Source organism: Drosophila sechellia, chromosome 2L (assembly GCF_004382195.2).
Source record: "Drosophila sechellia strain sech25 chromosome 2L, ASM438219v1, whole genome shotgun sequence".
Classification (NCBI taxonomy): domain Eukaryota; kingdom Metazoa; phylum Arthropoda; class Insecta; order Diptera; family Drosophilidae; genus Drosophila; species Drosophila sechellia.
Window position 1 is genome coordinate 13,942,751 of NC_045949.1, and position 123,801 is coordinate 14,066,551.

The 123,801-nt window shown below is 42.4% G+C and overlaps 13 protein-coding genes across 18 annotated transcripts; 9 read left to right on the top strand and 4 right to left on the bottom strand.

The window, feature by feature from the left end:
• Nucleotides 1-7,510: 7,510 nt before the first annotated feature.
• Nucleotides 7,511-74,309, top strand: LOC6611259 (laminin subunit alpha-1). Of its 3 annotated transcripts, XM_002035778.2 has the most exons (16): nt 7,513-8,109; nt 24,048-24,376; nt 31,845-33,736; nt 34,013-34,821; nt 65,638-66,997; nt 67,065-67,320; nt 67,376-67,772; nt 67,845-69,532; nt 69,590-70,342; nt 70,403-70,685; nt 70,742-70,892; nt 70,951-71,608; nt 72,484-73,102; nt 73,160-73,293; nt 73,355-73,583; nt 73,651-74,309. In XM_002035778.2, the coding sequence occupies exons 1-16, from the start codon at nt 7,701-7,703 to the stop codon at nt 73,803-73,805; spliced, it is 10,122 nt and encodes a 3,373-aa protein (XP_002035814.2). In that variant the 5' UTR covers nt 7,513-7,700; the 3' UTR covers nt 73,806-74,309. The 3 variants fall into 3 exon arrangements, with proteins under 3 accessions (XP_032572170.1, XP_002035814.2, XP_032572180.1); XM_032716279.1 differs by lacking the exons at nt 72,484-73,102; nt 73,160-73,293; nt 73,355-73,583; nt 73,651-74,309 and adding an exon at nt 71,750-72,332 and having other exon boundaries at nt 7,511-8,109; XM_032716289.1 differs by lacking the exons at nt 7,513-8,109; nt 24,048-24,376; nt 31,845-33,736; nt 34,013-34,821 and adding an exon at nt 53,948-55,057.
• LOC116800570 (mediator of RNA polymerase II transcription subunit 22) lies at nt 20,627-23,810 on the top strand. Its single transcript, XM_032716302.1, has 3 exons — nt 20,627-20,750; nt 23,126-23,213; nt 23,277-23,810. Exon 3 carries the CDS (start codon nt 23,295-23,297, stop codon nt 23,721-23,723), a length of 429 nt encoding a protein of 142 aa, XP_032572193.1. The 5' UTR covers nt 20,627-20,750; nt 23,126-23,213; nt 23,277-23,294; the 3' UTR covers nt 23,724-23,810.
• A 148-nt stretch (nt 74,310-74,457) lies between the features above and the next one.
• On the top strand, nt 74,458-79,808 carry LOC6611260. The gene is made up of 10 exons (XM_002035779.2): nt 74,458-74,759; nt 74,816-75,153; nt 75,207-76,311; nt 76,366-77,114; nt 77,174-77,977; nt 78,078-78,697; nt 78,752-78,906; nt 78,967-79,174; nt 79,233-79,340; nt 79,405-79,808. The coding sequence occupies exons 1-10, from the start codon at nt 74,513-74,515 to the stop codon at nt 79,766-79,768; spliced, it is 4,698 nt and encodes a 1,565-aa protein (XP_002035815.2). The 5' UTR covers nt 74,458-74,512; the 3' UTR covers nt 79,769-79,808.
• Nucleotides 79,809-80,097: 289 nt separating this feature from the next.
• Nucleotides 80,098-91,590, top strand: LOC6611261 (non-lysosomal glucosylceramidase). 3 transcript variants are annotated; one of them, XM_002035780.2, is made up of 7 exons: nt 80,098-80,498; nt 87,077-87,346; nt 88,583-89,175; nt 89,236-89,491; nt 89,547-89,920; nt 89,979-90,212; nt 90,277-91,590. In XM_002035780.2, exons 1-7 carry the CDS (start codon nt 80,242-80,244, stop codon nt 91,134-91,136), a joined length of 2,844 nt encoding a protein of 947 aa, XP_002035816.1. In that variant the 5' UTR covers nt 80,098-80,241; the 3' UTR covers nt 91,137-91,590. The 3 variants fall into 3 exon arrangements, with proteins under 3 accessions (XP_002035816.1, XP_032583742.1, XP_032583743.1); XM_032727851.1 differs by having other exon boundaries at nt 88,589-89,175; XM_032727852.1 differs by having other exon boundaries at nt 80,099-80,498; nt 88,658-89,175.
• LOC116803640 (uncharacterized protein ZK652.6) lies at nt 84,164-85,979 on the top strand. The gene has a single exon (XM_032727855.1). The coding sequence runs from the start codon at nt 84,322-84,324 to the stop codon at nt 85,858-85,860; it is 1,539 nt and encodes a 512-aa protein (XP_032583746.1). The 5' UTR covers nt 84,164-84,321; the 3' UTR covers nt 85,861-85,979.
• A 116-nt stretch (nt 91,591-91,706) lies between the features above and the next one.
• Nucleotides 91,707-92,799, bottom strand: LOC6611262 (trypsin alpha). Its single transcript, XM_002035781.2, has one exon. The coding sequence runs from the start codon at nt 92,457-92,459 to the stop codon at nt 91,722-91,724; it is 738 nt and encodes a 245-aa protein (XP_002035817.1). The 5' UTR covers nt 92,460-92,799; the 3' UTR covers nt 91,707-91,721.
• Nucleotides 92,800-92,911: 112 nt separating this feature from the next.
• On the bottom strand, nt 92,912-94,458 carry LOC6611263 (transcription termination factor, mitochondrial). Its single transcript, XM_002035782.2, has 3 exons — nt 93,969-94,458; nt 93,324-93,904; nt 92,912-93,268 (listed from the first exon to the last, which is right to left on the bottom strand). Exons 1-3 carry the CDS (start codon nt 94,375-94,377, stop codon nt 93,026-93,028), a joined length of 1,233 nt encoding a protein of 410 aa, XP_002035818.1. The 5' UTR covers nt 94,378-94,458; the 3' UTR covers nt 92,912-93,025.
• Nucleotides 94,459-94,803: 345 nt separating this feature from the next.
• Nucleotides 94,804-97,199, bottom strand: LOC6611264 (defense protein l(2)34Fc). The gene is made up of 3 exons (XM_032727857.1): nt 97,108-97,199; nt 95,403-95,476; nt 94,804-95,335 (listed from the first exon to the last, which is right to left on the bottom strand). Exons 2-3 carry the CDS (start codon nt 95,472-95,474, stop codon nt 94,928-94,930), a joined length of 480 nt encoding a protein of 159 aa, XP_032583748.1. The 5' UTR covers nt 95,475-95,476; nt 97,108-97,199; the 3' UTR covers nt 94,804-94,927.
• Nucleotides 97,200-97,609: 410 nt separating this feature from the next.
• On the top strand, nt 97,610-98,471 carry LOC6611265. The gene is made up of 2 exons (XM_002035784.2): nt 97,610-98,163; nt 98,216-98,471. Exons 1-2 carry the CDS (start codon nt 97,974-97,976, stop codon nt 98,419-98,421), a joined length of 396 nt encoding a protein of 131 aa, XP_002035820.1. The 5' UTR covers nt 97,610-97,973; the 3' UTR covers nt 98,422-98,471.
• LOC6611266 (nucleolar protein 10) lies at nt 98,427-100,970 on the bottom strand. The gene is made up of 4 exons (XM_002035785.2): nt 100,749-100,970; nt 100,289-100,690; nt 99,513-100,234; nt 98,427-99,454 (listed from the first exon to the last, which is right to left on the bottom strand). The coding sequence occupies exons 1-4, from the start codon at nt 100,812-100,814 to the stop codon at nt 98,479-98,481; spliced, it is 2,166 nt and encodes a 721-aa protein (XP_002035821.1). The 5' UTR covers nt 100,815-100,970; the 3' UTR covers nt 98,427-98,478.
• LOC6611267 (ras-related protein Rab-14) lies at nt 100,970-104,513 on the top strand. Its single transcript, XM_032727856.1, has 5 exons — nt 100,970-101,290; nt 103,144-103,257; nt 103,313-103,493; nt 103,558-103,740; nt 103,802-104,513. The coding sequence occupies exons 2-5, from the start codon at nt 103,152-103,154 to the stop codon at nt 103,977-103,979; spliced, it is 648 nt and encodes a 215-aa protein (XP_032583747.1). The 5' UTR covers nt 100,970-101,290; nt 103,144-103,151; the 3' UTR covers nt 103,980-104,513.
• Nucleotides 104,514-105,006: 493 nt separating this feature from the next.
• Nucleotides 105,007-107,127, top strand: LOC6611268 (polypeptide N-acetylgalactosaminyltransferase 35A). Its single transcript, XM_032727854.1, has one exon. It carries the CDS (start codon nt 105,088-105,090, stop codon nt 106,993-106,995), a length of 1,908 nt encoding a protein of 635 aa, XP_032583745.1. The 5' UTR covers nt 105,007-105,087; the 3' UTR covers nt 106,996-107,127.
• A 506-nt stretch (nt 107,128-107,633) lies between these two features.
• Nucleotides 107,634-111,638, top strand: LOC6611269 (DNA mismatch repair protein spellchecker 1). Of its 2 annotated transcripts, XM_032717058.1 has the most exons (7): nt 107,634-107,773; nt 107,833-107,882; nt 107,943-108,727; nt 108,791-109,878; nt 109,933-110,165; nt 110,237-110,792; nt 111,198-111,638. In XM_032717058.1, exons 1-6 carry the CDS (start codon nt 107,725-107,727, stop codon nt 110,783-110,785), a joined length of 2,754 nt encoding a protein of 917 aa, XP_032572949.1. In that variant the 5' UTR covers nt 107,634-107,724; the 3' UTR covers nt 110,786-110,792; nt 111,198-111,638. The 2 variants fall into 2 exon arrangements, with proteins under 2 accessions (XP_032572949.1, XP_032572893.1); XM_032717002.1 differs by lacking the exon at nt 111,198-111,638 and having other exon boundaries at nt 110,237-111,156.
• The last annotated feature ends 12,163 nt before the right edge of the window (nt 111,639-123,801 follow it).

The following is a 123,801-nucleotide window of genomic DNA, read 5'->3' on the forward strand; positions in this document are numbered from 1 at the left end:
GGCATGTACAAAATTAATATCATATCAGGCAACATGGGCAGACTTCCCTGGGCCTAGCTCGCTTATCTCTAATAGAGTCATAAAAAAAAACCCACACACATTTCGATGCCGAAACTTTTTCTCGAGCCAAACAGATTTACCAATAAAACCAAAGGAGAAAAAAAACGCCATAAGTACCATTTATGGGAGCCAACATTTTTGTGGCAATTAACAGCGTCAGAGTTCGATGCACAATTAAACGAAACTGTCAACAATTTATCTTCAACGACGTGACTTCCCAGGAAGACTTTTGCGCCGCCTTAACGGGGAATAGACGTGGCAATGAGTGCCATGAGTGGCATGCAACTGGTCACTTAAAAGTAAAAGGGCCCCGTCTAATTGGCACCAAATATGGGGCCAGAATCTTAGCTGCAAGCTCAAGGCTGCAAGGAATTTCCCTGGGCCATATGAGTTATGTCAAAATGTGACAAAATGCGTGTAGTTGAGCCTTTCTCCTTTCCCGATAAATCCCCATATCAAATTCCGGTGCGATTGCCATTTAAGGTGTTCATTAGTCGCAGGTCGTTGGCAAAAAGGGAACTGCGCTCCGAAAATGGCTATAAAATCTCATCAGTCGCAGATCACCGAGGCAAAGATCATCATTATCGTCCATCGTTGTGATGAAGGTAAAGATAATGAAGTAGGCGATCGATCAGACTCCAATCATTTGGATCTATATATATATTTATATATATATCATCCTTGCCTTTGTCTCCTGTCGCTTTCGATTGGCATAACAGTAAAGTCTTTTCACCAGCTCCCTGGTTGGCCAAAATTGGCCCGAAACTTGTCCAGTTCGAGTACGAAAATTAAGCGATTTTCGTTGTTCGATTTACATTTTGAACTGAATTTCGATTATTGTCCGTCGATCAGATTGCTCTGAAGGTGTTATGCCCAAATACCGAGTAAAAAGTAACAAGCAACTTTCACTTCTCTGACAGGGAAGATAAGCCACATGTGCCGCAGGACAAAAAACGTAAATTGACGCTGAAAACTTACTTGAATAAATCGATTTGTTTAAAGGTGCCACTACAAAATGAGATGTAAATCGAAAACAGTAATTTTTGTACAAAAATTATGTAAAACCATAACATGAGAACCCTATCACGCACTAGCCCCCAATTCCCTGTTTAATTATAAGGGTACAAATTGACCTCCGCCTTTTTAGTTCCAATCGTATTTGCCTAGAAACAAAACAGGTATATGAGCAAAAAAAACCCTCTCGAGTTAATGGCTTTTGGTAGCCAAAAGGATCCCAGAGCGCGGTGTGGGAGTCGGCAGTCAGTGGCGTCTGGTTAATCAAAATATTTAAAACAGCCTCCCCTGAGGGCAAAAAACTGGACTAAGTAAGCGAGTAAGGGGGCTATAAATAGCTGGAGAAGGCAATGGATGAGCTGCATTTAGTGGTCCTACTGGGTTAATAAATTATGACAAAAACTAAAAGGGAATGGGATCTCCTCCCCTCGATAATCGACAGCAATATGCTATCCCCTTTTTTTTCTCGTGACCATTTCATAATATTGCATTAAACAATATGCAACTTAACGAATGCGCTCAATCATTGCAACCAGGGGGAGAATGTCGATGCAAGGGAGCGGCTCGCAGAGGGGCGTTGAAATGACTTTGTAATTGCGCATGCGCGACATGCCCCAAGTGGCGGCCCCTTTATATCTGCCTCGTATTCGTATTTTTCGTATTGATAATGCCCCTTACGCGCGCTGCATTGATTGGCCCCAAATCACAGCTCCCCCCAGCTCCCTTAGAAGCATCTCCATCGCCCTGTATCTCGATCTCTGGGGTCTCAATCCGAGTGACCTACTAAACGCAAAAAGGTTGCCCACATCTCGTCACGCAACATCGAGCCGTTCTGGGCGTGATGTGGCATTTCCCTTTCGCTGAGTCGAGCTTGGATGCGTCTAAAGCCATGGAGTTAACTTATATATCTGGAGGTAATAGCTTGGTTACTGTGTGCTAATATATGTTTTTAGGGGTAATCTAACATAACTCTATGGCTGGTAAAGTGCGGGTTAGCACTGGCTGGGATTTATGGTTTTTCAGATTGGCGAAATTAATTTTAATGATTTTAAGTATGGTTATAAAAGAATTTTGTTGTATTTTTTGTACTAAATATTTAAAATATTCAATGCCATATGTGGTTTTGTGATAAGAATTTATATAATTGTTACCATTTAGTCTGGAAACATTGCTGTTATTTATGGCGTTCAGAAAACTGGATCGCAAAGAATTCGTGACCTTAGACAAAAATGTTTCCCAAACTTCAGGCACTTGTGCTCTTCAGTACATGACCACGCATAACAAACATCTCTAACGATCCCTAAATCGTATAAAAACGAAATAACTCTGAAGATATCTCCTTCCTTCCATATATTATGCGCAGACGCAACCTGCCTCAAAAATTTATTTCCAGAAATTCCTTCGAAATGACCAAATTATGCAAGCCGAATAACTAATCAAGTGAGGATAGGTGCATCAGAAAAAAGGGAAAATAAACTTCTTAAGTAGGCACTCGAATCTTGGAGCACTCCACCAAAGAAAACATCGACCACCCCGTGAGTTGGAAATGTGTTCACTAATTTTTCACTGGCCTTACAATAGAACGATGTTAACGCCTTTTTGCCTTAAAAAAAAAGGTTCTTCCAAAATTTACGATATTTTAAGTGTCATGCAGCGATTCTTGATATTGACACTATGTTCATTTAGGTAAGGAGTATAATGTAGTTTGGTTTTTATAGCCCCAAGCTGTGCCGCAACCTCCGCTTTGAATGGAGCAACTAATTAGAGGTTTTTATGGGATTTTAATTTGTCAACGCCTCCTGAACAATGCTGTAAAATGAAGTTATAATTGTTGGTTATATAAAACAGAATTATTGGCGGGTGGGTTTCATTTCAAAAATGCCGACACTTTGGGGTCCTAACACGGATTTTAGAGGCGTTATTATTGGTAAATCGATTAGCAAATCCAGTGCTTAGAAAAACATTAAGATACCTCATGTGATCAAGGATTAAAAAAGTTAATGTATATAAAATTAAAAATTGAGACAACTTGTATATTCTATAAGCCTAGATCAGTTGTACTCATATAATAAAAAAACATAAGATATTTCATGTTGTTCCTTAAAACAAAGATTGTGTTCCCACGCCTGGATTGAGTAAGCAATACCGTAACTCATCATTAATTTCCAGGAAACCCAAATATCCTGCCAGGCATTTCTTTTTTATAAACCCAAACAGAATGGCTACTTGAAATGCCTTGTTAGCACTGGGACAGCACTTCACCCGCAATAAGGAAAAATCGACGGCAATTTACATAACAAGACCAGTTCCCAGGGCAAAAGAAACAACAACTGGCAAAGACAATCAGTGGCGCTCTACAAAACTCCCGAAAGCCTGTCAACGCATAATCCATCAAAATGCAAACCGAGGGACATGTGGAATAGTTAACGAGCGGGGAATTGTGGTGGCAACTACTAGAAACAAACATTAGGGGGCTGGCGCTGGGAATGGGTATATTTGTGTGTAGTTATATCTGGAGACCCCCTCTGGGCGATCGAAATCAATTTGGCGCTTTACCACACGAACATGCCCCACACTCGACACGCCCACCCGTCCGTCTGTCCCACTGTCTCGCTGTCTATCTCCATTCGGAGTTGCACAAATGCCCCACAGGAATTGCTAGGAACAGGCCTGGCTGAAACGGAGTAAAAACAAGTAAGAACAAAGCTTTGGATTAGCACAACTATCAGATACCCGCTAAAAACATATACTTACTAGCTTTCTAAATAGTAAAATCTGAGTGGAAATATATATTTTATTCCCGATTTTCAGTTTACATATTTTTAAATATTTCTAGTAACGATATTATATATTAACACATAGTCTAGCTTATTTGGAAAATATCCCCTGCTCACCTAGAAGTACTGGGTATCCAGGTTTAGTCCGAGCCAGAGCAGCCACCTAACTCTAATTGGGCATAATTTAAATTCCGCTCGTGAGCGCCATGAATTGTATTTAACGTTTTGGCGCTTCCCCATCTTGGGATTTGGACTCACTATGGTCCGCATTGGCATTGGCGGTAAATTTCATTTGATTTTATTTGGTTTCTCTCAGCTGGGCTACCGGCGCAAGGCGGTAGGCCCATGGAGCACAGATCGCAGACGGCTATCCTCCTGAATACTTCCTTATTTGTTTCCACCTTTGTGTCCGTGAGTGTGTTTGTTGTTCGATACTCGGCTTAATTGGTTTTGCGCCTAGAGCTGGCCACAGACCCACTCGAAGATTTTGGGGGCGAGAGAAGCTATTGATAAAAGTTCGATGCCTTAGTTTTGATTAGGAGGCGGCTATTAGAAAATTGAATATACCTGTGGATGTGGAATTGCCTCTTGGACTGGCTGTGTGTGAAAGTAGTTAGCAAGAGGTTGCAATATGATTTTAATCTTGTAAGTGGTTAAGAAATTGCCAGAACCTTGCCAGCGATCGTGTATTCTTACTAGGTTAATGGTAGGTGCAATAACTGCTGGGCGAAAGGTAAGTAATTAAAATAATTTCAAATAATATAGTTACTGATTGTAAGCATTCAATTGATAAAACATATATCCCCCATACCATATGAATCCTGAACCGAAAGAAACCCTTTACCCAAAATATTTGCCAACAGGAAGTCCTGTCGTGCGTTGATCGCATTCCTAAGCCACAGCAACCCTCCTTCCAGGAACTCCTTTTTTGGAACTCGAATGCTACCTCCTTCCTTTTTCAGTTCCTATCCCTTTTTGGTGCACTTGTGCCAAACAATTTGTAAGCCATCATTTCAATTAAGATGCATAAATCACGCCGAAATCAGCAGCCTCATCAGGGCAACGGCAACAACATCATCATCGCCGCCGCCATGATTATCCTCCGCATACTCATCGTTATCCTCAAGTACGTCGGGCACTTAAAGCCGGGCATGCGCACAAGCTGAAGAAAAAAGAAAAACCCTTTTATTTTCTTCCAATCTCTCGTTCGGGCTCGTTTCATTCGATGCCGACTTGGGTTTTGGTATTCGATTCTGTTAAACGAACCAATTTAAACGGCGCATCGACAATGGATAAAGTGCCAGAAGTGTGCGGGTGTGCCAGAGGGCTGGGCAACTCTCGATTCCCAATCCTTTGCGAGGGCCAAAGGGATCGACAATTGCACCTCTTTTAGCCGGCTCGTGAAACTGCTGTTTCACGCTTCAACAAATGCTCTTCGAGCCAGAGCAGCAGCAGCAAAGGCATCAACAAATTGCAACAGATACAAAGAGGGGATGCCCGTTCTGGATTCCTCGCTTATTTATGAGTTTCGAACTTCAACTAAACGAAGGGCATACATCCTAATTTGTGCAATGTACATCTTGCGACTTAAAATATAAGAAAAATGTAAGTAAATGTAATGCGAATTTTTAAAATAGCCTAAGAAAGAAAATATATATTATATTCTCAGAAACTTGAAACAATAAATTGCATTTAATTTGGGAAATATAGAACCCAGAACACCGTCTACCTGTGCTTTTCCCAGCCTTCAATGCCCTGTAAACTGGCAAATGAAACGCAAACTTATTAGGGAGAATGAGGTATTTATGTAAGGGCCACACGATTGGGCTGCAAATAACCGCGGGCAACATGAAACGTGCGCCACCGTAAAACGTCCAATGAGTATGGTCGTATTAGCAGGAAATATCTTTGAGATATCTTTTGGGAACCATTCGAACTGGCGTTAAGTGCCGCAATTCGCTCCACTCGCCAGGGTCTCTTTTCACCTGTTGAAATGCCGTGACGAGGTTACAAAAGCACCGCAGGATAATCAGAAATGACCGTAGGACATTGAGGGTCAGAACAAAGTAGCGGCAAAAAGGTCGAGACCCTCAATGCGAAACTGTCAAAACTGATATAAAGTGGAAAACATGTGGCGAAGGCTGGAAAGGAAAACAAGCGACGGACAACAAAGGCGGTTCAAGTGCAAGGTGCTCGCAGGACTACAAATGTTTTTTTAGCACGCCGGGAATTTCCCGATTCCTGCGTCGGCCACTTGCAGCCTGTTTACCTGCTAAAGTTAAACGAATTGGCTTGCAACATTCACCAGAGCAACAGGTAAATCAGCAAACTTACCATTGTGGATGGTAACTTGCCCTTATAGAGATGTAAATAAATCAGCTGATAAGCCGGCAGTGAACCATGATGGAAATTGTTGAGTAAATCGGAAATGAAAAGGGTTATTTGATTAATTGTTAATTGTTAATTCTCAGCATGTGTAGGTTTGCATGCAAATTTCTTTAAACTTAGCTTTAAATCTGGGACATCAGAAAAAAAAAATTCGAACAAATATGAAATTGGTTAATACCCAAATAGATCCATTAACCCTTTGATTAAAGCATATTTTTCTCGGATCTTTCTTTAGATTCATATAAAAAATTAAATACCGTTTTTAGTTTAAACTGACAATTTCTAGGAAATCTCAAATTCGGGTGATTGTTCATAGATAACTAAACTACTTTCTTTCGGACTCAGTTTATAAGATCCTACCACTAGCACTTATAATAATTCACAGTGTAATTCTCCTCGGGCAAAGGTCATTCAGTTTATTATCGGCGAAGATCAATAAAGCATGTACCTAATTAGAAACCATAACCCATTCCTAGGTGTTAGATTTCCCAGAAGGCCAATGCCACTTCCTCTGGGCTCTGCACTCTTCGTTTCATTTTCTTCCACTGTCTTTCTTCAATTTTTATCATTACTAATATTAATAATATCATTCCTGTAAATATAGTTTTTTTTTTATATTTTACTATGGCATTTAAACAAATGTAAGTTTTCATCATAGAAAAGGAATACCTTTCCATCTTTAGAAACATCTGAAAGAAGTGCTGCAAAAGGAACAAGCCGGCGAATGCGTTCCACAAGGTCCACACTCTTACGGATCTCTGGTCTGAAGTGCAGCGCTTGCGATCAGTTCGTGTTTGACGGTCGTTTGCGTAGGAAGCAAGACACGCGACGGGTCTCGAGTGCTGTGCCTGTGCGATGGGTGGATTCTAGATGATAGTGCGTTCGAATAGTGCGGCCGCTGCTCTGGCGATTTATTTATGTGTCATAAAATTAAATGGCAATTATGCGATAAGCCACTGCTAATAAATAAGTGAATGCGAAATTCTGTATGCCATTTCCGAGTTTCCCTGCAACGCAAGATCGATTTTTGTTCACTTTTTACACTTCACGTCGAGGATACGAAAATAGCTGGCGAGAAAAATGTTTGCCTGTCGCTGAGCAGGAAAGTGGGAAATGTGTCTGAAACAAAAATAAAATTAAATAGCGCAAAAATCGTGAAGTAGCAAAGTTGCAAAAAGTCTACGCAAAATCGAGCAAATAAAGTGAAAGATTCGCAAGAGCAAATGCGTAAAAAAGTGGAGAAAAAATTCGAGCGGAAATCGTAAATGATTTGAAAAAGAAATAATAAAAAAAGAACAATCTGTGCAGTGAAAATAAAAATATTATGAATGAAAATACCAAGGAATAAGTGCCTGCATCTCAAGTGGTTTTATTAAAAGAGCACAGAAATTATATCCAAGTTCAAAGTCGAACGGAATATAATGTGTCATTAGTGATCGTTGTGCATTTAGTTCGTCCAACATGCAAATCGGAAATTTTATCAAATGGCCACTGGGCCTGATCCTCATCCTGCTGGTCACCCACTGTCAGGCCAAAAGGCAGCGGAAACGCTTGCGCGGATTCTCCACTGCCAAGGATCTCCAGGACTATAGTCTGCCGCTCAACGACAACTCCACGGAACTCCAGCAGAACATCGTGTCCTGGACAGGAGCTCGGATTGCGTCGAGTCCCGATAAGAAGAAGAAGTCACCGCAATCATCGAGACGTCACAAAACCAAAAGTGGCCTGATCATTGAAAGTAACATTGCCGACTCGGAATCGATGCTGGCTAATGCCTCCTCGGAATCCGTCACCAAGAAGAAGCCGCCGCAGCGTCGTCGCAACGGAAAATTACAGAAATCCGGAGGAGGAGGAGGAGCAGGAGGTGGAGGTAAATGTCTATAACTATGGATGGGCTCTTCTAAATATGGTTCCCTGATCGATTGTGCAGCACCAGAAGTTGCTCGCATTGCTCGCCATCAGTTTCCTGGTCGCTGGTCGTGTTTCTGCCATATTTGGCCGCTCAAGTTGAAAGAACTTTCATGTGAAAGTTGTGACAGGAGGAAGAGATTCTTTAATTTTCCTGAGCTGCTCTTTATTTTTTCTTCTATTTTTTTTTTATTTTTTGAAATTCTATACGTTATTACGTGAGAGGTCCAGTTATGGTCCGGCTATGCTGCAGTGGTTGTCGCCAGGTCTTTGGTCATTGGCACATAGTTGCCCTGGCCTTGTGTTGCCTTTGTTGTCGTTAGTTGGAAAAAAAAAAACTTGGCTTTTTGTTATGTGAACTTTGCCTATTAGGCATATGAATCTCCTCGTCCGCTTCGACCAACTGTGAGATGATAGATCTCTGGTTATGGCAGTGTGAACTCTGGTTAGTTGGCGAAAACAAAGTTTACGAGGGATGTGTACTTGGATATATTCAATTCAATTTCAATTCTGAAATTATATAAATTCAATTAGTTCATAATATTTGTAATATAAAACATGATCTTGATAAGGTCATGTTCTTGATAATAACTACGAGGAATACGTAATAAATAAGTGCAGCGCATTTCAACGACCTATATTATATATTAAAATTTCCAGATAGGTTCGAAATGATCATGATGGTATTAACCCCTGGTTATGCCCATTAAAATTAATCAAAACATAAATTTTTAAACAAATTACAGTCTTACCTTTGCACAACAATTGGTAGGGCAATTGAACCGATAGACACCGCGAACAAAGGCGATCAGCGGAGATGAATAGAAACACAATATGGACATGTTTATGTGTGGCTACATATTCTATATGTTCTTTGTAACCCCTGGAGATTGTCCTCGAGCGTGTGTGTGGGTCCCTGGGCACTTCAGGGCATTTGTTTGCCGAACACATGACCCCGAACCGAAGCGAGAGAACAGATTGAGGATTGAGGACAACAATAGCGCCAGGGTCTCTGGCTCTGATGGTCCTGGTCCCTGTAATTGTGGTCGATTTCTGGAGAGGCAGTGGATGTGGTAGTGCACAAGATGCCGTAACCAGGCAGCAGCAACAATGGTCGATTGTTAGGCAGGTCGTCTTTTCCCCGGAGAGGATAATTGATGGAGGCATGCGTAGCGTATCGCCTTATGGAATGCCTCACGCGCTAATAGCAACATATGTTTCACAAAAAGAACCCAGAACCCACACACATGGCCATAGAAAAGGGTTTATTAAAATATCTACGCGACTGCCATGGTTATAAAACTTAAGTGGCTTACTGTGTCCACTTCGTTCACAGTTTTTGTCGTTAAAATTTGTTCCGGAATACAACAAAGCCAACGCAAATTGGCTATGCTTCCAAGTTGCGTGAGGAAATATTTGGATACATTTCATCTCAAAGCTGTTTTATGATAATCACTTCTTAATGCCATAGTGTGGTTAATAAAAACTGCTGATGATTAGCCTAGGAAGATAAGAACTAATATTATGTGAGAATCAAATGGGGAAAGACATAGAATCAAACGATGGGCATATAGAATATTGAAATATCTAATCAGAAAAAAATACTTTTCAATTTTCCCTTTGTAAAATGGGTAAACAATCATTTGGCGATTTAGTATCTTTTAAATACGAATAATTCAAAAAATGATTATCCAGTCGGAACAACATTTGCTAACCTGAAAGCGTGGAGCAACTTTTCAATGTGTAAATTGGTTTCCTGGTGCCATAATGACTGCAAATCAATTCTAAATCATTCAATTGTTAATCAATTCAATGAAACACATTTCAACGACAAAGCCTTGAAGACATAAATGCGAATTGATCGCGCAAATTATTGCCCGGTTAAGTCGTATTTATAACGCCCGTTTGATTCGATTGGCATTAATTGATTGATTGGCTGTTTGGATTAGAGAAAACGAAAGTTTCCCAATGGCGAAATGGGTCACAACTACAGATACAGATACAGATACTCGACCAGATCAAAACGATACGAATGGATTGTGGGATTGTCGGGTTGTTTTCCAATCAACCAGCCAGATACTTGGACAAACACGCACACTTTATCAGCTCATTAAGTATCTTACGGATACATTCTTTATACTGGTATCTATAAGTCATGGCCAACTCATATGTAGCTGCTGTTTGCTTTTCGCTGGCGATCGAAAAGTGTTTGGGAAAATGCATTCTTCATTGGTTTTTTCTCTTTTTACGTTTAGTTTCGTTTCGTTGGGCCTTGCTTTATTTTTGTTTGTTTCTTGTTAACTGCATTACACAATGCTTACAGATGAAAAGCGCACTTCAGTTCTCTTCGCCTGCTTCTGGAATTTTAGATTGGTGGGAAAATGTTTAGAGTGGTCGGCTGCTGCCTGTTGTCATTGAGTTTTATTTGTTTTTAATTTTTTATTGACATGTGAAGTTTGTAAAAGTTGAGTGAACTCTGCTTTTCTATTGCCGGCAATCCATGCGGGAAAGCAAAAGTATTGAACTTGAAGAGCCTCGAACGAGTTGGTCAAGCGCGTTTGTGGTGAAAAATATACATTTATGATGAAACTAATGCACTTTAATGGTGAGATGGGGACGAAACAGTATCTCGAATGATGTGCTAAAGTAAGGAAATACTCTGCCGAATTTATTGGAGCTTAATAAAATCATGAAAGAATTTTTTGAATTTTTTGTTTTCTATATCTAGGGGAACGAGAAGTACCCTTTGTAACTCAGACTGTTGTTTATCGTTTATAAATCTCTCATTCTCACCTGCATTCATTTCTGGCCCCTCTTTGTTCTTCACACTGCCCTTTGTTGTGATAATTTATTTAAATGCACTTTATAGATCGGCCAAGTAACACCTGGTCGGGCCAATAATTTGCGCTGCCTTAACGGAAATGCACAAAATGATGGATGCATAAGGCAGCTGGCCAGCTAAGAAAACGCAACTTTCGATAGTTGAGCCTACACTCAAAGAAAACTTCACATACTCATATCAACACATGTCAAAACTGAGCCAAAACAAAGGGTAGAGCGATGGGAAAACAATTGTTGAACTCATTTAAACCGAACAATGGACCGTGGAGCATTGTTCTTGCTCTTCGGGTAATTCGATATTGAAACTTAATATATCTTTCAAATAATTTTGCCCCAGTCTTTTGAAGTAATCGAGCACTCCGGCAGCATTAAACTAGAGTTGAAGACCATTAAAATAGTTTTATAGACCACAAAACGGAACACACAAACTAGGAACGCCAGAAACTTTGCGTGTAAACAACGCGAACAGGGAAAACCGGGGGGCGTTTGTAAACAAATAGTTCTGTGGACCAAATAAAGGGAAGTTTAACACCAAACTTGGCTGACCAGCAGACGCCACAAATGATCTATGGAAATCCACCTCACAAACTCCTATATCAACATGAGCGAATCAAAACGATTTGGAGTTTACACAAGTGGGAAGCATTACTCTTCTGGAACTTAATTGTTGGTCCGAGATTTTCGATCTTAACCCATGGGAGAGTACCACAAGGGCAGAAAAGAAAAACTCAGGGCACTTTGAAGTGGTCTACCCGAAAAACTCGCCTATGTTTGCATTGGCCATAAATTAATGTTATAGACCAAGTTTTGATAAGACATTGACGCCGTCTGCGAGTCGGCGACGTCGACCAAAGCCCGGCATTAAACTAACAACCGCAGAGGGAACAGAACAGAATGATGACGGCCACCGGAACATTTAACGGGTCAGCAGCGGCTATTGATGTGCAGTCACACGTTGGTGGGTCAGCAAACGCCAGCCAGATAGTATGGTCATGGGAATGGTTGGGGAGTTGGGAGTTTGGAGTTAGGAGCTAGGAGTGGGCACCCAGGGTCTATATTCAGGGGCCTTGCACGGAGTGTATAACAAATTCGAGGCTCGTTAGTGCAGACACTTGAGATAAGGAGACGAAGATGGGCGAGCGAATAAATTGTTTCTAGTTTTCAGATTGTTTTCTTCTCGAGAAAATGTGGGTCAGCTCGAATGGGAATTGTGAGGGGAGAGCAGCTGCAGCTTGTTGAGTAACTAAATTAAAAAGAAACGCAAAAAGTTATGGTTCCCTAACTAGTGAATAAATCAATCTTAAATACTAGATAAGGAAAATTATGTTGAACTTATAGAAAAGACCGGAAACTATCTTTATTTATAGAAAAGACCCGATCAATTTCAACAGCTTGATTTTAATTTAAAAACCAATGATCTTTTCTTAAGTCTTAATATCTTATTTGTAGCATTTATAGCAAAAAGCATTTAAATACGGAATGTTATTTTCTTCTTCAAATTGAGATTTTACAATATCAGAAGATTACCCAAAAAATGCCGACAATGTCCATTATCGTTCACGAATAAACTCCTTACCCATCTCAACAGTATCGAAGTGTCAACCATTGGCATATATCCCCAAATGATCTACAGGTTGAATGGAACATTTTCATGTTTCGTTTTGTGAGATAACTTGTAAACTACGCTGGAAGGGACCGGTGTTTTTATCAGGCTGTTTGTCAATACTTTCGAGACTGATAAACGATCGTTGATCGAATGCCACGGCAACTGTCATTGAACTTCATTGATAAATGCCAGACAGGTGAGGCTCCGCAGACTGGAACAGAGTATCGGTTCGCGATGCAAGTGATAAGCTAAACACATATTCGACATCCCCCAAAGTTACCCGTATCGGTTTCCATTTCTACCTGTTTTTATGTAGCCTCCTCCAGGCGTCGAACCTAATGACCCTATATATCGTGGCAAATATATCAATATCAGGCCTCCGCTTGTCAACACATTCGACTTCCTCCCTCACATAAAACACCCATTCACACTCCTCAGAACTTTGGCAGAGATGAAACGCTTTTCGTTTCTGGGAAGGGAAATCCCTGCTTTCTTTTGCCGGAATCTCTTCCAAACGGAACTGCGGGGAAAACACTTGAAAGTGTTGTGTAAATATTATAGGGCTTAAATCGGGGGAGCTGTCAGTTCAGTGGACTAATTATGCTTTATGTTCGCGTTAAAAGAAGTTCCTATCCCATATGTGGAAGTTCGAAAATGGCTTTCTTTGAGGTGATTTTGGTGTTGCCCTTAAGTAATCTTTCTGATGAAAGCTTCATTAAAAGCTAGCTGTCTTTGCCCAATCTTCAAAGAGTGCCTAAGATTTATAGAGAAATTTCACGGGATGTAGTTTTTACGAATGTAGATAGGACCACCCTATCGAATGTTAAGTTCAAGAACCCATTAATAACTTTAGTTCATTAATCTAAGAATCGCCCAGACGACATTCCCGAGTATCTTTTGTTGCATCTTTAGTGTCACTTGTCTGCATCTAATGCGCATTTATACATGTGCGGACAAGTTTTCGCCAATCTATTTTGAATGTGGTAGACGATGGACGACTGAAGGCGCAACGGAGGCTCATCCATCAGCGGACTGGGTTTAGACCATGGAGAAAATTGGCTTATTTGAAGGGGGGAACCAACTGACAGACAGACAGCTGCCGAAACGTGCCTCCGCACATGAGTCACGCGTAGAGTGTGAAAATCTTGTGGTATCCACCTGAAAATTGCGGTAACGCCCACTCGCATTTTCCACAAAACGCTTGAGTAATGGCCAAAAGAGCTGCCTGGAGAATACGTTTTCCACACACATTTAAATGCCAAAATCAAGTTGCAGTCTGAGAAACTAATGAAACGACAAAACAAATTGTCTGCAGACACGCGTTTCCAACACACGCTGAAAGCCGGAATCCTAGAAGATCAGGTTCAGGTTTGAAGTCGGAATCAGATTGTGGTTGGGGTTGGGGTCCAGGTTCAAGATCCCGACTGTCGACTGCCGTTGGCGGCTTGTCTTTCTGGCTTACAGACTCTGACAGCTCGAGAGAATTGAAACATTTTGGCATTGCCATTGATTAGTGTTCTAAATACAGCTGGCCAAGGCCAGTCAATGAGAAATTGACGCGTTGCATGCAAAGTGGCCGGGAGAATCCGATACGATTCAATGGAGATATTGGAGCCTTTTGGGGATTGGGATCAGAAAAGTTAACCGACTCGTCGCGACACGCTGCCTGACAAATTGCTTAATTAATGCGAATTGAAGGCTATTTGTGGCCGAAACCAGTTATTGGCATTTCTTAAATAAGCATTCGAGTTTACTTTAAATTTATTTCAACTGCGGTCGGTATGTCATAATTGCATTGCGGTTTTTCGAATCCTTGAAATAATATAGTCGCGGTATTGGTTGCCTGGCAAAATGTATGTAGTTTGCAAATTACGTTTGTGGCCAATTAATATTTTTAAACCTCAAATTAGTCAATTTCATTTTACAATTTTTTTTAAATTTTAAATTTCATAACAGATTTTGTAACTGGTTTTCAGATTAACATATCAAAGTCATTAAGTCTTCATTAAATTTTGTATTTCCCTCAAAGTTTTCTAATTTTCATTCATTTGCAATCGTAACCATTTGCAATTTGCTTAACCAAAATTGTTCGTTTTATATCAACGTCGCATTGGCTTAACAGTAACTCCAATCGATTTGGCTTGAAAATTTCCCAACCATTTTCGCATTCAACTTAGGAGATAATTCCACGGCAGCTTGTTCAATAAAATCGTTAATTGCCACTCAAATAGCAAAATTTTTTGTGACGCTGACGCGACAGGATAGAGGCTTATCAAATGGTAATAACACAAAACAACAAGCCGGCGAAATAGGAAGAAACTGAGGCGAAACTGGTTAAATGAGTAAGTCGGCGACAAGGCGATAAAAATTTGTAGTCAAAATGAGAGATACGAATCATCAACATCAGCGTCGGACGACATGCAACGTAAACAAGCGAAATTAATGCAATTTCTTCAATGTATGAACAATTAACCAGCTCCTTGGATGGAAACGAAAGGGGCTTTGAAGGAGGCCTAACAATTGGCCAACTTTAGTTGGTGGCCAAAACGGCGGCGGCGCCATCAAATGGCTCAAATGGCGCCTGCAGCGAGATCGTGGGTTGACTTCCCAGTGATTTGAACACTTGGTCGGCGCCTTTTTACAACCAAAACTAACACGCTTACGGACCATGTGCTAATTAAATAGTTTACAAGTCAACTGTGATTGCCAGGAAGGTTGGCAACCAACCTGATTTGGTCGCCGCCGCCAGAGATTTATTGAAGTTTGTCCAAAACATCGATTCGGGGCGTTTCTTTTCGTTTTTTTATAATTTTATTTTTTATTTTTGACTTTAAAAACCCGAATGGGACAGCTCCCTTGTGGCTAAATGATTTGTTTATTGCCGATCGCGTACAGCGTGTGCCATTAATGGCTGTCAATTCGAATTAATAGCACTCAAAGCCTGAGGATGACCGGACGACCCAGTTAATGTTTGATTTAACTGCCGGTTATGTCGTTAAAACAGACATCGTGCCATTTAAAGTGCAGTAATGAAGTTATGGCTTGTCTTATAAAATCAGTAGACTTGTACAGCCATTTAACATTAACAAAGTTATCTAAATAGCTTTTGAACCATTTCGTTTATGGTGCAATTTTAGTAATATACAAATTTATGTTAATATGAATACAATCATCCAAAAACAAAGCTCAAGTTTAATAAGCTGAAAGTGTTTATCATTCCCTGAAAACTTTAAGGTTCTTAAATATTGGTGGATTCCCATTTTCTCTGCAAACTGATGCACAGAAGCGCATGAAGTCATCCATTCCATTCATATTCCTTTTCTTTTTCTGTGCACCCAAATGCCACAACTCCACCTCGACTTCCTATAGTTTCCCTTTTTCGCATTTGGCTTTTCCTGTGGCTATAGTCCGATGGGACAGTCATAATCTCAGTTTGTCTAGACAGACGACAATGTCGGCGACACAACTTGTCAGTGGTACCAGTCCGTTTGTGGAGAAGATGAGTCAGACTTTATAAATTTAATTATGACATTACTTATTATGCGACTCGCGCCTTTTGCCTGGGCACAGAAAACGAAAATTAAAACAAACCGGAGTTATTAATAAAATCTGACAGCTGATGACAAATTAACAGTGCACCAAAAATCTGAAAGTGATTCCAAGGAAACCCACCGAGGAGAAGTGTGGGCGACTCGTGTCTCCTCGCGGGTCTTTGCCAGAGATATCGAATATCACAAAGCTCACCCAAAACCCACTCAGGCGTAACTAATGAGTGCGATATGAGAGGAGACCCCATAAGCCCCAAAAACTGAAGAAACCGATCGCGAGATCTCGTTTGCGCATGTGCAGCATTCGGAGCAGTGTTGGTTAACAGCAACGCGGGGCAAACATTGACTTGGAAAACGATGCTGAAAATGCATTTCGAGTGATTGGCAAACACGATGGAGCCATTTGTCCACCTTTCCCATCTAATGGCCGCAATGCATTTTGGCTAATGGCTGAATGGGGCTTTCGACGCCTTTTCGTGCAATGATTGCAAGTGGTAGATAAGAGCTTTTGACTCATAAATCGTGATAATTATCTCAGCACAAGTGCAGCGAAGGTGAGTTCGCCTTAAAGACTTGAACATTTTCATGATTTCGTGGGGCTTATTAAATTATTAAGTGAACCGCTACACGAAAATATTTTGCCAGTGGCTTACACAACTCTGATTTGCGATTAGATAAGTGATAAAACAAGTCGCATAATTAAGAGCTCTTAAGTAATGAGCTTAATGGTTGTCCGGGAATTTCCTGATCTTTTTAGGCGGCAAAGTGTCGTTATCACTAAACACTCTTTTCAGAGAACAATGTCAATGTCAAAAAATCATGATTTTTAAAAGTATTTTTCATTGGAATCCTCGGGTTAATGAGCTCAAGTCAGAGAAAAGGCGTCTCCGACGGGTTTGGTTCCTCTCCAGGAACCCTAGAGACAAAACAGCTCTCAACAGAGCCACCAAGGAGCTGAAGGAAACTCTGGTCAGGCTAAGGAAGGAGGCCCTCGACAGCTTTGTTGGTAATCTCGCGCCGGGTGATCCCCACCACAACCTGTGGAATGTTACCAAGCGCATCAAGAGGCCACTGAAGAGGATCCCGCCCATCAGAAGACAAGACAACTCATGGTGCAGAACTGAGACCGAAAGAGCCAACGCATTCGCCGAGCACTTGGAGGAAGTCTTCACACCAGCCAATCGATGTTCCCCAAATGAAGCAGCCGAAACAGCCAGGCTCCTGTCAGAACCTCTCTTTGACTCCGAGTCGATACCCCAGGCCACGGAAGAGGAAATCAGCAATTTAATAGCGGCAATGGGTAACCACAAGGCTCCAGGCGATGATGCCATCAATGCCATTGCTTTAAAGCTCCTCCCCCCTATTAGCAAGTCACTAATCACGACCATAATAAATAAGTGCTTGCAATTGGGGCACTTCCCTTCATCATGGAAACGCGCCGAAGTAGTTATGATCCTGAAGCCTGGTAAACACGAAGCCAATCCCGCCTCCTACCGCCCGATCAGCCTACTACCAGTACTCTCCAAGATACTCGAAAGAGTATTTTTGACCAGAGTATTGCCGGTGATTGAGGAGGCTGGTCTGATCCCTGATCACCAGTTTGGCTTTAGGCGCCGCCACGGGACACCAGAGCAAGGCCACCGAGTAGCGCAATATATCCTGGACGCCTTTGAGAATAAGAAATACTGCCTAGCAGTAATGCTGGACATTAAGCAAGCCTTTGATCGTGTTTGGCACCCCGGTCTCCTCCTAAAGCTCAAAAACGGCCTGCCCCAGCCATATTTCAAGTTCTTAAAATCGTTCCTGGAGGGCAGAAGATTCGCCGTCAGGTGTGGAGAAGCGCGCTCAGACGTCAAAGAAGCCCGTGCAGGAGTTCCCCAAGGAAGCGTTCTCGGTCCGCTCCTCTACAACGCGTATACGGCTGACCTGCCGGTGATACCGAGCCAGTACATTATGGCAGCCACTTACGCCGATGATACTGCGTTCCTAACAACAGCAGATACCCCAGCAGAGGCCTCCCAGACTATGCAGGAGCAACTAGATCTACTGAACACGTGGCACACGAGATGGAATATATCGGTAAACAGCGACAAGTCAACCGCTACCACCTTCGCAACTAGACGCGGCACTTGCCCACCAGTCAGTTTCAACGGGTTCCCAATCCCAGAGGTAGCCAATCCAAATTATCTTGGCTTTACACTGGACAGGAGACTTACATGGAGACCACACCTGCTAAAGAAGCGGAAACAGGCGGAGAACCGAGTCCGTGAATTCTACTGGCTGATGGGCAGACAATCTAAGCTACCGACTTCCACTAAGCTCCTTATCTACAAAGCGATCATAAGGCCAATCTGGACGTATGGCATTCAACTGTGGGGCACTGCATCGAAAAGTAACATCAACATAATCCAGACATTCGAAAACAAAACGCTCCGCACAGTCACAAACGCTCACCCTTTCCACGATAATGCCACTATACACGAGGTCCTCAGCTTCCCCTGGGTGAAGGATGAGATTAAGAAAAGCAGCAGGCAGTACATGCAGAGGCTTCAAGACCACCCAAACAACCTGGCACAAGACCTGCTGGACACCAGTCAACGCACCAGGAGGCTGCACCGATCACACCCTTTGGACCTCTCTGGGATTAGACACGCAAATTAAATTAAATTATATACATACATTATTATATACATCATACATACAATATCGACAGTTATTGTATAGTTTCGCAACAATTTATGTAATCAATTAATTCTCTACCGTTAAGTTTAGTCATCAAATTTAATGATTGTCCGCGAAGGACAGTTTTAAATTAATATATCCAAAAAAAAAAAAAAAAAAAAAAAATTGGTATTAAACTGAGTAGATTGTCTGATATCGTGTTCTTTTGGGTCTTTTCTAAATGAGAACACAATCTGCTATTAGTTCAACATACCGAACGCACTGTTATTGTGATATTCTTAAAAATTAGATCAGACCCGAATGTGTCAACACTTCATGGGGAATTTCACACATTGAAAGTTTTCTGGTAAACAATTTCCTTTCCTTTTGCATCCAAAGTTCAAATCAAACATCCGCAAAGATGAAAGGGGAATGAAATGGAACTGCAGCGCTTCAGAACTTTTCAGCTCGTGTGTGTGTGACAGGTGACAATTTTAGCCAAACTTTTACGACCCTCGATGGGCGGGTTCTATATGTGTAAACCGAACCTTTTTGGTGTGAGAGGGGGATGTTACTGGTTTCGAGTACTTGAAAAATTAATGTACCCGGTCGGTGTTGGCAGCCAAACGCTTGACTTGTCCTCCGAGGTTCGGGAAAAATGCATAGACAAATGTCAAATATTTATTGAAAATAAACAAAACTGGCTAACAAACCAACGACTGACAAACATGACGTTGGACACACGGGGTTGTCTCGGCGAGCTGCGTCAACAGATTTCCAAGAAAAGAAATAAAATGAACGGTGTGAGGGGGAGCACGGAGCTCCAAACTGACCAGAACTGAAGATGTTTGGTCATGCATCAGTGCAGCGCTGCGTTAAAAGCCGGGAAACAGTGGGAACCAAACGAACGGGTTAAGATTGGATGGCTTGGACATGGACTCACGGATGGATGGATGGTTGGATGGTTAGATGGTTGGATTACTTGGGTGCCAGACGCATGCCGGGGAGCTGAGTTCTTGTTGGGTCCCGTCAGTGGGTGCTTCAAAAGCTGCTGACCGATGGTGGTGAGAAGAACACATGCTCTGTCTGTCTGTCTGCCTGTCCAACCAACCAGCTCTTTCTCTACCGGCTACTGGCTTTTCCTGACGTCTTCAAGAGGCGCATCCAGTCCGAGTTCTCGGATCCATGTTCGAGTTGTGTTTTGGAAAAATATTTATCCAGGCCCCGGTCTGGTCTGGTCTGCCCGCCGATCGCAATGATGATGTTCATCATGATGGGTATGGGACAATGTGGTCGATGACTCCAATGGGTTATGCAAGTAATGCTTGATTTGGTATTGAAGACTGGTAGCTGCCACTCAATGGAGTCCGTTGTTGTTTGCATGACTCACAGCAACAACAAGCGCGATGTGTGGGTGATGCAATTAGGGGGAAATGCAGTTTGAGGAGCTGTGTGTGACGTTTTCCATTTCCATTACTTGCAGACGTTTATGAATTTTCTTCCCTTGAGTAGAGTTGATTAAATGAAAATTAAGTGATTCATTAAAATAATAATACAACGAAAGAAATTGGCCCTAACAAACATGTGAAAACTTAACTTATTTTATAAAAATCGATTATGACAATAGACACATCATATATGTACAAAAACATCTTAATTTCTTATAAGATAAACATTTAATATTCGATTAATAATTTTATTTATGTATGTATGAAAGTTGGCAAGGTTTTTGGACATCGATACATAGCCGATAAGTTATTATTACTTTCCAACCCTATAAGAAAATGCAAGTATGTATATCGATACTGCAAAGTTCCAGCTCTATTTGTCATTACTTGCAATTCATTTTCGTAAAAATCAAGTTTGTTTCTTTTATTAAAAGTCTGCAATCTGAAGTGAATTAAAGTGAAGAATATATAGGCATTGCATACTCTTGACCAATCTCAGGTAAATATAAACCATTATAGACGCACTAAGAAAAGGCAACGAATATGTAGGGGAATTCTTGAATCCACGTGCTTCTAGAATCTAAAAGCATTTTACTGTTTGCCGTTTCATTCATATCGACACGGCGCACGCGGTACAGAAATATTTTCACTATTTTCGGACAGGCGGCTGGGGATTTGGCTATCTTTGCCCCATGGGGTCCGGGTTCCTCCCAGCCGTTCTTGTTTTCCTTCTGGCCAATTATGCACACAAACCGACAGCTGGAGGCAAAAATTACAGAGGCACGGAATGGGGCAACTCCATCTCCTCGTTCTCCAGCTGCTTATTAAGCCGTTGCAATTGCAATCCAACTTCAAAGATGGCAATGGAAATTAACCAATTGCTGGGATAGACAAGCTGGCTGTTAAGGTAATCTCCAGTTAGTTGGCAACTGGAGTGCTTCCTGTCTCAGGGACTTTATTCGCCTGTCCAATTATTTCTGCAAGTGTTTTGCATAAGCAAACTGCCATCAACTTGCATACAAATAATGATTTTTGGTAGCTGAAAAATATTTTATAAAGACTAAACCAAAAAGGACAGCGAGACGAAGCAAATTTTAAACATTTTGACAACTTACTGCCGAAAAATACTTAAAATGGTCTCATAACTCGATGAATGGTCGGGGAAGTAATCAAAATTTTAACCATACTGCCAGAGACTCCTCAATGTGATGAATATATAACAAAAAAGAGCAGGATATGCTTAAAATTAAAGGAATACATATTTACATTTTTATTAAAGAAGACACGAAAATTTATGAAAATAATTGGATTTTGATCAACTTTTAGTAACGAAGGTAAAGGCACTGAAGACGTCAAATGAACCAACCAATGAAAATTATAAATGCATTATTTTGTATAAGGAAATTTACCTCCAGCTTAATCAAATTAATAACCGTCAATAAATCAAACAAAAACTCCGCTTTAGTGACTATAAAGCGTTTCCGAATTACTTTTTTCCTAAGTCATCAATAATTGACACCAAACATGCCAGCCAATAATAGTCTGAAACATAGCTGTGAGACTATCACTTTCACTTTGTGAAAAACTGAGAAAACTTGGCTTACCTAAAAAATTGATTTAAAGCGATCCGAACAAATGTCTTGAAGTCAAAGCAAAAAGCAGGAAAAACTGCTCTGGGCAAAGTTCAAGCGTAAAGTGTTAAAAGCGTGAAAGAAAAACTTATCGACAGCTGTCAAAATCGCCCAACTCAAGAGGAAACCGGCAAATGGCATTTAAATGTTTTGACAAATGACAAATTTGCGGTAGCCAAAAGCATAAAAAAGGTAAAGAAGTTAAATAACTGGAGACTTGAGGCTGGAGGTGGCCTTTTCAATGGCTATTGCGAGACATGTCTAGGCCTCTTTAGCTCCCAACCCGTCCCTCTAAACTCAAATACCCCCTCTAAAATGTATTCACGTTTTCCACCGCTGACAGCTTAAGTGAGAAAACTATTGCTGATTAAATGTTTTGACAAATTGAACGCGCCACAAAAAATGAAAATATTTATACACCATTAAAAAGTTTAAAAAAGCTTAGATTGGCAAAGAAAAATTTGGCTTTTAGGTTCCAAAGAAGTCACTGGAAAAAATGGTAATGACTTAACTTTTCTATGATTCCTAAAGTATCTATTTGTATGTATAATCTTTTTAGCAGTAAAATTTCCTGCAAAGATTCATTGCTTTTCGTTCTTCACTTAACCCATTGAAACTTCAAATTCAAGTTCCCAGGCTAAAAACTTTTCTCATTCGCCCCAAAGTTTGCTGTTGATCCTTCCCTATAACTTATATGCCATTTTCCTGCAATTACGTCAACATTTTTGTCTTGTTTGCAAAAGTTTTATGTTGACAATTGCCAAAAAAGCTGGGCAGCCGAAAGGAAACAACTGCAAACGGCAGCAGACTGCAATTTGGAGCTACCAAAACATGCAAATGGCATACCAGGTCAACATCTGGGCCCCAACTACCAACTACAACTGCCGTTTGTTGGTCAGCGATAAAGTTTATCTCGAAAGTTGCCCAGCTTTTGGTTGAGATACTTGTACATTTTTCATGCAATCCAGCTACAGCCAGCCAAGTCAACCAATCAATAATTCTCATGGCACAAAGTTCACAGCAATCCAGAGCAGCTGCCCCAGTAGGTGATTTATTGGCAATGTTGTCTTGAGGGCTTGTTCTCGACTTGTTCGGTTTGAGCAATTTAATTGATTGGCCTGGGAAAAACTGTCCGAATTTGAATAATGAAGCGTCAAGCTGATTTGGGCAGCATAGATTGAAAGTTAACCTCTTAGATTCGTTGCAGTCTAATTAATCGTTTATTGATTTATTTAATTTTCAGTGGAATTCAAGATTCTGTAGAGTTAAATAATTAAGTGGCTTTGAATTCGAGGGAGTCAAGGACTTCAAAAGTACTGTGGAATTTGAAGGTTTCTAAAAGCATATCATGTACATATATATATTCTTTTTTAAAAATAAAATTTGTTTAATAGAAGAGAAGGGGCGAAAACATGGCTGAGTCAAGCACCGCATTATCGAAGGACGAGGCCCTGCTGAAATCCTTTAAAACGCAGCTAAAGGATAATGTCCTAAGCATGTTGGTTAACTTTGAGGAGCTCATTAAATTAGTTTCTCCGAAGACTCCAGGCCAAATCACAAATAATACAGAACAAGAATTGAATGCTTATGAAATGCAGGTGCGTGCTGGCAATTTCGTTCGCGCAGGAGAAGCACTAATTAAACTGGTCCATGATGTCAAGGAGTACCAGATTATTTACGATCATTCCTTCGTCGAAGAGGAAATGGATAGACAATCGGAATCAATGGAGGCCAAGGTGGTCGAGTGTGACGAAGCACTTATCAAAATTGTTAAGGATTTGGAAGACGAGTTGTCGGATCTGGAGGACGAGTACTACGAAAAGAGCGGTGGACCTTACTAGGATTCAAGCGATTAATGTATTTCATCATAAATGATTTTTTTTTATCCATTCGTAAAGGATAACCATTGTAAACAAAAAACCAATAAATAAACTATTTTTCCCTCAGTGAAGACAAAACAAATTGATTTAATTCAGGCAAGAAGGGTAAAATGTCTTGGAATCTTAACCAATGGCATAACGAGCTTCCTCTGTATGCAGATAAGTAATAAATTATTAAGCAGCCTAAAATGTATTTACTTGGCAATTATTTATTCAGTTTACTAGCTCAAATAAGGTTAATTAAAACATTCAATATGACTAACAATGTTGTTACTTCACTTGCAGCCCTTCGATTGCTGAAAACGGACGACTTGTACTCATCCAGTTTCTCCGGCGGCCTCTATCCGCCGCTCTTCAACGTGGTTCCACGGGCTCAGATCTCGGTGAATGCCACTTGTGGCCAGAACGGTGCAGAGGAGTACTGCAAACAGGTCGGCGCCAAGCCGTGCGGCATCTGCAATGCCCATTCCTCGGATCGGGCCAAACAGCGCTCCATACAGTCGCTTATCTCGTCGGGATCGGGATCGGGATTCGAAGAAGGCTGGTGGCAATCACCAACGCTGCAGGGTGGCCGGCAGTTTGAGTATGTGACCATACTATTGGATCTGAAGCAGGTAAGTCAAACATAGCCCGAATGGAGTCCCAACTCTCGGTGCTGTCATCTAAGCCATCCAAAATTGTCGGGGCTAAGCTCTTGCGACAGACGAGCTGTGATCCAGTTTGTAATTAAGCCGCTGAGTTGTCACTCATTTACAAGCGATTTAACGCCAGCTCCATGATCCATCGTTGTACATGCTGTGGTCTGTCTAATTGGAACTTTGAAATGTGATCATCTCGCCGTTGAGACTGGAATCGAAACCAGTTTGAAGCCTATGCAGTTCTAATGCTCAAAACGGCCAACATAAATTCGTTTTGATGGGGTTTTGATTAAGTCATATTGGCTTACATGGGTGATATTTTCGTAGCGACTTTCTTTGACAGGGAAATAGAAAATAGGTTTTTATTTCCGTTAGTTCTTAGCCTGAAGATAACAGGCGAAGATAACAATATTAAAATATCCATGCATTTTAACAACTGGAAACCTCTTTAAGCGGTGGGCAATGTTTACAAATACACTTTGCTATACAAATTTTTAAATGTTTTAATGTAATTTGTTTAGTCACAAAACATTACATAAACATTTCCTCCCAAATTCAAGACAGTGGCCCAATTAAACTGGCGTAGACCTCCCAGAAGGCGTCTGTTAGCATATTTAATTTCACACTTGCCGCGGATCCTCAAATCTCGATTGGGTGCTAATCGTCCGTCGATAGTGTTAATTGGAATTTCAAAGTGCATCCGACCACGGAAAGCCATCGCATTCGCACTTCCCCAATCCAATCAATTGGCTAATAATGTGCTAAACCCAAGAAGAAAAACCGAAACGGGAAATGTGTATCATCTGTTTTGCATCAGCCGACGCAAAGTTGACATTCAAGTGCGGCTTGCACTCGAATCTTCCAGCAGATATATCAATGTTTTGATATAATTCCCCCATTGCCATATACCATATGCCCCTGGAGCAACCGACCCAACCCTTCCGGCACACAAAGAGGAAAGAAAATGCTGGCCCAGACCCAGACCAGGCAAAGGCAAAGGCATTGAGTGTGCACTTAATTAAAACGAGAAGCAGCCAAGAAGGAGGAGGAATATATCCACAGACTGGAAGTGATTTAAAATTAAAAACATTGTTTTTGCATATGCCTTAAAGTATGAAAGATTTATGACAGCCATGCGTTGCTCTCGGAGTTTATTAATAAATTCCTGCACGTCTCTTTCGCAAAAGGGGCAACTTTATACAGAAGTATTTAAATTGGTCGCTTCACTTAATTAATGCTGACAATACTTATTTCTAGTTGCCAAACTGAGTCCAAATATAAATGGCCAACCTTTTATGGCCTTCCTCTATGTGTGTATGAATGTGTGTATCTATGTGTCGAACGATTCGCTCTTTTTTAAAGCAATTGTGCCATGTACTACATTTTTGGTCAGACAACGAACGAGCACAATATGTATAGGTTCCCATGATTTTTCAGATATGGACATAGCGGATGCCGAGGAAACGAAGTCAAATGAGGGGCATGTGTCAAAATTTACACGCTCCCATTCCGTTGATTTGCTTGAGTGACAAAGAATATTCACAGCTTGTCAGGAATTTTTCAAAAAATATTTCCTTCTACGTTGCTTTCAAGTTATGAAACATTTAATGGAATTTTATATTATTTTCACATTTATTAAATTTTAAAAACACTTTCATTTACTCATTTCTGAATAATGATTATTTCATTGTCTCCAGCCTTTCCCAGGCATTTCTAGCAGCTGCTGACTGTCCCATTCAATAAACATCGACGAAATTAGATGCTCCCCTAACAAGTTTACTAATTAGCTATCTGCACAATTAAGTGTGTTGTGTGATTTGGCTGTGAAAATATCTTGTGCATTTGTCACAACTATTTAGAAACACATTAGAGTGATCTCCCTCTGTTGCTCCGAGTCCCAATGCCAAGCCAACCGAAACCCAACACGATTTATGACCTTAGACGAAACTTGACATTGACGTTGGTGTGTCGCCATGTTCATGGGCGACAAAATCTTCTGGGACTTCCAGGCTTCGACGGATTCTTCCCGGCGTGGATTTTAACAATTAGACTAATCGAGTGATTTACAACGGCAACGGGCTCTGGAACAAGATAGAAACGACAGGCGTGTGTCAACGATTTGACAGCTTAAAATATTTCTTTCCGCGCTGGGAAAAAGGCGACAGACTCGGGCAGTCCTCGCAGACTGGCCAGAATCATGGCCAAAGATTGTCCGTCTATACATATGTCTCTTTGCCAGTCAGTCAGGCATTCAGCCATCCAGTCTGTCAGTTTGCCAGTAAGCAGTCTGTCAGCCTGTCTGTTCGTACAACAATGTCTAGATTTATGCTTGAATGGCTTTGGGGCGCGCGTGACTAATTGAAAGTCTAGCGAGAATTCTACGGACAACTCGGCCAGTGGCTTTAAAACTTCCAGTGCGGTTCTGGGATACTTCAAATGTTCTGAAAAGGAAAGCAACATCTGTTGCAAACAATTTATGGGTTGCAATACACGAAAGTCGATGCATAGGTAGATAGAAATGCGTTTGAAAATTTATGCTTAAATTTTTAAGCACTGTTTTTGTTTAATTTTGCTTAACACACCAGTTCTAGCATCAAATTGCAATGTAAATTATAATTTTTTAAGAAAAGTTTAGCTTAAATTAATGTCAATCATTATTGTTCCTTAATTCTATGCTTGGGGCATAAAATCCTAGCCATCAAAGCATTTTAAGTATTGCCGGCAATCATGCGACCAGTTTGGCCAATACGAGTATTACCAATTTGAAATGTTTAATGTTTGTTGGTTTGTGTATGACTTTTCTATACAGACATTTAATTGCTTCATTAAATTTAGCCAAATTTGGCCAATGAAAAAACAAACTAAATAAAGCGCGAGGGGCCGGTCACTTGGCATCGCTATTGGTTTCGTAACTGTAATTCAAATGTTTGACAAGTTGTTGCAACATTTGCAGCGCCAACAGAAGCAAACAACATCTGACGGTTGCAACAAACAAATGCAACAACAACGAGCAAAGCGTGCTACAAGCCACGTACGAGACGCATTTTAGGCACAGCAATTATTTTAATGGTCAATTTATTTATTTGTTTGGCCTGTGGCGATTTTTCCTTTTTTCCCCCCCGACATTTTCCCTGAATTTGCCTTTTAAAGAATGCTTACTCAGTTGCTTGCATTTGCATGAATTTGCAGCCATTCTTTTTTGTTTTCTTTCTTTTTTTTGTTTTGGGGTCTTAACGTGATTGAAGCTGCGCTTGAATGGTTTTCATGTCATTTACGAGGAAGCGGATTTTATTTTTAATGGCCAAAAGCTCAGGGCGTGCAAAAGTAAAAAACGTTAACGATGAAACAAAGAATTAACACAACTTCTCTGAGTTCTTTTAACACTAAATAATTTTTAACTTTTTAGATTATTAATTCTAAAAAAGTAATGATAATTTAGCTGATCTCGAAGACATGTGTACAAACATTTGAGGTGCAGCACCATTGAAAACCACATTCCATTAGCATTTAGAGCATTAAGCACTTGATTTAGTATACCCCACACCACAAGTGCTATTTGTACGATTCGAATAATTCTGTTTTACTTCTTAAAGTCCAAACAAGTTATTGAAAACTTTTTTCATTCTTTAGCCGCATTAATGCGCAAATTTTCAGCGATAAAAACTTGCAGCAGACACAAAACTTTGCGATTACTTCGGTGCGAGCAGCCAAAACACGTCGAAAAGTCTGAGTCTGAGTGAACGATAGAGAAAAGAAGGAAAATGTGCAAAAATATACGAGAAACATGTCTGCCATGTGGGTTCATTCACCAAGTTATCTAAAAGCGTGCCAAAACCAAAAAATGGACAACAAAAAATAGACGATTCTGTTTGTTCCAATGGGCAACCAAACTGTATAGTTTGGCCAAAATACGGCAAGATAAAATGAAACCTAAAGGCAAGCCCTAAATTTGTTGTCTTTTATTTTTAATTTGTTTCTGCACTCTGTCTACTTCAATTTTTCGCTCGTTTATTTTTGAAAATTTTACGATGCTTTCCACGTTCTGCGTATATGTATATATATATTTTTTTTGGCAATTAAATGAGTGTCCGTGTTAGTTTTTTGGTGCCTGGGCGCTGAGGAGCAAGTTTCCTGTCGGCTATGCCTGATGGACTTTCCTCATTGAGCGATAAATATTTGATTGCCATAAATGTTAATTCGTGTAATTTACGACATGCGATGCGCGCCCCCTTCTGCCACTCAAATTCGTTTATCAACTCAAATTACCCCGCCAAATTGGTATCCCATTTCGCTGCCGCCCATTCCCATTCCCACTGAATATTTTAACAATTTTGTTAGTCTCTCTGTGATTGGGCCTTATCAGTTGACAAGCATCTGGCAACAGGTTTCGGTGCATAAACAATAACTCACTCCCTCTGAGGAGGAGCAGCCACTGACCAAATATTTATACTAAGAGTGATCTTCATCGATCGTGGTGCGTTGTAAACAAGTTTGCTGTGTCCGCCGTCAATTGGTCGAAACTGATAAAAACGTCAAAGTGTTACGCCGGAGGCCTTCACCTGCCGCTTCTTCGATTGCAATCTACAACGATTTTCACATCTCCACGGGGCAGGAGCGCAAGGAGTCCACGTCACATAGTTCGCCTCCTTTATCTGGAACTTGTTTTCAACAGACTCCAAAGGCAGCAGGAAATCAGTTCGGGAGCACGGTCTACTCTTCAGCTGATTGCAATCGGAGGCTTGGACAGAATTTTTGATGGGAACAACATAATTCACTAGAGATAACCTATCGCCTTAATTCGTGTGTGTCAAACTCACTGGCTCCTTGGCAAGATATCGGAACTTCGGGATAAGGAAATCCAAATGCGGGTGGCGATTTATTTTTGGCATTGAAGATTGAAGAACAACAATAGAAATTCTTGTTCTTATTTTATTTCTTGTAGGATGAATACACATATTTTATAGATTACAAAGCATTTGTATTGACATTTTCTCCTATTACTCGAATATATCTCTATAATATAAGAACAACCTGGTATCCGATTTGGCTGAAGTAGTTAATAGATATCACTATTAACAACACTGTTACTTGCTCGTTTAAGTTTATAAATTTAGTTGAAAATAACTTTTAATATATTTTAGCATGATTTTTGGTTTCTATTAATATGTTATTGGAAGAGTTTCGAATTTTGTTGACCGGTTTAGAAAGAAATAATCCTAAGCTGAGTTCATAACTTATTGAAATTTTATTCTTGTTTAGTGTGGTAAAAATTTAATTTTTATTATACAATACATTAGCGAAAAATATCAATAGACATGGATTAATTGGCGATGAACCTTTATACACATGCAGTCGATAACTCTCTCCCTCTCTTTATGACGTAAATTAAATATATATTTCAATTGCATTAATTTTTAAGGCATTTTCGGAATGCCGCGTAGCCTCAATTTCCCAACTGAATGATGAATAAAAATACCACAGTATATGAGGATAAGTGGTATATGTAATATGTATTATATACAACAACTTTCCTTATCTTCTTCCTAGTTATTTTAATGTTTAATTTCTTTAGTTATATTTTAATAAGTTGAGGAGACAAGTAAAACGAGACTTCTGTGTTCCTTCGAAGCACTCTGCCAAACTTTATATCGCAACCAGGCCCAATGATTTCCATATTTCTGTTCCAGAAAAACGTTTTCATATGTTTTATTATACGAGGATTTGTAGGATTTTTTTAAGGTACTGACCATTTCACTGAAGTTGAGCTTGATTCTGGAATTTACAGCGGCCATGACTTTTCTTTTGGTAATAAGTTATCCGAACTATTTCATTGCTAGTTAAAAACTGCAAAGGAAAGTATTTTGCTCACCTTATTTATACATTTTCATAGTCATCATGTCGACTCCATAAACTTCTTGAAAAGCTAATCCATGTTGTCTGCTAATTGGAGTCTTGATTTTATCCATAAGTGTCGTGTGACCATTTTATTAGCTTGTCCGTCTTGTGCAGATATGCCAATTAACAAGGTTAAAAGTAGTATTCTGCAAAAGGGAGCCACTTAATCCTTTAATTCCCACAATAAATATTTCAATTAATTGCCGCAGAGAGTGAATATGAAAGCTTATATAAGATAGATGCAGACCAATTTATATACACTTTTGTGCTTGGTTTTTTTATATGTTTTAATGTTGATTTCACTTCTCTATATTCCCGCTTAAAATCCCCAAGCAGATTAATTTTTTGCCGGTCCCCTTTGCTTATTTATTTTTGTAATCTTATCAGCTTGTGACAGACGTCGTTGTTGCTGTAATCGAATACAGGCGGCATTCAATAAGGAGAACGCACGCATGCGCACACCTTTTTTTTTCAAATTTTTCTCTAACTCTCGCTGGCATTTGACTTCTTGTGTTTTTGCATTTTATCAGTATGGAAAATCGTGGAAAACAACGTATATGTGCTGCTGATGCCATTAGCTACTTAGTGAGTTGTGGGTAAACAAGTGGCTTTGAAATTTGATAGAGTTGTTTTTGGTTGGGTGCTGCACAGCAATTGCTCTCAGATATCGTTTTCTGATTTGTCTGCGGAGTTAACTTGGACTCGCGATGACTAGCTTAAAGTTGGGGAAAAATTAAAAAATAACGCTAGCCACATATCTGGTTAGATGGCGCCATGTGGCTGCTCTAAGTCAATGCGTCGTAATCAATTATACACCTGGCCACACCTTCGCCACAAGTCGCCCGTCGGAAAATTCAATTGCAAGCCTTTTATTGATTTCTCATTTTGGCCTGCCTTGCTTTTTGGCTTTACTGTGTGGCTTTTTTGGCCACTGATCTTCGATAGGCGCAACATTTTCAGCGTCTCGAACACGCGACGTTTTTGGCATTTGGATGTGGATTTGATATTTTTTCCTCCTCTTATTTTAACCGAACAATTTTTCCCAAATATCGTTTGTCAGCTGTTGCTGCCGGCCACGTTGAAAGGAGCCACAGTTGGGCGGCGGTTTTGGAGGGTTGCGGTTGGTTGACAGTTCGGTAGATTTATGACGCGGCGATGGCAATGTTGGCTTAAAAGATTTTGCCAGTACCACACGACATTAGCGAAGAGATATAGTCGTAGTTGGCTGGTAGTCATGCACAGATGCAAAGATATACACATACGCCTGCGAGTGAATAGAAACATCAGTTGGTGACAGAAACACTGACATTTGGGTGCGTATATAATTTATTGCTCATTTGCCCATCGGCTATTAAATCGAAGTCCTGAGGTGTGATGGTGGTTTGTTTATGGTGGGAATATCCATTTTTCAATCGGTAAAAGTTACAAAAAGGCGAACATAAAAACATTTAAAGAAACTTCTTTATAAATATTGTATGTTAAAAAAAAAGGTTTTTCAAAGATATTTAAGCCTTATACTAATGTGCTAAAATGATCTTCTCTTTTACAGACTTATCAAATCTTCTCCGTGTGGCTAAAATCGGCCAACTCTCCGCGTCCAGCCTCATGGATACTGGAAAAGTCCCTGGATGGGATTAACTTTGAGCCATGGCAGTACTTCGGATTGAGCGATGCGGATTGCCAGCGACGATGGAATTTATCCGGGCAAAATGGCAAATACGTCTTCCAGAACGATACAGAAATCATTTGCTCCACTCAGTTTTCGAAGCCGGGTCCTTTGGAGAACGGCGTGTTGCATGCTTCGCTGCTGAAGAATCGCCCCGGAGCCACGGATCAAAGTCCGGAGCTAATGAAGTTCATAACGACTCGGTATATAAGGATTCGGCTGCAGGGCATGCACTCCACGGCCAATCAGGACAACAGTCTGGACTGGCTGCTGGACTCTCCGTCGCTGGAGAAGCACAGCTTCTACTCGCTGTCCCAGTTGAAGGTGAGTGCCCGACTGGATTGTAATGGGCACGCCAATCGCTCTCACGAGTCACCGGATGACCCTCTGATGCAGTGCATCTGCCAGCACAATACCTGTGGTGTTCAGTGCGAACAGTGCTGTCCGCTTTTCCAGGATCGCCCCTATCAAATGGGCGGAGAGTGCGAGATATGCCAGTGCTATGGTCACGCCGAGAGCTGCACCTATGATCCCTACCTGGACAAGGGCATTTGCCAGAGCTGCTCGAATAACACGGCTGGCACTGAGTGCGAGTTTTGCGAGATGGGATTTTATAGGGAGCTGGATGCACCTCTTACCGATCCCTGTTTGCCCTGCTCCTGTAATCCTGCTCGTTCCACGGGTGGTTGCCAGTCGGATGGAGGAAGCTGTAACTGTTTGGAGGGCTTCCAGGGCAAAAACTGCGAGGAATGTGCTCCGGGCTACTATGGAGATGAGTGCAAACGGTGTGAGTGCGACGAAAGGGGAAGTCTTGGCTCTACGGGTTCCTGCTCGGGTGTGTGCCAGTGCAAGCTCAATGTGGAGGGCAGCACCTGCTCCGAGTGTGCGCCCGGATATTTTGACCTAAGCGCAGAGAATGCAGAGGGTTGCACCAGCTGTTGGTGTTCAGGTGTCTCGCAAACATGTCACAGTGCCAAACTGCAGACCCTGGCCTTTGAAACCCTCAACGATTGGAAAATAACCGATATTCAAAGAGTGAAACCAATTTCAATACCAGTTGATGCCGAAACGAACCGTTTGATCTTTGCCAACGAACTGGATGAAGTGGAGGCCATCTACTGGCAGGCTCCGTTGGGATACTTGGGGAATCGCTTGACCAGCTATGGGTCGAGGCTGCAGCTGGTGTTGTCCTGGGATGTGATAAGAGGCGATAGATCGGGAAAGCCCACGACGGGGCCCAATGTCATCCTAGTCGGCAAGAATGGACTGAAGATTGCCTTCGGCGATGAATCCTTGGACGGATTGGGAGTCAACTTAAATATAACCCTCACTGAGGTTGGCTGGTATCATGTGCCACCTACTGTCGTTGATATAAAAACAAGACTTCGGCGAACTGAGGGCGGTGACTATCACGGAGAATCCGTTACCCGTTCCCAATTTCTCTCCGTTCTCGTTTCCCTCGATGCTGTCCTTATCAGAGCGGCTTTTCACACGGATCAGGGGGAAACATCCCTCGAGAGAGCAGTCATCTATTCAGGAGGTGTGGAGTTGGGCGGAAAGTCATCCAGCCAAGTGGAGCAATGCCTCTGCCCAGCTGGCTATACCGGTCTCTCCTGCGAGGGCTGCGCCTTTGGATTCAAGCGGATTTACGAGAACACCTCGGACCATCAGATTCTGAGCAAGTGCATCCCGTGTCCCTGCAACGGACACTCAAACTCCTGCGATCTGCAGAGCGGAAATTGCGGCGACTGCATGCACAACACTTTTGGAGATCGGTAAGTAACTTATTATTATAATATTAATTGGGTTTTCCGTAAATAAGAATGTGAAGAAGAAATTTTTAACAAACCGTATTTAATTTCGAAGTCTGTAGTACGGACGCAAACCTTAAATCCTCCCCGTGCAAAATACAATCCACAGAAGACAATCCACACCTAGTAAAGTTTTATACCTTAGCACTGAGTGATGTATCCACTAATTCACCACTCGAAGCCGGGGCACACACCAGCCAAGACAACAATCAGTTACAATTTGAAATTCTTTATTTTCAGTTGCGAGCGTTGCCAGTTGGGTTACTACGGGAATCCCCTTCAGGGAACCCCCAACGATTGCAAGCGATGCGCCTGTCCCCTGCCCGAGGATTCCAACAACTTCTCGCCCAGTTGTCAGCTAAAGAGCTACAACTACATGGATCTGAATCCGCAGTTCGAGCTGATAGAGCATGCGGAGTACATATGCACCCAGTGTCCGGAAGGTTATACGGGTGATCACTGTCAGGTGTGCGACGATGGCTACTTCGGGAATCCCCGCCAGCTGGGAAGCAGTTGTCAGCGCTGCGATTGCGCCGGAGGACCCTGCAACGTGACCACCGGGGAGTGCATCACGTGCCGAGGAAACACCGAGGGTTGGCATTGCGAGCGCTGCAAGCTAGGCTACTGGGGTGATCCGGCCGTGGGCTGTGATCCCTGCCATTGCCACACGGAAGGATCGGAGAGCGGACTATGCGACAGCACCGATGGTCAATGCCTGTGTAAGCCACGTTATGCTGGACAGAAGTGCGATGAATGTGACGTGGGCTATGCCAATGTTGAGCTACGCTGTCCATCCTGCAACTGCGATCCATTGGGCTCGTTGGACCAGGACAGATGTGATCCCCACACTGGACAATGCCATTGCAAGGAGGGTGTCATGGGTGCCAAGTGCCACGAGTGCCAGGATGGTTACTTCGGCATGAATGCTGTGGCCGATCGAATGGATGACCTTGCTGCACTGCGTCAAAACTCCGATAGCGACGACGACGACTGGGAATTGGTTCCAGATACTGAAGATCCCAACAGCGAATCCGCGGTGGCCTGCGAGGGTAAGTACCCCAGATTAGAGCTCCAAGCGTAGCGTCTAAGAACAAAGAAATTCCTCGAAATGAGTTCACTCTCTCTGATAAATCGAGTGCATCTATGAAAAACAGATGTGGCAGAGGTGGTGGTCGGGTAGTCTATCAATAACTTGGAAAACATAATTAAATTGGCGTTCTACTTTGTGCCGTTAAGTGAAGCGTTTCTGATGCTCTTCAGTGGCCTCAATTTAAAGAACTTAATGCACAAATCAGTCAAGTTCTGGGTGGGATATATGTGCATCTGTTTCTAGGGGCAATAAAATGTGGGATGGTCTGAGGTAATATTCCGTTTCTGTTGTAATGGATATTAATTAAACTGGATATAATGGGTGTTTCCATTAATTAAGTCTTGTTATATTTAACTAATTCTTCGAAATACTTATGCCGGGTATAAACTTAAGGCACATTAAGCATTGCTCAATTATCTCAAGCATTAGGCCACAAAATTACAATTTTTCCTGAGGCCATCAACATCAAATTCAACTCATCCATCATACATAGTGCATTACATACATACACCCCGTCCATTGTAATGGGATATTTTCGTTATCCAGTTCTCCTTGAAGTTGGGTTTTCTATCTTTTTTAACACCATCTACAAACTGGACAATGGGCAAAAACCCGTCTCGAATTACCACTTCGTTGGTTATGAAAACCAAATGCGGCTGACGAGAAGAAGATGTTTATTGAGTTGTACTTGAACAAGAACTCGGATTGCATAACACACTGAAGGCCTATTCTTTTCATTTAAATTTACCTTTGTAAGCGATATTCCTTGAGGTTTTTCTGGTTGTTTCTCATTTTTCTAATTGTAAGTCAGACATCTCATTGTACTATGGGTAGATGCCCCCTTTTTTTTAATTTTGCTGTATTCGTTTATCCGCAGTCATTCTGCAAATTTTACTACCTTAAGGATTTTGCAAGAACTGCTATTACTTTTTCGTTGACTATGTGATGGGGCTCACTGCAAAGGATTTTAAATAGTCTTTTAAAAGAATTATGCTTTGAAGAAAAGAAAAAACTTGGCAACCGGATACACTATAGAAGCAAATAAATCTAAAAGAGTTTCAAATACTGTACACCAAGTTCACTTAAATAAAAAGTGTAGTATAGTATGAACTTTTGCCGTATCTGAAAGGTATAATAAGGAGTAAACAGTAAATCCTTGGATTTAATATCAAGTGGATCTGAGGAAAATATTCCTACCCATAATTACACATTTGCATGCCGACTTGGGCAGGCACTTGGCCATTTGGCATGACAGAAACCCCTCAAGTCGCCAATGCGAACAGTAGCACGTGCGTTTGGACTTCAGCTCGCTGGGAATTTATAACCCACGCATTAAATTGTGCAGCTATCTAAGAAATTAAGCAGCAAACTGCGAGATACATTTAGCCGCTGGTCATATTTTGTAATCAGTTCCATTTGCCGCTCACCAAGCAGCAGCGCCGCGTGCAGACACACTTTTGTGTTGACCACAGACTCCGGCACAGACAGCATGGAGCCACCACCTCGCTGGTCTGCTGCTGTCCAGTTTTAAGATCAAGCCACAAGCCAGGCCAATCCGATCCAAGCCGAGCCGAGCTAGCCACTTTGGCAATTCAAGCCAAGCGGCATATTTTCATGGGGCTGAGGCTCTTGTGCATTTGCTGTTGTGGCCGCTGCGTTGACATTTTTATGGACATCGGAATGCTCCAACCGCCGATTGACTCTCAGGCGGACCCCAAAAAAATAAAATAAAAAACAATAAAAAAAAGGCCAACAAAAACCGTGGCCACTTTGACTTTGCCCCTTTTTTCGTTTTTAGCCAACTAACTGATTAGCGAAACAATTTCAAATATTTGTGTTAAATAACTTGACAATTAATTGCATTTCGTGGATGCGGTTGCGTTTGTTGTGGTTTCAATGGGTTTGATTATTCGCATTTGGCGATGGGGTATCCGAACCAAATGAAGTTATACTATTTGGGGAGTACATTTTGTTGTGGCATTGGCGGTGCGTTCAAAGGAATTAAATAGTAGGATAATGGAAATTGCTGCTGAAACGGAGAGAGCTGATAATATTTCTAGGAATGGAATGAAATCATAAGGTGAATCAATCAAATAGGTATATGCATTCAAGACTTTATAATGATCCGTCTCAAATAAAAGATAGTCAGGCACATGTGCAAACAATTTCCAACGATTCACTTGGCAACTAGGCCAAACAATTACAAAATTAAACTCGGCAAAAAGAAAAAATTGTAAGTGGCGCAGTATCTTTTTCACGACAACAACAACAACGAAGAGTCTGAAAAATTGCCATGAAAAAAGCATCTTTATAGACAAGACGAGCCACGACTCGTTAAACAGACAGACGGACTGTCCAAGGTAATCAAGAAGCGTCTAAATGGACAAAATGGAGCAACAAGCACCACTAGTTGCTGTCAACGCATCATTCGAAATGGAGCAAGAGGATCCAATCCTCGGAGGCAATAAATTTCAAATAATTTCCAAGCACGGACAAACAAATGTGACATAAATCGTCTGGCTAACGGTAACGGAAGCATGCAAAGCCAAAACATTGACACTAATGAATGTGGCCAACACAAATGTAATTGTCGAATGACAATTTGTTTACAATTGCCAATGCAAAGCAACTAACGTTGGTATTTATTACTGGGCAGGACGATCGTAGAAGTATTTTGACTAACAGATACCCTATAGTTGGGATAACATATTATGAACACAAAGTGAAAGACGAAACACTGTGTTCCAACTTATTTGTAGATATTTATTTTTATTGGGTCCTTTAAAGTAATATCAATAGCAAAAAACATATGAATCAATAGTCTTTTTCCAACTGTAACCAGGTCATTATCGAAAACACTTTTTGCGGAGCCGGAGTAGCCAGAAGTTTGGCATTTTGATTTTCTAATTTATGGCCCAGACTTTCGCTCCAATCGAAGGCCCGTCTCCCGACTGCCGCCCCTCTGCTGGCCACCAAGATCCCGAATTGTATCTATATCTGGTTGCCTGGTTGCCATGTTTCGCTATCGCCAGCGTCCATGTCGTCGTCTGCTTCTCCTTTTTGGTCGTGGTGTGATTTTAATTGCTCTTACAAATGTTCTTCGTCGCGCATGCGGCGCAAAACTTTTTCGAGTGCAAATCTATGTAGCCCAGCTTCGAGCTGAAATTGGGCAAGACAAAAGCCCGAGATTTATAGCCTAGCCAGTCGACCCAGCCATATGTGCGAGAGGGAATTCTGTCCCATTTTCGGGGATACTGCATGCAACGTTTTCATTTTAGCCAGCTCGTGTGGGTAGTAGCATTAGAAAGGCCGCATGTTGCTTAGATTAGATGGTACTTTTGGCTCAAGCGCATACAGATATACAGATGCCTTTTGAGAGTCTATAAAGATAAGGCAAAACGTATTGTTTCCAATAGATACGAGTATTTCCTGTTAATAGACTTGCTGCAAACAACGTACTTTATGGGGTAGTAAACCAATAGACCATAAACCACATCCTCTCGTAAAATTTCATTATTGAAAAATCCATATCATTTTGTCAGTTAACACTTCGCATCATTTGGTGCCACTGGGTCTAAAAATTGATTTAAATACAGCAGCCAGTAATCAGCTTCCTCGTCTATTGCAAAAGCCCCACAGTGCCACCCAAATGAAAAGCCATTATAAATAATCTTCCAATCTGGGAAGAAAAATATTAATTAGAAAATAATACTCTCGCAGAGTCTTGAATGAAACCCAAGTCAAGCGCATACAATAATTAATAAATTATTTCCAGTCAATAAACTTTTCAGTCTCTGCGCATTGCAACATATATTTTCGTCGAGACTGCAACTTGGTGATTTGGTGAGGGGGAAAGTAAACAGCCACAGCCAAACAGGCACCCCGCGGATGAGCAAGCGCCGCACCAAGATATGGTGGAGTCGCAGTGGAAGTCGCCCCATGTCAGTTCATTAGGGTCAGCCAGAGGAGACTGGCAAATGCAGAGTGTTGTGTTGTCTTGGCGGTTCATAAAAATTAGTTAGCTATAAAATTAGTCCGCTTGCGGAGGAGGAGGGTATTCAATTCTCGTAAAATCAACACGAATTGAATTGCACTCCATTCATGGAAATCAAATTGCGTTCGCCGTTCAATATGTTCATACTTTATTGCTGCCACAATTTGTGAATGGGAATCAAAAGAACGCAACTCGCTGCCATCGCAAAACTCGCTTCGCCGACTGTTTATTAACACTCGGGAATTAAGGAAGTGAGAAGCAGGTGCGAGCCTTGTATAAATAGATATCTCCGGGCAGGTGAGTTTTGGACCTCGGTGTGACTTTTAGCTGCTCGTAAACCGAAATCTCCCTAGGAGATACAAATGTTCTGCCAGATGGAAACATTGGGGGAGAAGCGAATTGGGTGTCATTGACAACAGAGAGTGCTTCATGTGATGGCTCCTGGGGCAAACTTCCCATGGCATATGTATGTGAAAGGATTGTGTGGGAAAATGTGTAAACCATATAAGGCAAACCTCAAAGGGCTATATAAAATTTGATGGTTTACTTACTAAATAATTCAAGTAACAGAAAGACCTGAGCTCTATCAGATTAATTTCGTATCTTTTGAACTTTATAAACCATAAAGAATGTCAACACTATATTTCAGTGTTGCTATATGTGATACCATCAGCCACAACTCATCCCAGACTCTTGTTAGCACATTCCATGGACACACGATTATATCTCCTGCGATTCCCGACAGCCGTAGCGGTAGTATGTTATTTCCCTCACTTTCCTGGCAAACTTTCCTTGTCGGATCTACCAAATGCGCCATACTTTCTCCAGATCTAGTGAGTGCTGGTGAGGAACCTTCTCTAATCTAAATGACAACTAGTTGGACTCTGGATCTTCGTTGTGCTGCCCGAGGACATGGCAAGAAAATATTTTGGTCTTGCTTTTTTGGTTGGTGGCTTCTAACAGCACATTGATTGATTACAAAACGTGCGCCAAGCATTTTCACGGCAGCAGCAGCAACAAGGCAATTGTTTTTCGCGCTGCGACTTTTCCACAATGGCATTTTCTTCATTTGCGCCTAACAATGGCATCACTTTGTCACGATTTCTGCGCTCACAACTAACAAGACACACCGGCAACATGTTGCTAGATGGTGGATGTTGGCTGGTGGATTCATTGTGGCTGCTACCATTTAATGTTGCTGTGGCAGCCGCTGCCGTTGAATTATCACCGCGCATGTGTGACTAACCTCCCGAGGCGGTGGACAACAAAAAGCCAGGATCCGCCGTAGTCGCTTTTTCGGCTTTCCTTCAGAGGAGTCCCCGGACTCCCAGAGCCAACCTGCTGCTAATGTTTTCCTCAGCCCCAGTCATAATTTCAGCTGCCAACTGCCGAGGTCCCAGAGTCCCGAAGAAGACGGGGGATTCCTTCTTCTTTTTATTTATGAAAACGGCAGATGGTCTGCCCATTCTCCTCTAGCTGGTGATGACGTTGCCGCCGTGGCTACTGTGGCGTCTTTGAATTTTGACCGTCAGCAGCAGCAGCGGCGGCATGTGGCACGTTAATGATCTTGTTACCCTGGAGACTCCACTCCGTTGGACCCTTTTGCATAAACCGATTGAACGAGGTGTGCAGTGCAACTAACGAGCGTTGGCTTTGGCCCCTTTTCTCCGCTTCAATTTGAGTGCGACGAAGTGTGAGATGATGAATCTGTGAATCATTAATAGTTGGGGTTAAAGTTCTGTACACAATGTGAATGGGGTATGGGACCTATATAACTAATTGTAATTATTTTCACGAACATCATCCTATTTAATGAGCTGAGCTAAGGTGTTGTAAATAAAAATTGCACGTTAATAACTAGAGAGTGTACAATTAGGCAATAAATAAACTTAAGTTAGCTAAATAAAATTCAATTCTACAATACCCCTCATTCCAACTCCCCTCAGAACTTTAATATGCCCTATTGGCATTGCATTTTGATCGTGTTTCATGCTCTGGACGATTAGCACATCCCATGTTTTTCTCGTTGCGGTTTCACTTGAATTTGTTTAGACTGCTGCACTTCCGTTTGCCGTCTGGGATTTGTGTGCCAGCTGCAGCTGAAGTCATCTGACTATGAGGGAACCATCACAACTTTCAGATTCAGATACAGATCCAGATCCAGATCCAGAGACACCACGACAATTTCAGCCTCCTGGAGACAAACAGACACGACACGTCATCAGCTTGACATTTAAATTGTGCTCCTGATAAAGTTGCAAACATTTTTTATGACACAGCCAGAGGAAAAGGTGGGGATAGCATCGGGAATATGGTCCAAAAGTTGGACACATTGTTGGAGCACACAATGCAGCTTTTGTGGTCGAGAGTCGTATAGCCAAAGAGTTTTGCAGATCCTCGTGTGGTCCCAGGAAAAATATATATCACGGCCGACAATTAATGTCAGCTCAGGTGACAGCTTTTTCTTTATTCTCGTCGGTACTTTTACACGGATATGAGTTTTAACAGACTTGATTTGTTAACTGCTTTCTGGGTATAAGTACTTGGGTTATTTTTCACCTATTTTACTACTAACTATATTAGAATCTCAAACTAAAAAGAAAGTTTGATATTTTATTTTAATAATAAAGGTAGCGTGCCCGTTAGAATTCCTTTGTAGCTCTATTCAAAATTGGAGGCCCATTGATTGAGCTTGAGTCATTCAGAAAAACAAAACGCAACCACGTAGCTATCCAGTTTCCACTTTATGGTTATTAGAATGCTTTCAAAGCATGCCAAGCACATTAAAATATCGTAAAATCCCATACCGAAGTAGTTACTTTTAGTACACACAACTCTGGAGAGCTGAAAGTTTTGCTGTGCCATTAGGCGGTGTATAGTGATCTCCCAAACATGTCAAATCCATTTAGATAGTGATTGCATTTTGGCCCAGAGCATCGTTTGTTTCATTCGTTTTTTTTTTTTGTTAGTGGGCGTTCCCATCTTTCGGACTTTCCCCTGATGCGTTCAATCAATCACCATTTCTCACAGAAGTGCACGCAAACTGAAGTCGATTCGAGGCGTTTAATCAATCCGGCCATGTAAATAGTACGCCTCCCTCGATCCTCCAGTGGAGTTTAGCCATCCATTCCAACAGCCTTCTTCGCCATCCGCCTCGTTGCGTGAGTTGACACTCGAAAACGTAAATCACAAGAGCAATTAACAAGGCAAACGGCTAGGATCGTCAAGCCAACCATTTGCAGTTGGCATCGCCAACGGAAATTGTTGTTTGCTCAATAAAAGTAAATTGCAATTAAACAGAATTGCTAATTTCAATGATGACAGGCGCCATAAATTGGTATCTGTTTGGGCGGAATATGCTTACTAGATGGTAATGGATTCGGATAATGGCAGTGGAGGCATGATTAACTTTCGATATTTAATATTATCAATGCTTATGCTTTAAATCCAACTAAATTGCAAATTCAGTTCATGATCATGTTTTGGCTGCTATAAACTTTCGCCACACTGCAACACGTTCTCTCACTGCGTAAAACAAAGATTTTGCCGCCAATTTTAGCAAGTTACTAAAAAAAAAAATCAATTAAAATCAAGACGACAGCTGCCGCAGCACCAAAAAGAAATAATAAAAACAAGAGAACCGCAACAAGCAAAGCCAACATTTGGCCAACGTCAAAATTTAATGCATTTGCACTTGACACGCAAAGGAAGTTGCAACAGTTGCAACGGCGGCGCAACAACAGTTGCAGCCACCAAAAAACTGCCCATGGCCAAAAACAGCAAAAAAATATACATTGACTAAAAAGAAAAATCCTGGCTGTGGAAACAAGATCAAAAGGTCGAAGATTGCGCTAACCCGAGGACGCCCACTTTTTCGCACGCTCCACGCCGGATAAGCGGATACGTGTCCATAGATAAACATGGTGGATGTGTGGCCGGGTGTAATCTATAAAAGTGCCAGGCTTTGGATGCGAATGAGGCAGCAGACAAAGAGATATCCCAGGGGCGAGCAACCTCCGAGTTAGAAATTGAAAAACACTCTAGAGCCGCTGGTGAAATTCTATCATCAATAGGTGCTGTGGGTGAAAAGGATGAGGGGGAGGGATATTGGTAGTGTTGGGGTATTTAAAAGTGAGAGAAGGTGCATGTGACTACAGGGTTGTTAAGTATTACTCTGAATAAACACGGAATAAAACAAATCAGTATTTTTCATCCAAATAAACTTTCTGTGTAATCAATCGCAGAGGAAATACAAGGAATGCGATATATAATCCTATTATCCTATATCCTATATAATCCTAGTGCTTCACTTCACTTATTCTTAACATTTTCTTTTCAAATAGTTATAGGATACTTGTGCATACTACACATGATTATAAATGTGTATATTGTCGGCATTTTAAGCAGCCACCGCACCCAGATGGTATTTTTATGCGACTCCTGACAACCCTGGTGAAAGCCATGCGTAGCGGCCCATTCAGCTGGCGTATCTTCTTCTTCCTGGACAGGCCGAGGCCAAAACAACCAATAAATAGTATCAATCACAAATGATCGCAAACGAGGAGGCCTCGGCTGCACCCAGCGGCACTCAGCTGGCCAAACTTGCAGCTGTCTGTGGCAGAGAAGGAACGTTCCTTCTCCTCAATCCGTAGATCTTTGGCTTAGCACAACAAATAATGATTCATGCGAGAAAAGTAGCGGCAGGAACAGGTTCCAAAGTTTGGCCAAACGTGACTGGGGAGAAAGGGTTGGCAGCCTGGAGACCTTGCAACCAGAGTTGGAACCCCTCTACCCGAACCGATTCGATGCGATCCTTTTGCGGCACATGTGCATGGCATTATGGTTCAATAGGTCAACGATGCGTTGAATGGCGACCGAGGACTCCGAGAATGGGAGGCCGTAAAAGAAAAGATCATTGCATGAAGAATTACGGTGAGGCACGTCAATCGTCAAAAGCGATCTACCAAACGAGCCGTGTAATAGACCTCCAGAACGAGGGTTCTCCTGGAGAGCAGGAGCAGGAGTAACTGGAACGTATTCCCAACTCCATAACCGATTGCGATCGCAGCAAATCAGAGAAAAGTTGTCTTAAGCGCGACTCGCGTCCGTTCTTCTCCAATATAAAATGAGAAATGTGAAATGAGGAGTGTGTGTGTGTGTGTGTGTATCTTGGGACCACCAAGGGGAATTTGGGGAGACCAGATCGACAGGCGGGAATGGGGTTCGGTTCGCAGTTTGTCAAAAAGATGTTGGCGTTTTGATAATTTGCTGCACAGCTTAGAAGCCTGTGTGTAGGATTTCCTGTTTTTCTGCGACCAAACTATTTTTTATATATATTTTTACCATTTTCCCCGCTTATTTTTTATAGCTTTTCTTTCACTCTTCTCGCGGAACCGCAACAAATCTGCGGCTGATTTAAATCTTTGCATTTACTCTTTGTTACCTTGCAGTTAGAGGCTTATGAGATATACACGTAGGGGTCTGCGAGTATGTCAGATTTTATTTGGAATTTTAGTAGGCTTGACTTGGACATTTCTGGCGTAAAATCTCTTAAGTGATTTCCTCGTTAGCTGTAGATCGTCTTGGATTAGGTAACTACAAGAAATGTAGTCTAAGTTAGACCAAAGTCTATACATGAATATATAATTACTTATTGACTCGAAGGATTATTTTTATAATTTGTTTTATTTTTGATAACTTGAATACCTCTACTCAACACTTTAAAAATTTCGAAAGAAAAGAAAACAATTGTCTGGTGTCTATAGTGCACTATCTCGAATCCAGCCCTTTGACCTTGTTTTCTACATTATCCCCAGAAGTGGCCATGATTTCAGAAATACTTTTAGCTATTTATAGACATCTCTTATGGGCCTTAATTGTTTCAATTGTAATTTTGGTCGGCTGCCGATAAGATCAACAAAGTGCTTTATTTTCGGCTGCACTTCGGCACGTGTTGCTATGTGTGTGCCAGACCAATAGTATCTGGTTCCAGATCAACTCCCCCACTGCAGGCACTTCTGGATTCGTTGAAAACACACCCTAACAATGCAGTCAGATACTGTGGGATCTTATGGGCGTATTTTGCATACGTAATTTCATTTCATGGTTGCCTAATTAAGTTTTCTGCCTTGTTCGCAGCAATTCAATGGAATAGAAATCACGAAAATGTTAATATCAGGCTTTTCATTATGCGACACTCGTCCGATTATGGGCCATAATTTAGAGCAAGTTTTTCGAATTTTTCCAGTATTTTGTTTTTTGACATTTTTATAGCTCACTTAGACGCAGCCTAACTAATTGGTGACAAAAAGGTTACGAAACCCGACGAGCCACATGTGAACCACTTTGGCGCAGTGATCGTTTTGCTTTTCAAAAATGCTTGGCACGTTTTCAAGACGATTTGCTATATTGGAAAAAGTAGCCGACCATCATAAGATCGATGAAGAGGAAGACGAAGAAAGGAAAGAAAAATGAATTTTCCCGCTGCTCTCTGCACACAGAATGCGGACACACGCAGTGGACTCGAAGTTGGACTTGAACCGGCTGCATTTTTTATTTATTTTTTTTTGCTCAGTGCAGCGGCAATTAAAATATTGGCAGTTGTGTTCATAGAGGGTAATAATAAGTTTTCTATGTTAGATTTCACATGCATAATGCTTATGGCCATCATTTGAAAGGCCCCCTGCGGTTGGATTTTGGCCAGAAACGAAAGGTTAACGCGACATGTTCATGTGACAATGTCAGGAAAAAAGCAAAAGAAAAAAAAACTGCTGTACGTCTCGAGTCCAGGCTGTCCAGTCTGAAGCGCATAAATAACTGCGTTTGTGACATGGAATGTTTGTTTCGACCAAGTGTAAAAGGCCCAGTCGTAGGCCAGATCTCACTGCCCGCCAGTCTGGCCATGTCTGGTGCGGATTGCCGGGATAGCCGGAGTATCTCAGCCAAACTGCTGCTGGTAGCAAGGTGCGGTGCCCATATGCAGACAACCCAAAAGCTATTTGTAGCTTGTAGCTCACTGGCTGATTATGGAAAAATTGCTAGATGTTTTCCTTGAGTCGCTTTCTTGTTAGAGGCTTTAACACCGAGTCGTCTTCAGACTCTTCATCTCGTGCTTTTCTTCATTGCATCACACAGACAAAGAAGCCGCTTTGATGAGTTCAGTGGGATGCAGTTGGATACATAATATTCTGTAGGTAGGGAATGGCATTTGGTTTAGATCACTGGGGATTATAAGAAGCCACGGCAAACGCAATCATCTTTGCCGAGCACAGGCTACAAACTGGGATCATCAGCCTAATTTAAGGAAACATTTTTGACTGGAATAGTCTCTTATATATACATCAACTTGTTTGCAGATAATTTGATTGTTTTGTGTTGCAAAAAGATATCATATTCTTTTTTATAAATCATAAACCAGTCTTATTCATCAGAAACTATTATAGACACTCATGCAAGTACTTTAGTGTTGACAACTAGTCGGCTACGCATTTTTTTGAGTCATTCAAGGACAAATTATAAAGTTTCATATTGATTTACATTGCATTCTTTAAGTTTCGCTGCAGGTTGAACAATGTTGGCTGATCTTAATCCTTAAACTACTTGTCTACAATATTTAGTAGCACTTCACATTTACATAAGTTCAACCATTCACTGCAACAAGTGTTGCTAAGCCTCAGATACATTCTGGCAGTCTTGCAACATGTTTAGAAGCAAGGTTTTTAAAGTATTCTCAAACATTGGAAACCCAAATGAGGATCCTAAAATATTAAGGTATTCTTTTACTGTGACTCTACAAAAAAAAAAACAAAGCTATAGTTAAAATCAAGAAAACTGCTGCTAACAGGTGAAAGATCCAGAGCTCCGAAGAGTACAGCTGGCTAAGAGAATTAAAAGGGAGTATGTGTGGCGAAGAGAATGTAAAGCGCACGAAGACCGTTCGTGTTTCTCAACCGAGCGCCAAGAAAAGACCCCAACATCGCGGTGGAAACTCGAAAAGTCGAATCAGTTGCAATGGGACGACGCGCGCGTTTGGATTCACGGAAATCGGCGGCGATCGCGATCGTGGGAAATTGTTAAAGCCCGGAAAGCCCAGGGACTGCAGAAGTAGATCCAAAGAACAGACTTTTTTCTTTGTATTTCATATTTCGTATTTTATCCGATTTTTTGTGTGTGCTGTGCACTTCTGCGGAAATGGCAAAGAGCAGAAAAATCGATTCAGCAGTAAAATGTTGACATTGATTTTCGTGAATTTCGATTGATTTCCACCGGTTCGCGGACACCGCGCACGTTCGGAAAATCGATCCAGACCAGCAGCAACAACAACAAAACTGGGAGTTGGCTGTGAGCGATTGGACGGATTGATTGCTTGATTGATCTATTTTTGCACTTGATTTGCGACGCACGCGCCGTAAACGCGACGTGACTGGCGCTTCACTTCACCTGAAGTTGAAGTTGGACTCCGTGTGCCCCACCTCGTCCACCTCTTTTTGTGGCCCCTTTCGGAGCCAACCGATTCGCCTTTTGTCGGGGGCAATTATGTTGATTTGTGCACCGCATCGTCGATTTCCCAATGTTGATAACGAAAAATTTGCAATGCAAAGAATGAAAATTGATTTGATGAGCGCGCATCCTGGCGCGATATCGTCTAATCGCGACACGCCCACTATTTGATTATAGATAATAATGTGTGTGTGGTTATAGTAAAGGTGATCATTAAACAAAGAAGTGAAAAAAGAAATTATCAAGTGCCAATGCAACGTATATAGAATGTGAAAAAACCGAAAATATAGGTGAATAATATTATTATATGGTGTTGCAATATTTTGTGTTAAAAAGAAGAGCCCATTGATAGGTTGTTGCAAAAAGATATGCATCTTATGAAAAAGAAATAGGAAGATTTTTTAATATTGTAGACATATTTTACATATCCTGGCCATATTAAACATTTATCAGCTTAGTTTAGTAAATGGTAAAACGATTCATTTTCAATCTTTTCAAGAAAGTCCCATAGAAATTGGTTAGTGTTTCAGTATTATAGGGCCTAGTTTGAAGGTTTACGATTTGATGTTGCCCAAGGCTTCATCTCGTTATACTAAACGCCTCTTCGCTTTCGGATTTACATATGTAATAACCGTCTTAGTTTAATAACTAGCCTGGCTAAAGAGACACCTCCACTGGTTAGATGGCAGTGGAAGCCTCTTAATTAGAAGTACCAAATCAGTGAGTGGAGCGCTAATAGCCGAAATGATTACGCAAAGCCACAAAGACCCATAACTCATTAGCTGACGCCCCAGAGGTCCGAAAAATACAGATTCGTTTGGCGGACCAGCCGCTGGTCTTGCAAGTGATGATTGGACTGGGACATCATGATGATTAATGGGATGCAGCGCTGAGAGCAGTGAGCAGATTTATGGATGAGCAGCGTGGACTTTCTTGTTTCTGGTTCTGGGAATGCTAATAGAGTTGCAACCTGGGGCGCACTCATTTTGGACCCCTTTATTTCTATCTGCTCGGCACATTCTCCCCCACGCCCCGGAAACACTCACAGTAGTTGCTTTTTGTCTAAGAAACTCCGTTTGTTTGCCAAGCCGTAGATAACGTTTACAATACGCTTTTCCCTCTTGAGATGAGTTTTTCCATCAGCAGTCGACATGCGCTTCACACTCAAAGGCAGTTGGAGCATGTTTGCTTAATGATAAATGTGGAATGTTGCTTTTTAAACATGGGCAAGCCCTCCACGATGTCACATTCAAATGATTCTAGGCTACGATTGCAAAACGAAGGCACAGTTTTACTTACAATCGCTTTTGTGACTCAGCGAATGGGCGCGTGTTGCCAAAACGCTGAAACAGGGAACCCAGAGGGAGCCATAATCAAAAGGCGGTAATCCAATTAAACGGCTCCGCGTCCCAAGACCGGCTGACCCAATTAGACCCGCTCCTCGATCGATCTGGAGGATCATCGTCGGCGTAGTCGTCGTCGTCATCGCTTCGCATCGCATTGAACTTGAAAGCGGCGGCGCCTGGCCATTGTTTTCCTACTCTCAGTCAAGAGACTCGGCAAAAACAAGTTCTTACTCCCTTAATAAAAGATCGCATCGGGTTCGATCTAACGGCCGCCCTGCGAGACTCTTGTTCGGCGTTTCAAATTGTAGATCAAAGATCAAGCAAAAAACCAGAGAGAGAAACCACAAACAAAAATGCTTAAATTGGCATGCCAATCGTAAAGAAAGGCCTGCGGGAAATCGAAGTTTGGGTACCCTATGATTTCAATCCAGAGATGAGAACAATCATAAATGTGATCATGAGTCTTCTGATGATCATTTATGCAGAGATGTACGATCAATTGATGACACGCTGGGTAGTCGTCCTAACTTTTCATCTGTATTTCTATGAGTACTAAAATGTATTTATTTTGGTAAATTTTTATTTTCTAAAGGTTTTTTGATATAGGTTCTTGGCTTCCTTTTGTTCTTCTTCAAGATATTCGATGATCATATCGCACTCGAATCGATCAGAGGACCTCCCACAAAAACTGAGGCAGGCACATAAATCTTAATTGCTGTTCACTTTGGGTTATCTTATCTCTGACACGCACATTGTTTTTGTCCCACTCGAAGATCAACTTGTGATCTTATAAAAAACTGCGCATTTGGCACATTTAGATTCCAGTTTCAATTGTTTACTCAAGTGCGACCAGTTTGAAAGTTAGCATCTGGTGGTCAGTCAGTTGGGACAAGTGCAATCGAGCTGCACAAGTGCCGTGGCATATTGACTGGGTCAGTCAGTCCGTGATATGCATATGAGTGCCACTTTCTATACTCCATGGGAAGAGTGCCATGGCCCACGACGATGCACAAGATTAATCAGTTGGCTAACACACACAAACACACACACATAGGGCCTCTCGGAGGCGGGGGCCACGATCATTGATTGTTATCGAGAGGGGCATAAACTGACACAAAGTCAAAGTCAAAGTTAAACAATGCAAGCAGCTTGAACTCTCGACCAGACGAACTTGGCCATCTAATCCAGCCAGTCTGCCAATTCCCGTAGTCACAAAGGCCAACTCACCCCTCCGATCATGCTGTGTGCGATCTTAACAATCAAGATCAATATCATGCATTTACAATGTACAAATATTGCCTTCTCTGGGGATTCGTCTGGTGGAAGACTTCTAAACGCTGCCTAAGGTAAAAATGGCTAAGACAAGTCGATGCAAATACGTCTTCGTCGCAATGAAACTGAAATACTCTAGATAAACTAGGAATACTTGGTTGGGTATTAAAAAAACATGTCTTTTGGCAAATAATACGGCATATTTCAAGTTTAATTATAACTTTGAACTGCCAGAATAAGTAAATGTTTGAATAGTAACTCTTGACAAAGTTTCACCACTCCTTCCTTCAGAGTATGCCATAGATTATGTACAAACAATCGATTGCGTTAAAGGGGAAGGAGAATGTTAAACAAATTAGCCTGAACCTAGGAACCGGGCCAAGAGGAATGTGGATGAAGCAGTCATTGGCTGGCCGGAAAATGCTATAATTATGCAATTCCTCAAAGGCGCTGACGGTGGTCCCCGGCATCCCAGGCCCGTCACCCCAACTGCCTGTTTCTATACCCACTCCCCTGGGTTTGGTTGCTCCAGCTCAGACATATAATCTGCAAACGATTCGCGTTTTGGGGGCCTCAGAAATTATTGACTAGCCGTCATGGGTTGAGGCCTTCAAGTAAATTGCCGTAAATCTTTATTTGTGCAGCTACTTAAAGACCATGTCCCGTCCCCCGGAGAGATCTCAAATACACGTACATACATATATAGCAGGAGTCGGGCCTTAGGCCGGGGTTAACAAGCCGGCAGCGATTAAGTCATTTCTTATGTCGGTTCATTATTTCTATTTTCCTTCTTTTTTTTTGCATCCATTGCATGCGTAGCTACTGGGCTTGTCTACCTCCCAGTTTCGCTCCTCTCGGCCAAATGCATTGCAATTTTTCTTGGTCTAAGCCCAAAATTTAGCGTTACGTGAGTGTTGGAAACTCGTTTCGCCCCGTCGATTGCCAACTTGCAACTTTGTTAGTGAAACATTTCGTTGCTTTGCGCATTTATCTTGACAATGAGCGCCTGGAAAGTGTCACTCGATTCGGCTCCTTCGAATCTGCTCTAATTAGACGTGACAATTCTACGTAATTAGGCGTCTTAACACTCGACTGATTTTCTGGAGGGCAAAACAAGAAGGCAGAAGCGAGTATCCGATTTCTACACTCGAATGATTTGGGTTTTTAGGAATATTTGATAATGGGCAGTGACAGTTTTGCTTCTGTGTTGTATTCACTGGGTGTCTGGACTTCAGAAGCTGAAATTCTCCACAAACGAACATTTTAAGATAAATGTTTACTTTCTACATATTCAATTTTACATTCTTTTCTACATGGACTCACAGCTTTCATATTTCCTGCATTAATTCTCACTTTTGGTTAGCAGTAGAACGACTTCCGCTATCTTTTCCAAGCCATTAAACAGCTTGCAACATTGTTTTTATCCAGGCACTCACAACTTTATTAAATGTTGCCCACTCAAGGAATCGTTTGAACACTTTGCACATGTCCAAGTGTTCACAATTCACATTTAACACCACAAGAGCCGCCGACGGGGAAACTCATCATTTAACACCTTCATCTTTCGACTCCAGAAACGAAGCCAACGGAGAGTGGAAAAGTGCCATGGAGTATTTGAATATTTTCCAGAGCTCGGCCACTGGAGCAACCACCCGCTGACCCGTTTGATCAGTCTCTCAACTGGACATGGCCACATGTTGATTCGCAGATGGCAGTGGTTTTCGCTTCCTTTGGTGTTTCAATCTTTATTGCATAATTGCAATTGAATTGTTTATCGAGTTTCCATTTCGTTTTTCACCCCGTAAATTGGAAAATGTGTTAATGACTCAATGTAGAGCGCCGTAGGCTGCCAGATCAGCAAACATATTTGCTTCATGTTCCCTCATAAACTAGCCATTCGAAATATTTATTTTTGTTTCACTTTTATATCGGCAAAATGAGGAAGCTATTATCTAGTTGGGCTTGTTGTTGATCAGCTGTTTATTTCTTTTTGACTACATGGATTGTGAAATGCTTCAGCACTTTCATATATGCAGCGTCACACAGCAGGTGATTGGAGAAAGGTTGCCCATAACTCAAAATTGGGTCATAGAAATGGGGCTAATATTTATTGTTCATGCAATGAGGAAGTTCTGGATCAATATCAATTAATATCCATTAATCGATAATATCGATGAAATATTGTAGGAAACTCACAAGGAATCTTTAGATAGTTTTCGTATTGTTTTCAGAATAACTTTAAAATTTCATTCTCAACTTTCTTTTTGTGTGTTTACCCACCCATTTCGATTTATTCTGCTTATCCTGACCAAGTACTAACCCATGTCAGAAAATATTGTAGTCTTTCAGTGGGACAGACAACTCGAACCATTCGAAAAAAAAAAACTGGTCGTGGTCCGGCCGTCAGATTCAATTAGCTCCAATTTGAGAAATAATTATATACGCACAGAGTTCTGACATTTTTGGAAACATTTTACATTAATTTGGCACTAAACTGTCAGATGTGGAATGCCATGGCACTCAAATTTACGCCGAAAGGTAAACGGCCCAGGTACTCGTAAAACGGTCAGAGAGTCGAAACTTTTGAACAAGTTTTCTTCAAATTTAATTGTAATGTGAGAAATTTAAATTAGGTAGCCAAGAGGATGCTCAAAAAAAATGGGCAGCAACACAAAGCCGAAAAACAAATAAAAAGCCCAGACTCTGACAATGACTAAGAAACCTCAAAAAGCGGAAGATGCCCAAAGAAAACAAAAATTATGAAAAAATGTAGCTCTTTTTCAGTGGGGTTTGTTCAGGAGAGTAGAAAAAAAGATCAAATAACTGAAAGCCGCCAAATTTCAAAGGAAAACAAAAACTTGTTCACTTATTTCAAATTTTGTTGCCTTTTCAACTAATTTTCCACTTGTGGATATATAAAGTTGAGGTGCTTTCGGCTTGGGTTCAATTTATGGATTGTCCATTTCGCTATTTGTCAGTCGATATTTGATTATTTACGATCCGCTATTCATCAGTGGATTTCAGTTTGCGTCATTTGCCTTCTGAGTTGCCTTTTTATAGATCAACAATACCAAACAAAATCGCCAGGCATTTTGTTGTTCACAGCTTAGCCTTTTTTATATTTAGCTCTGAAAATTTATTACATCACGATCTTAAATTTGTTTCCTCTACTTCAATACATCTGTGGGTTCATGAGTTCCTCGATTCGTTTGTAGTTTTTTCTACTCGTGTGTGTACGTTCTGAATGCGAATTTGTTTGCAGCTGGGTTTCCTGGAAAATATTTATTTCATCTAGCGGATGCTTCAGTTCCCCTTGCAGAATTATAGAGTTCTCTTCCCACTGCGATCCCTTTTATAATGAAGTTTTCAAGTAGAAGTTTATGGGATTTACCCAACAAATTTATGTCGTTTTTTTGGCCATATTTTTGTTTGGCTCAATGCGTTCGAATTTATCGATTATTTTGCATCAGTTTCACGCAACCCATTTTGCATAAAACTTCCACAGAGTTTGGGTCTAAAAGCTCGAGCTGTTTACTTTTATATATGTGCCTTACTTGATCTACACTCCCTCGACTTTGTAAGCAAATAAACATACAAATTGTAACACATTTGTTTGGAGTCTATGCTATTTTTGTTTGTCTTCACTAATTAGCTTGCAGACCTCACATAAAAACGCCTGTGGATGAACTGTAACTGTGAATTTATATTTGTTTATTTACTTATTGTCAAATGTTGTTTCTTTTAAAATAGGCATTTATCGCCAGCTGATAAATTAGCTTTTGCAACGTATCTGAAAAGTTTATAGGAAGTTTTTGGGGGAGTAAAATTACAATTTGTTAACTGATGCAAGTTTTAATTAGGAACTAGAAACTTAATGTAATAGTAAATTCTTTCCAAAATATTGCAACATCTTCTCAAAAAGGGAATGAAGAATCTTCTAACATATATATAAAAATTGTTTCGAACTGTGTCAAACCACAAACGAAATGGAACAGATAAGCTAATAAGCTAAACTCATTGAAAATGATTAAATACTAATTTGGAAAAATCGCTCAAGCTCTCGACCAAACAAAAGAAAATGTCAGCGTCTGACAAACGAACTGTCAAAATGTCAGACGCGTCAATAAAGCCACGAAAATTAAAAAAACATCTGCGGGCAGCAGTAAAGCCTCGTGGCATGATGACAAAATGCCTGCTGCTGCACCTATGCGTCTATCTAGTCTGCATAACGCAAACGCTGCAACTGCAGCAACGGCAACAGCAGCAGCAGCAACACCGACAGCAGCAACATGGCCAGCCCGAGGGCAACATGCTGCAGCAACATCACCGAACCAGTGTAAATAGCAGTGTAAATATCAATATAAGCAGGCAATTCAATGAAATTATCCAAACGGCAACGGCCAGTGCATCGGCCAGCGGTACGGGATCGTCATCGGGAGCGGTAACATTCGCATCGGTTACGGCAGCAACAACAATAACGCCAGGACGTCGAAAACTGCGACGCAAGTTTCAGGGGCAACAAAATCGTAATTCCACCTTGGGCAGGAGGCGAAAACTGCGTTTGCATCCGTATCATCGGCGGAATGCAACACATGCCACACGCACCACAACAGTGGCAAGTGTCTCTGCCACGGCAACAACGCTGCTACCAAAGATGGCCCACAAACAGCCCTTTAACTATCACACCCACCTGCACTCGAGCTTCCAGCAGCAGCAGCAGCAACATGTTGCCGGTGGCCAAGTTACCCAGCAGCAGCAGCAGCAACAAGTGCATGTTGTCGCCGTAACACCGCGCCCGCAACAGCGGCAACAACAGCCCGGATTTGCCATAGTACCTGCAACATACTATCACCACCAGCAGCAGCAGCAGCAACGAACACTGTTGGGCAATCTCACCCAGCAGCAGCAACAGCAGCAACATCTACTCATCCAGCCTGGCCAAAACATTTTGGTCTACAGTAATCTGGGACCCATACCGCCCTGTCCGCCGGGCCTGCTTTCCGGATCGGGAATGCCGGTCTATACGCAACAGCAGCACTTTATACCGCTGCGATCCACGACGACCCCGCGCCCCAGGCAACGTGGTAAGCAAATCCTCTCGAGCGTTACGAGCGTTTCCTCCTTGGCCATTTAATTGTCGTCACTCCTGGGAGAGGGTGGAGGGGGAGAGGGGTCGATGCGCCGCCAAAAGGTGTTAATTACGCTAATAAAAACTGCATTCACAGCAGTTTATGGCATTTAATGTGGTTAAATGGATGCCAAGTCCGCGACTGGCGCCTTCATCGCCTTGTCCAAGTCGTGGTCCAATAATTACCCCCAGCGGCGATGCGCATAGAAAGCCAGCCTAATTGGTCAAAGCAATTGACTTCGATTTTGGTGAGCTGCAGCGGGATTTGAAAGGTGTCAGCGGGAATTGCTGCGAAGCCATAAGGATGCGGTACCAGTTTTTATGAATCCATGACCAAGGGAATACCGTGATCAAGTTATTTCAAAACATTTATGACTAGCAATAAAGTTGGCCAGGTTTATTTGAGGAGTTTTTAGCTTTTGTCAAATGCGAATATAAATTGTTTATTGATTTTTCCCATTAATTTTTCATCACTTGCCATCAACGGCTACTTAGTCTGATACGCAACCATTAATGAATTCCATTAAGAAAATACAATCAACGACTTGTCGAACATTTGCTCTTATCATTTCCAAGTGTCAATCTTTCAAATGTATACACAAATATTTTGATTACAAGTTGTTTTTCACAGTTGTCTGTTGTTAATGGTCAAGTATGAGGCAAGTTTGTGCCACGAATCAGTTGACAGGCTCTCTAGCAAATGAATATATGAAGTAGTTAGGGGAAAATTCGTTTTAAAACTCGTTCAAAAAATATATTTTACGAACGCAGCTGGCTGGAAAATGGCGATGAAAAATCAATTGAGAAAATCTATGACCTGCCGGACCGCATTAATTTTTTTAAACGGCTTCCGCAATTTATTGATTTTCTTTTATTTTCGCTTATGTAATGGAATCACTCAACAAATTGGCAAGCAAATCAAATCGCACACACTTTAAAATGTATACAAATTTTAAGTTGATGTGGAAAAATGTTGAGCAAAAAATATAGATGGTGGTGGACACACATTTGGCGCCTGCCCGTTTGGCTTGGCGTTCAATTAGCATTTCGGAGAGGAGCTCCTTGGCGTCCCAGATCCCGGCCGACATGGCCCCAAACCAGCACGAATATGGCATTATGTGTATCGAACCGGAGAAACACACACTACACTACACTGCAGCCAGTTGTGGCCGCCTTTAGGCCATTTTTGGTTATTGGTGTGTAAAGTGGCGCCCAGCAGGAGGCTCTGATGACATTCTCTCCGCTTTTTGATCGGATGCCAATCGTGGTGGTGCCGGGATGCCCAAACGAACTATGCAAATTTGCGACTTGCTTGTGAACCGAGAGTTCATCAATTATTCCACACAGTTATGAGTGATTTATTCGATTTCGAATGCCATGAAATTGATGCAGATTAATCAATCAACTGGTATTATTGCTCAAACGAATTGCATATTTATAATGTTTATGCCATTCTGCTTTGGGTATTTTTTATTATGTTAAACTCTGCCTTCAAGTTACTTAGCTTAAACATTAAGAAAGTGAAAAGCTTAGTCAGTTTAAAAATGTACTTAAATGTGCCATAAAACAAGAAATGGTAAACTCCAATGACCCACATTGGTATTTTCCGGTCAGAGATTTTCAACACTGCCACCCAGACTTTTCCCGCCTAGAAGAGAATGAAAACCGCATCAGAATCTCACACAGTCATTAACATAAAGCCATGTGCAGACGACAAGCATAAAAACGAAACAAAAATCAACTGGCTGGTTAGCAGCAGCAAATATTGACATTTCCAGTGTCTTAGATCTTCTAGCGCGACTCCAAATACAGAAATGCTGGGATGAGGACTGAGGGACAGAGGCTGAAAGCCACGAGAAACACCTACGTACATACATTATGGCCATTCTTATGGGAGTAGAGCCAGCTCTGGCCTGGCCAAGTCAAATCTTACCGCACACAACATGTCGCGGGCAAAACGGCGATTTTTTAATTACAATGAAACGTGCCACACAAAACAAACAAACAATGCGCTCGCTAATTGCACATAAAGTCCAAAATCACAGAAAACCACCAAAAAACAAAAAACGAAGGCATAAACTGAAAACAGGAAAAAACAAAGCCAAAATGAAGGGGTGGCCAAGGGAAAGGCGGTTAGTTTCGGCCAGAAATACTGTAACAAAACTTGTTAGCGAAGCAAATGGACGGATAAACAAACAAACCAACAAACAAACAAGCAAATGAGCCGAATGACAAATGCAAGTGTCAATCTTGTCGACTCAGACGCAATTTCAGTTCGACATTAAGCTGCATTTTCCTAAAAAAAAAAAAGATAAAAACTGAAGGGCCTACGGCAGTCGAATTTGTTGAAATTTATGGATTAAAGTTCAGTTGGTCGAGGGCCATTTGTCTGTGTGTGGTGCCTGAACTTTGTGTTGAGAAATCTCCGATGGGAAATCATTATATTTACTTTATTTTACAATATCTCAAACTAAAATGGTACACAGGAAAAAGATAAATTGCAAAAATATCTGCCACCCACATAGAAAAAAATCCCACAAAATACATTAAAAACTTAAATGGCAAAAAGCCAAGTTCAACAGCCTCAAACAAAAATACTACCAATTTTATCTCACAACATTTAGCCACGTTTTTGAGTAGCCAGCTTCTGGGTGTTTGGAAACATTATAGCGAAATATTACAGCAGTTTTCAGACATTTTTCTCTTAGCCGATTGCGCGCCTGATAGTATTTATTATTCAATTTTCATTAAATCTGATTATGGAGAACTTGTTTCGGGCTTTTTTGTTGGCCCCTTGCCAACGGCTCAGCGTATCGAAAAATGCAAGCAAATTATTTTTCTGACGCTTAAATTAAGCATTAATTTTGCAACAGCAAGACTCTCATAATTTTTTTGGCGAAAATGTTTATCAAGGTGTTGCGACAGCGGAAAATAAACCCAAATTCGAGCTATTTAAGCTGGATTTATCGCTAAAATGTAAAATATATGTCTAATTAGTGAGCTATACAAAGGGTGAAAAGGCAATAAATCAATTTCCAGTTAAAAGCTGGCTTAAAGACCGGAAATACGAGACCTAAGGCAGCTGCCTTTTGTGGTTTCTCCAGCGGGAATCGAGGTTAATCAGTGAGAAAATTAAAAGGTGGCCTAGGAAAATTTCACTATTTAATCCACTGTTTTCTTGGGGCGCCTCTATTTTCAAATATAGTTTACGAGTTCAAAAGTCTCGCTATTGCTCGCATACTTTGCCTCAAAGTCACGTTTTTCATATTTATTTGGCAATTTCCATTTGGAAACAAGTCTTCCACAACGTGTGCCAGGTTGTCCGAGGTCAGTTCCAACTCCAAAGCACCAAGTCCCAGCAACGAACAGTGAAATCCCGCAGTATCAACACTCCTGCCTTGGCGCCTCTTCGGTCACTTTGATCTATGCACTTCAAATGATTTCGTAGCCGTTCCGTTGCCGTTTCAGTATCTGTATCTGAATCTGAATCTATATCTGTCTGTCTGCGCCTTTGTTATTGTTTGTTGCCGATGCGTAAACAACGAAGCGTCGGCTTAAATGATACGGCAACTTTTTCTCCCGTCTGAAGTTGGCACACAACATGTGCTCTTTGGTTTGCTAAAATCAAGGGAAATGAAGACGAAACTAAGGAGGGGAGACTCATCTTATAAAGTGGTCAAGGGGGACTGATGGAACCGTCTGTCTGGAACTCGGAGAAAGTTTCAGACTGCGACAATCTGGAGAAGAAAGGTGGAAATGATCACTAGATTGCTTACATATTATTTAAGCAAAAGAACTTCTTAGTTCAAAGAAAATTATTTGTTATAGTAACAAATAGTTATATATAGTTATATAAGCAAGCACTTATATTCGACCTAATTATCTAAAGATATTTCTCCCACCCTACCGAATTTTGACCCCAATCAACTTTGGTTACCGCAGCTAATGGCACGAAGCAAATTGCGCGCTTAATTAAGCAATTCCAATTAAAATCAAAGATATTTCACTTGGATTACGCCCACCGAGGCGGCAACACCCACAAACACCAACTAGATGAAAAAAAAATACGGAGAACCAAAAATCACATGTGTATGACTCTGGCAATAGACTTGTGTACTTTCGCCTATCAAAAGCTTAACGCAGTCAAAAGTTTGGCGCACTCAAATTGCATTTCCTGTCACTTGGTCGAGATCGCTTGACTGCTCCTGCTCCTTCTCCTTCTACTCCTCCATTCCGATCCTCCTGCCCGGAGCTCTGGAAATGGGTGTGTTCACATCGCTGGGTCTCCGGATCTGCGATACACACGGCTCTTGGCTCTGAGTTGCCTGGCTGTCTGGGGCGGTCCGCCTGGGTACATGGGACATGCAAAGTTACCTGTATGTCAGGCCCACTATGTGGGAGTGTCCATGGGCGTGTGTGTTTCCACGGGCCGGCCAAACGGCATCAACTTCAACACCAACACCAAAACCGGCATTAAACTGAGGCCAGTTACTGTTACATGACACACGGTGTCAAAATATGAACAGTAATCCAAACGATACAAAATATATTTGCACAAACCGATTAAATAAATACCCTTGCGAGGGATTGGGGCACTAAAATATTATGTTAATGATGCTTGAAAGGAATTTTAAAAAATTAGAACATTTTAGATGCATAAGAAAGAAAAAGGCTTATGCTCATACAAACTGATTTAAGTGTATTTTTAATACACTTAAAATAACCCTATTAAATATATATGTTGGTAAAACTATAACAAATATATGAGCAATTTATTTGTTTTTTATATCAAACTGTTTACTCTAGATACAAAATACGACAACAATACCTCATTTTTTGGTTCTGCAATTGGATCTTATATATTTATTCTAAAAAGAAGTACTTTTATTTTCACATCGTTAAGATGTAATTTATGTTTATGTTTAAAAGTTTTTATAACCCGCAGGTGTTCAATGTTAAACATTTTGACATAAACACAATCTTTTTAATCACCAACTTTAGCAAAGGAGTTTCCGCCCCTTCGAAAAGCGTGTAATCAAAAAATCGTATAGCCACATAAATGTGTTTTTTGCCTAATTGCAGTTGGATTTTAATTACAACTGGGCTGCACTTTCGGCTATTGTTAATTAACTTTTAAGGCCCGCATTTCGGACACCCTCGTACGGAAGGCCTGCCGAACTAATCCGTATCTTTATTAGCGACATGTAATTCCAATTTTAAAGGCAGCAGCCATCAAATACTTAAGCCGCGCCGAAAGTCCAGACTCCTTGGCCAAATTGAAAATGCTGCTGCTGGCCAAATGTTGCTGACCAAAAATAAAATCGATAGCGTGCAAAATTCATTGAATACACATTCTTTATTCTTTATTCACATTCCTGGCTTTATTTCTGATCAGTCGTGTGTTGGAGGTGGCCAAGGGGGCGGCAAATAGTTTTGTTAATTGAAATAAAATTCAATTTGACGTTTTTATGGCATGTGGAGATAGTTCGGCTAAATACGTGAGAAGCTCTTGGCGCAGATGCGAATTGCAAATCTGGAGTGTGAAAGTTGTTAGAAAGATGCAACCAGTCGGATCGGATTGGATCGGATTGCTTCCTTACGATTCATTTACGATGTGCGATTGAAAAACACCCCAGGAACTGTGAAAATCATATTCATTGGTGTTCAATCGCTTTTTCTCTTATTTATTCATCGTTGCAGCTTAATCCTTATGGCCTCGTAACTCTGTCGACCGATTTGCCGATTTAGATTGGCCCACCGAACATTCGAATAGAGCTCAATCTATTTTTTATGGCTTATTTTAATTTTGTTTCACTAAGACATCCATCCACCTGCATTTCAAGACAAGTGGCAAGTGACCATAAAATTTATATGCTCGCACATATTTAATCCCCATATGCAAATTTGCTTATGCGGGCACAGTTTTCCGTGCCATAAACTTTGGTATTACCCACATGTGGATTTTCCTCTGTTCACATTCGAGATTTCGCAATTCACAAAATTTTGAGGCGGTCGTCAATCCGCGACGCTGTGACCTTTGCCAGTGCTTGTCAAACTATTCGCCGCATGATGGATTGGAGTTACCGCAAATGAATGGCACATTAATTTGCATTTAAATGTGCCAAAAATATTTCTCGCCATTTTCGGCATGTCATTGACTAATGAGCGAGCCGGCGAAACTATTGTAAATTGCGAACAGCGAAAATAAAACGTTTTTGCAACTGCAGGAAACATAAATAACAAGTCCCAGACGAAATAGATTGCAATGGATTTTTTTTTTTTTTGCTATAGGCACAGCAACAGCAGCAATTGCTGCGATATGAAAAATATGAAAAACATTTTGCAAATGTCACATTCGCATGGCTATGAAAACCGATCTGCGAACCAAATTTCTGGCGCACCCCATTGGAAGCACCAATTTGTGTTATATATTTATGTTTGAGACGCGGGTTGGCTGCTTTTCCTTGGAGTATTTTTGAAATATGCCTTACTACTTCATTTTATAAGAAATGAAAAGAAGAAAATATATAAATTTATTTAAAGAGCATTTCAGTTTCGACTTTTTCCCGTTTTCGCTAGTGTTAAAAGCTTTATGCGTGCCAATTTATGCACATTACCTTTTGAGTTAAAATTTCAAATCGGCTTTCGGCAGTTCATTTGAAGTGTCTTCGATTCGTAATGCCAGCAAATTATTTGCGCAAACAATTGGCAATCGTGTGCTTAAGGGGAATTTATTTATTTTGTTTCGTTTTATTCGTCGAAATAGGTAGAAGAATTTATTTCTACCATTTTGCTGTTCAGCTTCGTTTGAAAATTAAAAAGGATGTTTAGAGTAACTTAAAAGCTTTATAGGTTTATTCACGAGAATATAACTTTGTTTATTCGTGACTTTGAACTTTTTTAGAACAAAAGATACTTCTTTATTTATTTTTCTGTAAAATCAAGATTATATATATTCAAGATATATTATGAATCTTCCGCAGCTTTGATTTAATTTAAATGTGTGCAAATCAATCTTAAATAGTTTTGATCCATCCAACTTCCGTTTCCGTTTGTTTCGCTAAACGATATAATAATCACACTGCCACGCGCAATAATCTCCAACACGACTTCCACATCTGGCCAACTCGATTCGCAATGAAGTCAACAAAGCCAACACGGCTCAGATATTTATAAATTGCATACGAGATCGGGCTTAATGTGGCCACTTTAATAGGCGCCGCCACTTATCGGCCGCCGTTGATCCAAACACCAAGAGCCAGACACTCGGAAACCATTTATTATAACAAACAAAATGCTATAATTAATTTTTTCTATTATTTTCCCAAATACACCCCGTCATTACCGAGAAGGCGGTGGTGCAAGTGGCGTCCGAGAACGTGGCCAGTGAGAAGTCAAACGCAATTTCCTGGCCAACTTAATACTCGATTAATTTACGACGGGCACGAAAACAATTGAGTTGGCCATTTCGGGGAGGGGGCGATGATCCGAGCGACTGGGATTGCGACTATTATGACGTGCCGGGCCGAGTTCGATCAAAGAAAGCATAAATAATGTCCCGACAGCCGGTCGGTCGAGGAGTAGAACTGGTTGAGCTTTTTTCTTGGTGGCCCGCACCGAAATTTATGCAAACGGGTTAATTAACTTCAGCAGAAAAAAAAGAGGAGGAAACAACTAACGAAATTCGGAACGGCAGACTTTAGCCGGGTGGTCCTGGTCCAGGTTCAGGTCCTACCCCAACCCACACTCCAATTACTCTCTCCTTCGCTTGAAAACTGGGTCAACGGTGGGCGGCTAACAAGAAAAGCCAACTAACTGCATTTGTATCCATCATTTTCGACATTTTAAATGTCAATCTGTATTGGGTATATGGAGAAGTTGTTGGCAAGTCAGTTGGTCAGTGAGTCAATCACTCAATTGAATGCGACTCATTCACTCATTCATTCGTTCATCGATTCATTTATTTATGCAGTCAGTAAGGCAGCCAGCGTGTAGCCAACAGATTTTTATCGCAGCTGCCTACAGACGCTTAATTGCCTCTTGATTACTTGTGGAAATATCGAAATGCAATCGTTATAACACTCGTTTATTGATATGCTGAGAAATTCAGCTTATTTATAGTATTCGTATGATGTTAAACAAATTTAAGATCCTTTTCTTGATTCTGTTTTTAAAGCGTAGACGCTAGAATTCCGAATGCCACTACATTTATTTTTTGCAACCTAGATATAGAGTATAAAATATTTGCTGTTTAAAATTAATTTCTTGTGTTGATTTGAGATTTATGATAATTGATTGGCATCCATCGGTGCTTTTTTATGACTACTCACTGCAAGCATGCATTGCGCATACGCAACGTTGTCCCAGAGTGCGGTGAGCGAACCCATAAATCATTTAATCAATATTTTGTCGTGTCGAGCGTAACATACGGTATGTTGCCCACAAAACACGTGCTCCAAATCGAAGCTCAACAAGTGAGCTTACGGCTCTAACATTTTTCTGCAATTGGTCAAGTCTTTTTATTTTTGATAGTGCTCAAGTCCAAGAGATTTTGCAATTAAACTGTCAATTCATTGGTACTTTTAGAATTATTAGTATTTGATTGTTAATTTATTGCATTGCATTTGATTTGTGAACGCGTTGACTGAGCAGACAGTTTGGTTATTGGTAGTCGCATTGTGTATACGCCATGTTGTGCAGTGAAAATGACAAGCCCCAAGGCCACAACACAAGTGAGACTAATGGCAGTACTCTGATTTGATAGTTAGCAGTTTAGATTGTAAAAACGTTAGAAGGTGTTTGGTCTCGACCATCCGCCAATTTTTCATGACATTCCTGCAGACAAGGCAAATGACAGTCGATCAATCCCAAATTATGCCGCCCATGCCAATGTGAACGGGAACCCTAAAATTTAACGCACATTCAAGCTGAAAACCGTTAAGCGAACGGAAGTGCTCTTAAGGCGGCCCACACACGAGATCTCTGACCATCGGGCCAGTCTAGCGATCGGCAGCCAGCAAATCGAGATATAACTGAGGGGTAAAAACAAAGCAAAAAAAAACAGAAAACAAACAAAACGTGCTCATTAATAAAAAATCAAGAAAACAAAATTGTCAATAAAACCAAAGGCCCGCGAGACTAACAACCGACCAGAAGAAAGAAACAAACTCAAGACCCACGCAATAAATCTCCAGTGGGTGTGCAAGTGACTCTCAAACTGTGGTGCCATGACAAACGCATTTTCAACTAAAGCACCAAAAACATCAGGCAAAAAACGATCGAGGAGCAGGCGAAGAGTCGTGATTCCCATTGTAAACTTTAATGACATCATTTGCCCAGGCGAAACATGTGAATGGCGTCAGTTGATTGAACTTTTTATTGGTGGCTCCGTCTGAAGGAGTCGCCTATAGTCATAGTCGTAGTCGCAGGCCTTTCTCTCGCCACTCATTTCATTCATGAAAATGCAAATCCCCCCCAGACGAACGATGGCAAGCACTTGACAGCTGCACTATAGTCAGTCTTGAGTCTTCAAGTCCCAGCCATATGCCAAGTGCCTCAAGGCGCAGCTTCCTTCTCCTCCTCTTGAATGCTCCTCGAAGCAGCTCTGGAGTGGATCTACTATCACCTATCCTATCGTGTCGCGTGCTAAGCTTGTTCATATTTTCTTTGGAATACCCTACGATTTGGCCAAAGTCTGTTAGCAGTCAGTTGACTAGGAATGCGAAACAAAAACTATTTTTTTACAATATTTTTTAAATTCCCACTACCAAACATTTGCAAGTGTCTAATCCACCTACCTTATATACTTACATATATTTAACCTTATTAGACCTTAAGATAGATCACCAAATCTTCGTTACAAGTTCCACAGCTCTCTTCTAATTTTGCATGCACTTTTTGCCAATATTTTAGGTGTATTTTTTTATAGAGCGTGCAATCAAATTGAAAAGTGTTTTTGCGTTGGTTTTACCGGATTTATGAATGAATTTATTTTCGTATATAGTATATATGTACCTCCTGCCTGTCCACATACTCATGAGCTTGGCAGACTTGTCTGGCTTGTTCCGACGTAGTCGTAGTCGTCGTCTCCCACAGCTTTTTTTCGGGGTCCAATGTCCGTTGGTCCGTCGTCGCAATTGTCGTTTGTCGCCCGAATAGGAAACTGAATGCAAATGTGGGCGGACTTTGGGGCGCTGCCTACGCGCAACCCACAAACCCACCAACTGGCTAGCGGGTCTGGTGGGTCTAGTGGATACGGTGGGTCTGTGCGCGCCACTTGGTGGCTGTTAAGGTGCAGTTAGCTGGCTGCCACTGACAGTGACGTAGTTGTGGCCCAGTAACCCAAGACGGGGAAAGCTCATAGGAAGGGGATTGATTGTTAGATTCCAGCACCGGCATTGATTCATTGATTAAATCGCATTTCATTTATAACTTCGTTAAAAATTAGAGTTAGTAAGAGTTAATATAAATATATATTTAAAATTTTCTTTCTTTTAGCTATAAATTATAACATATGCATCTTCCCTTCCTTTACAGAATGCCACTGCAGCAGTGTGGGATCCCTATCATCGGATTGCGATAAGCGAACTGGACAATGTGCCTGCCTAGCCAACGTCACCGGCAGGAGATGCGACAAGTGTCGACCGGGTCACTGGAACCTCACGGCGGGCGAGGGCTGCCGGGACTGTCGCTGCGATCCCCATGGTTCCCGAGGCCACGAGTGCAACCCGTGGACGGGCCAGTGCGACTGCAAGATCGGGGTTGGAGGTCAGCACTGCAACGAGTGCACGGAGGGATTCTTTGGCTTCAGCACGGAGGGATGTCAGCGTTGCTCGGCCTGCAGGTCGGAGGGTCAGGTTTGTGACCCCCACAATGGACGCTGCATCTGCCCCAAGTTCACCCGTGGCCTGGGATGTGGACAGTGTGTGCCGGGCACCTGGGGATGGCAGGCTCGACTGGGTTGCCGGGAATGCGAGTGCGATCACATTGGCTCCATTGGTCAGCAGTGCAGCACTGGCGATGGACAATGCCAGTGCCGTGAGGGATATTCGGGCAGGAAGTGTGACACTTGCGCCATCGGGTATTTCGGCTATCCGGAGTGCCGGCGATGTGGCTGCGATGCGGAGGGTTCCTTCACCCAGGCGGATGGCTCAATAGCATGTGACTCGAATGGTCAATGCCCGTGCAAATCCCTTGTGGTGGGTCTCAAATGCGATACCTGCATGCAAAGCACTTTCGGATTGTCCGCCCTCAATCCCGAAGGTTGCACCCGATGCTTCTGCTTCGGGAGATCCGGTGAGTGCGAGCAGAGCGACTTGTCCTGGGGACACATCCGTATGGCGGAGTCCAGAAATCTCAGCGTTCAGCAAATAAGACCGCACTCGGTACCCAGCTCGGACTACGAGTACATAGTGGTGGTTCAGATGGAGGGCAGCAGTTTCCATCGCGAAGACGCGGAGATCCAGCGGATGAATGATCTGAGCTTAGTGCCCAAATCTACGGGGAATGTCTCCATTGGAGCATATGGACAGTTTTACCATCCGCTCTATTTCCAACTGCCTCCACAGTTTTACGGAGATCGGACTAGCAGCTATGGTGGCTTTTTGTACTTCACCCTGATTACAGAGGGTGCCCACAAGCCCTTGGAGCGAAATATTTTGGGTCAGTATCCATTGGTTCAGTTACACGCGCACTCCAAGTTGCTACTGGACTTTTACGAGTACGAAGAGTTCGAGTACTCATTGAACGTGACCCATCGGGTGCCGCTGCATGAGTCCTTCTGGAAGTACCACCACACCAGCCAGGCAGTGGATCGCAATACTCTGATGGCTGCCCTCCAAAACATTCGACACATCTTCATTCGAGCTTTTGCTTTTGCCGATTTCCAGGAAGTAGTGTGAGTCATTTAGTAAATTCAATAAATTTAGTAATAAGATTTTATCATGTAAATCATGTATTTATAGCCTTCAAAATGTACACATGGATGCGGCCATCTATATCAAGGGTTCCACCAATCTTATAGCCAAGGGAGTCGAACGGTGTAGGTGTCCCAAGCGGTTTGATGGACTTTCGTGCCAGGATCCGGGAAGATCCTTCTACCGTTGGCGGAATACCACTGTTGTGGAGAGTGTATTCATTGAGGATCTGATAGGAAGAGCAGCTCCTTGCCATTGCAATGGTCGTAGCAGCGATTGTGACCGCGAAACTGGAGTCTGTCAGGTAAAATATACTATTCGATTTCCATTCAACTCCATTTATATTCGACTTTCCGTAGAACTGCCGAGGTAACACTGGAGGAGATCACTGCCATCAGTGTGCTGAGGGATTCTACGGTGATCCCAACTCTCCGCACGGTTGTCAGGCTTGTCCATGCCCGGAGACCAATAGGAACTTTGCCCGGGGCTGCAATGTCTGGGACGGAGAAGTCAGTTGTGTCTGCAAGCCTGGTTACACGGGCAGATTGTGTGAGCGGTGCCAGGCGGGATACTTTGGAGATCCTATGAGATATCCTAACACTACTTGCCAGCCATGCAACTGCCACCCGGATGGAATCCAAACCGAAGGATGCGATGTAGAGACTGGTAGATGCTTCTGTCGAGAAGGAGTTACAGGACATAAGTGCGACAAGTGTCAGGCGGAACGTCATCATCTGGTGGACAACGGATGCAAAAGTAAGTTAATGTTCCATGTGAACTGAATAAATATTCATATTCGTACTATTCATATTCTCTTATCCTTTATAGTCTGCGACAACTGCACTCTGCTGCTCCTGGATTATGTGGAACTGGTGGGCAACAAGCTTCGTCGTGGAATGCACAACATGGATTTGACGGGAATTCCGGCGCCATATCGAAAATTGTCAGAGTACGAAAGCGCCTATGAAAAATGGAATGGACGCCACTGGGACTTTAGCCAGACCAAACGGCGTCTGAAGGATTACGACTCCGCTGACATCCTGAAGCTGGAGGCCCACGCTGAAAATTTGAAGTTCCAATCCCGCAAAGCAGTGGCCACCATTGGAAAACGGGAGTTTGCCATAAAATCAATGAGGGAGGATGCTGTAACACAACAGCATAGTGTCGGCTTACTCCGCTCGGAGATTCTTCAAACCCTTTCCGATTTACATGGCTATGGAAAGAGTGCCCATTACCTCAGTCTGCCCACTGCTCTCAAGCAGGCCCGATTCTACCTGCAAGCCATCCGGGAGCACGACCAAATGGTTCAGGGAATCCGCAGTACCAACGACTGTGCATGGAAGCATTTTTATGCCATGGGCAACGCATCGGATGCGTCCTTCGACGAGAGTGGCCGCTTGGAGATGCTCTGGCGGGATTTGAATCAGACCAATCATCGTGTGGTGGACATGCGGTTGCAGGTAGATCGCGTCCAAGAGGTGGAGAACGAAGCGGAGGATGTTCTGGAACATGTGCGCAATTTGAGTATCCATGTGGGCGAATCCCATCAGGAGCTGGATGAGCTCAACCAGCGTATTTCCGATCACCTGGACCCAGGCTACCTAGAACAGGGCGAGGGCTTGCTGAGGCTGACAGTCCAGCGGCAAATATTACTCAATGGGCATCTTAACCAATTGGATGGCTACCGTGTACTACTAAATACCACATTGGGCGTAAAGACTGAGCAGCAGCGGGAGGTGCGTAAACACTGGCTTCCCAAGGCGGAGAAGCACGCCAATCACCTGCTGGCGCGCTCCAATGAGTACGCCCGCAAGTTTCAACCCACCAGAAATGGAGCCCGCATAGCCATGCTGGCCAGTTCTGCCCACAGCAATATCACCAAGGCCATCAACGATGCCCGGCTAGCTTCAATCCTGGCCAAGGAACGGGTTTACGAGGCGCAGAGAACACTCTATCCCAGTGACGGCAGCTCCATGATCGAGCGAGCCAAGCACTCGCTGCACAGGTCAAAACAACTCCAGCAGGAAGCGCTCAAACAGATGCACAAATCCAATGTGTTGAAGGACAAACTGCATCGCCAGGAGCAGCAGGTGGAGGGCATCAAGTCCTCGATTTACGACTCCGGGCTGCGCACCAACAACATATCCGGACAGCTGCAGGGCCTTTCAGATGGTTCAGCCCGTCGTCAAGCGAAGGATAGTCTAGAAATGGCGGATAGAACGGGAGAACAAATGCGTGCTGAACTGCGAAAGGCGAAGGATATGCAGGAGTCCATCCAGAACATGCGCAGTTCGTTCTCCAATCTGGAACCCGACTGGGAAATCAAGCTGGGAATGGCACAGGAGAATATATCCCTGACCCAGACCAACTTGCGTTTGGCCAATGTCTCATTGAGCTACCTGGAGCAGCAAGCCGAGAAGGAGCAACAGGTGTTCGAGGTCTGGAACAACAGCATGGCCCAGCAGCTGCAGCAGCTCCGAGATCAGATAGCCAAGGCCAGACATGCAGCAGAAGCGGTAAGTAGATCATACTTCATATATGGCCAGTTATTTACATATATAAATTTGTTACAGATCGATGTTTCCCTGGAATCGCTGGGTCCTAAATGCATTCGATCTTATCTGCCCGCCTCGTACGGCTTGAGTACCTCGAACAAGATTCGCATGAGCTTCGCCTTATCCAATCACCTCGAGAGCTCTCCATTGATTCACCTGGCCAGCAGCGAGGGACGTCACATCACCCTGGAGCTGTACAAACGTCGTGTGCGCCTGGTGTGGAATCTTGGTGGCACCACCGCAACCGTAACGCATCCCATGGTGGTGCATACTCGTGACCCCAAGTACGACGACGCCTGGTACCATGTGGAGGCGAATAGGACACTTAATCTGGGCAGCCTGGTAGTGCGTCGAATGAACAACTATGGTGAGCTGACTCCGCCCAACCCGGTCACCATAACAGGATCCACGGATACGGAGCACACACGTTTCTATCAGTCTCGAAGCGATCGAATTTCGTTGGGAGGCTTTGCTTCAAAGGATTTGCAATTCACGCCGGGACTCAATGTGGTGGTGCATCAGGTGGAGGTGGACAACAAGCCGCTGGGTCTGTGGAACTTCGTGACCAGCGAGGGCAGCTGCGGTGGATCAATGGTTGGAGCTAAGGAGTCTTCGGCCTCGTCCACGGCTCGCCATTTCAATGGATTAGGCTATGCCCAGTTGATGAAGACCCGACCACGACCCACTCGCAAAAACCTGTTCTCCGTGCAGATGACTTTCCGCACGTTGGACGAAAATGCCTTGCTCTTCTTGGCGGTTGATGACAAGAACGTAAGTAAAATTAAGCTTTAATCCTTTCTTCAACGATAAAATAATATATTTATATTGTAGAACCGCTCGGTGTCGGTAACTTTGAGCCGGGGTCGGATCATGTTCCGCATCGACTATGGCGATGAGTCCAAGCTGGAGATCAACACTACCAAGAAGTACAATGTGGGCCAGTGGATCAAGATCGAGGCTGCTCGAGAGTTCTCGGCCAAAAGAAGTACTGAAAATGGAATGCTTCGAGTAAACAACGATCGTCCAATTTCCGGAGCACCCACACTACCCGTAAACATTCACTTGCTTCCGGATCTTTCCAAGACTGTCTATTATCTGGGCGGTGTGCCACCAGGTAAGGGATTGATTTGAATATAATAAGTTAAGACTTAATTTGAATTGTCATAATAGGTTTCACTTCGGGAACCTCTAAGGCGCCTGGCGCTGACAATCCCTTCCTGGGATGTATGAAGGATGTCCAGGTGAATGGCGAGACCTACGATCCTCTGGAGAGCTCAAGCTACTACGGTGTGGAGCCTTCCTGCAAGGACATGATTACCAAGTATGTAGATAGACTATTTTTCAAAGGAATCATTTCTTAAAAACTAAATCCTTCACAGGGCTGGTTTCTCGGGCAATGGTTACTTGGAGCTGCCCTCGCAGTCACTCCGAAAGCGCTCCAATACCGCTCTGGTGTTCCGCACCCTTCAGCCCGATTGCCTGCTGCTCCTTGCTGCCTATCCGCCGGAGATCCTGGGCGACTACGATGCTAAGGACATTAAGGGCAACTTCTCCATTAGCCTCGTGGATGGCCAATTGCATGTTTGGGTTAACTCTGGTCGCAGCTTCATCAAGATGTCCTCGAACTCCAGTCAGATGAACGATGGCGAGTTTCACGTGGTACATTTGATTAAGACTGGTCGCAAGCTGGAGCTGATGGTAGACGATGAGCTGCAAGAGATTCGCAATCTAAACGGCAATCCCACGGTTGTCAGCCTTCCGAGGGATGCAGGTGGCCTGTATATCGGTGGAGCTCCGGCGCACGAGAGTTATACGCCATTGGCGCCGACTTTTGTAAATCTAGAAGGAGCCATTCGGGATGTGGTGTTCAACAATCGGACCATTAACTTTAACGATGCCCTGACCTTTTCCAACGTCCAGATCGGACGTAATGGTCCACTGATGGGCAGTCTGAAAGGAGGACTGTACGATGTCCTGCTGAAAACCGAACCCATGATTGGAAAGAGTTTTACGGCCTCGCCTGAGGGCTGCAAGCGGGTAAGTGACTAAAGTTCATCTTATTTTCTGGGATTGGTTTGGCGGGGGTTGAAGATTTCAATGGGTCCTGTCCATTTTCTGCATGTACATATGTGGCTACCTAACTCTGTTAAAATCATACGTTTTTCTTTGTTTTTATAGGATTTTAGTTGCTAAGCAATTATGTCAAAAGCGGCTACGCTAAAAGCTTCAAGCGCTGCGCCTTAAGAAAGATCATTTGTATACTAATTTCGCCTAAAAAACAAAGCTAACCAAACAAGCTACTCTATGTGGTCTACATGTGGATTAATATAACCAATCATCATCAAAGATATAACCTCAGTTCTTGCATAAAAGGCATTGGGAAAGTGGGTCCATGAGAGCATTATCGATTGAATATTTCACTCTCATGGGCAGACTGATATAGCTTTAAGCTAGCGCATCTTGATCCTCAGATAACCGAAACCTAATGCGAGGGATCTTCTTAGTTAGTAATTATCTTTATAAACACTTTTGCAATTTTGTAAATATTTCATGCGACTTTTATTACTATTTCATAAGCTTCAACGCTCAAATTAGAATGTAAGATTCACCATACTCATATCATACACATCACTCATCAACGCTTTGTGTACGTTTTTGCTTCATGAATGTATCATACAATTAACATTTGCCTACTGCAACATGGACATTTAATTGTTATCACATTTACCTAAATAAAAAACATTTTTATAACAAAACCAAATACGATATCATGGCAAAGTTTTTATTTTTAATTCAAAATCGCTGAGAACGCTACGCAAAAGCTCAGAAACTAACACAAAGTCGTCGGGGTGAGTTGAGTTCCAAGAAAAAGGTTCGATAGTCCTGGTCATAATCTGGTTGCTCTCTTGCAGATCGGCAGCTATTCCTACGAGCCGAATGCATTCAAGTTTGGAGACGATATCTATAGCTATTCCCAGCTGAAGCTACCGGAGCGTCACTTCTGGCAGCGCAACTTCCACCTGAGCTTCGATTTCCGCTCCTTCTATCCCAATGGAATGCTCTACTTGTCACCGGGAAGCAAGGAGAAGCCCAAGCACTACGTGGCTCTCGTCCTCAAGGACGGGCAGCTGGTCCTGGTGGTCCGAGGTCGTCGGCGCGAGGAACTCCAGTTGACCGCCAAGTTGAACGATGGCGAATGGCACCGGGTGACGATCAGCTGTCACGATCGCAAGGTCACCATGTCGGTGGAAATAGGACGTACAGATCAGAAGACTTCCGCCCAGATGAAGCTGCCCAAGAAGATTGGCGCCTCTCAGCTGCTGCTGGTGGGTGGGCTGCCCCAGTCTCCGGTCAAGGTCTCCTCCGATCTCTATGTTCGTCTGGAGCCATTCAAGGGTTGTCTGCGCCGGGTGAGCATCAACAACAACACCCAGGATCTGGCCCGACCTGGCAAACACTCCAATGTGGGCCAGTGCTTTCCCACGGTGGAGAGAGGCAGTTACTTCCCCGGCGATGCATATGCCATTTACAGTGAGTTCCCACTCGGTCTGTTTTGATTTTCAAATAACCTTTATTATCCTGCCGCAGAGAAAAACTTCAATGTGGGCAAGTACCTCGATCTGGAAACGGAGTTTAGGACCTCGGAGCTATCGGGCATTCTGCTGAGTGTCTCAGATCCAAATGGATTCCCAGCACTTTCACTAGAACTGCATAATGGCAATGTAAGTTGAACACGACTTATTTTTCAAAGATATATATTAAATGCTTCTTTCCTTTGGGCAGATTATATTCTCCTGCGATCCAGGAAACGGAGCGCCCATGCGTGTGGAGTCATCACTGCCCACCAAATATGCCCTGTGTGACAACAAATGGCATAATATTTCAGCTCTCTACGATGGCGAACAGATTGTCCTGCGCATCGATCAATTGCCAGCAGTGATCAGTGTGGGAAATCAGGGGAATGCTGGAAAGGTGCAAACCCGATCCCCACTCTATATTGGCGGTCTGCCAGGTAGGTCAGCTTCTTTATGGATTTTATTTTATTTTTTAATCCCTTTTCTCAACTATTTTCCTGGCAGAGAGTGCACCCAGTGGGTCACTGATATCGCGGGAGAACTTCAAGGGCTGCATCCGGCACGTGTCCATTCGGAACGAGAGACGCGACTGGATCGAGATGGAGGACCTGAGGAACGTGCTGCTCAGCGAGTGCCTCGTGTCCAGCGATGAGAGCTGAAGATCGATGTCCGAAATCCGGACAGCTTTCCGGGCGCTTCTGGTTCCTGTTGACGCCACACCAAAACTTTTTCCAAATGTATTGTGATCAATAACGAGTTTAGAGCCACCTATTTATAGCCCTTCACTGCCATATAAGTTAGGTTACTCTAGGATTAGCTTTGAATGTTTATATATAATTAACTACGACTTTCATTGCCAGTGACTGCATTTTGTACTCTGCAATCTGATTCATAATTTATTTTCGTATTTATAAATTACCTTATTTTTTCCATTATTTATTTTATGTTTTTAAAGAGGCTTTAAGTTTGTATTTCATTTGGCATACGACTTATCAAAAATTGTGTTTATCGAATCTCCAGTTTGTACAGTGCGCAACGAAATTTACTTAAGTAGCTATAACTTTCATTATTTTCATTTGTAAATAGAACTGCCATTTAGTACCTATGCTTATGTAATATTTCCAGACTAATAAAATAAATAAAAACCTATTATTTAAATGAAACCTATGGAGAAATTATTTAAATTAAATCAACCTTATAAACAAATTGCTTAAAATACATCTTAAAAATTTCTAAACCGAATACTTCGTGATTTTCCATTTGTATTGAAGCTTAAAATTTATTCTGGGAGTTAACTTTCACTTGCTGGCTCATAAGTTCGTAACTCTCCATTCAGCCATTACTTACATATTTTTTAACCCACACGATGAGTATAAACAAATCCATTCGGAGCAGCCGAAGGACTCGAAGATCCCTAGCTTCGGGTGGTGACCTCATTGGCCCCTATATCTACTGCATCAACTTCTATAATAATGGATTGAGTGCGGTGCGGGATGAGTTCGTGAAGCGGCTTGAAAGTGGCCTGCGACGCGCCATGTTCGTCATCGACTTGGACAAGGAAGTTGCGGAGGCCAATTATCAGTTCCAACGAAAGTCGAGGACCAAGAAAACTGGTGAGTTGTATGGCATACAACTGTTCGGGCAAGGTTTTCAAATTGTTGGTTTCTAGGATCTCTGGACGCGAAGTCCTTAGATCCATTGAGCATTGTCCTGCAATGCATTCAGAACTGTGTTGAAGAGTTTGACAGAATAACGAAGCAGATCGAGTCCGAGTCGAACTTCGACCTGTACTCCTACTGGCAACGAAATATCCCTGCACAGCTCAAGAACCTATTGGCGCCTAAAAAAAAGGGTGCTCCAGATACGAAACGCGATCTAAATACAGCTAGATCCAAAACGGGCAAGACATCGAGCGACAAGGTGCGCCTGGAGAAGATCAAGTGCTCGTCCGTTACAGCCAAGGAGCACAACAAAGTTGGCAAGGGAGTGCCGGTGTCCAAGCGGGAAGTAAGATACTTCAATTTATTTAGGGAATACTTATAATCCTTTCTGACTTTCAGTACATTCGAGACAATCCGACGTTCACGAAAATGCTGATCCTGATCGTGGGGCAAATGGATAATGACTTCTATAAGATGCTTATGGCCTACGAACAACCGCTGCGAGCTATTATTCACTTTATGCCGGAGGAGAGTGCCTACGATATTCTAGTGCCCCGACCTCGACGGGAACAGCAGCTCCAGGAAGCGTTGGCTGTCATCCAGAAGGACATCCATTCGCTGCGAAAGAGGACACCCACAAAACCGGTTGGCATTTTTCAGCAGCAGCTTCCCCAGATGTCCGCTTGTATGGCAGCCAAATTCACGGACGATATCTTTGACCAGCTAAGTTGGTACATGTACGACGTGGAAACCCTGAGGGAGTGGTACCGATCGTACTACGTGGATCCGTACAAGGAGACAAATATTAAAATGGATCCATCCATGTCGTTGGTGGAAGCATTCCACATTGTCGAATCGCTGAGCATTCAAGGGCACTATCTCAAGACGCAAATGCCGGCTTCCCTGAATGATAATAGCACCGTTTACCTATATCTGGAGTCGCTGATGAGCACGTTTGGTAATCCAAAGGAACTGATGACCGAAACGGAGGTACTGCTCCTGGCAAATCCCACGCCATCGGTTCAAACTCGAGTTCTGGACAAAGTTAAGGTGTACGCCAACTCGTTTAAGAGCATCGTAAAGCTGCACAAAAACGACCGAATTTTTGTGGAGGAAGCCAATGTATTGCTGTCCAACCTGATTTCATATATGGATCAGTCCCTCATGCGGAACGTCTACCACGGCTGTCTGGAGTATAATCTTTTGCGACGATACTTCACATCCGGGTATATCAACAGCTCACTGAAGTGTCAGCCCTACAATGGTGATGTGGAACCGATCTATCTGCCCAAGTTTGCTGAACTATATCTCACGGATGACTCGGTGATGCAACGCATTATAGAGCTGGTCAAGGACTACGATGACTTCAGCCTGCAGGAGGTGCAGCCCAATGTCCATCTCTATACTTTTCGACGGTCACTAAACGAGGTATTTGAACAGGAAAATCAAACTGTCATACCAACGCGGCTCTGCTTCAGGGATTTTACACTGTACGAAATGGAAAGTAAGTATAAGATAATTGATAATAATGTCTCAATATATCATTTGTTCTATATAGATTTTCTAAAGGACTTGGTTACCCCGAAAAGGTTCAACGAGGTGACTGAAAGTTATTTGTCACGACAGACTGAGAGCGCTGATAATTTTGCGACTCAAGATCCCTTCATAGTGAGATGCAACGAGGAGAACGATGGTGTGCCCATCGATCCCAAAGTGTTTGTCCGGCGAAAATCGATTAAGGAGCAACTGGCCAAGAAGAGGGAAAAGGAAAAGAAGGAGCAAGAGGAATCGAGGGCTGCCAGCCGAAAGGTATCGGTAGCTCAAGATGGTCTATTGTCCAGTAGAACAGTTAGGCAGTCTCAGGCGCGTGCTACGATAGCTTCGATTCTGCAGGCAAAAGATTCAACCGTCGACTCCAAGCACGCGTTTTTTGTGGGCCTTGGACGGAGCCATCCCTTGCTGGAGGGGTATAATCTGGATGACACCCGGCAAACCATTAAGTGCAAGACCTCGAAGTACTTCTTCGAAGAGGGAAGAATCGTGCTGTATGAGGAGAGGTGGAACTTTCGCCAGATGAACAAGTGTCTTGCCCTCGAAATTGGTGGCCAGGAGGTACACTTTCGGAGTGCCGACGACCCGCGCGGAGTCACTGCCGCCGATTCCAGTGTTAGGATCGAGTCGAAGAACGGCATAAGTCTACGGGTCTTGGCCACGCAGACCGAGTGCGCCAAGGCGGTTCTGAACTTTCCCAATGGCCTGAGCACCTACTGCCACGACACCCACACGGAACACGTGTGGCAATATCAGGTAAGGTGGTTATATGTTGGACAGATCTTGGAGATACTTACTGCTGTTCGAAACACCAGGAGAACGTGCTGGACGAGAGTCGGCGTGTGTGCACACCTTATGGTTGTGTAATTGCATTCTATCAGAGCACCGACACCATTGTGATTATGCGGTATAATGGTGAGGTGTACCAACTGTTCACCTTCACGGAGGCCGACAACGAGGAGGAGGAGGACCTCAACTCGGAGTTTATAAATGCCTGCTCCACGCAGTCCACGTACTCCACTTACCAGCCCCTCCGCGAGGCCAAGAAAAGGCAGAGGAGGTGTGAGAATTCGTTGAAGAAGAGCTCCGTTACTCGCAGTATGGGCGGATTGGACTCCATCATACGTCCGTCCTTGTTCAGTGTTGACTCCAAGAAGAGTCAGAGCTCCAAAAAATCAATTCCGGTTAAGAGGAAAAGCCAGCTGCTTAAGGAACAACAGGCTGCAGCATTGTTCGAAAGCATCAAGTTCGAGTTAAACTATCTCAATTTCATCATGGCACTCTACAAGCTAAGCTATCGCCACCTCAAGCTGACCACGTCGCTGGGTAGCGTGGTTCATGTGCAACGCGATGGGAAGATCTGGTGCGGGAAACCCTATCGGAACACCGAGTGGCACGACTATTACGCCAACGAGTCATATTCGATGCGAGACGATGGTGTCAAGATGGTCTGGACGTTGGGAGAGCTGCGGTGCTACCACAGCGACGGCACTGCCATTACTTCCGAAACCGTCGAAGGCTGGGATCCCGGCACGGATGTCGACGAAATTGACATGGAAATCAGTTCGAGCAGCTCACATGCGAATATAGAAATCGAATCAAGCCAAATATTCAAAAAGGTATGGTATATTCTCCAACATATTCTTCTCTAACTGTATCGAAAACCATTGATGCATTCTTGGTATATTGTCTCATTATTTTATACATTTTATTTGTCAGGAGACCATTTTTATCAACGATCCGGAAGGTTTGCCATTTAAAGATGTCAGCTTAAGTAATTCACCGGACGCAGTTTCCCAAAGAATTAGTTTGAGAAGTAAAGAAATCTCTTCCAGTAGTGATGTCTTGCCGGAGGAGGAGGAGGGCGAGGTCGACCTAGAAAAAAGCTACATAACCTTCCTTCCAAACAGTTACTTCATTGCCCACAAAGTCTATGCCGGTATCCACTTCACATTCAGCCACATCACAAATGTGGATCTACATCTGGACACCTCGATCTTTACCTGCGACAATCTGAAGGTTCGTGTCTTTAGAGCTCCTTTGACAGCAAGTGTGCAGTATTCTGAGCCCGTTGAAATCCCGTCATCTGCGGCCGATCCGGATGAATGGACAAAGCCCGAAGTTCGCCCATCAACTAAAAGTCAGCTAACAGATCGATCTTTTGAAGAAACTCCCTCTAGCGAGGACCAGTCGGCAGAAGACGTGGATCTCGATGTACCATGTGTGGAGATCGAGTGCAGCAACCTGGCATTAACTTTGTATGGTGATCGGGTCATCATACAGACCCACCTGCGCAAGTTTGGATGTGACGAGAACGCAAAGTGCGACTTGCAAGTGCGGTAAGTAGAGTAATTTTTCAAAAATTCATTATATATTTATGTTTATATTGAAAGTGACGATATTGAGTTGAAAGTGAACTTTGCCGAAAGCCTGTTGACCACTTTTCGAAATTGGGTGGACGAACTGACCAGTTTTATCAATTGTTTCTGTCCCAAGAGGCGCACCTTGTACTTCCTGGAAACCCAGAACAGATCCTGCCAAAGAAAAGGTATTTTGACATTAAGATTATACTACGATTTATCATAACTTTGAGGGATATATATTCTAGGATTTGAGTTGTATAAATCGGTGCCGCCTCTCGGAAAATATAACTTATGTGCTGGCAACTTCTTTATCGATGTGAACGAGCTGACCTCTGTAAATAGCCAAATGCAAAACCGGCACAATTCGTTCGAGCGGGATATGCAAAAGTTTCCGCGCTTTCAAACTCGCAAGAAACCAGTGAAAGCCGATTTTCCAATGGTTCTGAATTCTAGGTATCACAAAGGTATCTTAAGCTATCCTGACCATATTTATTCGGGCGTATTCCCTCAGAATTTATGTGGAGATTCCTGCACAACTAGCCAATACGGATCGGATACACCAGTTTGTTTCTGAATTTGATTCGATCAAGTTCAGGAAGCAGCGGTATCGCTTTAATGAGTGAGTTGATTAAGTAGAATTTTCTTTTTGTAGATGTATCGGAAAAACTATTATTCTTTTTCAGAGCTATTATGTTTCATTTGTATCCGCGACTGCAGCTTTTGGTTCAGCAGGAGATTAGCAAGCGCAGTTGGAAGAATCATCATGAAGAAAATCGACGGCGCATGTTCATAGAGCAACAGCGTTTTAGCCTCTATATGGCCATGCTGAAGCACAAGGTGTATCCCAGCTACTTCCAGTTCAAGGACCAGTTCAACTCGCATGTCCGCAACATCGAGTTCTTCCAGTTCATGACATCCAAGTGCAACGAGAAGACGCATCCCGATGATATTATCACCGATCCCGCCGAGGAGCCCAGTCCGCCAGTCAAGCCCAAATTAAAGAAGAACAAATGTGTTTGTCCCAAGTACATCAAATCTTTAGATTAGCCACGTTTTGTAACGCATTAAAATAAAATTAAAGATTTAAGGCTTAAGGCTTAACAATCTAAATAAATTTTACAAATAACAAGTATAGCAAGGCAGCAAAGCTATTTAAAATATTAGTTTTGTGTTAAATGCTAATTTTCTTAACATTAAAATATAATCGTATATTTGTCTAGACTTATTTTTCAAAGTTTTCTACTTTTTCACCACCAATTTAAACTTGGCGCCCCAGTCTCTTTTTCCCCACGTTATCGATTGGAGCTATCCCCCATTTCAATCGGTTGGCATTTTAGTGCCGTCGCCACTCGGTCATACCGATTGGCTCAGATGTTGTTGTTTTTTCGGCTGCTCCGGTCGCGCGTTCGTGTTGCTCTCGAAATAAATCAGATATAGGCGAAATATGAATTAAAAAGTTACCGAATAATACAGCATAGTTTCCGAAACGAACACGCGATCATCGAAATCGAAACCTCGAAATGGCAGAACCTTTAGCAGTGGAAACCAAGCCGCTGAGCAACGGAAATGCCAATGGAAACGCGGTGGGAATCGCCGAATCCGCCAGTGCCGTCTTCCAGGAGAAGATGAAGCTCCAGCAGGAGGAGCCCAACGAGATCGCGGCGGTGCCGAAGTACGGACTCAAGCTGAAGTTCGACCATGTGTGGCCGGAAAAGAGGATCCAGAATGTGCGGGCCTCCATCAGGCAAACGCTGCCCCTGGTGCCCCTCGTCTGCAGGTTAGTTATCCCAAACGGGAACTATAAACAAATATAGACCACAGAGTTTTCCCAATTCCAAAAGTTTTGGTGCCAGCGGTGTACATAAAAATCCCCAACAAACATCATCAAATACCAAGTCAAACAAAGAGTGGCCTCTGACATTTACGGGTAGTTATCAAAAGCATTTACTGGTTATCTTTATGGGAAAACTTGACAGTTGGGTTCTTTACTTTTTTAGCTAAAAGTACTCATTGTGTTTAATAAGACTGATGCGGTTTAACATTAAACAGTTGACAAAAATATGCGGTTTATATATTAGAACCAATTTGGCAAAGCAATGTTTTAAGACCAAAAGGTAAAGTGCATATAATATAGTTTAATATTTATTTCCAGTGTATTTGGTGTATGATGCTGGGGTACGGTCACCATATCCATAATTAATTAAGGCACAATAATGGGAAATCAATATCTGGGCCTAATAATACCTCAACAGGAGTGACATCGAGCCTGTCTTTTTAGCCCCTGCTCCCCTCCTCCATCGCTTTCCATATCTCTTGTGCGTGCCAAATATAGCGTCAGGTCCTGGCCAACACACACACACACATACACACACATTCACACTCACACACAGACACACCCGAGTAGGCCCAACTCATAAATTGAATTCTTTTGTGGTCCCCGTTGCCAACTAAATGACATTAAAAACGCTAGCTCCAAGGCTCAAAGGATACCAACACGCGAGGATTTAGAACAGGATGTGGGGAAAAATGACTTAGAGGCTCGATAATAACATAAATTCAAAAGGTATATTAGAAAATAATTAATGTCAAGTTAATTGGGATGATGATAAGCATATGTAATCTTTGCTACTGCTAAAGATTAATTGCTTAAATATGAAATAACTTTAATGCCTAGCATAAGATGTTATGCGACACAAAAAACTTTAAAAAGAGTATGATTCTATTCAACGTGATCGCAGTCCTGCAATTATCCTTAATTAACCATTTGAACTGGGTGCTCTTCTTTTTAACCAGATAAGCATAATTCGTGCTTTATGCGGATTTCTTCTTTTTCTGTCTCCGCAAAACCAAAAAACCCACAATTCCTGGCGCCACAATGTTTCCATTGTAGCCACCACCCTGCTCCAATCCTGTCTGCCCGCATTGGCGCCACGCTGGGCGTCCTGTTTGCGTGTCCTGGCCACATTTTCGAAGCTACAAGCGAAAGGACTCAAACACACTCGCACAATAGTTCGTTTTCCAGGCAGCTGGAGTTTCCTAGTTGCCGGTTCTTTGGGCAAAAGTCGAGCTGAGCCCGCACATTCTGTTTGTAGTTGTCCGAAATCACAGCATTTACTGACCTATCAAATGACCCATATTACAAAGTGTTCACAGTGCAATGAACTTGTGCTTCACTCATTCAATTACGGCTTCAATTTCTCAATTTAAACGAAAATTTGGCAAGCGAAAGTATGACTAACTTCTCTAGCAATTCGTACATATGACGTGTGCATGCAAGTTAACAGTTTTTTTAAGTTTATCTGATTAGGCTAATACATCTTTTTTTATAAAATCCCAACATAACCGCTTATCAGTTCAGTTGAACAGGTGCTTTTTTGGTTCTGAGTGATAACTCTTAAAAGAAATGGGAATCCAAAAACACATATTTATAGCTTATCAGCTTAATTGATTAGTGCTCAGTTTATATCTCCTGCAACATGAAAATAAATAAATATAATAAACTAACTATAAAAAATTGATGATTTGATTTTTAGGAAGTGATTATGAGTCACATTTTTTTAATTGCATTTCTTTTTTCAATTATCAATTAAGAGTTTTTTGACGTTTCACAATATCTGTGCATATTTACTCAAACTTAAGGCTTCCGAGCATAAAAGAGTCATAAAATATTTTAACGGTTACTAACAATGGCTGAAAGTTAGCCTTATCACAGCAGAAATGTTATGTCATGGCGACGCACTGATAGTGTTTTAACGTTAACTTTTTTTTTTAGGCCATTTCCATGCGACCTTATCAAAATTCTTTATTGTGCGACACAATTTGTGCTTATAACGATTATTCCCGCCGACACAACTAACCTATCTCAAGTTATTAAATTTCGCTAAGTAAAATGCTTTTGTTTGTCGCTTCAGCTGCGTACACATTTACAGATTATATAGCTTGTATTAATTTTTTATTGTACAACTAGTATATACACCGCTAGTAGAGATTAGGAAACCCACATCAAGGTTGACTAAGTGATTTTCCAGCCTCAGAGAGTTTTCATGGGGAGGGCTGATAATCCAACTCAAAGCAACAACAAATGTGTGAAGTTAATCAGTTATTATTGCGCAACAATATTATTACTTCATAAAATAAAATATATGTCAATTGGGTATCTGCCTTGGTTGACTTTCCTTAACAGTTCCAGTTCAATGTATCTTTGATGACACAGTTCCGGTCATTTGCCCTCTTCTGATTGCCAACTATTTTTCACCCAATTTCAATCCAAGCCAGCAGGAAAACGGCGCCAGTCAGGAAGAGCTCCTATACACAGCAACACACTCGCCTCCTCCTTTTCCTGTGGCACCCGCATCCAGCATGTCTGTCACACATCAAATCCTCTTGGCAAGCTTCCAAGGCGAGTGCAGCATGTGCTCCTTGATACTCCTTGAGCGAAGCCAGAAATAAGGGGTCTACATATCCTAAGAGCATCTCCAGGATACCTCGGCAAGAGGATGCCTTCTCGTGGATTTGGAAGCACAAAAAAAATCTTTGAATGCCCCCGGTCTTCTGGTAGACATGTGCATTCGTAAATGGATAATAACATAGTTCGTTTTATTTTCCTTTTACTCCACTCTCATCGCGCACTCAAATCATACGAAGCACTCTTCCTTATTGTTTTCCCATGTCACAAGTGGAATTTTGTGGCAAGATGGGAGTCTTATAAAAATGAATTCCCTTCGGCGAGCATTTTTCCTTTTCCTCTTGCCTCTCAACTTGTCACTTTTCACTTTTTGTTTATTTTTGATGCATCTTTCAGTTGCTTGAGTTAGTTCTTTTCGGTCTGTTGGCTTGCGTTTTTAGATTGGAAATTTTCACAGGAGATTTGATATTTAAAGAATGTGTACAGCTTAACTGGAGTTTTTTACGAGTCACAGATTAAACATTAACTTACAAGCTTACGATATCATATTTAACCTGACGCCTAAAGTTAGCAAACAAGCTAAACTGAAGGCTTTGGTCAAACTAGCTTAACTAATTCCCAGGACGACAAAAAAGTCGTATTTTAGTTCCAGGTAGCAATTTATCCAGGTGCAGGACTACGTCAGCTAACTTCATTAGTTACTTGCCACAAGCAATTTGATTCCTGTCCTCTCACTGCCACCCCCCTTCCACTTTTCCCTCCCTTGCGCCTTCGCTTGACCCACGCTGACCCGGAAAACTTTTCCCCCAACAATTTCACAAATTGTGTGGAACATGAAAGTTTGTTGCACAAGCACAAAAAGCACAAAAGTGGGTACACAATATTCGAACCGAGTTCGGCTAAAACCTTAATTGGGCGACTGAGTTGCTTTTTAATTAGAAGACTATTTCCATGACAGGACGGTGACCCTAGTCAGATTTGTATCTCAGGTACTAAAGAGAAACAAGTCCTTCCTAGACTTACTCAATTTGTGTGCCTCTAGTCGCCTTGTAAAAATCAGTCGAGCCAGCCAGATCGAGTTCGCTTCCAGTTGTTAGTTAAAATATTTTATTGGATGAAGCTTGTGTGGATTTGTTAACTTAAAGTGAACGCCGGGCTATTGGCAATACGATCCCCACCAAGCAGACGCGAAACGATGGCGATGAATCGCCACGAGCGTATCGAGTGCAAAGGATGCGGGAAGCAGTCCCTCACCTTCAGGTGCTATCGCTGCCTGAGCTGCCAGGACTTTGATCTTTGCGAGGAGTGCTATGAGAATGACTTCACCACTTCCACGCATCCGTTTGACCATCCGGTGGTATGCGTCCTCATTCCGGCGGATGTGGAACTGTATTTTGGTGGCGAGTACATCAGTAACTATCTGCCGCAGAGCTACCGCTGTCCGTACTGCAAGAGATGGGGCTTCAACGAGTCCACCTTCCTGGAGCATGTGTCGGCAATGCATCCGGATGCCAGCCCCCTGCTGGTCTCCACCATGGTCGGTCTCTTCGAGCAGCAGCAGGCCGCTCGCCTCTTTCTGGAGAATGAGCAGTTGGCCTCCATTGCCGTGGCCGCCACTTCGCGCAACGAACTGATGCGTCGCCCCATGACCCTGCATGGAGAGGGCTCCATGACCCTCTATTTGGAGCCGCTAAATCGGGATGGAAGCTATCGCAGGGTGGTGGAACGGAATAACGATGACCGTACGCAGCGCTTTTCTTCTGATGGCCGTGACCGGCTTCAGGCTCTGGTCAGGGAACGTTACTCCCGTATTACACGCCGAAGTGCTGCCAGAGGTGGTCATATGGCTTCCGGACTGCCGGCAGCGGCTGCTCCTGGAAGCAGCTCCCGCTTGTTGCATGAAATAGGAGAGACAAGCCAGAGAATACATAATATCATTGTCGAAGAGTTAGGCAGCACCAACTACGATCCTCCTGCACCATTCAGCGTCAATGCCATATCGGATCAACAGCAGCAGCAGGTGGTGGAACCAAGCCCAAATGCCGCCGCTGCACCAATCGTAACACACCCATCGCTGATCGAGATGATGCGCTTCTATGACGAGGCTGGCTTGCAGCCATTTCCAGCTTCATCCCGTCGAGGCATCCGCACCAGGCCCGCAAACCCAGTTCCACCAACGGCCAATATCGGTAACAATACCCGGAGCATAAATGTTTACGGACCCACATCCGCTTTTACCCAGGCGCCGCACAATCCTCGATCCATGAACTTGGCCGCCCCCGATCTGTTTCCGCTTGACGAGCAGTTTCGAATTAGCAGGATGCCCAGTTTCCAGGCCAATCCCGGAGCACTACATCGCCAAGGAACCGGGACGCGCGCGCTGGATACGCGCTCCGTAGAATTTAGCGAATTTCCGCCGGAATTTCCGCTTCCCCTCATCCTGGACACTTCCTCGATCGAGGACCCGGCGAAGCTAGGCAAGCAGAGGGATCAGGAGCGCAGGCGTTTTCTCTGCTATCGCTTCGTAACACCCAGGGCATCTAAGCGTCCCCAGAATCATTTTCTATTGCAACGCGCCGAATTTGTGTCCCAGGTGCTCTACTCCGCCTTGTGCGACGAAGATTTCCAGGGCATTTCCTTTCCGATCTTGAGAAACATACCAAAACTGAGGACCATTCCGGACAACGTCATCTCCGGTGCCGGCGATGCTGAGAAGAATCCATCTAATCCGTAATCCATCAGAATCGGTTTTGTGTACAATTTATAGCTGTTCTTATACCCTTTGTATTCGATAAATTTCCCGTTCATATCTATGGAACTTTTGGTAACTTGGCTAAAAGGCCAGCAAATTAATAACGTGTTTCCAATTCTCAACTTACAATTGGCCAGCAGTCGTGATTTTCCAGCTTTTAAATTAGCCAATTCATTTTTGACGAGCACTTTTCTTGACCCCATTAAAAATGTGCCACTTTTGATAAAGAGAGATGATTGCAATCTGAAAGCCTTATAATCTGCAAGATGCAAATTGCAACTTTTTAATTGAAAATAATTGGATAATTGAAATTGAAGCGCATCTGTGCGTTGCTTTTCTTGTTGAGTGACGTCAAATGAAAATCCCTTTGAGAGTCAAATAACTCGACTTTTATTCTGTGGCAATCATGGGGGTTTTTGGCCAATTTGCACAGTTCCTTTCATTTGCAACAAGTTCTTTATTTGTATTTATTTTAAAGAAATAGGATTACAAACTGGTAACTTGAGCAGAATTAATTATCTATTTATATATATGCGATAAAAAATGAAAATGTTATAAGTTCATTAATGACGCACTTCGACCCTTCTGTAATTAAGATTTTAAATGATTGTCAAGGGAGCGCCCAGTTTTGTTTGAACTGAGTACAATGTTTGCCAAGGGAGCGTTTTGAAAAGCACTACGTTTTTCGTAAATATATGATAAGGAGGAATACTGCTCGTTTGAGTAGTAATATAATATTAAAACAAAATTTAAAAAATAGCCTGATATGTTGGTTTAATAGGTCTCCAATCGATGACCGATTCTTTTGAATCAAAAGATGATTTACATGTCAGGTTCGTTGTTGGTTGTCAGACATTTACGCATTTCCGTGTGGCAGACAACATTCTTGCCGTGCACTTGACTTTGGCAACCCACGACACCCGCTGACCTTCAAAGAGGAGGAACCCCATGGGAGGGCAAAGGGAACGTTAAGCTGCCACTGCCACAAATGCCCTACGAATGTGCCGAGCACTTGGGTTTGTTGGGGGGAAAGCACTCACAGTCATGACATCATCGGGGTCAGGGCACGCAATTGGATTGGGATTGGGGTGCTTGGAAGTGGAGAAAGTGGGAATGGAATGGAAATGGGAAGCACATTAGCTACGGAAATCTGATTTTTCATTGGCTCACTCTCCGTTTCTGATTCTGTTTTCCGTAGATATGCGGCCTACTACTGGAAAGTGTCGCGTGAAGGTCGCCGGGTGTACATGGACTACTACTACATGGAGAATGGCAAGCAGATCTATGGAGTGCCCATCGGCGGAATTGGAGGTGGTACGATTGGCAGGGGCTATGCCGGCGAGTTCTGCCGTTTCCAGATGCGTCCTGGCATCTACGAGTACAATGTGGTGCAGGCCAATCAGTTTATCGTGACCATCAAGGATCCCAAAGGATGCACCATCTTTCAGAGCCTCCTCTCCAAGTGCAGGTGAGCATATGACATTCCGATCGATCTGTCTCGCATTCTATACCTTTTCCATCGCCGTTAAGATTGTTTTTAGTTTTCCGGAAATAATTTCCTCTGCATTTGTTTTTCACTTCAATTTTCCGTTTGTTATGCGTGATTCGTGTTGCTTGCATGTTTTGAATTTATATTCGGCACTATAACTCCCTCACACTTTCTATAAAATATATATATCCTTTGACGGCTGCCAGCTGAAACTTCTATTGCCTGCATTTACATATGTATATCTGGATGGATTTTCCAATTGTTACCTATGAAAATAGAACATTTTGATGTACTTTAACCTAGAATTGCATATATAGACACGCAGAACAATGAACTTTGTGTACATTTTGTTTAAAACAGAAGACCTTTGTCTTTTTCTGCTGTATATGAAATACGTATAATAATTATTGACAAAGGCTTTTTAATACTTATGATAAGGGTTCAAACACTTTCTCATTCTAATTACGTTTTAAATGGTAATCAAACTTGATATAAAATGGTAATCAAACTTGATATACAAATGAATGCAGTGCCCTCTTCCTTAAATTATTAGTTATTTTTAACGCTTTAGTTTGTTTACTAAATGTACAACATCTTTCTATCGATTCACCTATTCGTGCACTTTGATTTGTTGTAAAACATTCTTCAAAACCCCGAAACAACTTTAACAGACTCTTCTGCTTACAACCAAGGAATCCCACTACTGACCTGGTCTTTTCCGTAATTCCCACTTTGTAGTGTGTAAATATGTCTTCAGCTAAATCCTCTAACCAAAATGTGTGAGCTTTCTATAAACCCAACTCACTTCAATCGCCAAATCCGCACTCACCTTAAAAATAGGTGTTGGTTCCTCTGTAACTAACCAAAAAAAAGAAAAAAAACAAATCTGTGAGATACAAAACCAGTTTCGAATGGAGATAACAACTTCAAAATTAAATATTTTTCTCTAATTCTTGATGCACACATAAAACGAATTATAAAACACGCAACTCCCATCGACAACAATCACCACATGGATATATGTTGAACATACAAACCAACGATTCTGGGTTATTTTGGGTTATCCGGCGCGATAATATGGTATACATATATGGTATGGTATGATGGACGTTTTACCTTGGCTTTCTTCCTTATGCACTTTGGTTCCGATTTGGTTTTGCTTTCTTGCTTTGCCACTCCCGCGCAATCACACACACCCACACCATGTCCATCCAGCACCAGGGACAAGACCAGCGATCCGGATGCCGATCCGGATGGGGAAAGAACTAAATGTCAACTGCCCAATTGCAGCAGTCGCGCCAAGCAGCCGCTGAGTGCCTGGCACTCGAACATCGAGGACTCGCGCTGCAGCTACACGGGTCTCTATCCCCGCTCCTGGACGGAGTACGATCTGTCCCACTATGGAGTCCGTCTGACCTGTCGCCAGGTGTCGCCGGTAATACCGCATGAGTACCGGGAGTCCAGCCAGCCCTGTGCCGTCTTCGTTTGGAGCGTGGAGAATGTCTGCGACCAGGAGCGCAAGGTGTCCATCACGTTCACGTTCAAGAACGGCACTGGGAATAAGAAACAGGATGCGGAGGGCGGAGCCGAGTCGCAGCTAATCAGCGAGGGCAACGCCAAGGGAGTCTCCATCAGGCAGAAGATCGCTGATATGCCCTGCAGCTATAATCTGGCATGTAGGGTCCTTCCCGAGATCAGCATCACGCGGTGCCCCCAGTTCGATCCCGCCGGCAACGGGGAGCAGTTGTGGGCACAGCTCAAGGAGCATGGCCAGCTTAGCGAGCAGCCCACCTCAGAGGCACTAAAAAGTAAGTTCACCACTATTAACGCTTATTCTTAATAATTTTTTGTTTCAATATCCAATCTAGCCAAAGATATAGGCGTGGCTGTCTGTGCCCAGGTAGCCCTGAAGCCAATGGCATCCCACGATCTGGAGTTTGTGCTGGCCTGGGACATGCCAAAGATTCAGTTCCCCAGGAAGATGCAGACCCACACACGCTACTACACCAAGTACTTCGATGACAGCGGTGATTCGGGTCCCAGGATCTGCGAGTATGCACTCAGGCAGTATTCCACCTGGGAGCGCTTGATTGATGCCTGGCAAAGACCCATTCTCAATGATGAGTAGGTTTATCATGTGTGCTGCTTCCAAAGATAGTTTTCATCCTTTACTTTCTAGAACCCTTCCCGACTGGTACAAGTGTGCCATCTTCAATCAACTTTACTTCATCTCGGATGGCGGAACCATCTGGCTGAAATGCGAATCCTCGCTGGGCAAGGAACTGTCATATGATGATCCCCGTTTGGCTTATGGCCGTTTCGGTTACCTGGAAGGCCACGAATACCGCATGTACAACACCTACGATGTCCATTTCTATGCATCGCCGGCTCTGGCCCACCTGTGGCCCAATCTTCAGGTCAGTCTGCAGTACGACTTCAAGGATGCCATTGCCGCAGAACTAAACGATACTCGTAAAATGCTTTACGATGGCAAGGTGATGCCACGCAAGGTCAAGAACTGTGTGCCCCACGATCTCGGAGATCCCGATGAGGGTGAGTTGAAACATGTCCCTAAAATATAATCTTAACTAATAATATATGCGTTTTCCAGAACCCTTCACCTTGATCAACTGCTACAACATTCACGATGTGAATGACTGGAAGGATCTTAATACGAAGTTTGTGCTGCAGGTGTATCGGGACTACTATGTCCTCAATGAACTGGCCCAGGCCCAGGCGGATAATGCCAGTAAGTTCAGCTCCATCGAGTTTATCGATAAGGAGAGCCTATATGAGCTGTACAGCCAGGACAACAAGCGCAAGAATTCAGCTGATGAAAAGCAACGTAAGTTAACAACAATTATTATTAGTTTCCTATGAACTTGAACAACAAACTTTGGCTCTTATAGAAAACCGTAAATCTGCATCGATGTACATCAACGAAACCAATGGAAAGGTGTATCTAATGGACGCCATTGGCTACTTGAAGGCCATGTACGCATCGTGCAAGGCCATCTTGGAGCGAACCATTGAATACGATAAGGACAACGACGGTCTGATCGAGAACACAAAGATGCCGGACCAGACCTACGACTCCTGGGTGATGGACGGGCCGAGTGCCTACTGCTCCGGCCTCTGGCTGGCTGCTCTGCAGGCCATGTCCGCCATGGCTACAATCCTGGATCAGCCGAACGATTGCCTGCGCTATCAGGATATTCTGGAGAAGGGCAAGCGATCGCTGGAGGAGAAGCTCTGGAATGGCAGCTACTATCGCTTTGATCTTTCGCACAGTCATCGGGATACGATCATGGCCGATCAGTTATGTGGTCATTGGTATCTGAAGTCCTGCGGCTTCGATTACGAGATCTATCCGAAGGAGAACGTGCGTACGGCCCTTAAGAGGATCTATGACAACAATGTGATGGGCTTTCATGAGGGCAATATCGGAGCGGCTAATGGCTTCATAGCCAATGCCGGCGAACCCACCAAGCCGGGCCACGTGGACAACAGCAACATCCAGGCGGAGGAGGTGTGGCCAGGTGTGGTTTACGCTCTGGCTGCCACCATGATACAGGAGGGCATGTTCGAGGAAGCCTTCCAGACCGCCGGCGGAATGTACAAGACCCTGTCCCAGCGCATCGGCATGAACTTCGAGACCCCGGAAGCGTTGTACGGCGAGAAGCGCTATCGCTCCATTGGCTATATGCGTCCGTTGAGCATTTGGTCCATGCAGGTGGCATTGGAGCGACGGCGAGCCCAACGCGACTAAGTCGAGAGTACAATCTAATCCGAAGTCTACACAACCAAAGATATTTCTAAGCCAGCACAAAGATTTTCTTAGCTTTTAGTTCGATTCTTCTGTTGAGGCTGAATGTGTAACGAGCTTATCGAGATGGTGCGAGTCGAGGAAGATGTTGTCTCTGGAGTGTTTTTCAAATTTATAGCTTTATCTGTACTTTTAAGCTGGAATCTGTTGGCGCTTACTCCATGTCTTCTCTAGCTTTAAAGCCAGTCACAAATCAAACTGCTACTCTCTGTTGAAGTACAACTACGCAATGGTATTCAAATGGAGCACAAGTCGTATTTAGATGTTAGCTAAGAGAAATATTTAAATCAATTATAAATGTTTTAATTAATTATTAATGTCATAAGCATATATGTATTTCAATGTGTAAGCAGTTGCTGTCTGCAATAAATGTGACCGAGTTGTCAGAAATAATACATTTATAGTCGAGTTATTCGACTATCAGATACTCCTTACTCAGCTAGTCAAAACGTTGGAAATTAGGGAATTTAGGGAAATAGTAGTAATGGTCAAGTCAAATGATAAAATTAGTTGTGCAATTGTGAATATTTATTTATTTGGTTTCGCTGACATTATTTGCTTAATAGCATTCAAGATCCATTCACGGAAATATGGGACACTAGTGTAGAGTGCACTATACGTGCAATCCTCTGAACCCCCGGATACAACACCCACAAGTTGTTGGCCAACCACCAACGGTCCACCAGAATCTCCATTACAAGCAGTCCTTCCATAAGATCCTGCGCATATTCTTGACTGTTCAGTAAGTCCACAATAGTACGGCCATTGAATGTAAAGGTTTACTCCTTGAAGATGTGTGGGATGTGACTCATAAGAAGTAGTTCCCCAGCCAGAGACGAAGGCAGTCGATCCAGGCGAGGGATTTGTCGTTGCCAAAGGAATGGGCTGAACTTGGTTGGTGAACTCAAGTGGCTTACTTAGCAGCACGATGGCGATGTCGTTTTCTAATCGCTCAAAATTTTCATGGATCTTTATAGCGGCCACTTCGACAACACTTCCATTGGAGTTGTTCAAGGCGGATCCTACTCGAACTTGATATTCCTGGGCATTCAGATCAGAAAAGCAATGGGCCGCAGAAATGATTATCTCTGCGCTGTAAATGGAGCCACCGCATAAATGGCCGCCATAACGTTGTATGGACACCTGCCAAGGTGCCACCTCGATTCCAATGGGTTGTCCACCGATAATGCGCTCTTCCGGCCGGATTACTCGTCCTGCGGACAGCGAATTGAGCGCTAAAAGCAACAGGAAGCTTTGGATGAACATCTTAACCAGTTTGGATGATACTTTGGATTGCAGTGGCCTTACCTCCAAAGGAACCAGTCTTTTATACACACCTCAGATAGCAATATTCTATTTGAAGCTCAGTAATAGTTTGGGTATCTAGATATAGTATTTTCTCTATTCTTGCAAAGCAATCAAAATTGTTGAAAAAATACTTCATTCGCTAAATATAAACATCATAAATAATTTAGCTGCCTTTTGCTTTCAAGAAATTGTTATCTTTAAGGGGGAAAATGTGCAGGAGCAATAACATTTCTGGAATTTTCTAATTAACTAAGTTTGCAATTTGGTTTGTTCTGAACTTGGAAATGTTGATAGAAAACTTCCAGCTGAATAAGCCATCCGAAGGGGCAGAATGACTGCAGTGAGTCGTCTAAACTCCGCAGGACGTGTAATCCGACTGATTATTAAAGTTCTTAGAGTTTTTTGCAATATTGGCTTTAAATCGTGTTCAATGTTGTGACAAACTTCTGAAAATAGTATCTTAACTTTACAACTTTTTAAGCTTTTACTTTAACGGTGATGGCATCAGGTCATTCGTCAGTTCATCATCCTTCTGATACACTTTGCGGATTTCTTTCATGGCTTATCCAGGTCTGCAAAAACTTGTCGTACTCCCTTCGGCTGCGACAAAGAATTACGAGAGAGGAGGGTCGACAACCGTGCGATTTCAGTTCTTCCATGCGCTCCTTTGTGGTTTTCAGGCTGTGGCAAAGAATTCGAGGATTTTGAGCGACCTCAAATCTGCTAAACTTGGCCTCATCGAGTAAGTAGTCCAACACCTCTTTAATCTGAAGGCGAAATTTTATAGCTTATGATTTTTTGGGTTAACCCATTGTGACTTACCTTGGTCACTCGCACGGTGTGCACCTGTGGATGCTTGTCCATGATTGCCTTGGCTTCGCTGGTGCTGAAACCAAGACGATGCGCCAAGTATTCCACCACGGAGGAGAACTCTCCCAAAACCTTCAGTTCGTCGAGAGAAAGCTTGAGGGAGCGCTGCAATATTGGCTCCGGGCAGCGCACCATCCACGGCATGATCTTGTCCTTCTTCGCTCGCTTGGCGCGCTCCAAACGCAACTGAACAGACTTTGGAGTATAGCGAAAGGCCCAGAGATCCTTGAGTACGTTTATTGGCGACACATTGTAGTCGATCATGTGCTGCAGGTTCTTTTCGAACATCTCGAACGGCATTTCCAAGATAAACAGCCTCTTCGATAGGTATTTGCTCACAATATCGGGGCTGACCTGCAGCTTTTCGCTGATATAGTAGACCCTATTTCGCTGTGGCATCGCATCCCTCTCAGAGTTCAGGGCACCCACCAGTTTTCGGAGTCGTGGAACAGTGAGGCGCAGGAAGGGCACAAAATGATTGATGTCCTCGAAGTCCATTGACTTGATTAGCTGCATCTTTAGCTCCAAGCGTTCTGGATTGATAAACAAAATATCGGTGATTTAATCACATAAAGGATATAAAGCAAATGAGCTTACTGTTGTCCAGCGACAGTAGCCAGGGATACTCCACGAAGCTGCGCCTGCTAACGCCCTCTAACTGGAGTGTGTCCATGGTCAGCGTCAGCGATTTAACGCGGTAGCTGCGGTGCACCAGCTCGTCGCTCATTATCCTCTGGAGCTCAGCGTCCGTGAAGCGAAAGCGTTCCCGCAGAGCTTCGAGGAGCACCCGCGCCTTGGTACCCGTCTCCCGATCCTGGTGATAAGCCACATAATCGTTGTCCGTCTCGTTGTTACCCAAAGTGCCACTGGAGGTCAGTCTGCTTGGACTGGCGCGGTTTTCGTACTGCGAGAAGAGTAGGCGCCTGCTGTAGTGCAGTGGAGCTGTATTGGAGCCGGCATGCAGCTTGAGTGCCGTGTCGAAGCTGCGCAGAAGGCTTCTGATCATCCCAAATATGCTAAATTTACAGAATCAAGACAGAAAATGAAGTTCTTCAACTTATAAAACAAGCGGAAAACAGCTGATATGTTGCGGCGATAAACAGCTGACCAAGTGGGCCAACTGAAAGCTGGGATATACGACACTCAAACAATTATCGTTATCGGTTTTGAAAAAAATGGCCGTTATTCGGAACAGCAATTTAATAAATTTTATCGTTTGTTTTCTAAGAAAATATAATAACTTTTCTAGGTGCAATTGATTTCATAATATGTTCAGGAAGTGTGCTGATTCTCACAATGCCTGACCATTGCACAACATACACAATGTAAATCCCTTTAAATCCAATATTATAATTAATTATTAATATTAATATTAATTTTAAATATACTAAGCATTTTTAGACAAAGAGTCCCATAATTGAAATCACTCCCATTTTATCAACGAACTTTTCGACTTTATTTTCAAAAATACTACGCTCCAAAGCTAATCGGAACATTAACGCTAAACAAAGACTTGTAGGATTTTGGACAAATCATGAAAACCTCTATCACAAGCACTACTCCACATCGATGTCCTTTGTGACGCGACCCACCCAGTAAACGAATCCGGTCTGCACGACGGTGGCCATGAACTTGACGTTGCCCTTGTAGCCTGCTGGCGGAATCCACTCGAAGGTGATGCCGGTCAGCGGCTTGCCCTTTTGCGCGCTCAGGTGGGTGATGGTGTCATCCTTGCCGGAGCAGTCCAAGGTCTGCGAGTGCACGGAGTCCACCACCTGGAACTGGCCGACGACGCGGTTCTGGCCATCGCGTGCCTGGATCATGAAGCCAAGGAACTCATCGCCGCCCAGCGTCAGGGTCAGCTTCTGGTCCGAGCGCACGTGGGAGGGTCCGGAGATGCTGTACGGCGGCTTGGTCACCTGCAGCTTGGCTCCGTGCTGGGGCGTCAGGTCACGACAGGCGGCCTTTGCGATAATGAAGATGGGAATATGAGGAACCTATTAATCATGTATTTCGATGGCAGGTTCATACCTTTGGAGCACCATCGGAGTAACCGTGGACACTGATGGCCAGGCAGGCCGCAAGAACCAACAGACGGAACATATCTGTTTAAGGAAAAATTTAAAATAATATATAAGTTAGAAACATCGATTTAGAAACGATTGAATTCGATTCGATTTATTATGCTACATCACTGTGGAGAAAAGTCCACGTAGTGACGAAGCGCACCAAGAGAGTGTGCGAAATCCTTTCATTTTCCATAATCTCGAATATGCTTAAACAGAACAAGTTTTAATGACACTGGTACTTAATGTTCCTACTTTCAACTTCTAGCGCATTCAAGTTGAATCCAATTACTTATTAAAATATATTTACTGCCGGTCATTGTTTAACATTTTTCGATTCGTGCATGCTGCTTAATTGCGTTAACTAGTTTTTCATAAATTAATTAATTAACATTTCCACTCAAGTGAGACTTTTTTCGCTGGCCTTGGCCAGTTTGACTTTGCTTAAGTTTTTTTTTTATTTTTTTTTTCCTTTTCAAAGTTTACACTTGTATACGTGGGCAGGCACAAATATATTGAAAACTAGCTCCAATTATGCAGTTTGTCAACGCCAACGTTTATTATGCAGTTTGTTCGGTTCCAGTTGTCTCTGCAGCCTTGACTGTTGACAGTCTGGGATTCTACAAGATTTGGGATTAGGCTGCAATGTTACTCTGTTGGAATAGCCAGTATTAGTGCCGAAAACACACTTCGATCAAAACATCTTAATTGCCTAGGGAAACCACTCGAAGTGAACTTAACATTTCAATCACGCTCGGCTCGTAAATCTTCAGATTCGCAGAATTAAGAAGGCGCAGACAAAAGCTTTGTTCAATATTGAAATTGGCCAAGATGCATGTTGATTAAACCAATTTTTAAAAAATCATCAAACTGGTTTTTCGGACGTAAACGAAAACTGTTTAAAGCCAAACCAGTTTGCAGTACATTTCCATAGAAGAGTAACTCTTTTCTGTACTGTCATTACCGCGCGATAAAAATCGCCTAGAAATGAATGTGACAATTGAAGACAACAGCTAAGTACTTCCTCAAATCGAAGTCTCAGGTTCAAGGTGGTTTTGGAGGCTTGTGGAGTGCGAAGTACCGATCTGATTGATCGTCGGCCTCCTCCACTTGGGTCGCCATGGATTCGAAAAGACCTTGCCAAGACCGGCCCGTAAGCCAAGTATCCATTTGTCTTGCAATATGCTAAAGTTCAATATTGGACATGTTGGTGTCTGAGCCAAGTCTTGCTTCTTTATTTTTTCCCTCTGCGACTTTTAGCCGTGTATTTATGGGCCTTTGTCCAACCGGTTGGGCGATTTGTTTAGATAAAATCTCAATACATGGTTGTTTAATGTCATTACGCTGAGCTATGGCCGTAGGCCTCAATTAGCCAACATTTATAATGGCTTGGAAAATATTATTATTATCAAGTTGGTGGGACAGAATTGCTGAAGCTTGAAATACGCATTCATGCCAAATCTATCTATGTCATTTTCGAAAAGGGAATTTTGTAATGTTCGTATTGAAATCTGTATTCTTAATTAAGCTTAAGCACTTTAAAGCCCGAAAAAAGGAAGAGTATAAATCCTTTAAGTTCTTAAAACCATACAACTGTCTCACAAAAAAACAACTGAACTTTGAAAATCGTTTAGGCCAAGAAAACTAATTGCTTAATCATTTAAACCTACCGATCAGAAACACACACACACAAACGGCAGAAAAGAAAAACTTGAAATGAGCTGAAAATTCTAAAACAGCTTCCTATTTATACCAAAAAACTGATCAAAACTGTGAAGTAGCTTTTGCAAAGACAACATTGTAAGCCGAGCTTATACTGCCATACCAGCAAGTTGGCCAATTCGAAAGCTCCGAAAGCTGAGCTTGCAAATTGAATTTTTAACGCTTCATTTGTGAAGCGACATTAACAGTGACTAAGTGTTTACTTTGATCCACAAATCAAATGGCACGGCAATTAGCAATGCGTATTGATTAGAGGGAGAAACTTGCAAATCAGAATTCGCTGTTGAATGGAAAGCATTTGGCTTATAGGTCAACTATCTGTATTAGTTTAAAATCGTTTCCTGTTTTAAGTTAATTATATATAGTTTAGGTTCAATATTTTATTTGGGTTTCTTCTTTAGATTTCAAAAACATCCCAAGCTCGAAATGGTTAAATTTTTTAATATTTGCTGACTGCACTTTGAAATACTCTTTACTTTTAATATTATAAAGCTACTACTTTTAAGTATCCCCTTTTATATAACATACAACCAAATCAAGTGTTGTTACACTTTTTTCCAACATGGGAACACTCTTAAATTTCACCAATCTGTGGTTTTCAAATCCAAATGTCATTGTAATGAAATACTCTTTTCCTTTAATATTAAAAAACCTACTACAATACATTAAAGTATCCCCTTTTATATAACATACAACCAAATCAAGTGTTGTTACACTTTTTTCCAACATGGGAACACTTAAATTTCACCAATCTGTGCTTGTCAAATCCAAATGTCATTGTAATTCGGGCCACTTCAGTATTTGAGTCAAAAATATGGGAGCAGAACAATCGGCATTGTTGGCCTGCACTCAGACGAGCATCCACGAGGATCGCGTGGAAATGGTTAACTCGAAGTTGTTCTTTCAATTGTACTTTGATAGGATGCCCCAGCCTGTGACGGGTCCCGTGACAGAAGCACTACTCCACTTGGTGAAAAAAGTGAACGCGGCAGGGGCTATTAATGGTAATACCCGATACCTTTATACCAATTGTCCTTAAAATATATATTCTTGAAGCTGATGAAAACCAATCGACCATGGACGAATGTAATAGCGGGGAAAGCGACACCATTTCTGAGCTCAGTGATCGCAGTGAAGTCTCGACAGCCAGCTCGGATGTGAAAATAGAGCCCATACAGATAGCCGAATTTGAGCCGATAGAGCAATACAATATGTCTATTGAGGAAACCCATAACACATATACGCTACCATTGTTCAAATAAATATGTAGATTAAAATAACATATGAATTTATGTACAGAACTAATTGCAAATGTTCGTCTACTTAAAGTTAACTTTCTTTAGTCTCAGCGACTTGATGGGTCTGACAATGCTCCTTCGCTCCTCGCGATGCTTTTTCATCTCCGCCTCGCGTTTCTTGGCATGGAACTGTGACTTCTTCTGCTTGTTGACTTCGAATGTCATCTGTCGATTGCCCAGTGAGCGACCCACATTGGTGACCTGGCCCTCCAGCTGGGACATGACCTTTACGCGGTCCTGCAGGCTCGCTTTTTTGATGCGCTGCTGCAGTAGACTGCTGCCTTGATGTTGATCCAAGGGGGTCAGGGTGAAACGGTTGCCATTGGTGGTGGGTTGTTGGCTGTGGCCATTTGTCTGCGGTCTATTCGCGATGTCCGAAATTTCATCCTGCTGCGGCTCGTCCTCTTCTAGCTCCTCCTCTTCCTCGCGTTGTCGCTTCACCTGCTTGTACGCCTGCTTCATTTCCTTGACATACTCCCTTCGGTCATCATCGTCAGATGAGGCCTCATCTCCGCTGTCATCCTTCGTTTCGCCATCGCTCTTCTCGAAGCCAAATAGGTCCTCGTCATTATCGCTTTCCTCGCGCTGCTGTGCCTCGTCCGCGTGCAACTCCGCCACATGAGCCACCTCCACGCGCTTCTTGAGTTCCTTGGCCTTGGATTTGTCCAGACGGTTCAGAACAGGAGCCAACAGACGATACTCCTCGGCAGACTTGTTAACTTCAAAGTCAGCATTTTCAAACATAGCCTTGAAACGCGAGTCCTCCAGCAGACTGGGCACATTCCGCTGCTTGGCACTGTTGGAGGGATTAGCCTGCTCGTCCATAATCTTGAGAGCCAACTCTTTATTAACCTTCGGCAGCTTGGATTCGATTTGCAGGCGGGACTTGCGCTCGCTTTCGATTTCTTGTCGGACCTTGTCCTTGCGGAAGCGGTCAAAGGCGAAGGGTTCCACAACTGCCTTGGCTTTGTTGTACAATCTTGCGTCCATAAAGTATCTGTTGAATAGATAGGTATTAGACACGATTTACCTCATCGATTGCTTTTCAAACTTACCCGTGCATATAACCCTTAAGAAGATTGCTGCCAACGAGATGCTCCATTCCCAATTCAGCTAGCTCCTTCGCTGTGACGAACTGGTAGTCATCGTACACATTCTCCACGACCTCCGACTCGATCTCCTCGGTGAGATTATCCAGGAACGAGCACCATCGGGGTGCTGGACCCATTGCAGGCACATAATAGGTCATCATCTTTACATCCTCCTGGGCAACGAAGAACATGCCCGTGTCGGGAATGGTGCAAAAATCGTTGAATGACGAAGTCGACTCAACGTAGGCGATCTGCTTGCCTGTCTGCTCATCCCACAGCTTCAGTGTAGCCTCATCCAAACTATAGACGGCATTCTGAGCTGGATTAAAGGCCAGACGCTTGATGGGCAGTCGATTCAGATGATTCTTCACCAGCAACGGTTGCTTGGCGCGGATGTCGTAGATCAGTACGTGTCCCGAAGCAGTTCCCACTCCCATGTGCAAGCCGTTCCGGAATTTGAGGGCCGTGACCGATGGAAACTCCTTGACGCCCGGCAACTTCATGGCCACATCCAAAGTTGAACATCTTTGCTTGGTACGTGGGTCCCAGGCTTCTACGGTGCCTTCTTTTGTACCTGCTATCAGAAGATGGTGCTCAGGATTCACTTCACAGGCGTTCAGACAGCTGCCATCCGTTTCAAGGGGTTGCAGGAACTGACCGCGCTCCAAGTTGAGTCGGAAAATGTCCTGCCAATTGAGACATTAGAATGGAAAAGGAATTCAGTGAACTTCAGTTCTTACCCTGCCCACGCCCACGATGAACATGTCGCAGCTGGGCTTGTGGTACTTCATGTCACGTCCAAAGCGCGGTATCCTCAGTCTGTAGTGCCGCCCGTGGGCCGCATGGATCTCTACATAGCGATCGCACTGCAGGAACACCATCTTACTGTAGTCGTCGCTAATCACCTCGAAGGTGGTCACCTCGGCGTCGAAGCAGCGCTCGAATTTAATGGACAGGTTGGACACCTCGAAGCACTTGACGCGCGGCTTGTACGTGCCGGTGGCTAGGATGTACTGTTGGTCGGGACTCATGCGGATGCTGGTGCAGACGCCGGGCATATCGAAGTCCTGGATGAGCTCGATCTGTCTCCGGGAGTCCACCTTTTTCATAAGCTGTGACCGCTTTCGCCGATCCGTCAGCCACTGTGAAGGAGATACTCATGAGTTAACTGCTTGGCAATGGGTTTATCCTGGTACTCACATCTGGCACGGACTTGCCGGCGCTCAGATTGTAGATCTTCACATCGTTAACTTCGTTTACGAACATCTTGAGGGCCGATTTGTGCTCAAAATTAAAACATAAACAAACGAAGACCGCAACACGTGCGCCCTCTATCGATAGACACGATTGTCGATAGCATCTGGCTGCGATAACCACCTATCGACGAAGTGTGACCCTTTGCTTGCCAATTGCCCAGTGTGACCGCAGAAAACCAAGCAAAACAAGAGAACGCAAAAGCAGTGAAAAAAGACTACTGATTTGCATCGACCTACCGATTGAAAATAATCGCAATTATAGCCCCTCGGTGCAGCAACGCAACCCCGCGAAGCCAGTGTGCGTGCTAGCACGAAAGTGAACTGCATTTTGCATCGCCAAATTGCCCAAAAATTGCAATCGAATTCCGCCCAGCCAAACAACAATACGCACACATACACACAGTACCCCCCGCTCTGCGTAACCGCCCGACGTTCCACATTCCGTTCGCTCCCTAAGGTGATCTAAAACTAAAGTGATCTAAAACGGTGAGTAATATTCGTTGTTTTTCCTTAAGCCAATTAAACACTGATTAAATTATGCGAAATGGAAAACCGTCTGCGAAGGGGTGACGCAGTGCAGCCGTGGGTGCTCCGCAACTTTCCCTTGTGCTCTCGCTCTCTCTTGTTTTTGTCGTTAGGCAGCAGCACTCCATTGTTGTTGTATACACCCCCTGATTGCTTTGATACCCTGCAATAGGGAGGTACTGTTTTGATATGAAGTTAGGAAAATAAATATGATTTACAAAAATCGACTAATTTTAGGCATGTTTCAGGTTTTTATGGTGTATGATTTATTTTTTTAATATTTAGAGGATGGTGGTAGTTAAAGTACAGTAGTTTTTGATTATATATGATATATGATTATATGTACATATATGATATATATATATATGATTGTTTTTTATATTTATTTATTATATGATTAATGAAAACTAAAACAAAGTTTTTTCAAAATGTAGGCGAGCATGAATAAAAAATTAGAATTAAATCAGAAGAGTTCTTAGTAGTTGTTATCAGTTATTAATATATTTCTTTTCATTTTGTTGTATCTTATTGCGTTGTTGTTTTCAATGCGGGTTTATTCTAATAGTTTGAATGGAGTGTGAGCTTATTTGTAGATTCTTCGAAATAAAATCGTATTTAGTTATATCTTAAAAATGGAAAATAATGCGCACATTTATGAAAGAATAGTTATATTTAAGAAATATAATTTATTTAATATTTTTGCCAAAGGGTATACGCACTTCGTCTGTGTATGGATATATATTTTGCATACTCCTTTCGTAATTTTCCCTTTTATGGGTGCGCCGCTGTGTTTCTTTTATCAAGGGCGATGATCCACTTCCATTCAACACAATTTGCAAATAAGTATGTGCGTACAGATGTGCAAGCCTGTGGATTTCGCCTCCATTGATTGCTCCACTGATGTTTGGCCTTTGGCGCTTGACTGATAAGACTGGAGACCGAGACCTACTACTTTTGTTAATCTAAACTGCCCGTCATATAGAGCCTATTAGACTGATATACACTTGGCACTTTGACAAGCAATAATAAGCGAATATAACTTGTATTCTAATTGCTGTATTTGATGATTTATGTATGGGCAATTAGGAATCCATAATTGATACTCATCTTTTTACACTACATGCTGCTGCTGAGTCACATTCTTTTGTATGAAATTCATTCATATGAAGTTAGGAAGGATGATTAGCCTAAATACAAACTAACTTGGTATTAACCGATGAATAACTTTGCGCGTACTGCTCTTAATAATTGAATTCCCACGATTGCTCGGCGACCTTGATCCAATTCCCTTTCAGCTTGGCCGAAGGGTTCAATTCACTCGCTTGAGCTGCGGGCAAATCAAAGGCTTTCGAACGACACGGATACTCCGAATGGACGAAGTCAAGTGGCTTGGAGTGTATATACCCGCCGCTCTTGAAGCTTGCCTCTTTCTTTCTTTCATTTTTTTGGGCTTCAGTTGGCAGGCAAACAAACCCGGTCGGCTGTTCAAACACAAGCATGCCTTAAAAAGAAATATCGGGGCCAGTTCGAGAAAGGGGAACAAAATGTGGTGTCGACGCAGAACAAATTAATGCAGCGCCTCGGTTTGTTGATAAGCAGCGCCTACGGTTGGACATTCAAATGAGAAGCTGATAGCAGTAGTAAACACACTGTTTGATTGGGTCAGAGTTCATTTCGGCCGGTGTCAAGATGAGCAAAGTGCGCAGTGTGGTGAACAAACTGCACGAACGCATAGACTACTTTATAGAAAAATGTGGGAAATATTCTATATTCCATTCTGCAAAGTAATAATAATGAATTCGCTTGCTTTTTAGGTCCCAACATGACTGCAGCGCCATACAACTACAACTACATCTTCAAATACATCATCATTGGTGACATGGGCGTGGGCAAGTCCTGCCTGCTCCACCAGTTCACCGAGAAGAAATGTGAGTAGCCTGCAGAGTAATGCATGTAATATAAACTAATCTCTGGTTGCCGTAGTCATGGCCAATTGTCCTCACACCATTGGCGTGGAGTTCGGCACACGCATCATCGAGGTGGACGACAAAAAGATCAAGCTACAGATCTGGGATACGGCGGGTCAGGAGCGATTCAGGGCAGTCACACGCTCCTATTACCGTGGAGCAGCTGGTGCGCTGATGGTCTACGATATTACCAGGCGGTAAGCGAAGCAAACTTCTCTTAGAGAAATTGCTTTAAACCTGACCCACACTTGACCATTCCAGCTCCACTTACAATCACCTGAGCAGCTGGCTCACCGACACTCGCAATCTCACCAACCCCAGCACTGTGATCTTTCTCATTGGCAACAAGTCGGATCTGGAGAGCACTCGGGAGGTTACCTACGAGGAGGCCAAGGAGTTTGCCGACGAGAACGGCCTCATGTTTCTCGAAGCGAGCGCTATGACGTGAGTTAGTTAGTTCTTAGTTAGTGAGCATATACTAATTATGTTTTTCCCCCCAAAACAGTGGCCAGAATGTGGAGGAGGCTTTTCTGGAGACCGCTCGCAAGATTTACCAGAACATCCAGGAGGGTAGGCTCGATCTGAACGCCTCCGAGTCCGGAGTTCAGCACAGGCCATCGCAGCCGTCGCGAACTTCGCTGAGTAGCGAGGCTACGGGCGCCAAGGATCAGTGCTCGTGCTAAATGAATGATGCAGCCTAACTTTACGCAAACCTAGTTATACAAATCAACTTTTATTTTTAGCCGACTCGTAATCTACCGATGCCCAAGCAAAAACCAATGTATGTAGTTAAATAATTCGATTAAGCATCAATGTGTGAGCCAACAACAGCGACAGCAACCACAAAAAAAAGAAAAGAAAATATAAAGTCCTTTCGCTTAAAACACTTCAACATTTATTGTATCGATTAAGCATAAATACTAGAAAATTAAACATGTTTGTTGGTGCGCGCGAATCAAAGTTTTGACCATGAAATTTCGAAAAGTTTATCGCACTAAACATTTCAATTTATAGATGAATTCGTGTTTTTGTTGGCTGATGAATCCCTGTATATATATATATGTATGAATTTTTGTATCTCCCTCATTTTTTGTTGAGTATTTGTTGTTGTCGCAAGAATAAGAGGAAACGATCAATGTTATATGAATATTTACGATGTATTAATGGCATAATGCAATAGGAAATAAATAAAATGGTATTTATAAAACCCCTACCAATAGAAATGAATTTCTCTTTCAAATAATTTAATATTTTGCATTTTATCTGAATTTGCATATTTAACATAATATTACTTTGTGATGTAGTATCTTCTATCTTATATTTTACAGGATTTTCATTTAATAGATTTCTTAAGTCAAATTTATTACAAATTTAGGTTTTTAAATAATAGTGTTATTTTTTTATACATTTTGGTGTATTTTATTACTCTATATTTTTAGTGGAATACCCTCAATTTTGACTTGCGCATAACTTCATTTTTGTTCTATTTAGTGATGCCAAAATTGGGTTGGAAATCAGCTGATTTTGACTATGAACAACAAAGTTTGTAAACTAAAAAACGATTTTTGTTTGTTGCTAGTTGCTTTAATTAATTAAATAAAATAAAATAAAATTTTAAATTTAGCGGGTAAAAGTCTGAACTAGCATCTTCGTTGGCATCGCTGTGTCCGCGCTCTTGTGCGAATGCCATGGTATGCAAATTGAATTTAATTTATTCCGATCATCATGAAAAGTGACGAAGTAGCAGCTTAAGTAGCCAGGCCAGCGCGCAACGTAAGCTAATCTCGATCCATGATGCAAATCAAGCGGCTCCTGTGCAAGTCCTGCGGCCTGGGCACCCTCCTGGTGGCCGTCGTCTGGCTGCTGGCACTCCTTTTCTACTCGCACAGCCTGCGCAGCTCCATCCGCTCGGCAGGATGGAGGATCGACGAGGGGAACGCGACGCCACGGGCCGAGCTGAGCTACCAGGCCAGGGTCACCGTCGGCTGCACTCCAAATGCCAGCTTGAACTCGTCTTCCACTGGCGAATCGCCGGCGGCAGCGAAGCCGCCCAGTGATCCGGAGCAACTGGAGCTGTTGGGCGTGGTGCGCAACAAGCAGGACAAGTACATACGCGACATTGGCTACAAGCATCACGCCTTCAACGCGCTGGTGTCCAATAATATTGGGCTCTTCCGGGAGATCCCAGACACTCGGCACAAGGTGTGCGATCGCCAGGAGACCACGGAAGCGGAAAACCTGCCCCAGGCCTCCATAGTCATGTGCTTCTACAACGAGCACAAGATGACGCTGATGCGCTCGATCAAGACGGTGCTGGAACGCACGCCCAGCTACCTTCTGCGCGAGATTATTCTGGTGGATGATCACAGCGATCTGCCAGAACTGGAATTCCATCTGCACGGGGATCTGCGTGCCCGGCTGAAGTACGACAACCTGCGGTACATCAAGAACGAGCAGCGCGAGGGCCTCATTCGATCCCGGGTCATTGGAGCACGCGAGGCCGTGGGCGATGTGCTCGTCTTCCTGGACTCGCACATCGAGGTCAATCAGCAGTGGCTGGAGCCGCTGCTGCGCCTCATCAAGTCGGAGAACGCCACCCTGGCCGTGCCAGTCATCGACCTGATCAACGCTGACACCTTTGAGTACACGCCCAGTCCACTGGTGCGCGGAGGATTCAACTGGGGCCTGCACTTCCGCTGGGAGAACCTGCCCGAGGGCACGCTCAAGGTGCCGGAGGACTTTCGCGGACCCTTCCGTTCGCCCACCATGGCCGGCGGACTGTTTGCCGTCAACCGGAAGTACTTCCAGCACCTGGGCGAGTACGACATGGCCATGGATATATGGGGTGGCGAGAATATTGAGATATCCTTTAGAGCCTGGCAGTGCGGTGGCGCCATTAAGATCGTTCCCTGCTCCCGTGTGGGTCACATATTCCGCAAACGCCGTCCGTACACCTCGCCAGATGGAGCCAACACCATGTTGAAGAACTCGCTGCGTTTGGCGCACGTCTGGATGGATCAGTACAAGGATTACTATCTCAAGCACGAGAAGGTGCCCAAGGCCTATGACTACGGGGACATTAGCGATCGCCTGAAGCTTAGGGAGCGTCTGCAGTGCAGGGATTTCGCCTGGTATCTAAAGAATGTCTATCCAGAGCTGCATGTGCCGGGCGAGGAGTCAAAGAAGTCGGCGGCGGCGCCCATCTTCCAGCCCTGGCACTCGCGAAAACGTAACTATGTCGACACATTCCAGCTGCGACTGACGGGAACGGAGCTCTGTGCCGCCGTGGTGGCTCCCAAGGTGAAGGGCTTCTGGAAGAAGGGCAGCTCCCTGCAACTGCAAACCTGCCGAAGGACCCCCAATCAGCTGTGGTACGAAACGGAGAAGGCGGAGATTGTGCTGGACAAGCTGCTGTGCCTGGAGGCATCCGGGGATGCGCAGGTCACGGTCAACAAGTGCCACGAGATGCTCGGCGACCAGCAGTGGCGCCACACCCGCAACGCCAACAGTCCCGTCTACAACATGGCCAAGGGCACCTGCCTGCGGGCAGCTGCTCCCACGACGGGCGCCCTCATCAGCCTGGATCTGTGCTCCAAGTCCAACGGAGCGGGCGGCGCCTGGGACGTGGTGCAGCTGAAGAAGCCACCGGAGGCGGAGGGCAGGGCCAAGGAGGCGAGGAACTCGGACAAGGCGCTGTGAGCGATTTGCTCCGATCGAATATTCCGATATTGCAATATTAGACTGATAACTGTTTAGGGCAAAGTGTATTATGTTTAAATAGCCAGTATTTTTTCATCAACCTTTTTTTTAAATAAATATGATCAAAATGTTGATGGTGCAGTTTGATTAATGGCCAATGGTGGTGGCCTTGGAAACACGTTTTCTTTCAAATAATTCGCAAATTAATGTGTGCGAATATGTTATGTCTGCATATTTAATGATTTTGTGATGACTTATCAAAATTCAACTTTGAATTATGGAAATGTGTGGACCTTTACCACTGCAAGTTAACTTATGAATATATTTAGATAGTTAAATTCTTGCAATAGCACACATTTTTTACATATGCTGCAATTTCAAAACAATTTTCAATACCGACTGTTAATAGAAAAACATGGGCTTTTTTTGTACACTAATGTATATGTTTACAAAGAATAACAACCATGTAAACCATGTAAAATAAATAGCAACCTAAACATAAAATTGTACGGATTAAAATAAAAATACTTCTTTTTATTATATTATAGACTAACCATTGTTTTGTACTTAACCAATAATTTTTTTAAGTGTATGATTTGGTCTTTGCACATTTGGTATCTCTTCACAAGACAATGGTATATTCGCTGGCGTCCAATACGGTCACACTTTGTTTATGCTGAAACAGGCGCGAAATTGTGTGATTCTTTTAACCATTTTAAAAGCACAAAGATGCAGGCCAAGGCAACCGAAAGTAGACAGGAACCTACCCTGAATATGGGTAAGCTAATAAGCAGTAATACTAACTGATTAGTTACCATAGTTAATCGCCCTTTGCAGACACAAATGCGCGTCGCAATTTCATAAAATTCCATGCGAAACTCGGCGAGGTAAGTGAAATGTTAAATGCAAAAATCCGGTTAAACTGCATTCTACGCCGTATTTTGCAGAAACCCGCAACTACAGTGCGGTTCTTTGACCACTCCGATCGCTATACGGTCCACGGCAGCGATGACTGCGAACTGGTGGCCAAAATCGTCTACAAATCCACGGCCTTCATTGGCGCCCTGCTGCCGGATGACAAGAAGGAGACTCTTCAGTTCGTGTCCATGTCCAAGGGCAACTTCGAGCGGGCTGTGCGCGAGCTGCTCTTGGTGCGCAATTACCGGGTCGAGGTGTACGTTAAGAATTCCAGCGATTGGGAAATCGAGTATCGCGGATCACCCGGCAATCTGTTGCAGTTCGAGGACATCCTGTTCTCCAATAAGGAGGTTTTGGTCGGCAACAGCATCATCTCGTTGCTGGTTAAGCTCGACGCCGGTGGTCAGCGGCGTGTGGGTGTGGCCAGCGTGGAGCAGAACGACTGCAAGTTCCAGCTGCTTGAATTCCTTGACGATGACTTCTTCACCGAACTGGAAGCCACCGTGGTCCTGCTCGGACCAAAGGAGTGCCTGCTGCCAAGCATTGAGGGCGACTATAGTGCTGTGAAGACGCTGCTTGATAGAAATGGTGTCATGATTACGGTGCCCAAGAAGAGCGGCGCCAACGATCTGCTGCAGGATCTAAACCGTCTGTTGCGTTTCGCCAAGGGACAACAGGAGGATGCCACGGGCTTGAAGGAACTCCAGCTTCAGCTGGCCACCAACGCCCTGAAGACCGCCATCAAGTACCTGGACCTGGTCAATGACCCCGGAAATCTGGGACACTACGAGATCAAGCAACTGGACCTAAAGCGGTAAGACCTCACTATACTTTACTTCCATTGAAAAGCGAACTAATTCTTTATATTGCCATGCAGCTTTGTCCACTTAGATTCTGCTGCCGTGGCTGCGTTAAACATCATGCCAAAGCCAGGCACCCATCCATCTATGCCCTCCTACCGCTGGCAAAGCGTCTTGGGCGTGCTGGATCATTGCCGTACACCACAGGGACATCGCCTGATGGGTCAGTGGGTTAAGCAGCCACTGCGAAGCCGAGATGTCCTCAATGATCGTCATAACATTGTTCAGTGCCTACTCGAATCTCCGGACACATTGGAGACTTTGAGTCTCGATTACCTGAAGCGTATTCCGGATATTCTTATGCTAACGAAGAAGCTAATGCGACGCAAAGCAAATTTGCAAGATCTATTCCGCATTTATCAGGTCATACTAAGAACCCCGAAAATTCTTAAAGTTCTGCTTGAGCTCGATAATTCAACGATAGAAAGTGTGATCTGTGCGCCTTTTAAAAACTTCCTGATGGATCTGACAGGGCTCAAGCAGATGGTCGAGCAGGTGGTTGACTTTGAAGCCATCGAAAGGGGCGAGTATCTGGTGAAGGCTTCGTTTGACAGCCGTCTAATGGAGCTGCAGCAGACGATGACGGAGCTTTATTCGAAAATGGAAGGGTTGCAGTTCAAATGCACTCAGGAATTGAATTTAGATGGCAAGAACCAGGTGAAGCTGGAAAGTGTGGCCAAATTGGGACACCACTTCCGCATCACTGTGAAGGATGATTCCGTGCTGCGCAAGAACAAGAACTATCGCATCGTGGATGTGATTAAAGGCGGTGTTCGCTTCACCTCCGATAAGCTGCAGGGCTACGCCGATGAGTTTGCCAGCTGCCGCACTCGCTACGAGGAACAGCAGCAGTCCATTGTAGAAGAGATCATTCAGGTGGCTGTAGGATATGCTTCCCCGCTTACTTTGCTTAACAACGAGCTTGCCCAGCTCGACTGTTTGGTGAGCTTCGCTATCGCCGCCCGCAGTGCGCCCACTCCCTATGTGCGGCCCAAGATGCTGGACGAAGGTGCACGCGAATTGGTCCTCGAGGATGTGCGTCATCCTTGTTTGGAGCTGCAGGAGCATGTCAACTTCATAGCTAACAGTGTTGACTTTAAGAAAGGTACGATGTTATAATACCAGGCAAAAGTTTTATATAAGTTTTATTTTATTTCAGAGAAGTGCAACATGTTTATAATCACGGGACCCAACATGGGTGGCAAGAGCACTTACATTCGCTCTGTGGGTACCGCTGTGCTAATGGCCCATATCGGAGCTTTTGTGCCCTGCAGCTTGGCCACAATCAGCATGGTGGACTCCATTCTTGGAAGAGTGGGAGCAAGTGACAACATCATCAAGGGCCTGAGCACATTTATGGTCGAGATGATTGAAACATCTGGCATAATAAGGGTGAGTTTCAAAAGAAACAAAATTTACTTACTTTATCTAGCACTGTTAATAAATGTTGTGGCATTTTGCAGACTGCCACTGACAAATCCTTGGTAATCATAGACGAACTTGGACGTGGCACTTCCACGTACGAAGGTTGCGGCATCGCCTGGTCCATTGCTGAACATCTGGCCAAGGAGACCAAGTGCTTCACTTTGTTCGCTACTCATTTCCACGAGATAACCAAGCTGGCGGAGACTCTGCCCACGGTTAAAAACTGTCATATGGCCGCAGTTGCTGATGCGGATGACTTTACTCTGCTGTATCAAGTGCGTCCGGGGGTCATGGAAAAAAGCTTTGGCATTCAGGTGGCGCGATTGGCCAATTTTCCCGAGCATGTCGTCCAAAACGCGCAGGAGGTGTACAATGAGTTCGAGGACGAGCATGTGGACAAGCAGAAGAAAGAGGATAAGGCCCTGTTGGAAAAGATTCAAGTGGCTATTCAACAGCTGTCAACTGCCGGGAACAACGTGGACATTAACGTGGAGGATTTGACCCAGTTGGTCACCCAGTTTACGAAGGATATCGAGCAGCTGGATAGTGATTACTTCAAATCCGTGCTGGCCACTAGTGAGGCTTGAAATGGAGGTAGGGTCGAATAATTTTTAATTTGGCAGTATTATTTTAAGAGGCAGTTTTTTTCGTACTTATCACAACTTTTTTCGTCAATATTATTAATTTGCATCACTGAATTTTGCTCACATGATTATTTAAGTTGCATCAGCTCTTCATCCATGGTTACAAACCATATTTCTGATTTGATTACAAGGCTACATCGAAAATGTTGTTTAAATATTTCTTCCATTGTATTAAACATAAAATTATAATATAGGAGAAATCAACTAAACTAGATGATATATGATTTTTTTCTAATGCGCGTATTCTTACACCATTCATGTTTTAATAAATTGCGAATACATACAATTTGATATGTAAAACACCAACATACCAATATTAAAGCTGAATGGTTTATTTGTATAATCAATATTATAGAATTTAACATCGGAATTGGATTCAAAGCAAGACGGATTACCAGACGTTAATAAACTTCATGTTCCACAACCGTCACATGATTTGGAAACACGCTGATTTGTTTGCTACTAATAGCACGATGTATTTCTTCGCCTGTGTGCCAAGTTTGAAAAACTGAAAAATACGAGCCCGACAAACTGTCAGCTTAATCGGCCGGGCTTTAACCTCAGCCGTCAGTTGGTCCAAAGCGCCGCCGTTTCGCCGGCCGATCTTTAGCGCGACTGTCATTACCAAATTCAACTTAAGTGCTGTCAAAAGATAATTACCGTTTCGGCTTTGATTTTTCTTACCTTTTTTACTTTGAGACAACTAAATGACAACGGCGCTCTGAAAGGCCTAAACCAGTTTGTCTCCGCCGCTTTTGGTGTGATTCAATAAGATGGCAAAAACTGGAGTTATTTTTTGGGATGAATTAGTTTATAAAGGATTTAAATATAAATATTGCTATAATATAATCTCATATTTCTTACAGTTAATGAACTGTAAGTTTAATGATAATCGCCATAAACTCGTGATACAAATAGGGTTCTTTAAAAATAATTCGTTTTTTCGAACTAATGAACGATCTTACGCAGTGAGATTAAAAGAAATCAATACGAATGAAATATTTCACAAAAACATCTAGCTACATTATTAATATTACTATTTACTATTATTATTACTACCAATATTATTTAGCAGCATGTTTCTATGTTGAATGTGACAAAACCCACGAAATTAATTTAGATTATAACAACTAAGCAAATCGACCTTAAAGCAGCCATTTCAAATCACGCTCTCCAGAATCTTCGACACGACATTATGGGTTCGCATCTGATATATTCCTTTGCCCATGGCTGTGCACACATTCAATTTGATATCGCGTACTCAACAAACATGGCGTGTTAGCAAAGCTTAACAGCATCCAAAATTGACAGGCAACTTTAAATATATTGCCTTTGCGGCCAGTTCGGCATGCTTGTCTGCCACGATTAGTGGCAAACAGCCAGCCAGCGCGGCAAGCTCTGCGATCCGGCTTCAACCCCAGCCCCATCACCATCGCCATCCACACAGCCAGCTCCTTCAGAGCCAACTTCATTTGGGTGAATGGGGCGAAGACGTTCGATGCGACGCGACGCGTACAATTATTAATTTGATACGATATAATTGACATGTTGCCGATGCCAAAAAGGAAGCACTAACATGCGGCCAACAACGGCGGCAGCAGGAGCAACAACAAGGTGAAACCTCGTAACTTGGCCAACAAGCTAAGCCGGAGCGACGCATATTAACGCCATGGCTTAGACACAAGGACCGATCCGGCTTAGAGATGGCACTTGGATGCGGCAAGCATTTGAACTTTGCGGATACATTCTAAGATTTTAAAGATCTTATAAGTTGATTTTTTTATAATAAGTTTATGTATTTCTATTCTATGTATTGATGAGGGTAAAATTAGAAGCTCCTTTAATTTGTTTAAGTATCTAAGATAGTTTTTATACTTATTTTTAATACAATTATAAGTTTTGTAACTTATATTATAATTTTTAATTTTTTGTTATTACTTTTTCAATATTATTGATGCTGAAATGAGGCTTTAGTGCCCACCTCTATCGCTTGATTTTCATGCTCCTGCCTTTTTCACTGCCGGCCTCTCGTTTTCTGGCAGGCAGGCGTGTAAATTGTTTTTACTTAATCGTTGCGGACACAAACGCACATGTTGTTTGGCCACAGCAAACACAGCAACACTAACAACTTGCCTCTTCGCCGATCTCCTTTGATATCTTCTTGGCTCTGTGGCGCGCTTTTGGTAATTGCACTTCGTCCGCTGCTTCTGTGTTACCAGCCTCGTGAGCCACAGTCATGGCTAAGAAAATAGGCCCTGAATAGTTTATACATGAGATATTTTCCGGAATGAAAATAAATGCTGCATATATATCAATACATATTGAGTAAAACATATGTAGCCTTGACCTATATCATCAGCCAAGACAATGTAACCAAAAACTAGAATATTCTAATATATTATATTATATATTAAATTATATATACATTATATTATTATATTGAATTTTTCTAATGTCTTTGATGTAACTATGTCCGTCGTTTGTTCGTCTATATGTCCGTTTGCCTGTCTGTCCGTTTCCGCGTAAGCTAGTCCTTTAATATTAGATATAAAAACATGAAAAAAACATTCATATACCATAGAAATAATCTGCAAAATTACCATTTATCACTATCTATAATATAAATAATTTTTTAGTATTATTTCTGTGGCCATCTCTGTACAAGAGGCCAGTTTGTTTGTGGAAAATTGTTATTTGTTGCTGGTAGCTTGTCTTTCTCGGTGGTTGCTGTTGTTGCACCGTTGGCCAACTTCAGTCGGTCAGACATGCAAATTTTTTGGTGTGTCTAATGTTAGTTGTTTGTTAGTTTTTTATGCAAATTTTCTTGTTTCACTTGACAAATTGTCTGTTCGACTTAATGATGGAACGTAGGTTGGCGTTGCCTGATGTCCGATCGGGGGAAAATGATTATGTGCACAGCAGTTTGGGCTTATGATTACGCTTGATTATATATGAGCCATGTTGGTAATGGTACTGGTTTTTTTTGAGAAAGTTTTGTAAACTGTTTAAGTAATGGCTGTGAAAGGTTGTAGTCTTCCCCCAAAGAAATCCATAGAAAACATAATTATTTGAGGCGATAGAGAACGTTTTATTTCATTTATCGCAAGGATCAATCAATCAAATTGCAATTAACCAGATACTTTCTGGATACTTTAATATTATTTGTTAAAAGCTGTAACTTCCTGAGACATTCATTTTCGTTTTTCCTGAGCACGGCAATGCGCGTAATTTAAGCCATAAACTATAAGCTCCGACCTTTCCAACTTGTCTCGTGTTTATACACCATTTATCCACTCTGACACCTTGCACAAAAACCTTGGACCCCTAATTTACTCTCTTTTTTGTGAAGCGCAGCCAATCAATTATAGTTATAAAAGGCAGTGAAAAGGGAAAACCATTAAAATCTTATCTTTTAGCCAATAATGTGGCAGATGGATGGATGCCCCCCAAAAAACGAGTGAGACAAAATGCCAGTCGGAACCTCTATTATTAGTGGTCATATCAAAAAATGATTAGCAGAGCCGCCAAAGTCGAAGTCAAAGTCGGTCGATGGTGTTGGCCCGAATGTGTGGATGGGCACATGCATAAAAAATTATGAAGATGGACGGGTTCGCCTGGTTGGCTGGCTGCAGCCACAAGACTGATTATAGAGTTTAAGGTGTAAGCGGGGAGAGAAAACTACATAACACTAATTTCATTTTAAACGAACAGAAACGTTGCGGTGCATATAATTTAAATAATTGCATAGGCGCTGCGAATAGCCGGGCTATTGATGATGTTATCATGTTATGTTCGCATACGATCCACACTTATACTTAGTTGCTGTCTTACAATCTTATCTACTCGTACAATTTCCGCTGCCAGCAGCTGCTCTGGTAGTCGACGCTTCTGGTTCCCCTTAATTATAATGTATCGCCTTAATGGGCTGCACTTGGCTGCTCCCTCTCTCTTTCGGCCCAAAAACATTGTCTTCGTGCTTTTCTGATTGTTGGTTACTAAAAGAGGAGCGCCATTTTAATCCACTGATAAAACAATTCGGCCTTCTCATCGGGCTCGTTCCCTCATTGGTTCCACCGCCTAAATTATGGTTACAAAATTTTATGAAGCCATTTATATCACTCACGAGATGTGCCGCCCATGGCATGTAGCAAATCGATGGGCTGTACCACGAGCTCTACTCCTTTTAGCCAGCTTGTGGTCCTCCCTTTCGGTACTTGTTTTCAATTTCAGAAAAAGGAAATCGCCAATGAGGGTAGGCATTAAGTTATGCAATTACTGTTTACTTGCGCGCACCAGGAAATTAAATAATTATGCGAATCAGTCGCTCGCTTTTATGCAATACCATAAAATTGAGTTATTTTTATGGATCAAAAATAAAAATGTGCCTTTAGAAATCTTCTACACCTTAACCACATGTCTCAAGTTCAACCAAATTTGATTTAAATTATTTAGCTATTTGTTTTATCAGTCGGCATCTAAATGGGATTTTTCTATTAAACACCTTGACCACGCTATCGCGTTTCGTATTAAATGGCTAAAATATGAATGAAATCTCATGTCCCGGCCTTATAAAGATGTTTTCATGAATAATTTTGAAGTCAGTGTTTCTCATTTTTTTTTTTGCCAACGACCCGACTCTCCCGTATTATGGCAAGTGATTAGCTGGTAAGAAAAATTACTGAAGAAACCAAAAAAAGGCGCAAAAAAAAGTGTGCAAAAAAAAGGAACGTGTGCAATTTTTATTTACCAACACTCGAGAGCGGCTAACACAAATTTAACACTGGCCGCCGCCAATGTAGCCATCATGCGGCATGCAATATGCTCGACTAACGAGCAAAAACAACAGCAACGGCGGAGTGAAGTGAAGCCGGAGTTGGAGTTGGAGTAACTGCAACATGGAAACTACCAAACTGCCTTCTCGTGGTAATCAATTTTAAAATTTATGACAAAATTTGCAGCTTTAAATTATGCCATTAAGCACGGCATGTAACTCATATCGTCAGGCTGCCTGCCTGTTAGCCCGACTGCCTGGTGGCGGCTTGAAACAAGAAAAAGCCGAAGGAGAAACATGTTAACTGCTTTCCTTCGCCCCAGTGTGGATACACCGGGAGAAATTCATAGTAGGTCGTCATATAAGCCACTTTTCTTTAACATTTTTGAGGTTATTTCCTTTGACAACTTAGTAAGTTCACTTGATACAATTAAATTACTTATAAAGCTGCTTAAAAGTATGCTTTGAAAAATGAACAGCGTCTTTTCACATTTCGCAATAAAGTGTTGCATACTTTAAGGTACAGAAATATTATTAATAAAATATTATATTATATTACATAGATATTGCATCAAACCCAGCCCATTGCATACCCATTTCAAATATGAAATTATTATATTTGTTACCCCAATTTTCGCCAAGTGCAGTGTGTGTGACCATGCAATGGCGTTTGCATTATACGCTCGTATTTCGCCACATTCAACAACGAGCTACAGAATGACGGGTGGTCATAACTCATGCCCGATGCCCCATTCCGTTCCATTCCGTTCCGTTGCGCCCCAAGTCCCCCGCCCCGAAATTTCCGAATGGGGTCCACCGTCTGAGACCTGGGCAGCAGTTGTTGCAATTACAACTGGACACCACATGCTACAGCTGCCTCCTGTGCCGCTCCGTTCGTGTGTGCGTGTGTGTGTGTGTTAAATATTGCAATTTATCACGCAAATGCGTTTTTCAATTTTAACATGCCGCCAGGCATCATAAAAACGTTACAAACCCACAATATGAGCCAAGAGCCACGAGCAGTAGAAAAGCGGCATGGGGGTAAGCTGAGCCCACAGATGATGGGGTATCATAGGCTGCACGGAACAAAAATATGTCTGATAAGATCATCTGATTATATTTTATTTCAATTTACACCATCTAGCTACAGAATCTATCAAATTCAATTCGCTTCATAAGTTATACTAGGACATCAATTTACATACTTCACTTTTATATCATACTCATATGCGGTCGGTTTCGGAAAAGCCTTTTATTTTGATGCCCATAACAAGGACTTAGGATTCTTAAATTAAAAAAACCTTTCAATTAGAAAGCCTGAAAGAAAAGTCCTTTTTGTGTTCGGGTTTACACCCACTAGTCCACCTTGCCTATGGTTTTTGCCTTCAAATCAATCAACATTTTTTTCCGTGTGGCAATGAAAGCTGTGGATTACAGGAAATAAAGTGGCTAACACCCGAGCAGGCAAACACCACATATAGAGTCGGGTCCCACCAGGTCGATGATGAGCCTGTAGGAGCTGCTGCCCACCTCATCGATTGAAGCGGACGCAACACGAAATATGAGCAAGAAGAATTTGCTCCCATGGCGATGGTAATTGCAAAGGTGATAATCACTGGGAGAGTTGGGACATCTATGGTCCGAACTGTGAAATAAACTAGAGACATAAGGCAACCGACATTTTCGCAAGGAATGTCCACAATCTTTTTGATAGAGCGTCCAGTGGGTTAATTAATTACAGCAAGAAAGTAAATTTTTAAGTATATTTTTTTATAGTAATAAGACAACACTGTGTATTGTACTCATAATGATGGCTGGCAACTCTTCAATCGGCTGTCTCTGGGCAGGAACAGGATACTCGTAATTTAATTACGAGTGACCTGTAGACTTAATTGGTATAAACTAATTCGAAGCACTCTAAGAACCGAACAAAGGATCATCCCCGTCCGCCTGCCAGTTGGCAAATGCACTCAACTCGATATTACCTTACCCACAGTCCAATTAGCTGGGCAACCATGCAGCCAGTGCAGTCATATCCATGTCGGTCCGTTTGGTCCACTCCCGGCATTTGGGAAATGTTAATAAAATGGTCTAGGACATGCCACCATGGCAACGACACAGCGTTGTCAACGATTGCCAATTCGCAACATTCGTTAGCTGGGAGGGATGCCAGAGTCTGAGTCTGAGTAGTTGGCTCGAAGGAATGGAGATAGTGGAGATAGAGATAGCCAAGTTACGACTGCAATCGCAGTCGGATCTAGTTTGTGGCGTGCGTGTTGGCCTTTTTAATCATTGGCTCAAAACGCCGTTGGCCGTAGTTCGTAATGGCGCTTAGTTTATTTGGCATATCAATTTGCATGACATTCGCTTATGACGCTTTCTTGGCTTTTTGCCTGGCGTTCCGCTTTTGTCAGAGATTAATTGCACAGAGATAGCCATTGGGTGGCAAGTTATGAAGAGTAGTTAGTCATGAGGTTATTACAAAACGCACACAGGTGACAGCTACACTGGAAATTAAAAGCGTTACATCCATTTAGCATATGAATCATTCATGTGCTAAACGCTAAAAGTTTCCAAAGTCCCAAATATTGACAAAATGGGTGTGTCGTTTATAACTAAATTGCTTATGTGGGCATTTGAATTTTAAATTCGCACTGATGGTAGTATACATCAGCGGCGACTAATGAAGTTTATTATACATTTTTATTACGCTCCTAAAATATTGTATTTTAATGATTTTGTTGCGTTGTTTCTTAGCCTCAATAATCCGAAAGTGGGCGATGAGTTTTATAATTAAGTAATACATTAGAAGATCAGGGTATATCGTTTTGATAATCTAAGAGCTGTAAAAAAATATTTAAATGGAATTTAAAGATTTAATAGAACTTAAAATGCTTGTTTATCTATTTGTTTATATTTTGAACATGAGTGTATATATTTAATAAAATTTTCAAAGGGTATCTAAATGTTGGCATACGATAAACGAACTTCACTCGACTAGTTTATTGAGGCTTTTGTCATTTCATTGGACAAAATTTGAATATTAAATTAACACAATATTTAATGTCAGCGAAAAGCGCACGCATCGTAAAATTGACAAAAATATTTTTATGTGAAATTGTGTGGATTAACCTTTTTTCTTCAGCTTATTTACTTTGCCCATTTCAGCGTTTAAGTTTAAGCATTTTGGTGATAATTTATGGCTAAACAAAACACATTTGTGCGTCGGCATTTTTGTCAAAGTTGCTTTCGGACAAATTGAAATGTATTAATATGAAAAGTTATAAATAATTCATAAACCCTTATGCAATGGTCTCTCCCCAGCAAAATAAATTCAGTTGAATTTAACGCAAATTGTCACTTTAAACAAGGAATTCATTTGTGCTTTTATTGTTTGCCTCGGGCTATCAATGTTAATATCGAAGTTCGGGCTGTCAAAAGTCATTAATATCCATGGAGAACTATCACAAATTTATTGGTTTTATTTCTGCATAAGTTCGTTTTTCGCTGTATAATTTATGTTAATTGTTTGCAAAATGCAAAGTGACGACGTAGCTCACGAGATGTCAGCACGAAACAATAGATGTATAATTTTATTTAACGATTCTCCGAAGTAAGATTTGCCCTCAGTTCTGATTTCGATTGTCACCTGGAGCCGTCATGCCACTTGGCCAATGTAATTCCCTATTAAGACCATATTTTATTGGCTTAGACCCCATCAAATGGGATGACAGAAGTGCCGACGATACATTTGCCAATGCTATGCAAATCAATAAGGAAGTGGCTAAGACTTAATGGCATAATTTATAGCTCGCCAGCAGCACAATTCGATTTATGATGTCAAGCATATGGGGCTGTGACAATTAAAGCCTTTATAAATTGCCTTGTGTTGCGCCATAATACATTTGTCACCTTCTCAGCCTATGGATATGTAAATGCCATATCTTTGTTTGCCAGCTCATTATGTATTTTTAGTGCCTTCGCTTCGAATTTGTTTACGGCATTAATATTTGTCACTGATTGAGCAGGGAATAAGGTCAAACCAAATATGTCAGAAATGGTGAAGAGTTGAACGTCTTTCGGTCTTATGCTGTCAGCACTACTGTACTAAGTTATTATGAATATATCACAGTGGTTTATGGTGTATTTAATAATAAGTACCATTCAATTAAATGTGCCATCTAAAATATGATTGAATCCCTTTCGAACATGAGATGTTTTATCTAGATACTGAAGTAATAACATTTCTTAAGTGTGCTGTTTGACAACCACTTAGCCTCAATTGGCCAGCTATCGATGTAAAGTTATTTGCATGGCGACTTCAGGCCCGATGGCTATCACCCAACCACCCAAATGGCTATATGCTAATTATGTTGATAACGCCGATAAGGCAAAACGACAACAGTTTAAACTTTACCTGTCGTTTTCTTTGCGCGACTGCTGCTTGAGAATTTTCCCCGGGTCTCTCAACTTATCTGTTGCTGACCATCGGCATATTTAAGTTAATTGCCTTGCATACTCATTTAATGCGGTCATATTAATTAGCTGGTACCTCAATCAGCAGGCATCTGGCCACATTATTGCCGGCTATTGCTGCCTGCAGTTGTTGCCATGCGTCAACGGTTTTATTTATGCACGACTGCAAGAGTTGTGGCTTATAAATGTAGCTGTCAGTTGTCATAATTTATAGAATAACTGTCAGAGCTGTAACACCTCTGCGCACGATTTTTCTCGGAGGCCTTTTGGAAATCTATCGTTCGCAATGCCGCCATAATCATAGCGTCAACGTTTTGATTTATGCGCACAGCTCTCCATTTTGGTTTTTGTCTTTAAATTTTGCCTGCTTCTCTCTATTTTTTCTATATTTTCTGTTTTTTTTCGGTTTATTCTGTTTTTTGTTTTCATCTTTTCGGCTCATGGGAGTGCGATGGAGTCGCACGGCGAGCTGGCCCGCTGGAAATAACAGTTAGTAATGTGGGTAGCTAGGTAGGTCGCCAGATTGGTAGGCTTGGAAGTTTCGCGACAGTTGATTATGATTAAGTGCTGAGCCCCAAGGCAGAGCCAAATAATTTTCAAGATTTGCGCTATACACTCTAAATGATTTCTGCCATGCATTCAGAAAAATAATTATAAGCAGAAAATGGGTACATAAAAATTCACAGAAAGTCAGCTTTTCAGTATGAAGAGCTGTAGATTTATTACATTACGTGCGAATATGGAAACATTTAAATTCTTTAATTTGGTAACAATCTTAAAACTGCACTTTATGTAGCGATGCTCTTTTAAATATTAAAACTGTCATAAATAACAACGTAACTTACAGCCAAGGTGGAATCGCTTTTTGTTCAGCTGAAACGGAAGTTGCATGCAAAATGTGATCCATCAATTGTCTGCAAGATACTCTTAAACAGTTTTTAGCTACATAAGTACATTTAATGCTTATCTGCTCTGAGAGCGAAATAAAAAATCTCGAAAACAAGTTAAATGCATGCATAAATCAATCAATCGCAGCATTTGACAGACAGTCTCGAGTGGCGAGGCGGTCGAGGGTATGAATGACAGACAGACGGTTACGATGTGTAGACTTTGTGTGCAAAGTAGGTAACAAATAATGCATATGCTAATACACATGATACCCTGGATAACTAAACAGATCTTAACTGCTTTGCAAACAAAAAGAAAGTCGAAAATAACTTTAGATACTTTAGATTTAGATACGTATAGTGTTTGATTAGTTTATTGGAAGCAATGTAAACAACAAGCACTCCTCGATAAACTTTAGGTACCGTAATATTAGTATGTATTTGACTATATTTATATATATAGCAAAGTGCAAAAAATATTCATTATGCCTTTGCCTTACCTTTGATTTATACAACTCTCTTCTTACTCGCATTTCCTGGCTGTCTTTCTATTGGCCTCTCTGTCTTTCAACAGCAGCGTTTAGCTGTCAAATTGATTTATTCACCAGTTTGACATATATTAATGGTCGTTGGTGTAAAATAAATGCGCATTAAATTATAAATATGTGAAGCTTATTTTATTCGCATTTTTTGTTAGCAACAATTATGAAAATACTTGAACACAATCGCTAATTTGGAGACCCTTTTGAAAAGCCGTTGATGAGGAATTGTTTAATTGAATCAAAAAGAAATCGCTTTATTGATTGGCATTAAAATACCTTTTATTTCTTTTTAAATAAGTGGGAGTGAATTTAATTCGGTTAAGGAGGTATGGTTGTTTTAACGTGTTGTAATTTGAGATTTAAGTACATTTTGTGCGTATGCCAACCAGTTGTTATGTGAGCACAAAAAATATCAACGAACAACTATTCTTTTGCAAATAAACATAAATCTGTCAGCAAGAAGTGCCATAAAAAATTGTGTCACAATTAATTATGTTTTTTTTTTTATTGTTTTGGTTTGGTCGTGGGTTTTGTGTATATCGTTATTACATTACTCCCATCGATTAATGAAAATTGTTAAATATTTTTATGTTACATTATATAACCCTTTTTTATTATTGGCAGTTGATTGGGTTTGCGATTTTTTTGCTCATAAATAAAGCGGATTTGAAGGCTGAGCCATATATTTTGTTAATTTGAAAATTAAAATTAATGCGATTAATGTGACAAAAGCTTGTTCGGAGTACATTTGAAGTTGTAAATTGAGAGCAAATCCTGTTTTAATTACCGCGATTAAAATTACAAATTTCAGTAAATAATTGAAAACAGAACGCACTCAATAAAAAGTACAAATATATTGAAGGCTAAGGAAAGAAGGCCTGTTTGAAAGCCCTACAAATATTTTCTGCTCATTCAAAAAATAATTTGTTTTATTATGTATTTTGGTGAATAATGCTAGTCGATTGCACCACAATTTGTTGGCCTATTGAGAAATACACAAAAGAGGAAAAGGGGAAATAGAATTTTTGAGACCATTTCATGTTTCGAGACGACAGATCTGAAATGGGCCAAGACGTTGCCATAGCCATTAGCCGCCCACAAATGTAGTGCGGATGAACACGCACGATTAATAAATTAAATTGAAAGACACACAAAGTGTGAGAAGGCGAGAAATACGAATTTTCCAAATGAATTTGTTAAACACTGTCGACTGGCTGCATTATTCTAAGCATGTGCCTTGAAATATGTCGCGACATGATAATAAAAATATTTGTTTTCTCTACACTCCCAGATAGATTTGTAAATTTTTTCGTAGCGATGGTTCGCTTGAGTTGGTTTTATTATACCTGTTACTCGTAGAGTTAAGGGTATACGCGATTCTATAAATTATATACATACATATATTCTTAATAAGGATCACCAACGAATAGGAAGCTATTAAAGAAATTCCGATGTGTCCGTAATGTCCGTAATGTCCGTAGAGACCGTAGTGTCCGTAATGTTCGTAGTATGTGTGTTTTCTAACGATATGCCAAAAACACGTTCAAATGTCTCGTTCGCGCGCTTGCAACATAAGTAACGGGTATCTGATAGTCGAGGAACTCGACCAAAGCGTTTCCTCTTGTTTTTGTTTATTAGCCGCCTGCTAATAAAAATTAATTTGAAAATACTTTTTAAAACGCCTTCGAGTTGGATGGCTGGCTGGCGGGCATAGCTTAAGATTTTTATTTATTTGTTTTTCTAATTTGTATTTTTCGCTTCACATTCATTTCTCTACGTTCTGAGTATGTTGTAGTTTGTGCGATTTATTTATGAGCTCTACGATTGTGTATTGTGTTATTGTATGTATCTTGGTCTGTACGACTCTTTTCGGCGTTCCAATGATATGATTGCTTGATGAAACCCAAAGTGTTTTGTTCCACTTGATTTATGGTTCTGTGGGGGATAATATTTTTATATTCATTTGTCAAAATAATAAGCAATGCTAAATTCCGTAAGGCAATCGTACTTTCATGCTTAAGTCTTCAAATATGAAAATTTCCACAGTATTCTTTAAGTCTTCAAACATAAATTGCTCCAAAACTTGTGAGTTGTTGCGAAAAGCATGGCAATTTATTAGCTAAGACTGCATTTGATTTATGCCAACATAATATTTCTATATGTACTGTTATTTGTTGTTCCTTGGCGACTTCCAATATGAATTTATTTTCGTCACAAGCCATAAACAACTTAAGTTTGAGGGTCATTAACTAAAATCCATCCACTTATTTTAAACACGAACAG

What these genes read in the sequence shown, in the direction of transcription:
- LOC6611262 (XM_002035781.2), bottom strand. Translation starts at nt 92,459, where the DNA reads ATGTTCATCCAAAGCTTCCTGTTGCTTTTAGCGCTCAATTCGCTGTCC.
- LOC6611265 (XM_002035784.2), top strand. Translation starts at nt 97,974, where the DNA reads ATGGGAGCAGAACAATCGGCATTGTTGGCCTGCACTCAGACGAGCATC. An exon ending in CGCGGCAGGGGCTATTAATG is followed by an intron (nt 98,164 to 98,215) that starts GTAATACCCGAT and finishes ATATTCTTGAAG; the next exon opens with CTGATGAAAACCAATCGACC.
- LOC116803640 (XM_032727855.1), top strand. Translation starts at nt 84,322, where the DNA reads ATGGCGATGAATCGCCACGAGCGTATCGAGTGCAAAGGATGCGGGAAG.
- LOC6611260 (XM_002035779.2), top strand. Translation starts at nt 74,513, where the DNA reads ATGAGTATAAACAAATCCATTCGGAGCAGCCGAAGGACTCGAAGATCC. An exon ending in GTCGAGGACCAAGAAAACTG is followed by an intron (nt 74,760 to 74,815) that starts GTGAGTTGTATG and finishes GTTGGTTTCTAG; the next exon opens with GATCTCTGGACGCGAAGTCC. An exon ending in CAGCGGTATCGCTTTAATGA is followed by an intron (nt 79,341 to 79,404) that starts GTGAGTTGATTA and finishes ATTCTTTTTCAG; the next exon opens with AGCTATTATGTTTCATTTGT.
- LOC6611267 (XM_032727856.1), top strand. Translation starts at nt 103,152, where the DNA reads ATGACTGCAGCGCCATACAACTACAACTACATCTTCAAATACATCATC. An exon ending in CCAGTTCACCGAGAAGAAAT is followed by an intron (nt 103,258 to 103,312) that starts GTGAGTAGCCTG and finishes TGGTTGCCGTAG; the next exon opens with TCATGGCCAATTGTCCTCAC. An exon ending in CTCGAAGCGAGCGCTATGAC is followed by an intron (nt 103,741 to 103,801) that starts GTGAGTTAGTTA and finishes CCCCCAAAACAG; the next exon opens with TGGCCAGAATGTGGAGGAGG.
- LOC6611263 (XM_002035782.2), bottom strand. Translation starts at nt 94,377, where the DNA reads ATGATCAGAAGCCTTCTGCGCAGCTTCGACACGGCACTCAAGCTGCAT. An exon ending in GCTACTGTCGCTGGACAACA is followed by an intron (nt 93,905 to 93,968) that starts GTAAGCTCATTT and finishes TTATCAATCCAG; the next exon opens with AACGCTTGGAGCTAAAGATG. An exon ending in ACACCGTGCGAGTGACCAAG is followed by an intron (nt 93,269 to 93,323) that starts GTAAGTCACAAT and finishes TTTCGCCTTCAG; the next exon opens with ATTAAAGAGGTGTTGGACTA.
- LOC6611266 (XM_002035785.2), bottom strand. Translation starts at nt 100,814, where the DNA reads ATGTTCGTAAACGAAGTTAACGATGTGAAGATCTACAATCTGAGCGCC. An exon ending in CCGGCAAGTCCGTGCCAGAT is followed by an intron (nt 100,691 to 100,748) that starts GTGAGTACCAGG and finishes TCTCCTTCACAG; the next exon opens with TGGCTGACGGATCGGCGAAA. An exon ending in TCATCGTGGGCGTGGGCAGG is followed by an intron (nt 100,235 to 100,288) that starts GTAAGAACTGAA and finishes CTCAATTGGCAG; the next exon opens with GACATTTTCCGACTCAACTT.
- LOC6611264 (XM_032727857.1), bottom strand. Translation starts at nt 95,474, where the DNA reads ATGTTCCGTCTGTTGGTTCTTGCGGCCTGCCTGGCCATCAGTGTCCAC. An exon ending in ACTCCGATGGTGCTCCAAAG is followed by an intron (nt 95,336 to 95,402) that starts GTATGAACCTGC and finishes ATTATCGCAAAG; the next exon opens with GCCGCCTGTCGTGACCTGAC.
- LOC6611269 (XM_032717058.1), top strand. Translation starts at nt 107,725, where the DNA reads ATGCAGGCCAAGGCAACCGAAAGTAGACAGGAACCTACCCTGAATATG. An exon ending in GGAACCTACCCTGAATATGG is followed by an intron (nt 107,774 to 107,832) that starts GTAAGCTAATAA and finishes CGCCCTTTGCAG; the next exon opens with ACACAAATGCGCGTCGCAAT. An exon ending in TCCATGCGAAACTCGGCGAG is followed by an intron (nt 107,883 to 107,942) that starts GTAAGTGAAATG and finishes CGTATTTTGCAG; the next exon opens with AAACCCGCAACTACAGTGCG.
- LOC116800570 (XM_032716302.1), top strand. Translation starts at nt 23,295, where the DNA reads ATGGCTGAGTCAAGCACCGCATTATCGAAGGACGAGGCCCTGCTGAAA.
- LOC6611268 (XM_032727854.1), top strand. Translation starts at nt 105,088, where the DNA reads ATGATGCAAATCAAGCGGCTCCTGTGCAAGTCCTGCGGCCTGGGCACC.
- LOC6611261 (XM_002035780.2), top strand. Translation starts at nt 80,242, where the DNA reads ATGGCAGAACCTTTAGCAGTGGAAACCAAGCCGCTGAGCAACGGAAAT. An exon ending in AGCCTCCTCTCCAAGTGCAG is followed by an intron (nt 87,347 to 88,582) that starts GTGAGCATATGA and finishes ATGTCCATCCAG; the next exon opens with CACCAGGGACAAGACCAGCG. An exon ending in AGACCCATTCTCAATGATGA is followed by an intron (nt 89,492 to 89,546) that starts GTAGGTTTATCA and finishes TTTACTTTCTAG; the next exon opens with AACCCTTCCCGACTGGTACA.
- LOC6611259 (XM_002035778.2), top strand. Translation starts at nt 7,701, where the DNA reads ATGCAAATCGGAAATTTTATCAAATGGCCACTGGGCCTGATCCTCATC. An exon ending in CACAACACTTTTGGAGATCG is followed by an intron (nt 33,737 to 34,012) that starts GTAAGTAACTTA and finishes CTTTATTTTCAG; the next exon opens with TTGCGAGCGTTGCCAGTTGG. An exon ending in TGGCGGTTGATGACAAGAAC is followed by an intron (nt 70,343 to 70,402) that starts GTAAGTAAAATT and finishes TTTATATTGTAG; the next exon opens with AACCGCTCGGTGTCGGTAAC.